This window comes from Hyperolius riggenbachi, chromosome 7 (assembly GCF_040937935.1).
Source record: "Hyperolius riggenbachi isolate aHypRig1 chromosome 7, aHypRig1.pri, whole genome shotgun sequence".
Taxonomy (NCBI): domain Eukaryota; kingdom Metazoa; phylum Chordata; class Amphibia; order Anura; family Hyperoliidae; genus Hyperolius; species Hyperolius riggenbachi.
This window is the reverse complement of record NC_090652.1, coordinates 306,934,658-307,078,836: the sequence shown is the minus strand read 5'-3', so window position 1 is coordinate 307,078,836 and position 144,179 is coordinate 306,934,658. Positions and strand designations below refer to the sequence as shown.

Sequence of the window (144,179 nt, the reverse complement as noted above, 5' to 3'; positions counted from 1 at the left end):
TATTGGAATGTATGTGTCTAATGTGTGTAAGTGTAATTTTACTATTTCACCACTAGATGACCCCCCCCCCCCACACACTGAATCTTCCTGCATGTACTGTAAGTACACTAACAGGAAGTAATGTGTGTATGTATTACTTTCTGTTTATCATTGACCTTGGCATCTCATTGATGCCGGTGTTCATTGATCACAGGCACTTAGATCGGTGAATGGTAACTGTATTCCCATTCACTGATCTGTCTACTAATGGGCGGCAAGATACATTTTTCCGATTGATTGTAACCATGGGCGCAGCAATAACCCTTGCAACCCCCGCCATCACAGGGGGGCCCAGTGGCTTTGGGCCCAGAGTAGCGAGTAGCTGTAATTTTTTCCTGCTTCCAGATGCTGCTTCAAAGCACAACACTCCCTGCTGTCATTCGCTGGCTCCCGATCACATGACCCTCATGGGGTTCGGGGACCAAGGGGGGCCCATGCTATCATTTTTGCAGGGAGGCCCTATCAAGTCTAATTACGGCCCTGGTTGTAACGTTTAAAAAACCTGACCAATGTATCGGACACGTGTGTTCAATTCTCCACGACTGCCTATAGACAAATAAAAACAAAACAACAAAACAAAAACAAAACAAGCAAAAGAAGCAGGAAATCAGATTTTCTCTGGTTGAATATATTCAGCTGTGGTGCATCATGGGAGACATCTCAAGCTCACTCCAACCTGAATTATCGTAAATTATTTCTGTTTTAAGAAAGCAAACTTTTGTTTTCCATAGGATTTTAGTAAGGGGGCTTTTAGGACCATTGTAGTCCCTTACACACTCCAATGAGTTCTGGGTCACCATGAACTTGCTGGTTAGTCTGTACCTCTCGGTGTTACAAGCCCTACTCCATAGAGCCAAATTAATCTATGCCATGCACTGATGAGGAGCAAACAATCCAAAACAGTCTGTATGCATGTTGGATTATTATGGCTCTGTACAAATTAACAAGCTGACACATCATTGCATTCCAGCGGTTCTGGAGGTGTGTTTAGCTTCTAAGGGTAACAATGGTTAATTTGCATATATTCAGCAGTGATGCACTGGGAGACATCTCGAGCTCACTCCAACCTGAATTATTGCAAATACTTTCTGTTTTAAGAATGCAAACTTTTGTTTTCCTCTGGTTGAAACAAATACATTCAGTCTTCATGTACAATTGATTGCGTTTATCACTTTGTGCACATAGTTGTTTTGTTTGTTGTTGATTTTTTTTAATAAACTCGGTGGGGAGTGGCAGAAATGTCTGTACAATTTTTTGAAGGTTAGTGATGTAGGATAGATTGTCAATTTCTTGCAATTTTTTTTAGAGTTTTCAATATTTTTTTTCTTGATTGGGGAAAATTGAACACAGGTGTGTGATACATTGGTCAGGTTTTTAAAAAGTTACAGTCAATTAGATTGATTCAAATTAATTGTACTTCTTGAATTGAAAATAAATATAAAATATTCATGTGATCATGTGTGGCCACCTTAAAGCACCACTCCAGCAAAAAAAACCAAAGCAGTTAAAATCTGACAGAACCGACAGGCTTTGGACTAGTCTATCTCCTTATGGGGGATTCTCAGGGTTTCCTTTGTTTTCAAATGCATTTTCTGAACAGCAATTTAACAGTCAAAATAGTAAGATACCAGCCAGTCTCCGCACTCACTTCACGCTATTTTGTCAGTTAGGGCCCATTTCCATTTGTGAATGGGAATCCGAAGGGATGCGATCTGGGTACGTATCACTTCCGTTCCCTTTCGCGTCACTTCTGCATCCCCCAATGTGGAAGTGAATGGAGGTGACTGGGGCGGATGCGGCCGTGCAAGAATCTGCAGCATGTTGCAGATTCTCTCATCGCTCCGCACCGCTCCGGATAACCAGCACGCAATGGAAACTGTTCCACTGACGTTCTTTGGTTTCAGTTCGGCCGCGGTGCAATGCGGCTATGTAGTCACGTTGCACTGCCTGTAGTGGAAACGGGCCCTTAGACTCAGAAACTGCCATTCAGGAAATGCTTTTGAAAACAAAGAAAACCTTGACAATACCCCATGGGGAGATGGACCAGTCTAAAACCTGGATTTTAACAGCTTACTTTTTTCGCCATAGCAGTCCTTTAAAGGGGAACTTCAGCCTAAACAAACATACTGTCATTAAGTTACATTAGTTATGTTAATTAGAATAGATAGGTAATATAATCTCTTACCCACTCTGTTTTAAAAGAACAGGCAAATGTTTGTGATTCATGGGGGCTGCAATCTTTGTCATGGGGGCAACCATCTTTTTGGTTGAAAGGAGGTGACAGGGAGCATGAGACACAGTTCCAACTGTCCTGTGTCCTGATCACCCTTCCCAGCTGCACACGCTAGGCTTCAAATGTCAAATTCAAAGTGTAAACAAACAAAAAATTGCACCAAAACAGCAGAACGAGAACAACAAAATCAGAAATCCCATCATGCTTTGCACAACATCAGGGGAAAACTGCCCGGGCAGTTTTCTTCTGTGCAGCTAAAAATGAGGCTTGTATAAGAGAAACAAAGTTCTGATGCTGTGAAACTGTTAAAGACACACCAGGCCTTTTCAGTGCTGCTGAGTTGATTTTTAGTCTGGAGGTTCACTTGAAGACTAATATTTCTGGGGTGTGGCCTACTAAGTTCAGAGGCGGGCTCTCGCAGGTAACAATGGTATTTTCTTAACCTGTCCTATACATTGTTACCTGCTGACAACTTTCTAAATTCCATCTAACATTTCCATTGATCCTTTGTGCACATAATACAGAATACTGACTCCGAGGGGTGGGTCTTTATCCTTTCTGCCTTCTTCAGGACATTCCTCAGTCTCATCCTTACTAGAAGTGGTGATTGAGATGCTGATGATTCCGATTTGCATGAACACAGAATGCTAATTGTATGCAGCCTGGAACGAAACCGATTCAATTGATAGTAATTATATCTGATGGGTCCATTGCAAAGCTATGTGCAATTTGCATTACGTATATATTTGCATGTAAGTCAGAATTATTGGCATCAGCTTTGACCACCTCTAGTGTACCGACTCCATCTTTAGTCATTTAGAGAGGTCAGTAGAGAAAAAAGCCTTAGCTTAACTAACAAATGCAGAGATAAAAGAATCACCCTAAAGAACATGCAGTCTTAGCATAGCTGTAGATAGGTACAGAAACCATGTCAGAAAGCTCTTGGCCAATAATGACCACCGCTGCCAATCTAGTGTGTGCACACAGTGCTGAATTTACCATAAGGCATTGTAGGCATGTGTCTACAGGTGCCTGATGATGGAAAGGCGGCTCAACCCCTACTTCCCTATGCAGAGTCATGATGAGAGCATAAATGAGAGGTTACTCAACCTGCTCTCGGCATTCCACTGACAAGGTCTCCCTTCAGTCAGGGGCACCTCTAGCTATATAATACTGAGGTTCCTTTAGTTTACCTAATACTTGGGGGCATCTCTAGCTACTTAATACTGAGGTTCCGCAAGCTTCCTAATACTTAGGGCACCTCTAGCTACTTAAAGGGAACGTTTCACACAGAATAAACATATCAGTCGATAGCTTGTAAAGAATAAATGCTCTACCTGATAATTTCGCCGCTCTGGTGTGCCTTTTTTAGTGTTTTTTATTCATTTTTGCTCCAGGAAAAATCAAATATGGCCGCCGGCTCATATCCCTTCTGCTTCCGGGTTATGAGTTGTTCTGGATGTGCTGTCTAGGCTATATGAGAGTAGGCTGCTGTCTAGGCTGTATGAGAAAGGCTGCTGCAGCCTTTCATCTGTGTGCTTTCATTTTGGTATGATGTGCAGCTGCCTGTAGGAAGTGTCTCTCATAGGAATGAAACTGCAGTCATCATCATTATCTATGCAGAGTGCACACAGAGCACACAGATCATATTGCCACATGTGTCTGTTTCAGAGCTTCTCTCTCAGCAGGAGCAGCCCCTCCCATGTCATCACAGCTCTCAGTATGCAAAGCAGCAAAGCTGAGCCAGGAGGGGGCAGGCTTGGGCTTGAAAAGACTCCACAGAAAAGTGACTCAGCTATAATGATTACCGGTCAAACCTAGACTGAGCCAGTCGGGTATTCTTATCACAGCTGATAATAGACTAATTAAGCAGATAAGAATGAAACTAAAAGCAGGGTAGGTGTTTACTGTCATGTTCACACTGATAAATGTAATAAAATACATGCGGATGCTTTGTCTCTGGTTCTCTTTAATACTGAGGTTCCTCAAGCTACCTAATACTGGGGGGCATCTCTAGCTACTTAATACTGAGGTTCCTCAAGCTACCTAATACTGGGGGGCATCTCTAGCTACTTAATACTGAGGTTCCTCAAGCTACCTAATACTTGGGTGCACCTCTAGCTACTTAATACTGAGGTTCCTCAAGCTACCTAATACTTAGGGGCACCTTTAGCTACTTAATAATGAGGTTCCTCAAGCTACCTAATACTTAGGTGCACCTCTAGCTACTTAATACTGAGGTTCCTCAAGCTACCTAATACTTAGGTGCACCTCTAGCTTCTTAATACTGAGGTTCCTCAAGCTACCTAATACTTAGGTGCACCTCTAGCTACTTAATACTGAGGTTCCTCAAGCTACCTAATACTGGGGGGCATCTCTAGCTACTTAATACTGAGGTTCCTCAAGCTACCTAATACTTAGGTGCACCTCTAGCTACTTAATACTGAGGTTCCTCAAGCTACCTAATACTTAGGTGCACCTCTAGCTACTTAATACTGAGGTTCCTCAAGCTACCTAATACTGGGGGGCATCTCTAGCTACTTAATACTGAGGTTCCTCTATCTACCTAATACTTGGGGGCACCTCTAGCTACTTAATACTGAGGTTCCTCTATCTACCTAATACTTGGGTGCACCTCTAGCTACTTAATACTGAGGTTCCTCAAGCTACCTAATACTGGGGGGCATCTCTAGCTACTTAATACTGAGGTTCCTCAAGCTACCTAATACTTGGGTGCACCTCTAGCTACTTAATACTGAGGTTTCCCTAGCTACCTAATACGTGGGTGCACCTCTAGCTACTTAATACTGAGGTTTCCCTAGCTACCTAATACTTGGGTGCACCTCTAGCTACTTAATACTGAGGTTTCCCTAGCTACCTAATACTTGGGGCACCTCTAGCTACTTAATACTGAGGTTCCTCAAGCTACCTAATACTTAGGGGCACCTTTAGCTACTTAATAATGAGGTTCCTCAAGCTACCTAATACTTGGGTGCACCTCTAGCTACTTAATACTGAGGTTTCCCTAGCTACCTAATACGTGGGTGCACCTCTAGCTACTTAATACTGAGGTTTCCCTAGCTACCTAATACTTGGGGCACCTCTAGCTACTTAATACTGAGGTTCCTCAAGCTACCTAATACTGGGGGGCATCTCTAGCTACTTAATACTGAGGTTTCCCTAGCTACCTAATACTTGGGGCACCTCTAGCTACTTAATACTGAGGTTCCTCAAGCTACCTAATACTTAGGGGCACCTTTAGCTACTTAATAATGAGGTTCCTCAAGCTACCTAATACTTAGGTCCACCTCTAGCTACTTAATACTGAGGTTCCTCAAGCTACCTAATAATTGGGGGCATCTGTAGCCACTTAATATTGAGGATACTTCCCTCTACTTTTAGGTATTTGTTTTTTGACCAAAGGTTTAATTCCGGTTCTCTTTAAAGGGACCTTAAGCAGACGACCAAAATGGAAATCTGCACTTACGTGGGGCTTCCTCCAGCCCCCTGCAGCCCACCAGGTCCTTCGGGTCCTCTGGATCCACTATGTGCTCCCGCTGTCGGCTCCAATGGCCTAAGTCGTGTGCGATTGCACATGCGCAGCTTGTTCAGGCAGACGGCTCGATCACATGCCTGTCGCCGTAAGCGTCCTGTGTATGCACAGTACAGTATTTTGAGAACTGCGCATGCACAGCAGCATGCTTATGATGATAGGCGCGTGATCGAGCCAGGCAGGCAGACAGGCCACGCAAGTGTAGGTGCAGGTGACTTTGGCCAAACTTGTGCAAGTAACAGAGCCACCAGTGGGACTACAGAGGGGACTAAGAGGACACCTATGGACCTCGCAGGCTACCCGTGATCAAGAGCTGTTTTTCCTGATCATGAGGTCAGATTCTGAATTCGTGATTGCCTCTAGATCACAGATTCGGTCTTGAAGTCACTCATGATCATGGTTCAAATCCAGGTCATGATCACGAATTTAGCCGTGATCACGGTCGTGATTATAACATGAAAACCCTCCGACTTTAGCGGTTAATAGCAAAGCCCCCTTACATGATATAAACACCAAAATTTGCCAGATGTATTAAGTAGAACAGTGGAAACAAGTGGAAATTTCTTTCAAAAAGACCTTATAGTTTTTGACAAAATTGATTTTTAAAGTTTCAAAGGAAAATAGTATACATTTAAATGCGGTAAATTTTCAGTTAATATATTTACTGCATTTACATGTATACTTTTTTCTTTGAAACTTTAAAATCGATGTTCTCAAAAACTATTGGGGCTTTTTGAACATTTTTTTAAGTTGTAGCCACTGATCACCTTTATAACCCATGCAATTTTGGTGATTGTAGCATGTATGGGGGCCTTGCTATTAACGTTAAAGTCAAATCCGTGATCACAACCATGATCACGGATTCTACATGTAATCACGGCTAAAATCAGAGTCGAATTCAGAGCTCTGATTCAAATTCGGATCACGATCACGGCGTATCGGGATTTCTATTCTGCCGTACCCGGATTTACTTGAATTCGTGATTGGGGGTATCCGAGCATCACTGCTTTTCAGGGACATTAACCTCCCTGGCGTTATGATTTATTGCGGCGCACGGCCGCGGGAGGTGTTTTTTTGCCTAATTTTTATTTTTTAACATGTAGCTAGCCTAGCGCTAACTACATGCTTCCCCCCTCCCTGCGGCACCCGCCTGTACGCTTCGATCGCCCCCAGTGCATAATTCCAACAGGAAATCCCATTCTGAACGGGATTTCCTGTATGGGCTTCCCCCGTCGCCATGGCACCGATCGCGATGACGTCATCGACGTCATTGACTTTGTGACGTCAGGGGGAGTCCCGATCCACCTCATAGCGCAGCCTGGCGGTGATGGGCCAGGCTGCGCAAGGGGTCTGCGGGGGGGGCCTTCTTTCGCATCGGGTAGTGGCGGATTGGCGGCGAGCGGTGGCGATCGCAACAAACACGCAGCTAGCAAAGTGCTAGCTGCGTGTTTGAAAAAAAAATTCTGTAAATCGCCCCAGCAGGGCCTGAGCAATCCTCCGCGGTGGCATAGCCCGAGCTCAGCTCGTGTTTACCGCCAAGGAGGTTAATTGCAGTTTTACACAGATTGTAGGCAAAGGTGAAAAAAAAGGATTTTAAAATCATTTTTAATAACTAATATAGCTTGGTGGGATTTTTTCTGTGAGTTTGCAGTGGTGAGGAGCTCAAAGATGTACATTGCGCTTTAGATGAGATATTTCTTTTTTTTCTTCTTTTTTTTTCTTAACTTCCTTCTGAATTTTCACAGCCGGTAATAAGCTCTGTTCACGCAGTTATGCCTCCATAAACCGCTAATGTCACCGCCAGTCTGCGTGAGGCAATTGGACGCAATCACTGCTTCGCAGCCCAAAATATGCTTCCAATTTCATGCGCAATAAACGCCTTCACATAACTAATTCCATGTAATCTTTTGTATTTTTAGCCTAAGAACGGTGAGCCGTTCCGATAGTCGTCCCGTCGCGGCATCACCCCCCACTCCGCTCTCTTCCGCGGACCGCGCTGCTCAGGAAATAACCGGAACATTTTATGACGTATTCCTTATTTACCGGTCTTGATTATGGCAAAGAGGTAACCAGGTGTGTCATTGGGTAATCACCTAATAGTGACTGGATGCTATGGCCAAGGTCAAATACAAGGGCGGCGGTATCAAAATCCTCTTTCATATGCACTAAATCTTAAATGACTAAATCTTAATTAACGATGGTGTAATCTACAGCGAAAGCCATCAGCGGGTTTATTTCCATTCTAATGTGTTATATGAATAGGAAATAAATACAGACAAATAGGGATTGCTCCAAAGCTATTTGGCATTTAAATTGGTGTATTAAAGCCATCAGGAGTGATCTAGTAGGATTCCAATATAAAGGTAACGTATAGATAAATTAAAGCAGAACTCTAGGATTTGGTAAGTAAGAATTAGGGCTGGTACGCACTAGGAATTGCTGCAGTGCTTTTAAATCACAGCGATTCCCAGGCCGATTGCGATTGTGCTTGCCTACGATTTACTCAATTGTGCTTGCCTACAAGTAAACTGTATAGCGCTTCTGATTAGCATTTATAATATATATATATATATATATATATATATATATATATATATATATTTTTTTTTTTTTTTTTTTTATTTATTTATTTATTTTTTTTATTACTTACCAGGTGTCCCAATTTCTGGCTTCCGTCCCTAGCCTCTTCCCCTAATGGAAGAGATCATAGGCGCTTCTCCAGGACCAATCACAATGAGTAGCCTTTTGTTTTGGGACTTAAAGAGACACTGAAGCGAAAAAAAATATATGATATAGTGAATTGGTTGTGTACTATAATTACTAGAAGATTAGCAGCAAAGAAAATATTCTCATATTTTTATTTTCAGGTATATAGTGTGTTTTCTAACATTGCATCATTCTATAATATGTGCAGATTACACAACACTCAGCATTCAAAATGAGTCTTTCAGAGCAGTCTGTGAAGTAATGACCTCTCCTCTGACAGAGGAAAAGTAAACAGTTCAATTACAGTTGAGATAATAAAAGTCAGATAACAGCCCTCTCCAGGACTAAGTTAGTCGCAGAGATTAATGGCTTGTTTGCATAGAGATAACAACTGGAGTTTCTCAACTTTTCCTGTACTGGAAACAATTAGACTGATGTATCTGATCTTAATGTTTTTTTTTTCTTAGCTGTACTACACATACAAATTATAATATCATCATTTTTTTTTCGCTTCAGTGTCTCTTTAAGGTTGCCACTAATGATCCAATCTTTTTCATCCAATTTTACCAAATCTATGTAGTATAAGGGTAAAATGAGTGAATATATTGAGTGGATAATTTGGGTAGTTCCCTTATATTACATAGAAATGGTGAGATTGGATGAAAAAGATTGGATCGTTAGTGGCCACCATTAGTGATATTGAAGAAGCCTGGAGTGACTATTGCTTCTGGTGAAATATCCCAGATAGGACTGAGACCGATCGTGTATGGTCAGGGGTGACCTGCTAATATCCCCACAATGTTGCCAGACCTTGAGGGTCTACCCATCTGGTGAGTGATGTCTTTTTAGGTGTGGTGGAGGTGTCACCTGTCTCTATACATCATCTGTGGAGTGGCTCCTAAAGTCAATGGGAATCGATTGAAAAAAAAAAAAGCCAGATATTTACCTAAGGAGAGGGAAGGCTCTGGGTCCTGTAGAGCCTTCATGTTCTCCTCCCGGTCCCCTCCATTAAGTGTAGGCTCCCGTCATTTGAATCCCCTGCTGCGGGGGACTTTAGGAGTCTTTGGGAAGTGAGTCCTCTTGAAGACAGGCGGCTCCATACTGCACATGAGAGAGTGCGGGATAGAGGGTGCTCTCGCGTGCGCAGTACAAAATCACCTGTCTTCTGGAGCACTCAGGTTCCCTAGGACTTCTGAAGACTCCTCAGCAGCAGAGAGAGAAGTCTTGGTTGAATACTGCTACAGGGCAGCCAGCGCTGGAACGGGGACCGAGAGTGGAGCAGGAAGGTGCTATAGGACCCAGAGCCTTCCCTCTCCTTAGGCAAGTAACTGACTATTTTTTAATGATTCCCATTGACTTTAACCATTTCTGCCGCCCGGACGTGATGCTCACATCCGGGCGGCTGTTCTGCTGCAGTGCCGTGCTTCGGCCTGCTCCCGTGCGGGATCGCGGGCGTGCCCCCGTGCTGTCCCCTGGTAGCCCTGGGATCAGTGAACCCAGCAGAAAAAACGAAGCGCTCTTACAAGAGGCTTCTGTCTTTCTGTACGTAAAATTTTCTGCGTCCTCCTTGTGCTTCCGGTTTGCGAGAAGCACAAGGAGAAAAAAAAAACTACATCTACATGTTTTTTACATTACAATTTACACATATAATAACAATAAAAATTAACTAACTGTTTATTTCTCACACCAAAATATTACCCAAATAAAATTTTTAATGGAAAAAAAAAATTACAATAAAAAAAACAAAAAACATAAATAGTTACCTAAGGGTCTGAACTTTTTAAATATGCATTTGAAGGGGATATACAACGATCATTTTTTAAATTATAAATTAAATTATATATCAACGTCATGACGTCATGTCCGATCGTCGCCATCGCGACAGTGAAGCTGGATCGTGAAGCTGCTGCTCTCGCGGGATCGTGGAGGGGTAAATATTACTGGCGGTGATCGGGGGGTTTAGTTGGTTGCCGGGGGGCTTGGGGAACATAATTAGCTAGCGAAGTGGTAGCTTATGGTGCCCATACATGATACAATAAAAACGTTCAATCTAAATGATCGAATCGAATCAAAATTGAAAATATTTTTTCTTTTTGATCAAGAAATTCGAAGGATTATCCCGTTTTTTCGAGAAAAATCTGATCGGACATGCTGGAAAAAAATCATTATATTCGATCTAACGGAATAATCGAAATAAATTATCTAATCGAAAAAAATGAAAAATTGTATCATGTATGGCCTCCTTAAGGCATATAGGGAAACTTTTGTTTAAAAAAAATCCTCCCACGGACACAGCCTCTAAAACTACGTACCGCCAGGGAGGTTAACTGACTGCCGCATGTTTGGCCCACGTTTGAGCTAAATTCAGTATTAGGCCACTCGGGGGTAACACACATTTCTAAAATTAGAGAAGTTAAGTGGGCTGAAATAATTATAGGAAGGTGACATATTTGACATCTCATTAATAATACTCTCTGTCTCGTGTGACCGAATGGCCAGCCAGGAGCGAGTGCGGAGTTCTGCCTGTAAATTCCCACGCGTCTCTCCCTCATACGGGAATACAGAGAGATTTGTGCCATTTGCGAGCTTCGAGACCGACAAAGCTCTCTAATCGTCCGCAGCGATTATTTTATTGCACTTGTTAAGTGGGTCATTGAGAAGCAGGTAAGGGCCATCGCCAGTAATGACCAAGCCTGCTTATAAAAACAATCCCTTTAATTGCTCACGAGAACCCGAAACATAAAAATGGCCGCTGACGCCTGGGAGGAAAGTCAGCGGAATGCGACGCAGAAGTGGTTCAACCTGTGACTCTAATGTGATTAGACCAATTAATTTCCTGCTGATTGGCAAGGAAATTAAGACAACGTTAATAATTGCCCTCTGCCAGAGGGAAAGGAAATGGGCAACACTGAGACCTTTGAAAAGTTGGTTTGAAAGGCTGTTTACGTCCTGACCTGGTGGGTGTTGCTTCTGTGTTGTGATTAAATAATAATAAAAAAAACACAAGTCCACAGGGCTGGATTTCTGGAAAGGCCACAAAGGCCCCAGCCTTCAGCGGCTGCATCCCAAAGGGGCACCAGGACATGAAAGTCCAAAAGAGCTGTACATGAAAGAGAGGAGCTGCAGTACTTGGATGATACAAATGGAAGAGGGGGATGCACATTTAATGAAAGGGGGCTGCTGTACATGGGTGATACCCGTGGAAGAGGGGGCTGCACATGGAATGGCAGGGGCTGCAGTACATGGATGTTACACATGGAAGAGGGGGCTGCACATGGAATGGGAGGGGCTGCTGTACATGAATGTTACACATGGAAGAGAGGGCTGCACATGGAATGGGAGGGGCTGCAGTACATGGATGTTACACATGGAAGAGGGGGCTGCACATGGAATGGGAGGGGCTGCTGTACATGAATGTTACACATGGAAGAGGGGGCTGCACATGGAATAGGAGGGACTGCTGTACATGGATGATACACATGGAAGAGGGGGCTACACATGGAATGGGAGGGGCTGCAGTACATGGATGTTACACATGGAAGAGGGGGCTGCACATGGAATGGGAGGGGGGCTGCTGTACATGGATGATACACATGGAAGAGGGAGCTGCACATGGAATGGGAGGGGGGCTGCTGTACATGGATGATACACATGGGAGAGGGGGCTACACATGGAATGGGAGGGGGGCTGCTGTACATGGATGATACACATGGAAGAGGGGGCTACACATGGAATGGGAGGGTCTGCTGTACATGGATGATACACATGGAAGAGGGGGCTGCACATGGAATGGGAGGGGGGCTGCTGTACATAGATGATACACATGGAAGAGGGGGCTGCACATGGAATGGGAGGGGAGCTGCTTTACATGGATGATACACATGGAAGAGGGGGCTGCACATGGAATGGGTGGGGCTGCTGTACATGGATGTTACACATGGAAGAGGAGGCTGCACATGGAATGGGAGGGGCTGCTGTACATGGATGATACACATGGAAGAGGGGGCTGCACATGGAATGGGAGGGACTACTGTACATGAATGTTACACATGGAAGAGGGGGCTGCACATGGAATGGATGTGGGGCTGCTGTACATGGATGTCACACATGGAAGAGGGGTTGCTGTACATGAATGTTACGCAGGGTACATATGGGGTGGTATGGGGGGTGGAAGGTTGGCCACACGCCCTAGTGGTCAGAGCAGTGCTTTTCAGCGCTGCTAGATTTGGGCGCAGCCGGCGCCGCCATAGACTATAAAGGGATTCAGTGTATAGCGGCGCTCAGTGAGTAACGTCGGAGCCGTCAGCAGACGGAGCCGAGGTTGCTTAAAAACATAATAATTCGGCCTCCAGCAATCGCTGGAAGCCGAATTATTTCATTCCCCCACTATCCATGGCGGCCTGGAGGGGGAATAGTAATTAAATCGGCCCGGACTTGTGCAGAAGCAGGATCAGCCATATAGCAGCTGTATCCTGCGCCCAAGTCTACCGGCGCCAAATTCAAATGTACTCTCTAGTGGTGCCCCTGGTATGAAGTGTGTGCTTCATTCTATGCGTCACATCTCATGCATGACACACAATGTGAGCCTTTCCTGTTCTGTTTCGCTGCCTTCCTGATTTTACAGGGAACGCAATGCCCCAGTGTCATCATAGCCAAACTCCAGATAGTCAGATAATCTACAGCAAAAAAACAAAAACAAAAAACAGAACAAAAAAACCCCAAAACACTTACAAATTAAGGAAATAATATTAATCATCTAATCATCTTGTTACAATGGCATAGGGGAAACAGGTGTTTTGCAAAATTAAAAAAAAACGAAAAAAATAAAAAGTTTCACAAAAGTCATAACATTTTTCAGATGAAGGAGTTCATAGCGGGCTCTGTTGGTGGCTCTTGTATTCCTGCTCTTTGTGTACATGATCAGGCTGCTCAGGTTGCAAGCAAGGGGAGCAAGGTGCACAGAACCATAGAAGATCACCTCCTGACGCTCTAGAAGCCTGCGCTGCAGGACATGGCTGTTGCAGAGGCTCCTGAGCAGTGATTTCACTTATTTTCTTTTTTTATAAATCAAATAGTCTGGCAGTCTTCTCTATCCCGTGCATGTAAAGGTGCGTACACACATGCGACTATAGTCGTTTGAAACGATCGTTCCCCCGATCGTTTCAAACGACGATCGTTTAAAAAAAAGCAGCCAACGACTATTAAGTCTAACGACGGACGAGCTAGATCGTTAAAAACGAACAATCTAGCTTGGCGGATTTTTCCCAACGACGATCGTTTGCAAAAGTAGTACATCGTTGGAAACGGTCGTTCGTACTAGGCTTGACATGCGCATTTCACTATTTCTCCATGGAACTTTTCATTTTTATGCGCAAGCGCAATAGTTGCTTTACGTGATGTAACGTTCGTTCTAACAACCTGATCGTTACACACCTTTTAAAACTAACTTTACTTAGGTCGTTCTTTCATCAATTAAAAGTTCGTTCGTCGTTGACAACGAACGATCGTTGTCGCATGTGTGTACGTAGCATAACACTCTAAACCATAGACCCTGAACAAGCATGCAGATCAGGTGCTCTGACTGAAGGCTGACTGGATTAGCTGCATGGATTAGCTGCAGGCGTGTGATTTAAACATTACTGATGCATGATAGGTCAGCAAGACTGCCAGGCAACTGGTATTGTGTAAAAGGAAATCAACATGGCAGCCTCTATACCACTCTTACCTCGGGTACCTTTAAAGTGGACCTGAGCTCTTGCACAGGACAGGTGGAAACCAGAGAGAAATGCACCCTTTATGCATATAGAGAGTTTAGCCTGTCTAATTCCCCCTCCCCTGTGACTAATCAATGGTGTAATTTGATCTCTCAGTTGTGTCAGCTGGCTGCCTCGGCAGAGCAGCTACTTTCTAAATACAGAGGGCTTGATTCACAAAGCAGTGCTAAGTGTTAGCACGCTTGTGAAAGGCCCTGCAGCGCGCCTACAGTGCCTTTGCGTGCGGCAAGATTTTTTGCGCGTGCTGTGCGTTTGCGGTGCGCCGAAAACGGCGGGCTGTGAGACGTTAACGTCGCACAGTTCACGCGCTAATTTGCCATTGCGTGAAACGTGGCACCCGGTGCCCTGTAAACGTCGAACCCCACATTCGGTTCGCCCTAAACGGAGCACCGATGCGACGCTTAGGGTGCACCCAATGTGCCGTTTTGGGCGCACGGGGTGTGATGTTTACAGGGCACCGGGTGCCGCGTTTCACGCGAAGGCGAATTAATGCGCAAACCGCTCAACATTTTTGGCGCACCGCACAGCACGCACTCTTTAGCACCCTAGTTAGCACGCCCAAACCCTTTAGGCATGCTAACAAGGTTAGCAGGGCGGGTTTTGGCAACAATGGGGCCCCAGGGCAAAATAAACCTAAGGGCCCCCCAACAGATACCCCGAAACAAAAATCGGCATTAAGGGACCTTTTTTGCAGCTGGTATAGTCAGGGTGTGAAGCCCCAATCAGTCGGAGCTCCCAATTCTGGCTATCCCAGCCTGCATGGGGGACAAGAAGTTAAAAAGTTTCAGGAGGGGGGACCCCACATAATTAAAAAAAAAAAAAATTCCCACACTCTAAACATTAAAAAATAAATAAATAAATAAATACAAATAAAAAAATTGGGAAAATAGGAAAAAAATGCCAGGGATCTTCATACACCCATATTGCGGCTGTATTGCGATCCCTGGTCAAAGCACTGCGGCTGTGGAGGGGTTTCCAGGAGGTCCATACGTACTGCGTATGGACCCCCTGGAAACCCCGTCAGGAAAGTATTGCTCTGTCGTTTGATGCATGTAACATTACACTACCGTTAGGTTTGCTACTAAAAGTGACATTTACCGCATTTAAAAGTATACTTTTTTCCTTTGAAACTTTAAAATCGATTTTCTCAAAAACTATAAGGTCTTTTTGAAAAATTGTTTTTTTCCTCTTATTCCCAATGATCTCCTTAACATATCCTGCAAATTTAGGGTTTCTACCATTTAAGGTGGATTTGCTATTAACCGCTAAAATCAGCGGGTTTTTAAATGTGTATTGTATCACCTGTAACAAAAAAAAGTTTTTTTCTTTAACCTTCCCAGCGTTCAATTTCCCCAGGATTTCTGTGCAAACAGTGATAAAATTTATTTTTAAAACTTTTTTTTCCCTGTAACTTGCCAAAATGTGTCAAGCAAGGGTCTAGTATACAGTGCAGGAGAGTATTGATGTGTATGCATGTTTATACTGTTCACAGCATGTTTTTTTGAACGGACATTTCTGTCCATACCGCTAGGGAGGTTAAAGGTTATTATGCTGTTGCTTATCTTTTAGAGCAGAGAGGAATTTCTGAGTTCAGGTCCGCTTTAGGCCTCTTTTCCACAACAGTTGATAGGCAGTGAAATGCCACTCAAACTCTAACGACTGCTTGCAGGGCCGGATTTTTACTTTCCAGCGCCCTAGGCCGGCTGTCACCAACCGCCCCCCACACCCCCATTCTGTCCAACTCTATTGATCACTGGGTTAAATGGGCTCCTGTCTGTTTTGCTGCTTTGCCCTCCCCCCCCCCCCTCCCTGTTCAACAAAAAAGCAGTGCATGCTCTGTCCACTCCATGTAATTTTGCACTCCAGCCTGGATGCACAGCAGGCGATAGTGCTCAGGGCTTGCATAATTCAGAAATGATGCTCATATATGAGCAGCACTTGTCAAGTACACATACCCATAACACTCCAAGCCTCGGCTGCTGTGCACATCAGTACAGGAGTGCGTAATAACAAGAAGCCCGAGAGGACAGAGTATGCGCTGCTTCTTTGTCCTTTGTGTGACTTGCTTCAGTCAGAGTCACAAACAGGTGATGGTGCAGCGCAAAGGAGAGAAACCCATCCAAAACAGAGAACAGGTAAGTAGAAGGATCCAACACTACACACGCTGGCATAGATGTAGTGTAATGCTAGGTACACACGATGCAATTCTGACAGATTTACTGTCAGATCGATTATTTCCAATGTCTGATCTGATTTCTGATCAATTTTTTAATCGATTTTCTGTTCATTTCTATGAAAAAAATGATTCAGAAAATCTATCGGATAGCAGATCGGACATGTTGGAAATAGTCGATCTGACAGTAAATCTGTCAGAAAATTGCATCATGTGTACCTAGCATAAGCTCAGGTGTACTTTACACCGTGACAATTTAGCACTTGGGGCAAGTTAAGACAGATCTTAATCAGTCAGCAGGAAGTTATTACGTTTTGTAACAGAATGATAATATTTATTGGCTAACCAAAAGAAAACCGTGAGCCTTTGGCTAATGAGTCATCTTCAGACTTTGTTCCTGTATACAAGATGTAAGATGTTGGGGAACCCAGATACATATATAAAGTCAGCAGGAGATGCATACATTGTTTTGTAAATATAAATAAATGTAATACAGTTGTCATTCTGTTTCAAAACATCCTGCTTTCACTGATGGCTAACACAGAACAATGCTTTGCTGCTTCTTAAACATGTCAGGAAAGAGTTAAACTGTAGCAAAGAGAGAATGTTGCTGTCATTCCTTAGGAAATAAAAACAAACCATAAATCTAACAGGTCTCAGGTCTTTAAAAGCTCTCACCAAGTAATAAACATCAGTCAGTAGGAGAGGAGAGCTGATAATTCCTGTCCATGAATGCGTGCATAAAGAAACTAATCTGAACTCAAAAGTTCTACTACTTGAGCCCATATATTTTTCTTCTCACAGCAGCTTGTATGTCCCCACTCATTATACTAAGGACAAGATCCTCAGATGACAACAGATGCTGTCATCACACACACTCTGCAGTGAGAGAGATGCAGGGATCGCTGGAATTCAGGCAGAATAGAGCAAAGCAGAAGTGATTTACTTTGACATGTGACCTCTTATCTCTCCAAGTCCTGCGCCCTGCTGAATTTTATCGCCCTAGGCCTTGACCTTTTGTGGCCTTCCCAGAAATCCGGCCCTGACTGCTTGCTGCTGCCTGGTAACTGCTTGCTGCTGCCTGGTAACTGCTCAATGCTGCCTGGTAACTGCTCACTGCTGCCTGGTAACTGCTTGCTGCTGCCTGGTAACTGCTCACTGCTGCCTGGTAACTGCTCACTGCTGCCTGGTAACTGCTCACTGCTGCCTGGTAACTGCTCGCTGCTGCCTGGTAACTGCTCACTACTGCCTGGTAACTGCTCACTGCTGCCTGGTAACTGCTCACTGCTGCCTGGTAACTGCTCGCTGCTGCCTGGTAACTGCTCACTGCTGCCTGGTAACTGCTCACTGCTGCCTGGTAACTGCTTGCTGCATCCTGGTAACTCACTGCTGCCTGGTAACTGCTCACTGCTGCCTGGTGGCTGCTCACTGCTGCCTGGTAACTGCTCACTGCTGCCTGGTAACTGCTCGCTGCTGCCTGGTAACTGCTCGCTGCTGCCTGGTAAAGAGGACCTGTCCTGTGAAATGATGGCTTTTGTCTGTGCATTTGCTTTCCTGCATGTTGTTCAGCTCCAGCCTTGCTGTGATATTTCTATGATCCGTACACAGGAGAGGAAGGCGCAGTGCGATGGGCGGTAATTGAATTTCAACCAACAATTATTACAGATTTAATGTGCAGCGTTTACATTACAAGCTGACGCCCTCTCCACCTCCGGCGCACTCTCGTTACCTGCGTGTTGCTCCGCTCTTATCAGCACACGTGTTGTGTGACTGTAAATGTGCTATGTTATTATCGCGTATGTTTTATTCATCGAGCCAGGCGGATCGCGGTTCACCGAGCTTCTTCGCTAAACGCAGCTCATTCAGACAACATCTGTAAGGCCAAGTTCACAGTGGTATGTGTGCTACACTGCAGGAATGCAACAGAACAGCGTCGTGTACAGTGAAGCATAGGAGGGTAGCAGGAAATAAGGCGGCCGGCTGAGAGTGGACGAAACGGGCGCCGCCATAGACTTGAATGTTAATACAGCTAAAAAAGCAGAAAAAAGGGCGCCGTGATAAATATCGTTAACAACATTAAAGCATTATAGTTTTTAAAGTATGTTATCGTTTTAGAAGCTTACAACGTTATAGTTTTTGTCATATTATTTTGTTTTATTTACACATTTTATGTTATCAAAGATATTATCGTTACTATGTGTAAAAGGTTGTTTCTGCAGAGGGAGTGGTTAGGGTGAGGCACCACCAGGGGGAGTGGTTAGGGTTAGGCACCACCAGGGGGAGTGGTTAGGGTTAGGCACCACCCGGACGGCAGTTACATTTAGGCAACACCAGGGGGATGGTTAGGGTTAGGCACCACCGGGGGGATAGGGTTAGGCACCGTGTGGGGGGGTGGTGGTTAGGGTTACCACTGTGGGGGGGGTGATTAGGGTTATCAACACCAGGGGGGAGATGGTGGTTAGGGTTATGCATGACCAGGAGGTGGTTAGGGTTAGGCGCCACCGGGGGGATAGGCTTAGGCACCGTGGGGGGGGGGGGGGGGGGGGTTAGGGTTACCACCGTGGGGGGGTGATTAGGGTTAGGCATCACCAGGGGGGAGGTGGTGGTTAGGGTTATGCATAACCAGGAGGTGGTTAGGGTTAGGCACCACCGGGGGAGGGTTCTGTGTGACAGTACGGTTGGGTTAAGCTGTATTGTTCAATTACATAACGATATTTAACGTTTATATCTTTTCGTTATTATTTCTCATCTGTTTTTACAACGGTAAGTTAACAAAGCTTGACAACGATGTTTATCGTTATCAGATTTCGTTAATAACCGACGCCATGTCGTGATCAACTCGGGCCCTTTTTTCACGACACCCTTTTCTCATGCACGCCATAGAAGCATACCTGTGAAACTCGAAAAATTATATATCGATATTATAATATCGTGCAAAAGTCCATTTATTTCAGTAATTCAACTTAAAAGGTGAAAATAATATAAGAAATAGACTCATTGGGGCTTGATTCACAAAGCAGTGCTAACCTACTTAGCACGTCTAAAGTCTTTAGACGTGCTAACCAGGGTGCTAAGTAGGTTAGCACTGGATTTCTCAATCAGATTGCGCACAAAGTTTTGTGCGCAAAGTATTTCGCGCGCAAACTGCTTTGCGCGCGCTAAGTCCCATAAGCTTTAATGGGCACTTCGCGCGGAGCGCCCTGCGCTCTGTGCAGTGGGCGCGTAAAGTTTTGCGCGCGAAAAGCTGGTTTAGATGTGCTAAGGGTGTTTTCACAGGCGTGCTAACAGTTAGCACCGCTTTGTGAATCAAGCCCATTACGTGCAAAGTGAGATATTTCAAGCCTTTATTTGTTAACAGGTTAATGATTATGGCTTAAAGCTTATGAAAACCTCTAAATCTCAGACCATTAGAATATTGTAAGGATACCATTCAATTATTTCCTCTGGGTCCCGTAGTCATCCAGCGAAATCACTGCTGCAACATTTTGGGATTGGGAAGGGATTTGAATGGTGACGTCCCAGAGAATGCAGAAACTTATCCCAGGGGCCCGGGCTGAAGACGAAAGCAGAGTCATGGTCACGTGATCACACAGTTCAGCATAGGAGAAAGATATTTAGAGATTTTCTTTTGTTTTAAAACAACTCTGCCTGGGATGTTTAGGATGGAGATTTCTACAGTGGAGCTTTAGGTCAGTTTTACACTAAATGTTGGTGTTACGATGTGATGCACCAGTCGCATCGCCAAAAATGACAAACATATGACCCAGCAGCAGAGTGCTCCGACAAGGTCATAGGCATAGGACCGTGCCCCCAACACCCCCCCCCCCCCACTCCCGCTCAGTGACATACTCCCTACTAGATAGGAAGTACGACACTGCAATTCAGGGCATTTTTGGGGGGCCGGAGGGGTCGCAACATGAGGGGAGAGCATTGGACATCGGCGGAGTTGGGGGCAGTCCCCACCCTCCCTCCCTTCAGGCTCTGTGCTCCCCTCCAGCATATATCACTGGCAGCAGGCAGCAGGCAGGAACACATACCTTCCTGTGTTCCACCGCCGGAGGTTTCTCTAAATGTCTGACCGCACTTCCTGTTTAAATAGGAAGTAGTAGGAAGCACTTAAAGATCGGAGACCTCGGCGGTGGACGGAGGTATGTGTCCTGCCTGCCGCCTGCTGCCAGTAATATATGCTGGAGGGGGAGCGCAGAGGGGAGAGCCCAAGGTGAGGGAGAGGGGAGTGGCCCCCCTGCCCGCCGATGTCCAATGCTTTCCCCTCATGCTGCGACCCCTCTTTCCCCCCAAAACGGCCCTGAGCGTGTGTGTGTGGGGGGGAGGGAGCGATCCAAATTTTTGCAGGGGGCCCGGTGATTTCTAGTTACACCCCTGCTCCTGTCGGCGAAATCTCTGTGTCGCCCGTTGACTCCAATGACTTCACCACCAGTGTCTCGTCGTATAAGTCATATACCGGAATTTTCACTTTTGTTGATTTTTTAGCTGTTTTCGGAATTATGATTGTGATCATAATAACCTTGTGGGTAATCTCTGCCCCTGCATACAAGGGTCATTGGCAGAAACATAACTGCCCCTTCCTAGCGAGTAGCGACGAGCGCAAATTTCACATAATTGTAATTTTGTGTTGCAATTCGCAATTATTATTACAAAATTGTAATTCATTTTGCATTTAAACGAATTCAGGAATTGTATTTTTTGCAATTTCACGTAATTTTCACGTAGTGTAGTGCAACATTTAGTGGTGAATAGCAAAGCCTTCATACATGCTATCATCACCACAATTAGAATGTTAAGGGGAATAGTGGTAAAAAAAGAATTTTTCAAAAAGACCTTGTAGTCTTTCAGAAAGTCGATTTTAAAAATGCAAAGGTAAATGGTTTTTCAACTTTTTTTCTGAGTTTAAAACACATTTTTTCCTTCGCATCTTTAAAATTAATTTTCTCAAAAACTACCTGATCTTTTTGTAATTTTTTTTTATGTATTCCTACTATTCTCATTACATTGCACCTGAACTCAGAACTCCTCTCTGCTCTAAAAAGATACACAACAGCATACATGTATTTGTTACAGCTGGTACAAATCCTAAAATTAATTTGCACAGTTACTACTTCCTGATTCATGGAAGCAGACATATTGTTTACAGCCTGTGCTTTCAAATGGGCTTATCTGCTTATCTGCCATAGGCAGTCATGTGGCACAGGGGGGAGATCAAATTACAACTAGTGATTAGACACAAATGAGGGGACGGGGACTAAACAGGCTAAATACATACAGGATTCATTTCTCTGTTTTCCTTTTGTTTTGAGCAATAGTTCAGACCCACTTTAACATAGGTAGCAATTGTGGTAATGATAGCATGTATGGAAGTTTTGCTTTTAGTAGCTAAAGTTGACACAAAATTACCTGCAAATTATGCAGAAAATCCAAATAGATTACACAAAATCAATTGAATGTTCAAATTGCTGTTACGTATGGCTGTGACTGCAAAAACGTATGTGAAATTAAGTGCAATCGTAATTTGCGGATTACCATCATCACTGGAGCCCCTCCCCATTCCTTCCTTCCATTCGTGTCTTCCAGTTGTCATGATAACTCATCATAAAGACACATTCCAGGCTGTGTTATATGAACACATAATGTTTGTTATATTCAGCTGAATCCATCTCATGCCCTCACGGATGCTCAGTTACTGTAATGACAGCTTCTATTCTACTCTCTTATATAAAGCGGCTGTTAGTCTACTCCCTCAGGCCTTCCGAGGAGAACCTCCGATACGTCTGATGCTTTCCGAGACACAAATAGAAAACAGATGCCATGTTTGTTTACAATAACGTTAAGGTTTTTAACGGCAGAGTTAACAAGTCAAATGTTTCCGCGGTCCGGCGCTGTTATTATTGAAACGGTGGGCTGGTCGGGTCTCTGGCCTTATCGGTGTTCTATGCCGTGGCAGTTAATGGATCCATAAACCACAAATAAAAAAGCAGGTCGCTCGTCGGGGGAACCGGAGGGCAGAACAGGAAGATTGCTCAGCCGGAACATTTCTTTCTCACGAGGTGAGACAATCCTCCTGAACGCCAAAGAGTAGGATGTGTCGGCCTTTACGGGTGCACGGGATTTAGAGAATAACCGTTTACAGAAGCACGCAATGCCGGGTGACCTACAGAACAAGGACAGTTCTTAACTCAAGATGAGTAAAATGATGTTTTCATGTTGGAAATTGTTTCAGTTTTGTCTTTTTCAGAGTTCAGTAAACAGGTCAGATTCCGATTTCACATGGCAACTGTTTTGTACTGAGTTTCACTCTAAATACAACAACAGCAGCCTCCACCTGCCAGTCAAGATGTGTTTAGCTCATAGTAATGCAACAGCCCGGCTAGGCGCGGGCGAGGTGGGTGTCCACCCAGGGTGCAGTGATGGAGGGGGGAACAGCGTAAAACTAGGAAACAGCAACGGGGGGGGGGGGGGGGGGGGTGGCGACTCCTCCCTCTCCTCGCCCCTCCCATGGTCCACCCTCCATTACAGAGTTATAGTGCAGCAGGAAGCCTGGTAGAAAAAACTCACCACCTTCCATGCTCCAAGTGAGGTTCACGTGCCGCCATGCTCCTATGTCACCAGCGCCGCTCAGTACTGCGGCTAATTAGGAAGTAGTGAGCAGCGCTGGAGACAGAGCACTGGAGAACTTCAATCAGAATCAGGAATGAGTGGTTTTTTCCACCAGGTTTCCCGCTGCCCTATAACTTTGCAATGGAGGGAGGAGCATGATGGTGAGGAGAGGGAGGAGCCAGGCCCCCTACCCACGGCTTAGTCCCAGTGTGCCCGCTGCTCCCCCTCCATCACTGTATACCCCCACCTGCAAAGCTCTGTGGGGATTGGGGGAGAGAAGGGCACCTATACCTGGCTAACCTATAAAGGGGCACCTATAGCTGGATAATCTATACACCTATACCAGGCTAACCCATACTGGGGGCACCTATACCTGGCTACCTATACTGGGGGACCTATACCAGGCTATCTGTACTGGGGAAACCTTAACTTGGCTACCTATACTGGGGGCACCTATACCTGGCTACCTATACTCAGGGCACCTAAACCAGGCTACCTATACTGGGACACCTAGACCTGGCTACCTATACTGGGGGCACCTATACCTGGCTACCTATACTGGGGGCACCTATACCTGGCTACCTATACTGGGACACCTATACCTGGCTACCTATATTGGGGGCACCTATACCTGGCTACCTATACTGGGACACCTATACCTGGCTACCTATACTGGGGGCACCTATACCTGGCTACCTATACTGGTGGCACTTATTCCTGGCTACCTATACTGGGACACCTATACCTGGCTACGTATACTGGGGGCACCTATACCTGGCTACCTATACTGGGGGCACCTATACCTGGCTACCTATACTGGGGGCACCTATACCAGGCTACCGATACTGTGGGCACCTATACCTGGCTACGTATACTGGGGGCACCTATACCTGGCTACCTATACTGGGGGCACCTATACCTGGCTACCTATACTGGGGGCACCTATACCAGGCTACCTATACTGGGGGCACCTGTACCAGGCTATCTATACTGGGGACACCTATACCTGGCTACCTATACTGGGGGCAAAGGAAGTAGACGCACTGGAGGTGCACTACAGATTATTTTGCTATTGCTTATCTTTTGGAGCAGAAAGGAACTTCTAAGTTCAGGTCCGCTTTAAGAAAGTTTGTGTTCCTGCAGCAATAAGTTTATTAATATGCACGCTCTGATAAGTCTCCGGGACCAGAAGGCTGGGCGGCGGCCAAACACAATGACCAAAATCCTATTTGGCTTTAATTATCTGCGACTCTCCAGTCCATCATCTGCTGCCCCCGGTGGCCCCGGCTGTTTGTTTGGAGCTGCGTTCCGTCCGTTTCTTCTCTGTTAGCTGTTCTCTGCCTCCGTTCCCTGGATGATAAATTAAATGAACCGTTTAATTAACAAGTCAACACGCTTGATGAGTTTGAGAAAACTTTCTTTTATTAGTGCACAGAGTACAATTAGGGACATGTTGCACCAGCTAACGATTTTAATGCAAATAAATTGCACGTGATTAATGGGGACTCTGCTTTTAGATGCACTTGAGGTTTGGCACACATGAATGACCCCCACGGAACCTCCGGCAACCTCCACTACAGAAATAAATGTCCCCCGGGAGACTGACGGCTTAATTAGCGCTTGATGGTGTTTGCGAAGCCGTAACCCGTTACTTGTGTTATGAATTACTCCTTTAACCATTTCAGCCCGCGGGTATTTTTCATCTTATGGACGAGAGGAATTTTTCCCTTTCAGCGCTCCTCCCTTTCATTCCCCAATAACTTTACACTACTTATCACAAATAAATGATCTATACCTTGTTTTTTCCGCCACCAATTAGGCTTTCTTTGGGTGGTACATTATGTTAAAAATTATTTTATTCTAAATGCATTTTGACAGGAATAATACAAAAAAAGAAAAAAAAAATATTTCTCCGTTTTTGGCCATTATAGTTTAAAAATAATACATGCTACCGTAATTAAAATCCACACATTTTATTTGCCCATTTGTCCTGGTTATTGCAACGTTAAAATTATATCCCTAGTATAATGTATGGTGACAATATTTTATTTAGAAATAAAGGTGCAATTTTTCAGTTTTACATCCATCACTAATTTTGAGCCCATTATTTAATAATAAGATGCCCTCTTGACATAGTCAGTAGGTGTATTTTACTATTTGGCCACAAGATGTCCCCGCTGAGCAAAATTCTATGTATCGTACAATTACGCTACATAGGATACAATGTATTGTTACATTGTAACAAGTGGAAGTGACGTAGGCTTCCATCGGAAGCCTCCGATCACAGCGGCGGCGGGGAGATTATGAATAGAAACATTGTTTCCATTCATACATTTAACGATCGGGCGGCGGAAACCGGTGGAAATGACGGCGGGAGATTTACAGAATAAACACTGTTTTTGAACAAAAACAGTGTTTATTCTCAGCGGACATGCTCGAATTGGCATAGGGACTTTTGTCCCCTGCAGCCAATCCCCCTGCTAGCAGCAGCAGTGCGATCGTGGGCATCTGCCGGCAGGATTGCTTGCAGATCCCCAAACTGCAGGGATGTGACTACCACATGTATTCTTTTCACTCCTTTTTTTTTTCTTAGGCCTTTTTCACAGTGGGACGTTAAAGTCGCACGTTATAAAAAATTATAACGCAGAGTAACGCACAGCAATACAAAGTCTGTGCGACATTCACAGTGCACACGTTGCATTGTGTGTAACGTGTAGCATTATTAGAAAGTGCTGCATGCTGTGCGTTTAGCAATACATTTGCTGTGTTATGTGTGTTGCACATGCTCAGTAATGTATTTTTTTTTTTTTTTATGTAACGCATGCGCCGTTTTTGTTCCATCAGTATGCAACGAAAACGGCGCACCAAGAGACACATAACGCAGTGCAAAATAACGTCCAATTTCATAACCCACATGTGCTGTGTTAGGGGCACGTTGTGCGACTTTAACGTCACATCAAATGCAACATACTCCTGTTAAAGAGACACTTAAGCCAGAAAAAAAAAATAGTTTTACTCACCTGGGGCTTCTACCAGCCCCCTGCAGCAGTCCTGTGCCCTCGCAGCCACTCACTTATCCTCTGCTCCCCCGCTGCCAGCTAGTTCTGCTTCTACCAGCCCCCTGCAGCAGTCCTGTGCCCTCGCAGCCACTCACTAATCCTCTGGTCCCCCGCTGCCAGCTAGTTCTGCTTCTACCAGCCCCCTGCAGCAGTCCTGTGCCCTTGCAGCCACTCACTAATCCTCTGGTCCCCCGCTGCCAGCTAGTTTCGTTTTTGCCGACAGGCCCGTCAGGACTGGCCACGCGTAGCTTTTTCCGCATTCCCCACTGTATTTAGCGCTATTGCGGGCCGCAACGCATATAAAAATATGCGTTGCCACATTACGAACGCATAGATATGCGACAACGCGTATTTTTGTACGAGTTGCGGCCCTCAATATTGCTAATTACAGTCGGGAATGCGGAAAAAAGCTAGGCGTGGCCAGTCCTGAAGGGCCTGTCGGCAAAAACGAAACTAGCTGGCAGCGGGGGACCAGAGGATTAGTGAGGGGCTGCGAGGGCACAGGACTGCTGCAGGGGGCTGGTAGAAGCCCCAGGTGAGTAAATGTCATTTTTTTTTTCCTGGCTTAAGGTTCACTTTAAAGAGGCCTTAGTTTAATTTTTTATGTTCCTGTTTTATCATTATGTTATGTACTACCAATACTTTAGCTAATTTAGCTTTTTTTTTAAAAAAATTTCAATTTATTGTAAGCTATTGCAATTTAGCCCCCTGCGTGGGGGGATACATTTTATGCTTTTTCTACTCATGATCAATGATCATTAATAAAAACCTTTGAAACAAAATTCGAAATTGCTGACACCAGTGGTTTCCGATTTTTTTGCACGATATTTTTTTGCGCCTCCCGCCGCTTACCTGTGTGCTGCGATTTTCATAAAGCGCTTTTCTAAGTGCTTTTGCTGAGCGATTCTGTTTTTTTTTTCCCTTCCTGACGTCAGTCAGGAAGTGAGGTCTCTCAGACGGAAATAAATAAATACAATGTATTTATTTATGAACTTGTTGGGAAAACCGCTATACAAAGCGATTTTTCAAGCGCTCCGCGATTTACCTATACCTTCCATTGAGGCAAATCGCCCCAAAAAATGGCACAGGACGTGCTTTGGTTAGCAGATCAGAATCGAACCGCTCGGATGTGAATACTCTCATAAGGAATCATAGGACAAGCGCTTTTAGGGCGAGTTTGAAAATCGCTGGCGAAAATGCCCATAGTAAAAACAAGCCCTAAGGGTGTTAGGAAGTCTTGGCCCAAAGCTCTTTGGCAACCCTTTTAGTAAACGGTGTCCTAGGAAACTGCCTAGTTTGCTATTGTTGCTCCAATGTCAAACAGCAATACATAGAGGCTGTGAAAAAACACTTCTGTTTAGAATGTTCTTCACTCCTGCAATGTGCAGACCCCAGCAGCAGTCAGTAATGGGTTATGTGTAGCAGCGAGCTGAACAGATAAATCCTTTAAGGCCACGGAAAATCCAGTACAGCGAGTTCTAGCTGTGTTTTATTAGCAAGATAACAGCTATAGAACTCTGACACCAACCCTGGGATGTGTACAGATCAATACGGGGGGAGCAGAAAGCTTACCTGAGAACACAGACTTACTACAATTACGCTCAGCAGTAGTCCGGCCGCTGCATCTACCCTGCTAGATGCTGAACGTTATATACCATTAGACCTGCAACTATTACTATTCGTTTTCAAATCTTTTTATTACCAGTAAGTAGTATAAATAGATTGCATGTAGATGGCAGAGGCATAGCAAGGGTTTTCAGCACCTTGGGACAAAGAGCGATTTAGCACCCCCTTGCCCGTGCTTGTAATGCCCTCCTTTGACCATCTGTGCCCTCCATTCCTCCATGTTTACCGATTTATTTGCCGTCATACATTCCATTATCAGGTCTTGACTAGTACACTAGTCAAGACCTTTGACCCGGAACTAATGGCTGCCGAATGCGCACAGTAGCTTTCTTTTATACAAGTAGACAGCGCTGTCCACACTTCCAGTGGCTCTCCCTGCCAGTAGAGATGGCCCGAACCTCCGATTTTCGGTTTGCGTACTTCCGCGAAAGGTTCAGTTCGCGCGAACTTTCGCGAACTGCAATAGACTTCAATGGGGAGGCGAACTTTGAAAACTAGAAACATTTATGTTGGCCAGAAAAGTGATGGAAAAGATGTTTAATAGGTAGATGTTTTATAGGTAGATAGGCATAGGTAGGTGTCCCAGGAGTTAGCTAGGCATAGGTAAGAGTCCCAGTAGTTAGCTAGGCATAGGTAGGAGTCCCAGTATAGGTAGGTAGGCATAAGTGGGTGTCCCAGTCTAGGCATAGGTAGGTGCCCCAGTAGTTAGATAGGCATAGGTAGGTGTCCCAGTATAGGTAGGTAGGCATAGGTAGGTGTCCCAGTATAGGTAGATAGGAATAGGTAGGAGACCCAGTATAGGTAAGTAAGCATAGGTAGGTGCCCTAGTATAGGTAGGTAGGTAGGCATAGGTAGGTGTCCCCGTATAGGTAAGTAGGTGCCCCAGTACTTAGCTAGGCATAGGTAGGTGTCCCAGTATAGGTAGGTAGGCATAGGTAGGTGTCCCAGTATAGGTAGATAGGCATAGGTTGGAGACCCAGTATAGGTAGGTAGGCATCGGTAGGTGTCCCCGTATAGATAGTTAGGCAGGGACTGGCTGGCACAGTAATAGCAATCACCAAGGTCCAGCTGTAACAGATAGGGCTGTATAATGCAGTGTCAGTGGGCAACACACACAAAAAAAAACACATCAGGAGAACATTAGCTCTCAAAAGAGCTGTTGAGGGGTGCTATTTTAGCAATAACAATCAGCCAGGAGCAAGCTAACAAGCCTACAAGAGCCTATCTAATCTCTCCCTATGAGAGTCTGTCAGCAGCTGTCCCTTCACTAATTATTGCAGGCACACGAGTGAGTGTAATAGCCAGCTCTGCCTGCCTTCTATAAGGAGGGGGGGGGGGTGGCTCCAGGAGAGACTGTAGCCTAATTGGCTACAATGTGCCTGCTGACTGTGATGTAGAGGGTCAAAGTTGACCCTAATGGTGCACTATGGGGGAGTTAGGAACTTCCGGAAAAGTCTGCTTTACATGGCGAACGCGAACCACCAGAAGTTCGCCTGGAACAGTTCGGCGGCGAATCATTCGGGCCATCTCTACCTGCCAGCCACATATTCTCCTCACCTCAATTTCTCCAGTGGGGGCGGGCTTCTTACTTGGAGGGAGCAGGGCTTCTCCCAGCCAAGCACGCTCTCCCCCACCACTGTATCTAGTTTCTCTGGTGAGGCGGATTGGAAGACACCGAAGGATAACTGTAGGTTCTGTGCATCATGCTAGATATGACGCCAATGACCGCAGTCAGCAGGCAGCCGTTGAGCGCCCCTAAATCACTGCACACAGGGACACATGTCCCCTCTTGCCTCCCTTCAGCTACGCCTCTGGTAGATGGTGGAAATAATACAAATATGTATAAAGTGCTGCTCAGGGCAAATTTATGTCAAATGTGTTTCTTGCAAAGGACAGACTCCCTAAGCACACATAAAACATGACTTTTATCCATTAAAAATAAAAAGCAGTAACACATATCAATCTATCAATTGGCCCAATACAGACAAAGAACTGTGTCATAAGATTGGGGTAATTTGGGTACCTGCTGGAGAGGAATGGCTACTGTTGGCAGAAGGGTTAAAGGGATACTGTAGGGGGGTCAGGGGAAAATGAGTTAAACGTACCCGGGGCTTCTAAAGGTCCCCCGCAGACGTCCTGTGCCCGCGCAGCCACTCACCGATGCTCCGGCCCCGCCTCCGGTTCACTTCTGGAATTTCAGACTTTAAAGCCTGAAAACCACTGCGCCTGCGTTGCTGTGTCCTCGCTCCCGCTGATGTCATCAAGAGCGCACAGCGCAGGCCCAGTATGGTCTGTGTCTGCGCAGTACACTCCTGGTGACATCAGCGGGAGCGAAGACACGGGCGTGCAGGCGCAGTGGTTTTCTGACTTTAAAGTCTGAAATTCCAGAAGTGAACTGGAGGCGGGGCCGGAGCATCGGTAAGTGGCTGCACGGGCACAGGATGCCTGCGGGGGACCATTAGAAGCCCCGGGTAAGTTCAACTCATTTTCCCCCGACTCCCCCTACAGTATCCCTTTAAGGTTAGGTGTGTATGTGCGGGGGAGGAGGTTGGGCATTAGGTAGGTAGTGTGTTTGGGGGGGGAGGGGGGGCATCAGGTAGGAAGATTGTATGTGTGTGTGTGTGGAGGGGGGGGGGGAGGGGGACATCACAGCTCCCTGCATGCCCCCATAAATGCATCACAGCACATAGCATGGCAACACAGCACCCAGTATGTATTGCACACATAGAGGCACCATAGCACCCAGCCTACCCCCATTGCTGTGCTCTGTGGTGCAATGATGGGTGCTAGGTGAGAATAGCAGCATCTATTACTAATATTAGAATGTACAGTTTGATTTCTGTGCTTCATTGTACTATAGAGTTTTTGTGAAGTACAACCGTAGTATCAGGTGCTGAAGTTTTTTATTATTTTTTATTCTTATTATTTGTAATTTGTGAATATCTCAGGTTGTTAATTGCACAGATGTGAAGCCAGAGACAGGCCTGCCGGCTGTCCACCCTTTTCCCACTAAACCAATCAATAGACTTGGCACGGAGTATTTCCCATTTATTATCGTCTGTTCTGGGCCGCTCGGGTTTACGGCGTTGTTTTGGCCGGGATGAACTCATTAATCTCTTTGGTTGATTGACGAGGGTTGAATACTAAATGCATGGCGTAGCAGAGGCAAGGCTTATCATGGAGTGATAGACACCTATCAGACAGAAAGTTTGTAGGAGGGCCTGCCTCCTTACTAGCTTGGCATTATATATGTGTTGGAGGTAGGGGGGGACGGACAGATTTGTGAGGAAGACAGGAATAGTTATGGTTACGTAAATGTTGATTTCAAATTCTGTAGAAATTCCAATTTCCGCCGATTACCAATTCTGCGGATTTCCGTTTTCCGATTTCTGAGGAATGTTTTTCTGGTCATTTTTTGCATTCTCTGTTTGGCTAAATACTTCTGAGTTGACTCCTCCTTCTCTGATTGGTCCAGTGCTTCTCAATTCTTTAATTGGGCTAAAATGACTGAGTTGCAGTAATGTGGTGTTTCCGCAGACATCCGAATGAGTTCCAATTGTTGGAAATTTCCTTTCCACTGAATGTAATGAGCATCCCTAACCAGGGAATGGTATTATTAATTTATTATATTGATATAACCCCAACATATGACATAACCCAGTGTTTAAAGTGAATCTAAAAAAAAGTTAAAGTTAGCAATACTCACCTATGAAGAGGGAAGGCCAACCTTAGTTGATGCCTTTATCACATCCCCACTGGACTATTGTAATGCTCTCTACACTGGCCTTCTAAAAAAAATGACTTGTATGGCTTACAGCTGATACAGAATACTGCTGCCAGACTGCTAACCAACCAACCCCGTCACTGCCACATAACGCCAGTCCTGCACTCCCTTCACTTGCTACCTATAGAATGGAGGGTCCTATTCAAGATCAGCCTACTGACATTTAAAATCACTAAATAATCTGGGCCCTGGATACATGAAAGATATGTTACAGCTGCATAGCAATCCCTGTAACCTCAGATTCACAGGTTCATACCCAGAGTCCACCTGGAAACTTTTGCTCACAGAGCCTCCTGTTATGCTGCTCTTACATTATGGAACTCCTTACCTCAGCAGATCAGGATAGCTCCATCCCTAGACGTGTTTAGATCCGGACTGAAAACCCACCTGTTCAGTTTGGCATTTGCAGAAATATAACTTTTGCTGTGTGAATACTTCATCCTACTACCAACTACTGAATCTGAGAGAGCCTAAGCACTTTGAGTCCTACGGGAGAAATGCGCTATAGAAATGTTATTGTTATGACATAGAGCCAGGGCCGGGCCAAGGCAGAGGCAAGAGAGGCGCCAGCCTCAGGGCGCAGTGTAGGAGGGGGCGCTATCATTCCCCTATTGTGTTTGAAGCAAAGAGAAATAAGAAAAGGGGATACATGGCAGTGACTGCAAACCAGATAACTAGAGATTAAGGTGTTGGGGGCCCTGCAGTACCTCTCAGTCTAATAACAATCAGTGTGTGACAGCTGGGGTGGGAGGGATGGAGGGGCGTACTTTGGTGTCTCAGCCTTGGGTGCTGGAGGACCTTGTCCCGGCTCTGCATAGAGCCTTCCCAGACCTCTTTCTGTGTCCTCATTCCAGCCCCAGGCTACAGTGAAGTTCTTCAACCTTCTTGGTTGGATACGTCCTTGGCCCTCCTCGGGTAGCCCTTGGAAGTACTCGTGTCTTCAATTAGTTCCAGAGATGCGTGGATCCGTACTGCGCTTGCATTAGTTCAGGCTCATGCATGTACAGTATGAAGCCATCCGTCTTTGGAAGTACTCGGGAAGGCAAGTACTTCTGAAGACTGCTAAGGAGCCCCAAAGATCAAGAACTTCTACGGGGACAGCGGTGGAATGAGGACATGGAGAGAGGCCAGGGAAGCTTCTACAGGATCCAGAGCCTTCCATCCACATAAGGGAGTTTTTTGGGTTGTGCTACTTTAGGTTTATTTTAAAACCAACTAAGGCTTCTATTAATAATAATCTGAACATTTGTATAGCACTTTTCTTCTGTTCCGAGTCAAAGCGCTCAAGAGCTGCAGCCACTAAGAATACGCTCAAGAGGCCACCCTGCAGTGTTAGGAAGTCTTGCCTTGAACTCCTTATTGAATAGATACTGACCCTAACCAGGATTCGAATGGTCGCCCATGCCCAAGGTGGTGCCCTTAGCCAGTATTATATCCCGCCACTTACACTTGGTCTATCCCGTTGCGGTGTGATTTGTAATTTGCGAATGTTCTGATAGGTCACACCACACGTTACCGCTGCGGTGCAACCATACTGTGAGGCATATTTTCCAATTAAAGTATTCTGTATAGCTCTAACCCTGGTCATCATCATTACTATTATATTACTTAAATGATAATCCAAATTAGGAAATGAGGAAGGAGGCCCCTCCATTCGGCCATAATTCCAGCGTTGCTTCTGGCTTATCCCATTTTGAACAGGTAATTGCTCATCATTTCACCGCCTCGGTAATTAATTACACAAATCCAATCTGCCACAACAAAGTGGCTTGTAATTAAACTCCGAATCCTTTAAATACAAGTCAAATAATGTGACAATAAAGAGGCGGTAATTGTCTTCGGCTCGCCCTGGTTTGCGCGGCTCTCACATCCCCGGCTGCGGCGTGAGGAAGGTTTCCGTAGCAGACTTCAGGGGCACCGCGCGGTAATTGAATATTGATGTCTGCGTCCTCTTTATATACACGCAGGTTTTGAAATGTCGTGGTGCCTTATATGAGGACTAAGTAATGAAGTTTAGAAACCCAGACCTCGGCGTCTGGTGGCTGCTCACCAGACCGCGCCACCAGTTTCTCACATTCTGCGGGGGGAACGCTCTCACCGGATGTTAGCCTTTGTGGCTAGTATACTGAAATCTAAAGATAGGAATATCTGCAACGCATATATTTTCTGTCTGTCTGTCTGTCTGTCTATCTATATATCTATCTCTGCAAGCCATGCAACCCTGAGGAGGCTCGAGGCCCCTCCCGGGGTCCGCCCAGTGCCGTTTTAGGGGGCAGGAAGGATTGTAGCATGAGGGGAGAGCATTGGCACACTACATCAGTGGGGAGGGGGCCACTCCTTCAGCGCTCCCCCGCCAGCATCAATCGTTGGCAGCAGCGGGAGCCAGGAACACAGGCATACCTTCATGTGTTCCACCGCGGAGGTCCGATCTCTAAGTGACTCATGCTACTTCCTGATAAACAGGAAGTAGTGTCAGACTCTTAGGGCCTGATTCACAAAGTGGTGCTAACCCAGTTAGCACGCCTAAAGACTCAGGCATGTTAAGTTAAAGTTCTGCGTGCAAAACTATGCGACGTTAAGGTCGCGTCCAATGCAACATTACAGGGGCATCGGGTGCGCTGTTTGGTGCAACGTTTCGCGCTCACTGGCCTTTGCACGCGCAAAGTTTTGTACGTGATCTGATTTTCAAAATGGTGCTAATCTAGTTAGCACCCTACTTAACATGCCCAAAGTCTTTAGGTGTGCTAACTGGGTTAGCACCACTTTGTGAATCAGGCCCTAAGTGTCTGACACTACTTCCTGTTTATCAGGAAGTAGCATGAGGCACTTAGAGATTGGACCTCTGCGGTGGAACACATGAAGGTATGCCTGTGTTCCTGCCTCCCGCTGCTGCCAACGATTGATGCTGGCGGGGGAGCGCTGAAGGGAGAGCTTGAGGTGAGGGAGGGGGAGAGTGGCCCCCCCATCCCCACTGATGTAGGGGGGTCAATGCTCTCCCCTCATGCTGCGATCCCTCTTGTCCCCCAAAATGGCCCTTAACGCGGGCCCCGGGGGGGGGGGCATCAGAATTTCCACAGGGGGGCCCAGTGATTTATAGTTACACCCCTGCAATTGCATCAAGAATCGTACAACAATTGTGGATACCAGCATGGTTATGTAAATCTTGGTTTGCTACTAAGGATGGTCGAAAATGCCCATTTCCGATTTCGCGGAAATTCCGATTTTCGCCAATGCTAATTTCTGATTTTCCGATTACCGCTTTCCAATTTCCTGATTTCCAAAGAGAATGCAAAAAAATCCCCCCCCCCCCCCCCCCCCAGAACATTGGAATTGTAAAAACAAGAAAATCACTCTTGTGAACGACCTAAAATGACTGCATTCTCTGATTGGCCAAATACTTCTGAGTTGACTCTGCATTCTCTGATTGGTCCAATGCTTCCGAGTTCTGTGACTGGGACAAAATTCTGAGTTGCGGTAAATCAGATTTCCGCAGAATTACGATTTCCATTTTCCAAGTTCCGTTCAGAAATGCGAAAATTTAAATTCCGTGGAATGCGAATGAGTATCCAGTGCAGTCAGAGTAGGAGGAGAAGCCAGAGAAGAGTGAGGTGGAGAGGTCATCATTGGGGAAAAGCAGCTTGTTGTGCTGTGTGAGGAGTCTGACAGTGAGTGAGGAGGAGGGAGGCAGGAGAGCATCATTGGGGGAAAGCAGCTTGTTGTGCTGTGTGAGGAGTCTGACAGTGAGTGAGGAGGAGGGAGGCAGGAGAGCATCATTGGGGAAAAGCAACTTGTGCTGTGTGAGGAGTCTGACAGTGAGTGAGGAGGGGGGGGGGGGGAGGCAGGAGAGCATCATTGGGGAAAAGCAGCTTGTTGTGCTGTGTGAGGAGTCTGACAGTGAGTGAGGAGGGAGGAGGCAGGACCGCAGCAGTGTTTCATTTGACTTGCACAGCAGAAGGGAGGAGGTGGCACTGCTGTCCTGGCAGCCAGCCAGCCAGCCAATGTGTTGTTGTGTTGAGCTGCAGCATGTCATGTCTCAAGTTGTTGAATATGCTCCCTTGCTGACTGAGGAAATTAAATGAAGCAGAGTAAATTGTCAAGTGCGCAATCATTCCAAACCGGGGGGGGGGGGGGGGGTATAGTCGCATCCTCATAAGTTTGCCTCCGGCAGCAAAAAGTCTAGGGCGTATATGCTCAGAAAAAGGATCAACACAAGGGGAAGGGGGGGGGGGGGGTCTGGCATCAGTAGAGGGGGCAGAGCCAACACCAGCTCGTTGCTGCTGCAGAGGACCAACATGTCGGACTTTGATATTTGATCCACATAGGGGGAGCTGTGCTGGGCCACAATCCTTGAAAATGCAGCGGCTGTGGATGGGGCCAGGGAGTCGGACATAGTCAAACAAAAGTATAGGGCATCCGTGATGGATTTTGTCTGAAATTGGTGCTTTAGGGGAAAAGGACAAAGTAGTCTGACATAGATAGGATGTTGTTAATGTGAATTTGGTAAAATGTGTTCACAATAAGTTACAATGTTGCTTTGAATTTTTGCACAGAATTTTTACATAGAATCGTCTCCCTCATGTGACATTGCTCAGCTGACGTTTTTCAGTATTTGTGCGCAAAAAAGAACAAACGTTCACGCATTTCACAAATGTAATTTTGCGTAATATTTTTACTTTATAGGGTGGAATTCCATCAATTCTGAGTTTCAACTGGAAGTTGTAGAAGCAGTGAAATTACTTTGCGAAAGTAGGAAATCAGAATGCCAGAGAATCCATGTGCATGGCCCGGATTTGAGGCAAGGCCTCAAAGGCCATGGCCTAGGGCCCCAGGAAGCAAGGGGCGGGCGCACTCATGCAGACAAACTACCAGATGTGTAAACCACAGTGGTCACAGACCGGTCCATGGACGCCCTGTTTCCACAAGGCAGAGCAGTCGAGCGCAACACAGGATGGGGAAGCACAGGACAGGGGAGCACAGGATGGGGTGCTCAAGACAAGACACTGTGGGTGAGGTAGGGTTGACAGTGGACCTTCGGCGGTAAAATGTACAAATCCAGCCCTGTCCATGCGCTCATCCCTATGAGCCAGGCAAGGCTTCCGGCTAGTTTGGTTGAAGTGAAAGTGAACCCGATGTGAAAATAAACTGATGAGACAAACAATTGTATTTATCCTCCTACTCCTGAAAAAACTTTTTTTTTTATAAAGTAACCCAGGGTTTCCTTTTATTTTTAAACAATTACAAAGTAGGTTGAATGTTTTACTATCTCTAATCAATGGCAGCCTTTCAAGTGTCCCAGAGTTAGAAGAAAGGTCAATAGTTCATGTATTTTTATCTTTCCTCTGCCCTCAGAAGTTGTATTCTGCCAGGAAAACTTTTATGGCTGTAATTAGCATATCAGTGATGATTACTATAGTCCTGACAAAACAGAAGCTGTCACTTCCAAGCCTAGAAATTAACTCTTTCAGGCAACAAGTAAAGCAGCCTGGTCATTCTAATGTTTGGCACTGTATATACACATGTTTACCTCATCATCATGTCACACGTCTCGTGTACACTTGAAGCTCCCCTCTCGTCCTCAGTCTCTCCTCGCTGCAGTCAGCAGAACCTCGATGTTACAAGCCATTTGTACAGCAGAACAATCTATTTTTCAGGTGATTTCTCCTCCTTCTTCACCCGCATTGGCTGCAGCGTTCGCTCGCTTTCTGTGCACAGCTCTGGCTCAGGGCTGATTGACTTTAGATGTTTTTCATCTAACTTTCATTACATGGAATCAGACAACTCAACCTGAACTAAAAGTAATTAAACTGGAGGGACGAAGAGAGGAGGGGTATAAAAAGTGGCATTTACTGGTCTAATGTGGAAAAGAGAAAACAACATGATGAAAATACTGAGCAAATCCACCCATTAAGGGGGTTTCGGGACCAGAATACAGAATGTGATCGTGTGATGTTACGTCGATGAGTGTTGTTGACAGAACGTCAATCGTAGAACCTGGTGGCAGAGCTGGAATGGGGCTGGGGAGCAGGATAGGGGAAGCGTCATTAGTATCTAGAGACTTCCCCTTCCCAAGGTAGGTACCCCCCAGGGGAACTGTTTCACTACAGGTACTCTTTAAGAGTACATATGTACTCACCGCCCAGTCAGTTGGCGCAGAGTGAGCTAAAGGACTGATCACCCTGCTGCCACTGGAATTTCAGGCAGCGTTAAATACTATCCCCCCCTCATTAAGTCTATGGCGGTGCCCGGGTCAGGCGCAGCACGGCAGTGAGCACGCACCCAAATGACCTGCTTTGTTAGATTCATGTTTAACCCTCTATTTCCCCCTACCGCTACCGGTGCCTGGATTGCATCATCCCCACTGTTCAGACTGTGAGGAGGAGCAGTAAAGCACAGACAGTCATTGGCACAGGTAATCAGTCTGTGAGTATCAGATAAATTAGGTGCCGGTTAAGCTGGCTGCCAGCTAAGCCATGTAGATAAGACTCAAAGAAGTGCAGCAGTGCTGGTCACCAAGTGACTCTCAGAAGCACAGGGAGAATGTGGGTGGGGTCAGCTCTGTTAGAATACTGAGAGACAGTCTGCTGCTTTCTCCCAGCTCCTCCCTCATGACTTCATGTAAGGAGTAGTTTGGACAACTGTTGACCCAGTAAGATCTCACATGGAGATGGGACGACAGGACCCAGCCAGCCTGGTATTGCAGATATCTTTTAGCAAAAAGTATGGCTGCACAATGCACAGAAGTCTGTGATTTGTAAATGAATCCAACCATACTATGATAAGAATTAAAAATGGGTTGAAGAACTAGGGTGTTAAAGATGACGGTGCTTTTTCTGAACAGGTGTATTTTATTATTTCTGCAATTCTAAAAGATCTGAGAATAGAGAGCCAGTTGACATTTCACACCTTCTACGAGTGTTCGGTATGCCAGGATGTATTTATGCGTTCTTTCAGAAATCCTGTACCCTTGACGCATTGTTTTATATACATTTTCCTTGTAAAGACTACAAACGAGTGAGCTGGCAGGAAAATACGCTTTAGAAGCAGGCGATGTTCACCGTAAGTGCTTGCGAAGAGGGTTTTCTTTCTTTCTTTGTAGGAACCTGTTTCTTGGATCTGATACAGGAGGTCCTTTAGTCTGTGTTTCTAGGCAGGATTCCCCGGGTCCATAGTGTCAGCCTGGTGTAACAATAGCACAAAGTCTCCAGCAGCTGCCACCACTCTCTTCAAATGGTTTGATTGATTGGCATCATGGGCTAGTACTGTCAAACTCAAATATAAAGTGGGCCAAAATTAAACACTGGGATCAAGTCACAGGCCAACCATGATGTCTGGAGGCCACCTCCCTCCCTTATCAAGTTCCCTGGTGTAATGCCCCCCCCCCCCCCCCTCATACAGTTTCCAAGTGGCTAGTGCCTTTACCCTCTTCTATACAGTTCCCTGGTGTCTGATGACCCCCCTCACTCCCCTATACAGTTCCCTGGTGTCTAGTGCCCCCCCTCGCTCCTCTATACAGCTCCCTGGTGTCTAGTGCCCCCCTCCCTTCCCTATACAGCTCCCTGGTGTCTAGTGCCCCCCTACCTTCCCCATACAGCTCCCTGGTGTCTAGTGCCCCCCTCCCTTCCCTATACAGTTCCCTGGTGTCTAGTGGTCATCCCTCTTTCCCTTGTTATGTTCCCTGGTGTCTAGTGGTCCTCCCTCTCTCCTCTATACAGTTCCCTGGTTTCTAATGACCCCCCTCGCTCCCCTCTACAGCTCCCTGGTGTCTAGTGCCCCCCCCTCGCTCCCCTCTACAGCTCCCTGGTGTCTAGTGCCCCCCCCTCGCTCCCCTATACAGCTCCCTGGTGTCTAGTGCCCCCCTCCCTTCCCTATACAGCTCCCTGGTGTCTAGTGCCCCCCTCCCTTCCCCATACAGCTCCCTGGTGTCTAGTGCCCCCCTCCCTTCCCTATACAGTTCCCTGGTGTCTAGTGGTCATCCCTCTTTCCCTTGTTATGTTCCCTGGTGTCTAGTGGTCCTCCCTCCCCTATACAGTTCCCTGGTGTCCTGTGGCCCCTCTCACTTCACCATGTGATTTTATAGTTTCAGCCATGTAGGCTGCAAGCATTCAGGTGGTCACAGGCCAAATATAATTCAAAATGGTGAAACCTCGCGCAAGCCAAATTTGATAGCGCTGCAGGCTTTAAATGCAAAACTTTACTCAAGATTGTGTGTGATTGGAATTAGTAGATTATCATCATCACTATTGGCTGGACTTCGCTTGTACACTGAAGAGGTGTAAAGAGGACCTGTCCAGCTGCCAGACAGTGGTAAGGTATGATGCTCCACTGCTGCTCTGCATTACATACAGGAGCGGGCCCTCATAGCCCCAGGGCCCCAGAATGGGATCATCCAACAGGCAACATAGGCAGGTGCTTGAGGCTTAGTGGGTGTCAAGGGGCCAACCTGCCACTTTCTCTGACCTCTCTTCACTTCACTTTACCAAAAGGAGGGGGCCACAAATCTGCTACCCTGCCTAGGGCCCCCAATAAGGTATTGCTCGGCCTATTGTTCATTGCATATGTTTCTTGCACATAGTTCAGGGTGTTCAGGAGGCACGTGGTGCAACGTGGTTGTTTTTGTGTGTGTGCTATTGAAAATGGGTTCACGTGAGCAAGCAGCCTTCAAGTTCCCCTGGGGGGCGCTCACCTCGGGAGGGGGAAGCCTCTGGATCCTAATGAGGCTTCCCCCTGCACTCCTCCGACCCACGGTGGTCTCGCTCTGGCCCTCCAAATGCACAGCTAACAATTTGTCAGGCTGTGCAATATTTACCTTTTCTGGCTCCCGTGGTGGAGCTGTTGCGGTTCTCAGCTCGGAAATAGGCGGAAATAGCCGATCTCCTGCAAACTGCTGCCCCAGGACTTTACGCCGATCGGCGTTAGGCGGTCCTGGGGCTGCCGCCGTGGCCACGCCCATCAGCATGATGCGGTTGGCAAGCAGTTAAAATAATTATGTATAAATGATTTAGTCAGTGTTTGCCCATTGTAAAATCTTTCCTGTCCCTGATTTACATTCTGACATTTATCACATGGTGACATTTTTACTGCTGGCAGGTGATGCCTATGGAAGGTGATGCCGCTTGCTTTTTTGGCAGTTGGAAACAACTGTAATTTCCCACAATGCAACAAGCCTCCCACAGTGTGATGTCAGCACCACGGTCCTGACATCACACGGTGGGAGGGGTTTCACCACAATATCAGCCATACAGAGCCCCCTGTTGATCCGTTTGAGGATAGAAAAAGATTTCTCATGGGAAAGGGGGTATCAGCTACTGATTGGGATGAAGTTCAATCCTTGGTTACGGTTTCTCTTTAATCGACATTGTTCCTTTAAGAAGTCCGAGTTGTCTGTGTTGTTTCTAACACAGGCTTTATGAGTTAATCCAGCCCATCCATTCGCCCCGTCGTATTACGTCTTCCTTCCTGCAGATCTGCTGTTTTTCCAGAAGCAACTCGAGTCTACAGGTTTAATTATAACACACAAAAAATAATACCAGTGAGCTCTAACCTCCCTCGTAATCCTCTGAAGAAGAAAATACACATCCGAAGGCCTGTTGACATTTGCGAGCCGCATGTAATAGACTTTGATTCAGTGGCAAAAGAAAACATCGAAGCTGCGTAGAGTAAAGCCAAGGCAAGGGGATGAGCACCTTTCACTCCTTTCCCGCTGCAACAATTTTATCGGGGCTGGCAGAAGCGCGCACGAGAGAGGCAATACAATAAAATAAAACGGCTGTGCCTGGCAGAATTAGACGAGGCAGGCAGTAGAGCGGAGTACCGCCTGAATAATAACACAAAAGAGAAGGCTGAACTGCGGACGCTGCAGCAAGGCCGGAGCTCTTGATAACAATGACACGCATCAATTTCCACAGAAAAGGCAGAGCGTGGAATTGAATATACTAGACAACCATTCTCAGCCTAAACATTTTCCCCCTGCGTCTCTCTCCATGCGATTCTGCCGCTGTGATTGCTTCCACCCAGCTCACTAACCCCAGGTGACACCGGGAAGGAGAGAAAGGGCCATGGGCTGGGGGTGATCTTCTGTTTCTTTGTGTCGTATGACTCGGTTGCCTTTTGGGCGTGCGTTGGCACGACACGCACCCATCTGGTAGCAACACAGTCATGCTGCGCTATGCAGAGTATGATCGACCCATACAAGCTGTTAGCATTGCAGCTGGATCCAGGGTGTAGGAAAAAGACACAAGAATATTATGGAAAGAAACGGGGGACACTCATAGGGGGGAGAAGTAGCGATGATCGTTATCTGCTAATCACGATTATGCTACAGTTCACATAAAATTTTGCAATCACGACCACAGGAGAATAAGGATTTGGAAATGTAATAGGTAATCCATTTGTAATTTCCTGTAATTAGGCATAATGTTGGGATCCATCTGAAAATGGCGCCTGCAAATAATGGCGCACGGTGTTGCCGCTAATCTGTTTGTCGCTTATCGCTATTTAACGTTAAAGCCTTATCGTTATTTAGCATCAAAGCCTTATCGTTATTTAGCGTTAACACACAGAACCCTCTCTGTACCTATCCTTAACCCCTAAACCCCCCCTGGTGGTGCCTAACCCTAACCACCCCCCTGGTGGTGCCTAACCCTAACCACCCCCCTGGTGGTGCCTAACCCTAAGACCCCCCTGGTTGTGCCTAACCCTAACCACCCCCCTGGTGGTACCTAACCCTAACCACCCCCTGGTGGTGCCTAACCCTAACCACCCCCCTGGTGGTGCCTAACCATAAGACCCCCCTGGTTGTGCCTAACCCTAACCACCCCCCTGGTGGTGCCTAACCCTAACCACCCCCCTGGTGGTGCCTAACCCTAACACCCCCCTAGTGGTGCCTAACCCTAACCACACACCTGGTGGTGCCTAACTCTAACCACCCCCCTGGTGGTGCCTAACCCTAACCACCCCCCTGGTGGTGCCTAACCCTAACCACCCCCCTGCTGGTGCCTAACCCTAAGACCCCCCTGGTGGTGCCTAATCCTAACCCCCCCCCCCCCCCCGGTGGTGCCTAACCCTAACCTTGACAGTGTTACATTAAATCCATTCACCGTTTTGCAGTTAAATAACGTCTAGAGTTTGGCTTATGTAGGGCGCTACTGATAAATAACGTTACTGTGCCCAATAACGTCTGCTGTTTGACATATGAACGGTGCTATTGATAAATAACGCTAGTGTGTGCCATTTTTCTTCTTTTTTCCCAGTGCGCCATTATTATGCAGTACTAACGATAAATAGCGATAAGCGTATCTTTTTAATGCGGCGCCATTTGTATGCATAGGCTCTGTGTGCCATTATTCACTGATCCGTAATGTTGTGCCGACTTTAGCTGTTAATAGCGAAACCCCACTACAGTGTACATTAGAAAACTCCACATGAAACCCCCCAAAAATTGGTTAAGGGTGCAGAAAATAGCGGTAGTAGAATATCAGTAAATGTATTTATACTCTTAACTGATATAGTGAAATATTGGTAAATCGGTAATCGGTGGCGATATTTCAATATGGCCTTATCGCTCTCTACTCTTACATTGAACCCTCCCCTGGTGGGCAAATAATACCCCCCCCTCCCCCAGCATCAACTAACAGGGGCGTAGCAATAGGGGGTACATAGGTAGCGACCGCATCGGGGCCCTTGGGTCAGAGGGGCACCGAAGGGCCCTCCCTCAACTACAGTATTAGCTCTCTGTTGGTCCTCTGCTGGTAATAATCACTCCTATAGATGCTTTGTATAGTATTAATCATTAACAAACTGTTCCCCATCCCCTTCTTGCACCCACAACACTGTAGTTGTTCTTGGCAGGTTTTGGTGCACTGTATCAATTGTTATGTATAGAGTGCTTGGGGGGCCCCTTGCAAAACTTGCATTGGGGCCCGCAGCTTCTTAGCTACGCCACTGGCAACTTATAACACCCTGGCAACTAATAACTCCCTCCTGGTGGTGCCTAAACCCCCCAGTGGGCAAATCATCTTATCCCTCTAAATTTTCCCACCTTCAGATGCCCAACCTCCCCCACCACCACTACACGCTAAACCCTTGCGAGAAAAATGGGCGCCCTTTAAATATCGGGCGCCAAGGCTGCCTGCTTTGCAAACGTTGGCTACTACTAATAGTGGACTAGATTAGGTGTAAAGAAGGATTGAGGTGGCCTTTCTCCTTGTTTATTAACCAGCCAACGTAAGACAGCATTTGAAGAATTGCTACAAAATACAGAATTAGTCATTACAGTGACAAAATTAAAATGAATTAAAGGTGTAGCAAATTCCAAGACACAAAAGGGTGAGAGAGTCCTGCCCTTGCAAGCTTACAATCTAAAGGAAGAGGGGGGGGGGGGGGCAAGAGGTGGAGTAGTATACAATGTTCATACCTAAAGTCAGTGTGTTTCAGGTTATCTGGTAAGGACTCGTAGTACAACTTGGCCAGGGGTCAAAAGGGCAATGGCCTAAGGTAGAGCGAGAGGCCTACGGTAGAGGAAAAAGTGAGGGCACGTTTAAAGATATCAAAGGGTGGAAAGTGACAAATGTTTTGTGGCAGGGAATTTCAGAGGGGTGAAGCACGTGAGGAATCTTGTATACGTGAATGCGAGGAGGTGATTCTAGAGGACAAAAGAAGGTCATGTGCAGATCGGAGATTACGATTGGGTTGGTATCGGGAAATTAGGGAGGAGATATAGACAGGAGAGAGAATTTGGCTCTATTGCCACCATGAAGGACAAGAGGACCCTTCCAAAGTTCTGCTGTGAGGCCCTAGGTTTATTAATCATGCCCCTGGAAAAATAAGGGTTAAAGAGGAACTGCAGTGAAAATAACGTCATGGAAAAAAGGGCTTAATTTTTTTACAATAATTATGTATAAATGATTAAGTCAGTGTTTGCCCATTGTAAAATCTTTCCTCTCCCTTATTTGCATTCTGAAATGTATCACATGGTGACATCTTTACTGCTGTCAGGTGATGTCACTGAAAGGAGATGCTGCTTTTTTGGCAGATGGAAACAGCTGTAAACACCTATATTGGTAGGTGAACAGAGGCGCCAGAAGGATAAAAGTACATAAAATTTTTAAAAAAATTGCTGGGAGGAAGTGGTGGACTCGCCTCCGTTAAAGCAGACACCAAGGACTGTAAATATATAGATATACACATTTATTGAAAATACCCCAAAGATGCAACGCGTTTCGCGGGCACAGCCCACTTCTTCAGGCAATAAGCAGGGGATAAACAACAGCAATTCAGTTATAGCAAGCAGAGCACCTCTGTGCCTGAAGAAGTGGGCTGTGCCCGCGAAACGCGTTGCATCTTTAGGGTATTTTCAATAAATGTGTATATCTATATATTTACAGTCCTTGGTGTCTGCTTTAACAGAGGCGAGTCCACCACTTCCTCCCAGCAATTTTTTAAAAAAATGTATGTACTTTTATCCTTCTGGCGCCTCTGTTCACATACCAATATATTTGAGTCCACCCCAGGGGGAGGGGTGATCTACCCCCTTTCTTCCTATCTACAGAGAGCGACTTCTTAATCCTGAGTGAGGACAGGTCTAATCTCCTCACCTGCCTAATGAGTGGTTACCTAGGTGGTAACCCGTGTTTGTGAGTATTACCATCTCACTGTTTCATTTATCCAATCAATTTTGACATACTACACCATAGTGGGCTCTCGATTTCTCTTTAACTTTAGCTGTAAACACCTGTTATTTCCCACAATGCAACGAGGTTCACGGACAGGAAACTGTCAGGACCATGGTCCTGACATCACACTGTGGGAGGGGTTTCACCACAATATCAGCCATACAGCGCCCCCTGATGATCCATTTGCGAAAAGGTAAAGATTTCTCCTGGGAAAGGGGGTATCAGCTACTGACTGGGATGAAGTTCAATCCTTGGTTACAGTTCCTCTTTAAAGTTCAGATTTGTTCAGCTGCTAAACCCCCAAAGGAGCGGCTTCAATCTTTTCTGAGATATAAACATGACACTTCATGTCAAATAACCCCGAGCGTCTCGGTGGCAAATATCAAAGAAACAACAAAAGCAATCAGGTTCTGTTCTTATATATCCAATAAGCCACAGATATTAATGTTTGCAGCTGAAATACAATCTTTTCTGCTAGCGAGAGGCTACACAATCTGTGAAAATGAATCCATCAATATGTAAGAGCTTCCTTTATGTCCCAATTCCTTCCTGCTGCAAAATTACGGACGCCTACGAATATTACCGCGCCTCCGGCGAGGGGGAGGCTGCGACGCTCTCGTCACAATATCCCAATTTTGCCCGAAGACAAAAATATTGGATTCTGTAATCACATTAAAAAGTTGCTTCGTATCACAGGAAAGGTAACGTGATTTTTTTCTCTTTAGTGTTGGGCTTTTGGACTGGTAGAAGGGAATAGTGTTGCAAGGTGTGCATGAAAAAAGGGCGCCGTGAAAAAAGGGCCCGCGTTGATAACGAAATGGCGCCGGTTATAAACGAAATCTGATAACGATAAACATTGTTGTCAAGCTTTCTTAGCGATAAATACCATTGTAAAAACAGACGAGATCCAAACTTTTTTCATCTATCCGATTCGGATTCCGGATTTTTTTCCCAATCTGGATAGCTATCTGCGGATATTTGGTATCATACGGCGGATATCCGGATCCGAATACTGTAATTAAGGAGATGACATAATTGAGCAAATCAGAGGGCTCCCAGCAGAAGCCCTAGCAACCAATCACAGAAAGGAACACTGGCCAGCCCCCCTGTATAATAAGGAGCGCTGCCATGATGAGACATATCGTCCCTTGCTTGTGAATGCTCATTGAGAGACATGCTCCAGTGCTGCTGGTCTAGCAAGTGTTTACACAGTGATAAACCTAAGCTGTTCAGTGATTAACCCTCTCACTATCACTACACTATTGTTGTATTGTTAATTAGCTTGATTTCATTGTGTGACAGTCAGAGTGTGTGCTCAGGGCTTCTGCAGCTGCTATATGTGTGCTGTGCACAGACCAGGCCAGCTGCTGCCTGCTGGCCAGCTATTAGCATTAGCTAGCTACAGTTTAGGTTAGGTTCAAGGATGCTCATTCGGATCTCGGGTACCCGAATTAATCCGGATAGCCGACCTTTTTCTATTATCCGGGTTCCGGATAGTTCTACAGATCTCTCTCACTCTCTCCCTCTCCCTCTTCCCCCCTCGGACTCAGTATGTATCAGGTATCTGTCTTACCCACTAGACTATCAGCCACACTACATGCTAAAGCTGGCCTAGCATCATTGTACCATACTACCATTATGATCAATTCAATAGAAAAAGTAGCATGATTAAAGATTTGTACTTTTTGAAAAGCCAGCTCACATACCATAGCTGGGATTAGAACCCAGGACTCAGTGTGTAGTAGGTATCTGTCTTACCCACTAGACCATCAGCCACACTACATGCTAAAGCTGGCCTAGCATCATTGTACCATTGTACCATACTACTACTACTACAGTACTGTATTAGAATCTTTTTATTGAAGTTTTTATTGCAAATACATTTAGGAAATACATAGATGTGACCTCTCTCCTACCATCTGATAAATTCTAGGCCAGCTCTAACATGTAGTGTGGCTGATGGTCTAGTGGGTAAGACAGTTACCTACTACATACTGAGTCCTGGGTTCTAATCCCAGCTATGGTATGTAAGCTGATTTGAAAAACTGCAATTCCCTACAGGATGATATAAGTGGATGGATGGAAGGATGGAGAGAGAGAATGAGAATATATTTTAGATTTTCAGTTCGGGTATCCGAATGCAGCCGGATAGTATAGATAATAGAGTCGGGTATCCGAATTCTGTTCGGGTAGAAAAAAATGTCAAATTCGGATATCCGAATCGGATCCGGATAACTGGGTACCCGGATCCGGATTCGGGCGGGTAGTAAAAAGTACTACCCGAGCATCCCTGGTTAGGTTAGGGATTAGGGAATAGGAGGATTACTGTGTTATTGTGTAGTTAGTACTGTAGTACTGCAGTCAGTGCTAGTAGTTGTTAGAGTAGTAGTACAACTGTGTTAGCTTTCTACAGAACTGCTGTGCTGCTGAGCAGTGCCAGTGTGACAGTTATTGTGCACTAGTGTCTTCTCCTCTGCTGTCTGACTGTCACTCGGCACTTGGCATGTGTCACGTGGCTCTTGGCACTTGGCACGTGGCACTTGGCAAGTGGCATGTGTCAAGTGCCACATGAAACGTGCCAAGTGACATGTGCCAAGTGCCACGTGTCACGTGACAAGTGCCACGTCCGGCTTGCTCCTGGCACACGTTACACCTGCTGCTGCTGCATTGCCCTGCTCCTGCTGCCTTTGCTGCTCCCACCGTCAGGGTGCCACAGGCCACTGCTGCTGTGCTGATACCACCTATATTTTATGCAAAACACAATTGCTGCCTAATTTTTTGGAGGTGTCTGGGCTGAAAACTGTCATGTCACAGTTGTGCGGTTGGACTTTGGACACAATGGGCCTGATTCACAAAGCGATGCAAACTATTTCGCGGACTTTTGCGCGCGCAAAGTGCCGCGATTCGCGCGATCGCGGACTTTTGCACGCGCAATTTGCCGCGATCGCGCGAATCGCGGCACTTTGCGCGCGCAAAAGTCCGCGAAAAAGTTTGCACCGCATTGTGAATCACGCCCAATGTGGGCTGCACGACCACTGTCTGGAACCTAGGCCTAATGTTAATTGACAGCCATTTTTTTTTTTTTGGGGGGGGGGGGGGAATTTTAAATCCCCATATCATCAATTAGTGTTTCCCATTAAAAAATAATAATGATACATGCTTCATTTACCCTAAAAACCCTTTTTCAAGCAATTTAAAGCCCACTTCCGTTTTTCTATTCGGATATCCGAATCCACCCGGATACCCCGGATAATACATTCAGATATCCACATGAACGCGGATATCTGAAAGTTCGGATTCGGATATCCGATCCGGATCCGGATATCTGGGTATCCGGATCCGGATCAATTCGGATTTTGAAAAGGGGTATCAGAGAGCACCCCTGATGTTAAATATTGTTAAGTAATTCAACAGTACAGCTTAACCCAACCCTACTCTCACACAGAACCCTCCCCTGGTGGTGCCTAAAACGAACCACTTCCCTGGTAGCACCTAATCCTAACCACCTCCCGGTAGTGCCTAACCCTAACCACCCTCTCCGGTGGTGCCTAGCCCTAACCACCCCCTGGTTGTGGCTAACCCTAACCACTCCCCTTGGTGTTGCCTAACCCTAACCACTCCCTCTGCAGAAACACCCTTTCACATATAGTAACAATAATATCTTTGATAACGTAAAATCTGTAAATATAAACAAAATAATATGACAAAAACTATAACATTGCAAGCTTCTAAAACGATAACTACTTCAAAAACTATAATGTTCTAATGTTGTTAACGATATTCATCACGGCGCCCTTTTTTCTGCTTTTTTCGCCATATTAAAGATAATGGCATTAAAGTCTATGGCTTTTCTATCCTTTTTCGTCCACCCTCAGCTGGCGCCCTTTTTTCCTGCTACCGTTGCAAGAGTTTCAAGGTAAAGAGTCCCCTGAGACGAAATAAAAAATAAAGTTTTACCTGGAGCTTCCTCCAGCCCCCTTCAGGCTGATTGGTCCCTTGTCTTCCTCTTCCACCACCTGGATGCCCCGTTTGGTGTCCCGGTAAGTTCCCACATTGGGGCGTACTGCAATACAATGCATCGAAAAGTGACAAGTTAAAAAATACATGGTACAGTAGCTCAAGAAATTATTGATATTCGCTGTGTAATTTGTTCATGTTGTTTGACCTACTGTGAGCCTGCAGGTCATCCTCTTTACTGCTGGCAGACATGAGAAGAGGGGAAGCATCAAGTGCCATTATATATAAACACACTCACTGACAAGTTGATAGGCTAAAAGGTAATGGGTGACAGCAAGTCAGTAAAAGTCAGTCTGTATTTTGGTGCAGGACAAGTTCCGACTAGGTTTCAGCAGTTTGCTTTGAACTTCTGGTGAATTAGTAATCTGTTTGTTAAATAGGAACTTCAGCCTAAACAAACATACTGGCATCAAGTTACACTAGTTATGTTAATTAAAATAGATAGGTAATATAATCTCTTACCCACCCTGTTTTAAAAGAACAGGCAAATGTTTGATTTCATGATGGCAGCCATCTTTATGGTTGAAAGGAGGTGACAGGGAGCATGAGACACAGCTCCAACTGTCCTGTGTGCTGAGCACCTCTCCCAGTTGCTAGGCAACGTGAATAACAACATAGGAAATCCCATCATGCTCTGCACAGCATCAGGGGGAAAAAGCCCTGGCTTTTTTTTTCTTTGATGGGTGGAGCTTAGCTAAAAATGCAGCTAAAAATGATGCTTTGGTAAGAAAAACAAAGTTCTGATGCTGTGAAACTGTTAAAGAAACACCAAGCCTTTTCAGTTCTGCTGAGTAGATTTTTAGTCCGGAGGTTCACTTTAACCACATAACAAGCCCAGCTGAAACTGATCTGCCGAGTGCCCAATGCCGAATATCAAGTCATGTACGGACACCCTAGCCCTTTCTGCATCCCGCATCCTTGTATTCTGAACATGATGATGCTGAGCCAAATCAGTAGCAGCCTTATTTCCAGAGCCTGCTTTAAGAATTTCAGCTAGGCTGAGAAACTGATATAACGTCACGTCTTCAGCCAAAAAATTTTTAAAGAAAGAAATAAATAAAAATCTGAGACTTCCCAGGCGAACGAGTTGTAAAGGACCGCAGAGAATCATTAATGGCTCTCCAAGTGTGACGCAGGCAGGCAACAAAAACCCAGTATTAGAGCCATGATAGCAAGGCAGACATGAAGTGACAGGGTTGTGGAGCGCCAGGCGAGATCAGAAGCAGTTACAAGTGGTTTCAGCTTCTGAGAGCAACATAACAAATCAGAAGAGGCAGCCGCTCTGGCAGACGGGCCCGCTCACAGCGGTGGGTGCAAAGTCTTCAGTCATCTTCATTTGCTGTGAGCCTCGCTGCAGGGTGTCTGCCTACGATAAGAGGGGAGAGCGCGCGTAATTGTCACCGATTCTATGGAGGAATGTTCTCCTCGTTTAATTCCTCAATTTGTTACAATCGAGAGAGAGGCCGGCCGTCAATTGCAGCGCTCAATTATCCAACCTCTGATAGATGCGTGTTGTGTTTGTGTGTTCAAAGCGGGACCAGGCCTGGCGAATTATACAGATACTTTAAAGAGGCCCTGTAGCGACACACAGTAGAATGCAGTAAACAACAGGGGCATAACTACAATTCATCAGGCCCCCCAGAAAAACGTTGATGGCGCCTGCCCATTGTTCACACCCTTTCCCTTCCCTCGCCTCCCCTTGGTTCCCTTCACAGCCTTGAGGCTCCCATTGACAAGGGTCATAAAACAGGTGTGGCCATCCTGATCTTCACACCCATAACAATTGTAGCCACACAAACACCTGATCTGAAGTATAGACCCCTGTATCGGGGGAAGGGAAGGTTAGTAGTTGGGGCCCCCCACAGCTCTGGGCCCCCCTGCAATCACAAGGGCTGCTCCCCTCTAGTTATGTTCCTGGCAGTAGTGATTAGCACGGATTTCGCATAGATGTAATGTTCCACTAACCTTAACCAGTACACTATCCAGCCACTGGGGGGCACACTGGAAATTTCCAAGCTGCATATATTTACCATAACATTTGCATCAACTTAGAAATATTAGCATCACACTTATCACTCTTAGTTACCGCTACTACAAAGTCCCCATTATCGGAACTCGGGCAACCAGAAGCCTCAACTAATTGGCATGCCTGAGGGATAATGAGGACTTTATTTTGCGAAGGTTTTGAGGCTTTCAAAATACTTACCGAGCCTCCAGCAATTAGCAGCCTTCCTGAAGCATCTAGCTGACTCCTAGAGGCTTCCGGCATCCGTGCACGGCTCCTGGCTTGTCATGTGACCCGGTGAGGGTCAGGTGACACTCCGGCTTCTGTGCACAAAGCAAGCCGGAAAGCCATTAGGAGTCGGCTAGATGCTGTAAGAAGGCTGCTAGACATTGCTGGAGGCTCAGTAATATTTAGGGGGAGGCTTGTGCTTTATCGGCCGGTTGCTCAAGCACATGTATCTAGCATGAAGCAATCCCTGCTAGTGCTAGATACTTGGGACTCTGCATGGCCCAAGAGTTTCTGACCAGTGTCCACTCCACCACCATTGAATCGATCCTCTGCTCATCCATCCTGGTCTGGTACGCCGGCACTAGTGTTGGGCGAACAGTGTTCGCCACTGTTCGGGTTCTGCAGAACATCACCCTGTTTGGGTGATGTTCGAATTCGGCTGAACACCTGGTGGTGTTCGGCCAAACTGTTCGGGTTCGCCCGTACGGCTCAATGCCTGGCCGAACAGGGCCCCTGTTCGGCCGAACAGGGCCCTGTTCAGCCGAATACGGCCCCCCTATGGGGTCGCAGGCATAAGGGGGGAGCATGCCCCGATCGCGGGGGGGGGGTCGGAAATTCCCCCCACCCCCTCCGCTAGCGCTCCCCCCTCTGCTCGCTTCCCCATACAAAAGTTTAAGGAAAGTAAAATAGTACCGGTGGTAGTGGCTGGCAGTGGCACTGTGAAGTGAGTGAGGAGGAGGAGTCCGGAGAGTGACGCGTTGAGGGAGGCCAGGCAGCGGGCGGTTCAGCGGTAGTACCCTTGTGGTACTTCCGCCCTTTCTCTGACCTCACGTCCTCTGCGTGATGACGCATACGAGGGTACGCGTGACGCGTACCCTCGTATGCAGAGGACGTGAGGTCAGAGAAAGGGCGGAAGTACCACAAGGGTACTACCGCTGAACCGCCCGCTGCCCGGCCTCCCTCAACGCGTCACTCTCTGGACTCCTCCTCCTCACTCACTTCACAGTGCCACTGCCAGCCACTACCACCGGTACTATTTTACTTTCCTTAAACTTTTGTATGGGGAAGCGGGCAGAGGGGGGAGCGCTAGCGGAGGGGGTGGGGGGAATTTCCGAACCCCCCCCCCCCCCGCGATCGGGGCATGCTCCCCCCTTATGCCTGCAACCCCATAGGGCCCCCAAAAGCGGGATGTTCGGGGAGTTCGGGGTTCGGCCCGAACATGCCGAACATCGCGGCCATGTTCGGCGAACGTTCCCGAACCCGAACATCCAGGTGTTCGCCCAACACTAGCCGGCACGACTGACAGGCTCACACTTCAGAGGGTCATCAGGTCAGTGGAGAGGATCATTGGGAGACCTCTCACCTCACTTGACCTCCTACACAACAAAAGACTGAGTTCTAGAGCACTGAGGAGCGCCAACGATCTTTCTCACTCGGGCCACCGTTACTTCAGTCAGCTTCCACTGGGATGGAGGCTTCTGGCCGTCTCCACGAGGACTGCTAGACACAGTAACTATTTCTTTCCCCTGGCCGTAAGCCTTCTAAATTCCCTCCACAAACTCCCATCAGCGCACGAAGTCTAACTGATTGGCAATTCTTAGGACTTTTGGAACTGTTATGTACAATGTAAACTGCTGCTCCAGTATGTATAACATAATTGTTAATTGTAATGTATAATGTAAACTGCTGCTCCTGTCCTGTATAAAGTAAGCTTCTGCTCCTGCTGTTCTATGCTATGTATCGGTGTCTTCTTCTTCTTAAGCTACAGTATATGCATACCTCCCAACATTTCAATGTCCCAAAACGGGACAATTAGGCCACACCCCTGGCCACACCCCCAACCCCCTAGTCACGCCCACCCCAATTGGAGGCGCTGGGGGGGGGGTGCCGGTGGGTGGGGAGGAGGAGGGTGAGGGTGGCCGTGGGTGGGCAGGCAGAGAGAGGGGGAAAAAAGCCGATCGAGGCACCAGCCCGCCCGGTATGCGGCATGGATGGCCGCCGCCGCCATTATCCTTCTCCCTCCTCATATGCCCCCCAGTGTCCCCTTCCCCCCGTACAGTAAAATGGGCAGCGGAGCAGCCTGTAACTTTTACCACTGCCGCACCGGGATCCCATCTGGTCTTCTCGCTTCCTGTGACGTCACAGGAAGCAGGAAGCGAGAAGACCAGATGGGATCCCGGTACGGCAGTGGTAACAGTTACAGGCCGCTCCGCTGCCCATTTTACTGTGTGGGGGGAAGGGGACACTGGGGGGCATATTAGGAGGGAGAAGGTTAATGGCGGCGGCGGCCATCCATGCCGCATACCGGGCGGGCTGGTGCCTCGATCGGCTTTTTTCCCCCTCACTCCCCAGCGGCCGGGACCAGGGGGGGGGGCAGCGCGGGACAGCGGGACGGCCCCCCAAAATCGGGACCGTCCCGCCGAAAACGGGATGGTTGGGGGCCCTGGATATGTACTGTGCCAAACTCAATTCCGGGCATGAACTAGTCATCCTTGGCGAAATAAATGTTTCCTGATTCCTGATAGTACTATTTCTACTACTACCATTTCTAAATCATCATCACCATCATCTTCATCATATATATTTAAAACGGTAAGGTGCCCTAGATTCAGGAATTAGGAGGCCATGGTAAATGCAAGCCATCTTTTTTAGTTTCCCATTTTACCCGCAACAATTAGAAGACAAAACATACTAAAAATAAAATAATTAAAAAAAACTTTAGACTTTTGCAATTAAATCCTCCATTTCTGTTCACTTTAATGTTGTCATTCTGTAAAATTGAGCAAAGTGAAGCTGGAGCCTAATACATCCCGGGATCAGAGGAAGATTATTTTCAGCGCACGCAGATAAAAGCCTCAGCGGACGGTGAGCATTTTTTGGAAGATGGTCCATCTCTGGGTGCACAAGGGGGGCTCCCGACTTCAAAGTTCATAAAACAAAGAGAGCAATAAAAGGATGTTTCTTCGCCAGATCCTAAATATATCCTCTGCTCTGCAGGCATCAAAGTGCCCCAAAGTATAAAAGGAAGGATGCGAAGGGGACAAAGCCGCAAATTATTCCATGCCGTGTCGGGGCCATTTTTGGCTTTCTGAACATCTTTGAAGAACAGAGTTGGTGTTTTGCTTGCAGAAGGTTGATATAGGCTAAAGTGTAGCCTTCAGATTGAGATCCCTCCAATACTCAGGAGGATTCCAGATCACAGTCAAAACTCTGAGAACTAGGATAGACGGGGTTTATATAGAGTATCCCTAGTTGTGTTGGCGGAAAAAAATAATCTACGGATTATCGAAATAAAATTAACCCATTAAGAAAGGGTTGTCTTTCATGCTAAAAGACAAAGGCCACAATTCACTAAGCTCATCTCCTGTCTTTAATAAGGATTCTGTGCTGTTTTTACCATTATCAACATAGTAATAAAGCATTAGTATTCACTAAGCAATTTGCCTCAGGCAAACCTTAAAATAAGGATTCTGTCCTTAAGTTAAGGAGTGATTTCTAAAGTTAAGGTTTAAAACCTTAAATAACTACAGAATTGTAACGTTAAAGAAATGGGCCCATATGCAATGATTTTGTTTTCTGCATTTTCTTCTAGAAAATAAATTTCATGTTCATTTTAAAGTTACTTTTCAACATTTACAACTGAAAAAGTACCCAAATGGTGGTGAAAAAGTACTATCAAAATTATTTTGAGTATTTTCTTGCTAGCTGTTGGTTTGAAATGCATTTTATTCCAACGGTGTGAAAATATCACCTAGGAGAAAACTTGGCCTATATGCAATTAAAGTGAACCTCCGGACTAAAACTCCGCAGAACTGAAAAGGCTTGGTGTTTCTTTAACAGTTTCACAGCATCAGAACATTGTTTTTCTTACCAAAGCATCATTTTTAGCTGCATTTTTAGCTAAACTCCATCCATCAATGAAAACTGCCCGGGCTTTTTTTCCCTGATGCTGTGCAGAGCATGATGGGATTTCCTATGTTGTTATTCACATTGTCTAGCAACTGGTAGGGGTGATCAGCACACAGGACAGTTGGAACTGTGTCTCATGCTCCCTGTCACCTCCTTTCAACCAAAAAGATGGCTGCCCTCATGAAATCAAACATTTGCCTGTTCTTTTAAAACAGGGTGGGTAAGAGATTATACTACCTATCTATTGTAATTAACATAACTAATGTAACTTAATGACAGTATGTTTGTTTAGGCTGGAGTTCCTATTTAACTTTTTCTTCTGAGTTTTTTCCTAGGTGATATTTTCAAACTTTGTCAACATAAAAATAACCACCAGCAAGTAAGAAAAGTCTCAAAATAAATTTGATAGTATTGTATTACCTACTTTTTGATACTTTTTCAATTGCAAAGTGCTGAAAAGTTATTTTAAAGACAAGGTGAAAATGTACCTCCTAGGAGAAAACTCAGGAGAAAAAGTTAAATGCATACAGGCCATCCTCTTGAAAGAGCACCTCAGCGGACCCTGGCCCATATGCAGTTCACTTTTTCTCCTGAGTTTTTCCTAGAAGATAATTTATCATCTTCTAGTTAGAGTAACTTTTCTGCACTTTGCAACTGAAAAGTACCAAACAGGTGGAAAACTTTTATCAAATCTATTTTAAGTATTTCCGTGCTTGCTACTAGTTTAAAAGGCATTTTATTAACAAATTTGAAAATATCAAACTCAGGAGAGAAACTGAATTGCATATGGGCTAAGATGTTAATTCACAGAAAGGAATTCAAGTGATAACACATGTAAAGCGTGTGAGGAGTTATCACCTGGCCTGAGCTGTCGTTAAGCGGAGTTTTACTACAGACTGCAATGTAAAGTGAAGCATTTCAAGCTGTCTGCTTTAATTTTTACTAATTTATTCAGAAGGGGACTCTAGCCACAATCGGTGTTCACCCAAGCCTACGCCTCTGGATCACAGACTTTCTCACCAACAGCATCTCATGGTGCACCAACATGTCAGTACTCATCAGGAAGTGCACCCCTGACCTCGAACTCATACTCATCAACTGCAGGCCGTCATACTCGCCACGTGAGTTTGCCTCCTATGTTCTTGTCGGTGTGTACATTTCTCCGGACGCTGACGTCAAGGGTGCCTTATTGGACCCCAGCGAGACCAGCTCACAGTGGGAGACGTCCCTCCCGGACTCACTATTCATTGTTATGGGCGATTTCAACAAGGCCAATCTTCGCCAGGAGATGCCACGTTACCACCAGCACGTGGAGTGCCCCACCAGGGGCGGGAACACGCTCGACCATTGCTACACAGCACTGAAGGATGCTTACAAGGCAGTCCCAGAGGCAGCTCTTGGCTCCTCTGACCACTGTGTTATACACCTGATCCCCACCTACAAGAGACGCCTTGAATCTGCTAAACCGACTCTTAAATCTACCAAAGTATGGTCGGACGAGGCCAAGCTCCAACTCCAAGCCTGTTTTGACTGCACCGACTGGAAGTCCCTGGACACACCAAACATAGACCAGTGGGCAGACAATGTTGCGTCGTTCATCAGCTTCTGTGAAGACTCTTGCGTACCAACCAAATTCTTCAAGGTCTACCCGAACAACAAGCCGTGGTTCACTAACAAGCTATGGCAGCTGCAAAGGCGAAAGGAAACTGCACACAAGACCGGCAACCAGGAGGACTACAGGAAGGCGAGGAACGACCTTAATCGAGAACTGAGGGCTGCCAAAAGGGACTATGCTGAGAGGATGGAACAAAACCTGCGCTCAAATGACACTCGAGCTGTGTGGAAGGGGCTCAGGGCTGCCACCAACTACAAGCCCCCCCCCCCAACATACTCCTCCCAGTCCGCGGCTAGCCGAAGAACTCAGCAGGTTCTACTGCAGGTTTGAGAGGCAGGAAGAACCAAGCACACATTTGGAACTGCCCAATCCCCCCCCCCCCCTCGCCTCGAGGTGAACATCATGAGCCAAGCTCCTTCTCTAGAGGTGAGCGTAGCTGACGTACTGCTACTCCTGTCAAGGTTAAACACCAGGAAAGCCCCTGGACCAAACGGCGTGTCTCCAGCCTGCCTGAAAAGCCTGCCTGCCTGAAAACCTGCTGTCTCCAGCCTGCCTGAAAACCTGCTCCAGGCACCTCGCTCCCATCCTCTCCGCCATCTTCGCCAAATCACTAAGTGAAGGAATAGTCCCCAGTTGCTTCAAGAGGTCAACCATCATACCTGTCCCTAAGAAACAGGGAGTCTCTCACCTGAACAACTACAGGCAGGTAGCCATTACGTCCATCATAATGAAAACTCTAGAGCGAGTGGTCCTAGCCAACCTCAAGATCTCCACCTTGCCCCTTCTAGACCCCCATCAGTTCGCGTATAGGGCAAACAGGTCCACCGATGACGCTATAAACATCTGCCTGGAGTCCATTTATGACCACCTTGACAGACCAGACACGTATGCCAGAATACTACTCCTGGACTTTCGCTCAGCATTTAACACTATCTGTCCACGCATCCTACAAGAAGAACTAGCCACACTCGGTGTTCACCCAAGCCTACGCCTCTGGATTACAGACTTTCTCACCAACAGGACCCAAACTGTTAGGCTGGGTGATATCCACTCACAAACCACGACCACAAACACAGGTGCCCCTCAAGGCTGCGTCTTGTCTCCTCTGCTGTTCTCCCTCTATACAAACAGTTGCAGATCCAAGGCAGACTCAGTCAAGGTCATCAAGTTCGCCGACGACACCACCATCGTCGGTCTCGTCACCAAGGACAAAATCCAGGAGTACTGTCAGCAGGTGGAAAGAATCACCCAATGGTGCAAGAAGAACAAGCTAGTGCTCAACACCACAAAAACTGTAGAGCTAATCATCGACTTCAGGAAATCCATTCCCACCCCACCACCAATTCACAGAAGTGGCTAGAGTGTCTTGTGCCCATCTCCTGGGCACTACCATCTCCAGTGACCTTAGCTGGAGACCTAACATCACTGCCATCCAAAGGAAAGCCCAGCAAAGAGTCTACTTCCTTCGTCAGCTAAGGAAGTTCGGCATGGCCCCAGAGATTCTGATCAGCTTCTACTCCGCCACCATTCAATTGGTCGTCTGCTTTTCCATCCTGGTCTGGTACACTGGCGCCAGCGACAGGCTCACACTTCAGAGGGTCATCAGGGCAGCGGAAAGGGTTATTGGAAGACCTCTCCCCTCACTCGACCTCTTACACAGGAGAAGGCTGAGATCGAGGGCGCTGAGGATCGCTAACGATCCTGCTCACCTGGGCCATCGCTACTTCTGCCAGCTCCCACTAGGACGGAGACTACGGGCCATCTCCACAAGGACTGCCAGACACAGCAACTCTTTCTTTCCCTCGGCCGTCAGCCTCCTTAATTCTCTCCACATACTCCAATCAGCACACAAATCAAACTGACACAAAAAACGAATTGATGATAGGCCATTCTAGGACTTTTTCAGTACTGCTAATATAATGTAACGCAAATGCTAAGTGCGATATAATGTAAATGTAATTGCTTGCTCTGTATTTAGGTGTAATGTTAACTCTGTTCTGCTACCTATCGTTGTCTCTTCCTGAGCTATATGTACTGTGCCAAAACCAATTCCGGGCATGACCCAGTCATGCTTGGCGAAATAAAGAATTCCTAATTCCTGATATATGGAGAAATATACAAAGCAGGTACACAGAGAGGGAGGGAGAGAGAGACACCAAGAATATATATCCGCGCGTGCACACACACACACACACACATACACACACATACACACACACACACACACACACACACACACACACACACACACACACACACACACACACACACACACACACACACACACACACACACACACACTCACACACTCACACACACACACACACACACACACACACACACACACACACACACACACACACACACACACACACACAGAGACACAGATTACACACAGCCACAGCCTCTCTCTCTCATTCCCTGGCTGTCCTACATAAATTAACTGTAATGGTCAGGCAGCAGGAGGGGTGGAGCTACATCCTGCCTGCGTGTGTTGCTCCCTCCCTCCCTATCTACTGCATGTGAGAATAACTACAGAGGACTGGAATGATAAGACAACACTCTCACTGTGAAAGCTTATCGCTACATGTTAATAAGGCAAGCTTCTTTAGTGTTGATACGTTTTCACTTCACCAGCATGTTCTTAGTGAATTGTGGCCATAGATCAATATTTAAATTCTAAAGAGTAATCCAAAAACATTTCTATGTATGTCCCTCGAAAGTTGTCCCTACTCAAATAATATAGATCACCTTAAAAAAATAAAGACAATTTATTCAATAAGGTGCAAAGAAGGTCAGTAAAGGAATGCCGCATTTAATCCAAGCAACTAGTCACATGCATCTTGTTGAATGTTTCTACCCATAAATGCCTGTTTCCTCCAAGTTGTTTGTTTCCTTCCAAAAATACATTTGAGTGGATTAACTGGCATTGGATGAAATTCGCAATAACGTCTGCGCGAGGTAAAGGGGCGTTAGGCAGTAATCACTTTTGTAGACAGGAACAAATGCAAATGAAATGAGTAAATGTACTCTAGGTAGCTTTAGGTAATATGATGTAGCTTTCCAAATCTGGTTAGTCAGTAAGAGCCTGGAATAACACAGAGGTCACCCGAAGGAGGGGTAGGATGGTGAACAAGCAAGACCTTACATTGCAAAGATCCTCAAAATTACTTCTGAGAATTTTTCAAAAATTCCTACAACTTGTTTTTCCTGTCATGGTGCTTTATGTTTCAGGGCAATCGCCTTGTTTGGTAAAAAGAAATGAAAGAATAAATATTTCAGAATGGTTTATCTGAGGTTTCTCTGCCTCCTATTATTGCTGTCTTCTATGCATTTGAGGTCTCTGAGAAATAAGTATTTATAAAAACAACTAATGAACAAAGAGAAGAGTTTCGAAGTACGCCAAACTCCTCATAGGTACCACGGGGAGAATGCTGTATAACAAAGAGCTGAATGCCAGCCAAGTGAAAGCCAGGGAATCTGTACTGACTCACAAGGAAGGCATCCACGTACCACGACTCCTGAAGGACACCACCATTGTTCTGTGGCCCAAAACTACACTTTGTTAGCTCTGAAGCACAGAATAATAATAAAGAACAGACAAACTGTAACAATGGTGGATAAAACAGCTCCGGACCTGCACAGAATTTACTGTGAGAAAACTTGTATGAACTTCTGAAATCTTGCGTGCCAGCGGAGAAAACTCTGTGTGCGGTAAATATAAAAGGAACAGTGATCCTGAAGGAACAGAAAAGGAAAAGTAATCCTGAAGGAACAAGGTATTAAAAAAAAATAAAGAAGACGCTCTGATGATGACTTAGAAAATGTATGGTGCCATATTCGTGAGAAGGTGGGATGTAAAGGAAACCTGACCTAAGGTAAAGCTACTTAAAGGGAACCAGAGATGAACGTTTCACACAAAGTAAACATATCAGTCGATAGCTTGTAAAGAATAAATGCTCTACCTGATAATTTTGCCGCTCTGGTGTGCCTTTTTTAGTGTTTTTTATCCAATATTGCTCCAGGAAAAATCAAATATGGCCGCCGGCTCATATCCCTTCTGCTTCCAGGTTATGAGTTGTTCTGGATGTGCTGTCTAGGCTATATGAGACTAGGCTGCTATCTAGGTTATATGAGAAAGGCTGCTGCAGTCTTTCCTCTGTGTGCTTTCATTTTGGTATGATGTGCAGCTGCCTGTAGGAAGTGTCTCTCATAGGAATGAAACTGCAGTCATCATCATTATCTATGCTGAGAGCACACAGAGCACACAGATCATATTGCAGGCTTGCAGTCACACTTGTCTGTTTCAGAGATTCTCTCTCAGCAGCAGCAGCCCCTCCCATGTAATCACAGCTCTCAGTATGCAAAGGAGGAAATCTGAGCCAGGAGGTGGCAGGCTTGGGCTTGAAAAGACTCCACAGAAGAGTGACTCAGCTATAATGATTCCAGGTCAAACCCAGACTGAGGCAGTTGGGGATTCTTATCACAGCTGCTAATAGACTAATTAAGCAGATAAGATTGAAACTAAAAGCAGGGTAGGTGTTTACTGTCATGTTCTCACTGATAAATGTAATAAAATACATGAGGATGCTTCGTCTCTGGTTCTCTTTAAGGTAGGAAAGGAAGGTAAGGAAAATCTCACTTTTGTTATATTTTCAGAAAGGAGGAGGCTGGCTTACAGCGATTTTCCCTCCTATCATCAACCCCCATTTCCTTCTCTTAGCCTCCCTGGTGGTAATCCCAAGTGTAGCTCGGGCTAGCCAACAGGAGCTCAATGCAGAGTATAGCGCACAGCGGGTGTTTTTACTCAGCTCCCGGGGAATCCAGATGTTGGTAGCCATTCTCCTTCCTGTCCTCCGAGGCTCTAAATCATTCTGTTGAGATCGGCGCCAGTGATCTCTGTGACGGATTGCGGATAAACCGCCACGCCGTCTGACAGTGAGGCGTCCGCGCACAGAGCAGCGGTTTCCCCGCAGCAACATGCGTCTGGTTTGGCTGGACCCAGTAGTGCACACAGATGGAGAGCTACGCGCTCGTGCCGCAAGACAGGCTCTTTATACCAATAGGAGAAGGGTCAGCTGATCGAGGCGGTCAGCTGATCCCAGCTCAGTTGTTGATTGGTTGATGGGAGCTTTCAGTGTGGTGGAACCAGGAGGACCTGGGAATCCACACTTAGCCAGTTTACTGTGTATTATCTGTGTTATTCATTATACCAGTTCCAGGGTGTAGAGACCACGGACCTCAGACCCCAGACTAGGAATACTGTGTATCATCTGTGTTATTCATTAGACCAGTTCCAGGGTGTAGAGACCAAGGACCTCACACCCCAGACTAGGAATACTGTGTATCATCTGTGTTATTCATTAGTCCAGTTCCAGGGTGTAGAGACCACGGACCTCACACCCAGACTAGGGAACTTGTTTTATCATTCTGTTATACATCAGGCTAATTCCAGGGTGTAGAGACCACGGACCTCACACCCAGACTAGGGAACTTGTGTTATCATTCTGTTATACATCAGACTAGTTCCAGGGTGTAGAGACCACGGACCTCACACCCAGACTAGGCATTGTTTGATATCTGTTATGACGTACTGCTTTCCTGACCACTCCTCTGATCTCTGATTCGGTACCTTGCAATTCTGATATTCCGTTGCCAAACCCTGCTTGCCTTGGATACCGAATCAGCTTACTGTTTTTGTACTTTATCTGTCAGTGTGTTGCTGACCCGGCCTGCCCGACCTTTCTGGCTGTCACCCACCCCTTGGGTGCTCAGTCTCCCTGCAGGGGCCCTCTGCTTCTCAGAGGGGGCACTGCTGCTAAACCAGTCAAGGTCTCCTTCTCCTGGAGTCCTTGACTGCAGTAGAGTCTGTCTCTACTTATTGGACCACCTGCTACCCCGGTGGTCCAATTTCTACTGTTGCACCAAACACTCACATGCTTCAGGTGTCCAGAGGTTAGCAATATATCTGTAATATCGGTGATTTTGCAGATCATCAATAATCAGGTATATATCTGTATTCTTGGTGATACTGCAGATCACCAATAATCAGATTCTCTCTGCGTGCTGACACCAATCGTTACAATCTCCCCACAGAGTTACAACGCCACTTGGAGGATGGAGGGAAAGTTGCAGTGCTGGAGCCCAGGAAGGTGAGTGAGAGCAGGGGATGCGCAGAGACTCTGGTGGCCTGATTTTAGGGTCTAAAACGTTTTAAAAAGACCCTAAAAACCGGAAATAATCATACTGCCAGGGAAGTTAAAGGCCAGGTCAGCCACCGCTGCGGATGGGACTCCGGGAGACTGGCGCAGAGCGGAGCTGCAGCGAGGGACACATAGCTTTCTAGGGGCTGGAGGGGAGGAAACCCCAGATAAGTAAGTAAATCAGATATTTTTATAATTTGGCTTCCATTTGAATTCTGATGTCCCCCATCGCTGAGTTCAGCCTCCCCCCGGAAGATTAGTGACAAGGCATTGTTGCTAATCATTTAGAGCACAGCTCTTATTCCTGCAGCGCGGCCACGCAGTAGCCGTGTGAGCGTACCCACTCGTGCACAGTAAGCCGAAGCGGCTTGTGTACCAGCAGCTCTGTGCTACTGCGCATGTACAGGTTGACTCACGTGGCTACTGCGCAACCACGCACGTAACAGAGTAGGAGCATGGCCTCGATCTGGAGAGGGAGCCATGCTCAGTGACGGGGGACATCCGAGTAACAAGGGAAGCCTCAATAAGATCCTGAGGCTTCCCTTTCTTAAGGTAAGTATCTAATTCTGAAGCTCGGGATCACTGTCAGTGGGCTGGATGGGGCGGGAAAAAATAAAGTAGGAGTGCAATAGGAGGAAACATCCCAGCAAGTCTGCCTCTTCTTGTCCAAAAATTAAATTTTGTGTGATCGAGGAACGAGGAAAGGAATTGACAATGCTTAGTCGAGATGATCTGAAATCCCGATTTCCAATTCCGTCAGATTTCCACTTTATGATGTATTGGAATTTTTGATTACTGCAGAGAATTATTATTATTTTTTTTTTTGGGGGGGGGGGGGTCAATTAAGTTAAGTGGAATCCACCATTTTTTGTGGATGTATGTTATTATGTGGAACCCTAAGATAGTCCATTTTTTTATATACTCATGATTGTACCTAAATGTTATTGTTTATATTTTATCTCAAAGATAAATAATAATACAAAATATTTTTCTTTTTAAAATGTAATTTTTACATTATGATGTTTTTGAGGAGCTGTAACATCATGTGTTCATTATTGATCCTTTTTTAATTTATCCCCCAATTAAACCCTGTTAAACCCCATTCATGGGGTTCTATTAGCCCATTATACTAAAAAGGAAAGTCAAAGATTTTCAGCACAACGTTAGACTTTTAGTAAAGCTTTAGATGATGCCATTTCTTCGTAACACATCGAGTGAAGAAACATAGAAGCCTGGCATGTACTATCGAGGTGGGACGAGTCCAACCCAAGACAATTTTATTGTTACTTACCAGGGAGCCCCTCTCCAATTATTGTTTTGGTGGAAATACCAACCTGCCCAGAATTTCCAAGACCTCTTCTCTTCAGCCATTTTCTGATGTGATGTTTATTGGTTCCTATTTCATCCGGTGACGTTTTTATTGCCATACCTAAAGTTTTTATGACTGCCTTCAAAAACTATTTATGGCAGCAAAGGATCCCTGCTCATTGCTGGAGAGATGATGGACAAGACAGCAGGAAGTACTGGCTCATCTCTTATGCTGGGAATACACGGGTGGATTCTGGCGCTTAATTCTGCACCCGATCGTTTTGCCTGCTCGATTCTCTTATCTTCTGCTCGTTTTTCTTATCTTTTTTCAATTAACTTCAATGGTGAATCGAGTGGCAAAATGATTGAACGGTGACCGGACATGTCGAAGTTCGGAAATTAACTATCGAGCCATCTTAATGGATCAGAATCAAGCCGTGTATTCCCAGCATTAAAATAGAGACATAAATGTCATAGATGGGAAATGGCAGTTCTGAATGAGGATAGCAAGTGGACTTGTGGCTCAGCAAAGTAGGATAACACTTAGATGGAGATTGAATATTGTGTATGGTTGGGATGTCACAATGTTACTTTTACAGAAAAGGTGTGGGGGGGGGGGGGGGGGAATTAACCGAGAGGCCAGTCTGGAGTAGTATGCAAAAGTATGTTGTGAAAAACAAAGATATACAGCTGAAATAATACTCAAAAGTGGGGGTAACCACTAAGACAACCACTCTAAATGCAGGTGGGGAGATTAGACCCGACTCCACTCGGGTTAAGAATTCACTCTCTGTAGTAGCAAGAAAGGGTGGAAACCCCTCCACCAAGCATAGACAATGACTAAACTGATTTGAGGTAAACATAAATGCACGAAAGAAGAATAAAATACATTAAAAACAGTATAAAAATGGGAGACAGTGGGGGACTTACTTCCGAAGAGATAGCAAAGGTTTCTATTTCAGTATTTTATTGCAATATTCTCCATTTTGTTGCAAACCCTAAGATCCCATGGTGGTGCCTAACCCTAAGACCCCCTGGTGGTGCCTAACCCTAAGATACCCTGTTGGTGCCTAACCCTAAGACCCCCCCTGGTGATGCCTAACCCTAAGTCCCCCCCACGGTGGTGCCTAACCCTAAGACCCCCCCCTGGTGGTGCCTAACTCTAAGACCCCCCGGTGGTGCCTAACCCTAAGCACCCCCTGGTGTTGCCTCACCCTAAGACCCCCCCTGGTGGTGCTTAACCCTAAGTCCCCCCCCCCGGTGGTGCCTAACCCTAAGACCCCCCCTGGTGGTGCCTAACTCTAAGACCCCCCCTGGTGGTGCCTAACTCTAAGACCCCCCTCCCCGATGGTGCCTAATCCTAAGCCCCCCCTGGTGGTTCCTCACCCTAAAACCCTCCTTCCTAATGCCTAACCCTTTCTCCACTGCAAATAACGTTAACAAAACAGTGATGCATTTCTAAGAAAATACATTCAAAATGATAATTTACGTAATTATAATTCTCAAAACAATGTTCAAAATGATAAAAAAGAAAAGTTAAAACGATAATTTACACAATGATAATTGTCAAGATAAATTTCAAAATGATATTTTTCTAAACACTAATTCTCAAAATGAAAAATTTCAGTTGGATGGGCCCGGCGCCCTCAATGTAACGAGCGCCCAAATCTCTCCTTTGGCACCTAATAGCTGCTATTTTGCATTAGCATGGAAAACAAGAAAAACAAAATCGAGAGTCCCCAATAGTGTATTATTGATGATGGTGGATAAATTGTAGCAGCAAATTAAAATATATTCACACAAGTGTTGGTTGCCAAAGTTCAGGCAACCACTATGTGCACATGAGGGGATACTAGACCTGTCCCCACTCAGGTTAAGAAGTCACTCTCCAAAGAAGGAAACAAGGGTGTGCACACCCATCCACCAGGAGGATCACAATAGCGTACAGAAGTAACAGAGGCGCCAACTGGATAAAATATCATAAATATAAAACAAAATAAGATGGGGGGTAAGGGTGGACTTACCTCTCCAGGACAAACACAACGATTCTATATGATCAAAGGCAGAGGTGCTGTGCTTTATACACACACTTCTAAGTTACTCCTGTTGTATTTTTGCCTGAGGAAGTGGGCTTGAGACCCGTGAAATGCGTTGCATATTTTTGGAGTAAGAATTAAAACTTTTGATCATATAGAATCGTTGTGTTGGTCCTGGGGAGGTAAGTCCACCCTTACCCCCCATCTTATTTTGTTTTAAATCTATGATATTTATCCTGTTGGTGCCTTTGTTACTTCTGTACGCTATTTTGCATTAGCGCCAATGGAGCCGTTTTCCCAATTTCCGTTTTTTTTTAATAGTCCATTAACCCCTGAGTCTGGGGGTCTGGTGGATGCTAGCCTCCACCAAATCTTAATAAAAATGCCAGGTGACCATGAACAATGGGCAAAAAGTGATGTCTTGCCTAGGGCCCCATTTCATCTTAAAGAGAATGTAATGAGAAAAAGGGCCACTGGGGGGTACTTACCTTGGGACTGGGAAGCCTCTGGATCTGATTGGGGCTTCCCCGTCCTCCTCTGCCCCCCGGTGGTCTCTCTAGGCCACTCTGTACTGCGGCCATGTAAATATTTACCTTACCTTGCTCCAGCACAGACACAGTAGCAGCATTCAGCTCGGATAAGGCGGAACTAGCTGATGCCGACGCTCTACTGCGCAGGTGCAAGTCGTCTGCACAGTAGAACGGACCCGACTAGGATCAGCTATTTCTGCCTGATCCAAGATGAGAGCTGCTACTGCGCCTGTGTTGGAGCCGGGCGGGGTAGGTAAATATTGCAGGCGCTACTGCACAGCGAGACCACCGTGGAACAGAGGAGGACTGGAGAAGCCTCAATCGGATCCAGAGGCTTCCCCCTCCCGAGGTAAGTACCCCCCGCGGGGCCAATTTTTTTTTCAGTACAGTTTCTCTTTAATCCTTTTCTGTTCTCTAGTATTCATTGCCTATTCAAGGTGTGAAAATTGATGAGTGTCATTGTTATCGAAGCTGTCAGACCCGGCAGTGCGTTGAAAGTTCAGCGCGGCTCGCTCCCGCCTTTCCCTCTTCCTGCGCTGAGCTGTCACCTTCCTCCACCTGTTTTCCTTTCCTAGTTTTTGATTTTATTATTTTTACAGCGGAGAGTCGTGTTACTCGTATCCCTTTCCCCGCCTGTCTTCTGGCAATCCAGATAGAATTGCTGCAGAGGGAGCGGCAGTGCAGGTGCCATTCTTCTCGCTTGACTCAAGTTTTACTCCTTGGGCTACTTGTATTTTCATCGTTTTGTTAAGCGACAAAATAAAAGCCTATTAAACGCGGCGTGCAAATGTCAACATGCCGCCGGATGTGCGTTTTATTATTCCGAAGAGGGCTGAGGCTTTTGTGTGCGCCCGTATTATTTTTTATATCGGATAATTAAAGCCGCAGACTGAGTTGCAGTAATAATAGTTAAAAAATGATATAAGGGTTACAAGAGGCAAAAGAAATGCAGCAAAAAACGGGATTTATTTAGGGATGTTCATTTGGATTCAGCGAAACTGAAATTTCCGCATTTTCGATTGGAAAACAGAAATCGCCAATCCGATTTACCGCAACCCGGTCATTTTAGCCCAACCATGGAATTTGGAAGCATTGGAACAATCAGAAAATGCTGATTTATTCTGCAAAAATTGGATTACCACGGTAACTTTAGACAAATCACAAGATTGATTTTCCACTTTACCAATTTCCATTTCTATTTTGGCATTTTTTGCATTTTCAGATACAAAAAAATGACTAATAAAATACTCCTCGAAAATTGGAAATCGGACATTAGAACAACAGAAATTGGCATTAGTGAAAATCGGAATCTCCGCAGAATCGGAAATGACCACTTCCGACCATCCCTAGATTTATTCAGAGAGGCCTCTTTACTTTGATAGGTTTGTAGGAAGGAAAGGGGAGAGTGGGGAATGAACCTTTCTGAGACAGAAGGCTTGATTTAGGACTACTTCAGAGAAAAGGTTGGCAGAAATTGACCCAAATTTTTAACTAACTAAAGGCCGCGTCACGCCAATGGGTGTGACCGCGGCGGCAGCCCCAGGACCGCCCAACGCCAGTTGGCGTCAAGTCCTGGGGCCGGCTACTGCAGGTGATCGCGAGCAGGCTGCACGCGCATCTCCTGCTTGGAGGGCGGAGCTCCGCCCCGCCTTCAGTCTCCGAACAGCGAACGCCGCTCGGGAGACTGTTAGACGGCGACACCGCCATCTTTTGACTAAGTACAGCGCTGCGATCTGCAGCAGCGCTGTACCGGGGACAGTCGTGTGACACGGCTGTCCCCCTGGAGCACAAAAGAGCAATTGGCAGTGATAGGCTGAAGCCTATCACAGCCGCGATCGCTGTGATAGGCTAGCCAGGGGAGAGTGGAGAAAAAAAAAAGCAAAAACGTTTATTTATCTTAAAAAAAAAGACTATAAATATGTGTAAAAAAAATAAATAAACAACTGGGGGGTGCGATTAGACCCCACCAACTGAAAGCTCTGTTTGTGGGGAGAAAAGGGGGGGGGGATCACTTGTGCAGTGTGTTGCGCGGCCCTGCAGCTTGGCCTTAAAGCTGCAGTTGCCCATTTTACTAATGGTCTTTAGGGGGGATTTAGCACTGTGGGCCTCAAAAGGTTAAGCATGGTACACACATCCAATTTTTGTTGGCCAATGACTGACCAATTTGACCACCTCCATGTAGTATAAGCGGCAACAGATTATGTATACTATGAACAAATTGTGTAGGTAAACTCTCCAACTGCATATAAGTGATACAATTAGCCAATCAAAATTGTATGTGTTACCCCCTTCTAGAGTTGGGCGAACACCTGGATGTTCGGGTTCGGGCCGAACAGGCCGAACATGGGCCAGATGTTCGGCATGCTCGGCCCGAACGCCGAACTCAATGGAAGTCAATGGGACCCCCGAACATGGGGGCCCTATGGGGTCGCAGGCATAAGGGGGGAGCATGCCCCGGTCGCGGGGGGGGTCAGAAATTCCCCCCACCCCCTCCGCTAGCGCTCCCCCCTCTGCCCGCTTCCCCATAAAAAAAGTTATAGTACCTGGTGCCTGGTGGCTGGCAGTGGAGTGAGGAGGAGGAGGAGGAGTCCGAGTAGCAGAGTGGCGTTGAGGCCGGGCAGCGGGCGGTTCAGCGCTAGTACCCTTGTGGTACTTCCGCCCTTTCTCTGACCTCACGTCCTCTGCATACGAGGGTACGCATCACGCGTACCCTCGTATGCGTCATCACGCAGAGGACGTGAGGTCAGAGAAAGGGCGGAAGTACCACAAGGTACTAGCGCTGAACCGCCCGAACCGCCCGCTGCCCGGCCTCAACGCCACTCTGCTACTCGGACTCCTCCTCCTCCTCCTCACTCCACTGCCAGCCACCAGGCACCAGGTACTATAACTTTTTTTATGGGGAAGCGGGCAGAGGGGGGAGCGCTAGCGGAGGGGGTGGGGGGAATTTCCGACCCCCCCCGCGACCGGGGCATGCTCCCCCCTTATGCCTGCGACCCCATAGGGGGGCAGTATTCGGCCGAACAGGGCCCTCTTCGGCCGAACAGGGGCCCTGTTCGGCCATGTTCGGCCATGCATTCAACAGTTCGGGCGAACCCCGAACAGTTTGGCCGAACACCACCAGGTGTTCGGCCGAACTCGAACATCACCCGAACAGGGTGATGTTCTGCAGAACCCGAACAGTGGCGAACACTGTTCGCCCAACACTACCCCCTTCCTCCCTCTGATACAGGGCCAGGGTGCACACTACAGAGGTGGTATTGTTGAAGTCACAGTTGTTGTAGATCATACATGTCAAACTCCGAACCGTGGGCCAATTCTGGCCCTTGGAGTGCCCAGATTTAGCTCTCAGGTGATTTTCCCACTTTGCATTATGTTTGGCCCACTCTAGACTACCAGAGAAGCTATATTGGAGGGTAAGCCATAGATCACAAGGGACGTCATATGGGGAGGGGGGGGGGAAGCACTAGTCACCAGGGAACTGTTTTCCACTAGACACCAGGGAACTGTATAGAAAAAGGAGGCGGCCACTAGACACTAGGAAACTGTATAGTGGAGGGAGAGAGGACAACTACAAATCAGGGAATTGTATAGAAGAGGGAGGGAAAACCATTAAACACCAGGGAGGGAACTGTATAGGGGAGGACCCCATGGTTGGAACCATATAGGGAAGGAGGGGGCTACTAGACATCTGGGAACTTTATAAGGGAGAGAGGTGGCCTGCAACTTGGTCCCAGAGCTCAATTTTGGCCCACTTTGTGTTTGAGTTTGACACCCGTTTTATAGATGAAGGCACTTTTATAGGGGGACATGCTGGCAATATTCGTTTTATGGCTCCTGGCAATTGGGCCCCCTCGACTAAAGGCCGGTACACAGACTGGATTAACCACTTGAGGACCAGAGGTTTATACCCCCCTAGTGACCAAGCAATTTTTTACAAAGCGGCACTTCACATCGTTATTACTCGGTCATACAACTTAGCATCCAAATTAATTTTATCTCCTTTTCTTTTTACAAATTTAGCTTTCTTTGGGTGCTTTCTGATTGCTGCTGCTCTTTTTAGTTTTTTTTAAATTAATAAACCTCCTTGGTGGGTATCACGAGTAAGGCTCAGGGTGGAAACAACAAGCCAGGAGCAGTAACCCCGAGCGTGACTCGTGGTAGCCGCTGGCAACACTGTGCAGAGCAGAGTGCGCAGCGGGCGTTTTTACTCACCTCCCGGGGGATCCAGACATTGGCAGCCATTCTCCATCCTGTCCTCCAAGTCTCTGCATCCCTCGGGTGACATCACTGTTTATCGTCATTACGACAGACGGCGATCTCCGCACAGGGTTACAACGCCATCCTGGAGGACGAAAGGGGAACTGCAGCGCTGGATCCCAGGGAGGTGAGTAAGTGCTGGGGCTGCTGCAGATCTCTTTGCGGTGTGAAGGGGCAACCACTATTATACTGCCGTGTACAAGTTATAGTAAGGTCACAGATGTTTTTGTTTTGTTTTTTCCCTTTACCACCACTACGTATCACTCTGTATTCTACAGGAATGGAGAGGGGTGGATGCGCCCAAAATTATGATTGTCAGATTTAATGTAAATAATAGAAGATAATAAAGACCGTAAAAATGAGGTATCCTACATCTCCAGATGATGCAACCCAGACAAACAGTGTTTTAGATCAGGTCAGATTTATTCAACCACGTTTAAAACAGACAACGCGTTTCACGGGTCTCTGCCCGCTTCCTCAGGTCAATATGAGTGCCTTCAGAAGTTCAGTTTTAGATCAGGGCGCCATCCTCTGGAGGTAGTCTTCCCACTGGTGTGGTGCTACCCACAGCCAGTAAGGACCCTAGGAGAGTGACTATGCAGTTCCGGCAGCCATGGATTCCCCGCAGTGACCGCTCCTATCTCTATGTATCCTAAATGGGTTCTACTAAAAACCCATACTTTGATAGTTAAGTTGTCCTATAGGGCTAGGGCATTTTGCGTTTTGTTTTTTTTTAGCGCCGGCGATTTGAAAAAACACCCTAAAAGCGCTTGTGCAATTAATCCTTATGGGACAGTTCATATCAGTGCGTTTCGTTTGCTTTCTGCTCAGCAAAGCGCTGCCTGTACCATTTTTAGGGCGATTTTGCTACAATGGAAAGTATAGGAAGAGCGCAAACCACTCACAAAATCGCTTTGTGCGTCGATTGCATTCACGATTTTAAAAGAAATACATTGCATTTATTCTTTTCCGAGACACCAGTCAGGAAGTGAAAAAAGAAATCACTCAGCAAAAGCGCTGCACACAAAATCATAGCTCGCAGGTAAGCACCGGGAGGGGAAAAATGCGGCCGTCTGCGATTTCAATTTTAGATGTGATCATAACCTTAAAGGACCATTATTGCGAAAAAAAGTATGCAGTTAAAATCTGACAGGACCGACAGGTTTTGGGCCAGTCCATCTCCTCATGGGGGATTCTCAGGGTTTTCTTTGTTTTCAACAGCATTAGCTGAACAGCAGTTGCAAAGTCTAACTGACAAAATAGTGTGTGAGTGAGTAGGGAGGCTGGCTGGTATCTTACTCTGTTTTGACAGTTAAACCTGTCGGTTCTGTCAGATTGTAACTGCCTACTTTTTTCGCAATAGTGGTCCTTTAAAGCATACATGGAGTGACCCGTGACATGATGAGAGAAACATAATTATTTGAAGTTCTTTTCTGTTTTTCAGTACAGCAAGAGTTAAAAAAAAACTTCAGTTGTTGTCTACAGCACTACAGTATATAAATAAAAAATAATAATAATACTATGCAGAAGTGATTGTGGAACAGCTTATCAAATTCAGTGCGAGTTGCACGGTCAGAGGCATACTCCAAACATTTTGAGAGATAACATCACGCCCCTTCTGCACCTCTAAGCCACGCCCCAAATACACCCCTAGTCAGGCATACTATAAAGGATTCATAAGCAAAAAATGTAATTTTATAATTCAAACCATCCTGGTCAATGAGTAGTCAATGAAATACATTTTTCAGTAGAAATATATAAATTGTTACATAATTCCTGAAAGAGGGACAAATGAGCAATTATGAGTTAAAATGCCAATACTCTTTTTGCATTCATTTTCGTAAAAATAATGTTAAATTCGACTTTCCAACTAAAATGCCATAGAAAATCATTTTGTAATAACTTTTGGATTTTGTACGCATTTTTGCAAATTTTCATGCTAAAAATAAATGATTTACATGCTTTTCACAGATTTTCTTGGAAAAAAAATAACGATTTTTAATGTTTGAAATTTGCACATTGGAAAAAAAAATAGTTTTCTTTGACCATATTTTGAAAATACAATGTATTTTTTGCGAATATTTTGGATATAGCATTTAGCAATTAGGATGTGAAAATGACTTTCGATAGTGAAAATGTGCAAGAAACACTGCACATGAGAAAGAAAGAGGGACTCTGTATCAAAAGAGGGACAGTTGGGAGCTCTGAAGGGACCACTGCTACCCACGCACCCTCCTGAATGTTCTGGCAACACTTGGGGACCACCCCACCCTAAGCCTATGGATCGCGGACTTTCTCTCTAACAGATCCCAAGTTGTCAGGCTGGGCGACATCTACTCGCGAGAAATGATAACCAACACAGGGACACCCCAGGGCTGCGTCCTGTCCCCGCTGCTGTTCTCCCTCTACACAAATAATTGTAGATCCACGGTTGACTCTGTCAAAGTCATAAAATTTGCCAATGACACCACCATCGTTGGCCTCGTCACCAAGGACAACATCCAGGATTACCAGCAGCAGGTGGAAAGATTATGCCACTGGTGCAAGGAGAACAGTCTGGTGCTCAACACGGCCAAAACCGTCAAGCTAATAATGGACTTTAGGAAGTCTGCTCCCACCCCACCTCCTATCTACATCGATGGCACCGAGGTGGCCAGAGTGCCATGTGCTCGCCTTCTGGGCACTACCATCTCCAGCGATCTTAGTTGGAGGGCCAACATTACATCAACCCAGCGGAAAGCCCAGCAGAGACTCTTCTTCCTCCGCCAACTGCGGAAGTTTGGCATGGCGCAGGAGATCCTAACTTGTTTCTACTCTGCCACCATTGAATCAATCATCTGTTCCGCCATCTTGGTCTGGTATGCGGGAGCCACTGCCAGCGGCACAAACTACAGAGGACCATCAGGTCGGCAGAGAGAATCATTGGGAGACCTCTGCCTCCACTTGACCTTCTCTACAATACAAGACTGCGTGCCAGGGCACTGAGGATCGCAAGTGACCCCTCACACCCGGGCTACTGCTTTTTCACCCCACTTCCTTTGGGCCGGAGACTCCGGGCTATCCTCATCAAGACCACCAGACACAAGAACTCTTTCTTCCCTATGGCCGTTAGCCTCCTAAACTCCCTTAATATTCTCCTACCCTCCATCAGTGCCCTACCACCTGCATAGCAACGAACTGGAAAATATCCGGCAACTTTGGTAGACTTCAGCAGCGTTTCCTTGAAAGGCGCATACCGATGTGAATGCATATTTGATTTGATGTTGATTGTTTATCTGTGTATGTAAATATTGTCTTGCTTATTCTGACGCTTTGTCCTGCCTTTCTGTCTATGTACCGCTCAGTATTGTGCCAAACCCAGTTCCGGGCATGACCCAGTCATGCTTGGCGAAATAAAACGATTCTGATTCTGATTCTGAAATCTACATTCGTCACGTCAGAAACTAACGACCACATACACGAAGTAGATTTGCAATAGTGTGGTCCTGAAGTGGTTAAATAAACCATGTTTAAAAATAATCTTTAAAGCTATCTAATTTTTGCCTGGAGACGTAAAGTTCTACTTTAATTTGTACTCTACCAAAAGCAATCGGAGCCCTTTTCACAATGTCAAGCGATCAGTATTTTTTTTTTGTGTGTGTCAGAACAAAACACGTTACTTGTAACACATTTTTTCTTGTTGTTTTTCCGAAGGGCCTCTCCTGTCTCTCCTCCCACATTGGCTGGAGTACCGGCTCTGTCTTCATGACTCCGGCTGATTGACTTTAGATGTTTCCATCTAACTTTCATTACATGGAATAAGACAACAACTCAGCCTGAACTAAAAGTAATTAAAGTAAAGAAACAGAGAGAGGAGGAGAAAAATAGCCGTATTTACTGGTCAAATGTGGGAAAGATAAAACAAACTGCTAAACTGCCAAAAAGTCTTTTAGTGACTCCAGCAATTAAAAATACCTCCAGCCATTACCTTATTACTGTATTTTACCTGCTACTGAACCTTATACTAGCGGCAGGAGTTAATATAATATACAAGAGACTGGTAAAAATTGTTTTGTTTACCTATTTTCTGCTCAGTTGGACATAGCTACATTGCATGATGTTCAATCAGGGGCGGGACAAGATTCTGCAGCACTAGAGGCTGAGATTCCAAAATGCGCCCCCCCCCCCCCTTCCTCCATACCTCACAACTTTTGGAACCAGGAAAAAGGGACACTATGACCCGCCCTGGCCACACTCCAATTTTACATATACCACACTCCTAAAGTTCCCTGGTGTCTGGTGGTCCTCCCTCCCTTCCTCATCTAGCTTCCCTGGTGTCTAGTGGCTCCCTCATATAGCCTCTCTGGTGTCTGATTTTTCCCTGTCCTGTGCTCTGTTTGCCTCAGTATTTGCAGCAGAGTATGGGCGCAGCAGTAGCCGTGCTTATCTCACCTCCTCCAGGAGCTCAAACAATGTCCATCCATCTACTACAAATCACTGATCGCTACGCCGGAAAATCAGGCACTGGAGTGAGCGGAGAGCTGTAGAGGAAGGACGGACATTACTGGAGCCCGGAGGAAGTGAGATAAGCATGGCTATCGCTGTGCCCATACTCTGCGGCAAATACTGTGGCCATCAGCAGCATAGGGTGGGGGGTGCAATCCCCGCAATCAGGGAGTTATGCAAGATGCATTGATGGGGAACTGGTCCCCAGGCCATATTGAGCATGGTCAGTATTGCCAACCTTAGAGAAGTTGTAATCAATAATGCTGAAGTATATAGCAGGAGTAGAGCAAGCATCCTGTGTCCAGGGGAGTATGCCAGTCTGTAGGGATGCTGGGGTTACCTCAAATACACTGCACAGCTCTCTCACTGGATCCATCTGAAAATAGTGCCTGCGAATAATGCACAGTGTTGCCGCTAATCCGTTTGGCGCTTATCGCTATTTAACTTTAAAGCCTTATCGTTATTTAGCGTTAACACACAGAACCTATCCCTGGCATATGAACAGCGCTATTGATAAATAACGTTACTGTGTGCTGTTTTTCTTCTTTTTTCCCTGTGCGCCATTATTATGCAGTACTAACGATAAATAGCGATAAGCGTATCTTTTTAATGCAGTGCCATTTTTATGCATAGGCGCTGTGCGCCATTATTCACTGATCCGTCTGATTACTGTGGACATTTTAAGCCAATCAGGAAACCTGTAAGCATTGGACTAATTAGAAAATGCAGTAGTTTAACCACTTCAGGATCACAGGTTTTTTTCCCTTAAAAACCAAAACAATTTCAGTGCTCCTCCCTTCATTCAGTGATAACTTTATTGTTACTTATCACACTGAAATGATCAATATATTGTTTTTTTCGCCACAAATTAGGCTTTCTTTGGGTGGTAGTTTTTGCTATGAATTATTTTATTTTATATGCATTGTAAAGGGGGAAAAAAAGGAAAAAAAGAAAAAAAAAAGATTTCTCTGTTTTCAGCCATTATAGTTTTAAAATAAAATGTGCTTCGAAACATAAAACCCACACATTTTATTTGCCCATTTGTCCCGGTTATTACAACTTTTAAATTGTGTCCCCTAGTACAATGTATGGTAAAAATATTTTATCTGGAAGTAAAGGAGCATTTTTCCGTTTACGGATTTTTAAAACTATTTCACTTATTACAAGACTTTTTTTTTTTGCAAAATTAACAGTAGTATACTCTCATGACATCCATATTAGAAAAGTCCCTAAGGTAACTATTTATGTAAAAAAAAAAAAAAAAAATGATGTCATTTTTTTCATTTTTTTTTAAACAAGTGTTTTATTTCTGTAACTGTGGGGCAGGGTTGGAAGGGGTTTAATGTAATAAAATAATAATAATAAACTTTCTATGTAAAACAGTATTCTGGCATAATTAGGTGTATTTTTACTTTTTGACCACAAGATGGTGCTACTGAGACCGTGTTTCTATTAATAGAACACAAAACAACTAGGAAGTGTTGGGTCTGAGAGCTTGTGTGACTTAAAGTGGACCAAAATTAAAAATACAAGATTTCAGAAATAAAATCTATTTTCTAAATTATAATAATAAATAGCAGCCTTTTTTCAGCTGCATGATGACAAATATAAAATATTTTACATTTATTGGAGGAACCCCTCCCTTCCTTTCAAATTGCCGGGGTTTTTCCGGCAAACTGGTGGAGTAGATGGTGTCCGGCAATGGAGGAATTGCTAATGGCTGCTCCCAGTATAACCCTAGCTATGAAAAGAGAAGGGTGAAAAGCATGCACTGAAATGATCATAGGTTTGAAGGAGTGTTTATTTATATTTGTATGTGTCAGAGTGGTGCAACTAAATATTTTTAATTAAAAAAATGTTTGGTTTGGGTCCGCTTTAATCAAGCTTTCGGAAGACACAGGAACAGTGATCGGGATTGAGAATAAAAGATTCTCACATCCTGATCACAGATGGAGGGGGCTGCGACAGTGGATCAACCGAAAATGGCGCGGGGATTGTAAACGCGACGGTAAGGCAGCAGTACGCATATCTACCCCCCTGATCTGCACGTGAAGTTTAAAGGGGCATAGATATGCGTACCAAGGATTCTAAAGTGCTGATCGGAAATGCAATTTCTGCATTATAGAGTACATTCGCAAAAAAATGTGGCTTCTGCAAAAAATATATATATTTACAATTAGCTAACTTTATTAACAAAAAAATAGCATTCCTCGGACTTTGGAAGGTGGTAATCTGTCGGAATTTGATATCAACATTTTTGACTATCCTTACTCCCTAGCTGTGTCTATAATGAGAGCGGCCACCTCACCCTCTCTATCCTTCATACAGTTCCAGATTCAATTACATGGCACCATTTTACCCCCTCCCCCCAGCGAGTGCACCCATAAAAAACAACTACCCTATATACTCAGGTATAAGTCTAGAAATTTAGGTCTGACCCACTAAATAAAAGTATAGGGGTCGACTTACTGCATACACAAGTCATGGGCAACACTGAGCACACTGAGTAATTTGTGTACTATTAGTGACATTCCCATTTGCAGCAATGTACCCAGTGGTAAGTGACACTTCTTGATAAAGGAAATGCCAAGAAAACACAGGTGTGAAAGTCGTGGCAACAACAATTAACAAAGAATTGGCCTGGGGGAAATACTATTCTGCCAGAAGGAGAGTGAATAATTGCTGCACTTGGGGGCCTGGAGAAGTTATTGGTTGCACTTTAGGGACAGGAGGGGTTAATGGCTGCAATACTGAATGCAGAGCAGTCATTAACCTGGACCCCAAGTGCAGCTGTTAATTATTTCTGGTCCCCAAGAGCAGCCATTAACTTTGCTGGGTAGACTTATACTTGAGTCAATAAAAAATCCAGCTTAAAGGGACTCCGAGCAGTGAATAAAATCAAAATCTGAACTTACCTGGGGGTTTCTCCAGCCCACCATAGGTCAGGAGGTTCCTCGGCATCCTTCTGGCTCTTCTCCCAGGACCTGCTCTAAAATGGCTCCCAGCGACACCAGGACCAAGTGTCGGGCTCCTTTTTCCGCAAAGATGACATCAGCTGTCACCACGCTGGCCGCTTCGCGTCATCACGGCGGCCGGCGTGACAGTACTGCACATGCACGGTTTAATCGTGCATGCACAGTACTGTCACGCCGGCCGCTGTGATGACGTGAGGTGGCCGGCGTGGTGATGACTGACGTCATTTCTTTCCGGAAGAGGGAGCCTGACACTCAGTCCCGGTGTCGCCGGGAGCCATTTCAGAGCAGGGATCGGGAGAGGAGCCAGAAGGACGCAGACGGACCTCCCGATGTACGGTGGGCTGGAGAAAGCACCAGGTAAGTTCAGATTTTTATTTTATTTACTGGTCAGAGTCCCTTTAAGAGGATCGAATATTGGATTCGACTTATACATGAGGTCAACTTGTATTCGAGTATATATGGTACTTTCCCCCCTAACAAGAGCAGTCACCAGTTTTTCCACCCTTTCCCATTTGACAAGAGCCATTACCATTTCCTCTCCATAACAAGTGTGACCCCCATTCCCTCACTTGCCCATAACAGTTGTAATTGTCTTTTTTTCCTAGTCAGGACTCAGGAGCTCCTCTCACAGATCACTGTCATGTTTGTCAATATGCAACAATCTGAAAACTCTGCCCTATTCCCAGCCTGTAGCAGATGCAGTGGGTTCCTGTTGGCTGCTCACTCAGTGTTTCCCCCTAGATTTCAGGAAACAGTTGTCATGTGGCCAGATCGTTAATCAGTATTACTAGTTCCCTCATTTTAATAATTCATGCATAGCTGTTTTTCTTGACTCTTTGCCAAGTATCATGCTCTTCCCTATGGTGGGGTCAGGAGAAGATGCCCCACTGGGAGCTTCTGCATTGAAGCACAAGAGTGTTTAGTCAAGAGTTTTGCAACTTGGAAGACTGCTGAAGGGGAATTTTGTTGACTTCAGTGGCTAACTGAACAGCGTGTAGGTGGTCACCTGAATGGGTCTCAAATTCTTGTTTTGGATGACAAAATACTATTGTGTAGATGTAGCTTCAGCTTCAAGGTCCATATTATATTGCCTTCTGGTGTGATGTTTTATCGACCATGAGAAAAGTAGGCAGCCCCATCTGGCATAATTCCACCAGAAGCCGAGGTCTAAGCTCAAAAACGTAATTATTTCATTTTCCAATTCAGGATCAGGAAATTACAGACCCACATGTAGACAATGAGGAACGAACATCAATATTCAATTACCGCACAGTGCCCCCAAAGTCTGTTAAGAAAACCTTCCTCTTGCCGCAGCCGGGGATGTGAGAGCCGCGTGAACCAGGGCGAGCCGGAGACAATTATCGCCTCTTTATTGTCACATTATCCAACATCCCTTTAAAGGGCTCAAAGCTTAATTACAAGACGCTTTGTTTCTGCACGTCAGATCAGATGTGTGGTGTTTACCAACACAGCAAAATGAGGAGCGAGGTGAGAAAAATGTGCTTGAAAACAGCGATGTCTGGTCTACGCAGGTTCCTGAGATTACACATTTACAAAACGTTGTTGTACGGTAATATAATAATATCTATCATGGAAAAAATAGTGAATTCTGATAAGCAGGCTTCCTCACAATTATTTCTCTTGTGAGAACATATTCTGCAGAGTTGCAATTGCAGGATGAAGGCATGCACCATTTCCGAGCGGACGGCCACTTTGAACGGTAAATGAGATTTCTAGGATCTGCATGGGTGGTCCTTAAAGAGAACCTGAAGCGAGTAAAATTATTTAAAATAAAAACATGACATAGCTGCAAATGAATATTACATACTAACCTCACCGTCAGATCCTCTCAGAAGCTCACCATTTTCTTCTTACAGTGATCCCTTCCAGTTCTGACAATATTTGGTCAGAACTGAAATATAACAGTTGCTGTCAGTTATACATCAGCAGCTGTCAGTTACATCTGAATGTGCAAGGTAATGTCCAAGTTTCCCTATGGTACTGGGGGTGGAGGCGCCCAAAAATAGGTAATGTAATGAAACAAAAATATGGTGGGGTGTCTTTACCACTCAAGATGGAAGAACCCAAACCACAGGGTTAATGTAAAAAGATTAAATAATTGAGACGGGTCTCAGCCCGCTTCTTCAGGTCAATACAAGTGCCTTTAAAATATGGTCACAAGCATGGACGCCAGATTCTCTGGCGTCCATGCTTGTGACCATATTTTAAAGGCACTTGTATTGACCTGAAGAAGTGGGCTGAGACCCGTGAAACGCGTTGTCCTTTTAATCATGCTAAATAAATGATTTAATATTTTTACATTAACCCTGTGGTTTGGGTTCTTACATCTTGAGTGGTAAAGACACCCTCCCTCCACCATATTTTTGTTTCATTACCTTACCTATTTTTGAGCGCCTCCATCCCCAGTACTATACATTACATCTCCTTTGGAGGTGTTCACCTTCCGGGTGTGGTGTTTTCTACAACCAAGAAGGACCAACCAGGAGTGCGACCATCCAGTGCCAGCAGGACCTGGAATACCGAGCGAGGAAGGTTATTTCCACGTTGGCGATATACGCTGGTTGCAGGGACTGCAACTCCCCTTTGTGAGTATAAATCCTTTTATACTACAACCTAACATCTAATGCCCCACAATACTGCACCATGTGGCTCCTGGTCTCTCCTTGTTATACAGGTGACCGTGGTATCCCCACAGTGACCATCTTTTCAACTATGTTTCCCTATGGCTCAAGTGGGTGATATTACAGTTTAACAGTGTGCTGACCAGGAAGCTGTTTTGGGGGTAATGGCCATTTTCAAAATGGAGGACAGAGAATTCCATTGATCACAGTGGACAAATTGGACGCAGGAGAGGAGAAAGAGATTGAGAAGTAGACTACATAGGAGGTAAGTATGACCTGTGTATTGTTATTTTGACTTTTTATTTTCAGTTCAGGTTCTCTTTAACCTCTTGAGGAATACAAGCTTACACCCCCTAGTGACCCCAGGGGCAAATCCAGTATTTTCAAGGGGGGGGGGATTCCTGAAAGGCCTCCCTCAGCCATGCACAATACAGTATAATAATATGGTAGGACATCATGCTGGGTACACATAATGCAATTTCCCGTTCCTACAGACAGGATCTGACAATTATTTCCTAAATGTCTGATCTGCTTCCGATCGACAACGGGATCGATCAGGAGTAGTTTTGATACAGATAATAATGAGGACAGCCGACGTTGCTAATGAAGGGGAAAGTGAATAATTCGCACAGCAGGGCACAAGGCTGTGCTCATACCTGACCCTGTTAAGTTCCCCAGAGCTGCTCCATGCTCTGTACACATGCTGCTGCTCCATGCTCTGTACACACACTGCTGCTCCATGCTCTGTACATACACTGCTGCTCCATCCAACGTCACCTGTAGCAGGGAAAGAAGAAAGAAAGGGAGCAGTGCTGTGAGCTGCAGGATGCCTGCAGATATTCTGGTGTCTCAACTTGTGCCTGGCCCCACACAGTGGACTGGCCCTGGGCTGAGGGGGGATTCTGGGCAGCTGTAATTCCCCCCTGCGTTTGCCTATAGACCCAACCTTTTTTTTACAATTCAGCACTCTGCAGATTTAACAGTTCGCTGCTCAACCATACAACTTAGCACACAAATTAATCTTGCCTCTTTTTCTTGCCACCAACAGAGCATTCTGTTGGTGGCATCTGATTGCTGCTTTGATTTGTTTTTTTGTTTTTTTTTATTAATTTTATTTTTTTATTAAAAAAATGTTTTTTTTTCCTCCCACTTCCCACCCTCCCCCAGAGAGCCAATCAGTATGATTGCCTCTCGTAGGTATCAGCCTATGAGCGGGACCTATTTTCGTGCCACTCCAGGGGACAGCCAAGTGAGTACAGTGCTGTGCTAGACTACAGCACCGCACAAAGTAAATATCAACTTTTTTTTCTTAACAGCCTGCCAACCATGATTGCGGGCTGGCAGGCTGATCACAAAGCTCCGCGTCTCAGCAGGGAACGATAGCGCATGCTCGTTCCCAGCTAATCTCGGCCCCCAGGACTTAATGCCAATCAGTGTTAGGTGGTCCTGGGGGAGCCACCCTGTGGCCGTCAATTGGTGTGAGGCGGTCGCAGAGCGGCTGTTTATGATGAAAAAGGTGGAGGCGCTCAAAAGGTATAAAACCAATTAAAACAATATAAAAAGTATGGCAAGCTTACCTATTGTGTGGCGAAGCAGTACATGTAGCCAGTGGCGTAGCTAAGGAGTTGTGGGCCCTGATGCAAGTTTTACAATGAGGCCCCCAAGCACTCTATACATAGCAATTGATATGGTGCACCAATCCCGCCAATGGCAATTACAGTGTCAGAGGTGCAAGAAGGGGATGGGGAGCTGTTTGTTAATAATTGCCACTATTCAATGTACCTATACAGTAGAAGGGATTATTATGAGCACAGGACCAATAGAGAGCTAATACTGTAGTTGAGGGAGGGTCCTTCTGGGCCCCTCTGGCCCAAGGGCCCCGATGCGGTGGCTACCTCTGCAACCCCTATCGCTATGTCCCTGCATGTAGCAATCAAAAACTTGAGATTTTCGAGAGTTTACTGAATAAAGGGGACCCCACTGAGCAGTAGTGACACTTGGGAGATGTAAGGGGGCGTGGCACCTTGACTTTGCTCAAACACACTTGAATTGCAAGCTAGCCATAAATGTGTTGATATTACCATTTAGTTCCCAGCTGATTTGGTCACTCTGATAGCATCTGCCAGAAATCTAGTGCCCCAACATGTCCAATCTATCTAAAGGTGGCCATACACTTATAGATTTGCAGCAGATTCGACCATCAGATAGATTTCTGGCAGATGCCTGTCAGGTTGAATCTGACAGGAATCTATCTGATGTGCGCCACACACTAGGAACAGATTTCCAATAGATTTCAGAATTAAATCTATTGGAAATGTATCTAAATGCATTATTAGACCATTAGATCCAATGCAACTCTATGGGCCATGGATCTGCTGGTGGCAGCAGATCGACCTAGATCTTCCATCCTGTCAGATAGATCAAATCCATCAAAATCTATCGAAATTGGCCACAAATTTATTGCTAGATTTGAAAGAATTGATTTTTGATTGATCGATGGCTGAAATCAACCAGTGTATGCACCCTCTAAAGGTGACCATTAATGATGCAATTGTTTGGATGATCAATTGATCAGATGTTGTCATTCGGGCCCACTTACGGAATTCTAGATCCTATCCAAATCGATTTATAAGCTATAGGCTCACTATACACCAGCGGTTCTGGATGTGAACCTGGATTCCTGGGGCAAGAGAGAATTTGCATATTCAGGAGTGTTGCATCATGGGAAACTACAGTTGCGCACTTAAAGAGACAGTGAAGCAAAAAAAAATATGATATAATAAATCAGTTGTGTAGTACGGATATTTACTAGAACATTAGTAGCAAAAAAAAACATTCTCATATTTTTATTTTTAGTTATATAGTGTTTTTTATAACATTGCATCATTCTCTAATATTTGCAGTTTACACACTACTCAGCATTCTAAGTTATTTTACAGAGCAGCCCAGTGAACTATTGACCTGTCCTCTGTAAAAACAATACAGTAACTGCCAGTTAAGATAACAAGCTTCAGAAGACAGAGCTCTCTGTGACTTTAAAAGTTGTGGCGCTCAATGCACCTGCGTAGATAACAACTGGAGTTTCTTAACTCTTTCTGTACTGGGAACAATATTAGACTTATTTCTCTGCTCCTAATGTTTTATTTCTTAGCTGTACTATACATACAAATCATTATATCATATTTTGTTTCGCTACAGTGTCTCTTTAAAACTGAATTATCCCAAATACCTTCTTTTTTAAGAAGGAAAAATAACATTTGATATTTGGTAATTTTGTCAAATGTTTTGGAAAGCCTCTCACAAGTTTTTGCAATAAGTTGCTGAAACTTTGCTCTATATCTCCATCTACAAGTGGTGCACCTGGGACAGGCTTGTAGGCCTCCTTGCTTGCACACTTTTTCAGCTCTGCCCAAAAATGTTCAATCAGATTGATGTTGGGGCTTTTGTGATGACCACTCTGTTGCTTGACCTTGCTGTCCTTAACGTGGACCCAAATTAAAAATACAAGATTTCAGAAATAAAATCTATTTTCTAACTTATAATAATAAATAGCAGCGTTTTTTCATCTGCATATTGACAAATATAAAATATTTTACATTTATTGGAGGAACCCCTCCCTTCCTTATTGCTGGGACAGAATCCGGCAGACAGGTGGAGGAGATAAAAAACAAAAACAAAACACAGGCTGCTACTGATGATGTCACAGGGGAGGTGATCTCAGCTTGTGAGAGATTTCACATAGACGACACCCCTGTGAGGGAGGGTAGCTGATGACAAACACACCCATAATCTAAAACCTCCTACTACTGTAACTGTGGGGCAGGGTTGGAAGAGGTTTAATGTAATAAAATAATAATAATAATAATAAAAAACTTTCTATGTAAAAGAGTATTCTGGGCTGGCATAATTAGGTGTATTTTTACTTTTTGACCACAAGATGGTGCTACTGAGACCGTGTTTCTATTAATTGAACACAAAAGAACTAGGAAGTGTTGGGTCTGAGAGCTTGTGTGACTTAAAGTGGACCCAAATTAAAAATACAAGATTTCAGAAATAAAATCTATTTTCTAAATTATAATAATAAATACCAGCCTGTTTTCAGCTGCATGATGACAACTATAAAATATTTCACATTTATTGGAGGAACCCCTCCCTTCCTTTCAAATTGCCGGCATTTTTCCGGCAAACTGGTGGAGTAGATGGTGTCCGGCAATGGAGGAATTGCTAATGGCTGCTCCCAGTATAACCCTAGCTATAAAAAGAGAAGGGTGAAAAGCATGCACTGAAATGCTCATAGGCTTGAAGGAGTGTTTATTTATCTTTGTATGTGTCAGAGTGGTGCAACTAAATATTTTGAATTAAAAAAATGTTTGGTTTGGGTCCGCTTTAAGCCATTTAGCCACAATTTTGGTTGTATGTTTGTTTTCATTGTCCGTTCAGAAGACTGTGACTAAGCTTTAATATCCTTGCTTAGCACTGAGATGTTACTGTACTTCAAGTAATTTTAACTGCATTTCACTTCCTTTGATATTCACCATACAGACTAAATCCTGCCAACTTGCTGGTAGTCATTACACTTGGCTCGTTCTCCAGAAACAATGCTTGGTCACGGATGAGCTGGACCACAAAGTGTCTGAACGGCGTCCACCAGTCCGCTGAAGATCTCATTGTGCTTCGTTGGGTGTTCAGGAGAACTTGCTGATCAATTGGAAAGATTGATGAGTCCCTCGAGGCGCCGCTGTCACCGTCCGTCTGACCTGCTTCTCACAATTCATAATACACACGGGATCTTGTTCCATGTCAATGTTTAGTGTTTGAAGACGCCAGACGTCGAGGTTCCTGGCTGAACACTGCTGGGAGCAACACTTTCACAACCCGAGATCAGGGAGCTTTGAGCCAATAATGTTATATTTGCCTGAATGACAGTTAAAAAAAAAAATAATTCCTTTGCATTTTCAAAATCAAGTTTCTGAAAAATGACAATTTTGCTGACGATAGCATGTTCGGGGCTTTGCTATTAACTTCTAAAACTGGCACAAAAGGACACAAAATTTCCTGATTACGTTTACAGACAAACTTAATTAAGTTTTCCCCGAAATTTCTACTTACAATTTTGTATTGTTATTGCTGTGAAATTACAATGATGCGAAATTGGTACTCATCATTACGAATTAGCCGCATTTATAAAATACCTAAGAATCTCCTTAATTCGTTAGAACTGTAGAAGCCACCAGAGGTGTAACTAGAACTTACTGGGCCCACCTGCGAAATTTTGGATGGGGCCCCCTCTCACCTAGCTTTCTGCACAGGTAAACTGAAAACCAACATTATTCAATTGGCTAGTGCACACTTGAATGTGTTTTTCCCATGCAGATAGAATTGGCGCCCAGACTTGAACTGTCCCAGCACACTAATTTGACCTGAGGAAGCGGTTTGCACCGCGAAACGTGTTGTCGGAAGTGCTTATGTCAATAAAACTACTTTATTCACCTCATTAAGTGAAGTCTCCTGATTCAAGGTAGGCATACTTTCCTGCATATACACAAAGAGCGAATATAGAATATACTTTAAGGACGCCTCCTACCTTTTTCGATACCCCATATACTACCCTACTTTGTGGGGTCTTCACGACAGATTAGGAGTGAAGTTTTTCTAAAGGAGTAGCGACCACCTGTTAAAAAGACAGAGTGTAGACGGGTTTTCTCCACACGCCTAATCAAGTGGTTGCCTCTAGAGCAACCCACACTTGTGAGAATTATTACTCTATTATATTACGCCGATAGGCGTCGGCGGGTCGTTAGTGGTATAGCATGGAAACGGCCGCTCGATCGAGCGGCCTTTCCATGCCAGTTCACGGAGACTGTCTCCGTGAACAGTGTGCGAGCCGCCGATCGCGGCTCGCATGCATAATGTAAACATCCGGGGAAGAAATCCCCGCTGTTTACATCACACGGCGCTGCTGCGCAGCAGCGCCGTGTTGTAGATCGGCGATCCCCGGCCTCGGATTGGCCGGGGATCGCCAGCATCTGATAGGCAGAAGCCTATCCTATCAGGCGCAGGACGGAACTCCGTCCTGCGCCACTCACAGGGTAAGGGAGAGGGAGGGAAAGCCGGGGAGGGCGGAAAGCGCTCCGGAGGGGGGCTTTCAAGAGCCCCCCCCCGGAAAGTGCGGGTAGCCGGCGGCGATCAGACCCCCCCAGCAGGACATCCCCCTAGTGGGGAAAAAAGGGGGGAAGTCTGATCGCCCTGGCTATTTCCTGATCGGTGCTGCGGGCTGGAGAGTCCACGCAGCACCAATCAGAAGAAAATACCCCGGTCCTTAAGTGGTTAAGCTGTTTATCTGAAGATAATACACCATAAGGACTCCCGGTGTCCCTGCGTTTTCTTTTTTCTCCTGTACCTGCTACAGCCTCCAGACAGAAGTAAAGCACACATTTTCTCTATCAATTTCATTAGCTCCAGTGATAAAAGGTGGATGTTTTCGCACATACAGACACAAATGGTCTGCAGAAAATGCATACAGAACGTGTATATGTGCTCCCAGCCTCAGCTTATTACACTTACTCTATCCATCTCTGGTGGAGCAGCACTAGCTCTGCAGACTCCTCCAGCATCACTACAGTGCAGAGCACATAAAGTTGAGTCCGGCACCATCCACTTAAATTCTCTTTCACTTTATTTAAAAGATAACTGACATATCTCGACGTTTCGGAGGACAAACCTCCTTTCTTTCGTTAAAGGGACACTTAAGTCAAACAAAAAAATGAGTTTTACTCACCTGGGGCTTCCAATAGCCCCCTGCAGCTGTCCGGTGCCCTCGCTGTCTCCCTCCGATCCTCCTGGCCCCGCCGGCAGCCACTTCCTGTTTCGGTGACAGGAGCTGACAGGCTGGAGACGCGAGTGATTCTTCGCGTTCCTGGCCACAATAGCGCTATCTATGCTGCTATAGCATATATCATATACCATATAGCAGCATAGAGGGTGCTAATGTGTCTTGGAACGCAAAGAATCACTCGCGTCCCCAGCCTGTCAGCTCCTGTCACCGAAACAGGAAGTGGCTGCCGGCGGGGCCAGGAGGATCGGAGGGAGACGGCGAGGGGACCGGACAGCTGCAGGGGGCTATTGGAAGCCCTAGGTGAGTACTAATTTTTTTTGTTTGACTTAAGTGTCCCTTTAAGGGATAGGTTGGTACGGGCCGACATGGGCACCCAAAAATCAAGAGTGGCACAGTCGACCCGTCCCAATGGTACCTATCTATGCCTTAATTGTGTCCATTGCCATAGTGTGATTAGGGGTAATTATATCTGCCATCCACATCTAGGGACAAGATTTTATATTAAGGGCCAATTTGATTGTAATTCTCGCTTTATTATATATGCTCTTAAATGCCCTTGTGGTTTACTATATATAGGGCAAACCACACAACCTATGAAAGTGAGACTGTCAGCGCATAAAAGTACTATTAGAAATGATGCAAAAGAATTATCAGTGCCCAATCATTTTTTAGCAGCTAATCATACAGTAAGCCAATTGAGATTTCAAATTTTAGAGCAGGTTCCCCCTTTAAGACGTGGAGGAGACAGATTAAAGAGACTACTTTATAGAGAGGCAGTGTGGATACGCAGATTGGACACTTTAGAACCGAGAGGCATGAACAGAGATTATGACATGCTTCCATTTATATAACTGTTAATTCAGTATATTTTCATTTTTTTTCTTTTTAGATAGCCTGTCGCTGCGTATGATGTCTTAAGGAGTCCCTAAGGACATGCTGTCTTTCCAGTGGTGACTATGCTAGTTAATATCTATTATATAGTTCTCTTATTGCTTCTGGGTTTGTTTAGAGCGTGGCGTGCTGGGTCGAGGCGTCCGCAGTGTCGCCTGGCAATGGGGGGGGGGCGGGCAGATGGTCATACATCTGCTCTGCTTCCCCGTGGTGTGGCGCTGTCGGAAGGCGGAGTGAGCTCCGCCTTCGGGGATGCAGTCTCCCTTCAGGTCCGCTCGCACAGTGGGCGAGGCCTGACTCTACGTCATCTGGAGGCTGCTTCCCAATAGGTCGGCGCTATGGAAGGCGGCATTGCGGGAGTGCGTTCTTTCCATGCACGCTAGCCACTCCCACAGTCTCTACGATTGGAGACACAGCAGGTATGCATATTTATGAGAAGTTCCCCATCAGGTCCGCGCGGCGGACGTAAGGGGATTGGTCGCCATAGTGCAACAGCTAATGCTGATTGGTCAATTTTTGAAATGATGTAGTATATAAAGTGTGATGTATGTGTTATATGGTAGATGCTGACACTACTTGAGAAAGGAGGTTTGTCCTCCGAAACGTCGTGATATGTCAGTTATCTTTCAAATAAAGTGAAAGAGCATTCAAGTGGATGGTGCCGGACTCAACTTAATGTACTTAAGAGTGGAATTGGTAGCTGTCGAATCCATTTCCTGGCACATCCCACAACTATAGAGACTGGTTGTGCGGATTACTTCCATTACTGCTACAGTGCAGAGCACTTCGGGACGGTGTGAAGAGGCTGGAGGCATGGTGCTGTACACATGAATAGGGACTGTCCCCAAATCTTTGTCTGCAAAACTTTGTATGATTCCTTATCAGTGGCTGAGCAGTCATTAGAACAATTGTGCAGGGAACAGAAAGTTTTTTTTTCTCTCCGTGCTCTAATGCTAAGTACTCAGGATATAATTTTCTGACAGATTTACTGTCAGATCGACTATTTCTAACAGGTCCGATCTGATGTCCAATCGATCTTCCACAGAAGTGAATGGAAAATCGATTGGAAAATTAATCTGACCTTTTGGAAACAGTTGATTTGACAGTGAATCTGTCAGAAAATTGTATCGTGTGTACCTAGCATTAGTTGTCAGTCTCTCAAGACAGGGAAAATAAACTTTTTCCCCTAAGGGGCCCCCTGCAGCTTCTGGGGTCCCCTGCAACTGCATCCCTTGCAGGGTCTATAGTTACGCCTCTGGAAGCCACTATTTAGAAGTGATTGAATGTCCTCTACAGCAGTAAAGGGCATCCAGTTGTAGCTGCTGTGGTAAACTCTTGGCAATGCCGTTCAGTTTGGTTATTCCTTTATCCGTGTCAGTCGCCTGTTATCTCCAGGAAGATCTGCTGTCTGGCTTTAATCCATCTCTGCAGAGAGCTGAGAAATCCCTCTTGTCTCTCTTATGAAAATGTGCTCACTTTATGGATACTTTGTAGCAGAACAAAGGCTCCGCTCCGAGGATTGTCACATATCTCACAGATTTTTAGCCACTTTGCAGTTCCGAATGAGATGTCAGGAGTGGTTAATCAGCTAGAACCTCACATCTTCTGCTTCCGTCTAGAGACACAGTGGAGGCTCAACATAAAGGGAAGCTGTAGTGAGAGACACAAAAGACCTGCCTTCCCTGTTACTAATACTACATGTCTGACACTTCTGCAAATTCTTTACCTCGATTGCTATCTAGCTTACTGACTCAGAACCAGTGTTCAGATCAGATGTTCCCACTGCCCCAGAACCAGTATGCAGATCATATGTTCTGACTGACCTAGACCCAGTATGCAACACAGGTGTTCTCACTGACTCTGATCCAGCATTGAGATCAGGTGTTCCCACTGACCCAGAACCAGTATGCAGATTCAAATTTGCATGCAAAAAATGGATGCATACACATGTGATTAAGTTCCCCAGAAACGTGTATGTCCATGTACAAGTGTGCGCAGGCGCGGGCACAAGAGCTAACATCTGCCCACTAATGCTCGACCCGGCTGGAAGAGGCTGCCAGGGCCAGGGGTATTTATGTAGGAAAGGAGGGGGACAAAGAAGAACGGGGGAGTGGTGGGCACTAGGACAGCTTCATTCTAGTACATCAGTACTCCCACCGCCTGCCATCAGGTCGCCGCTACAGATCCATACCAACCAAAATCTGCAGACATCTGAACACTTTCTTTCCCCAATGTCCACCTGCTGAGGTTGAGCGATCGCCCTCACAAAACCCCATAGTCTGCGCTGCTGCCCAAATCATGCTGTAATCTCTTTAGTTATGCTCGTTATGATGTAACCTTACCGCTGTTAAGTTATGTAACTCTTGTTTCTTTCCTCCACTCAGGGCTGGATTACCGACCAGGCAACAAAAGCAGTCGCTTGGGGCCCCATTCAGAGTCAAAGGGGCCCCATCAGCACATAAACCAGCCCTCGCCATCCTGTCAGCGGTGGCTGGATGGTATAATGGTTAAAGGGACTCTGACCAGTGCAGTAACTATGGAAAGATGCATATCATTTTAAAGCTCTCTTTCTCCTCTTTCCAATGATATATAAACCGCCGCCCTATGCCTTTTAGTTTTCACTATTTTCGCAATCGAAATCGCGGCCATGGCAATTTCGATCGTGAAAATAGCGAAAACTAAAAGACGTAGGGTGGCGGTTTATCCATCATTGGAAAGAGGAGAAAGAGAGCTTCAAAATGATATGCATCTTTCCATAGTTACATTGTATTACACAGGACAACTTTTCTCCAAAGTCGGCAGCTCGATTCAGCACAATGCAATGAAATATAAGGAACCCAGGGGGATATAATTACAAACATCATGCTGGTAGGTGTGAGGATATAATTAATTAGTTGTGGGTATGCTTAAAGGCATACCCACAGACACTGCTCGGAGTCCCTTTAAGGGCTCTGCCTCTGACACAGGAGACCAGGGTTCGAATCTCGGCTCTGCCTGTTCAGTAAGCCAGCACCTATTCAGTAGGAGACCTTAGGCAAGTCTCTCTAACACTGCTACTGCCTATAGGGTGTGTCCTAGTGGCTGCAGCTCTGGCGCTTTGAGTCCGCCAGGAGAAAAGCGCAATATGTTGTTTGTCTTGTCTTGTCAAATGGTGCCGTGCGCTGCTGATTGTCTTCAGAGCCGGGCTCTCCTCCAAGGTCCCCCTCCTGCTACTGTGCGCTCTGCCACTGCCCACTCCTCCCTCCCCTACCACAGAGAACCACAGCTGCAGCAAGAATGATAGCAGCAGATGGCAAACGCTCACTCACCTATCCATGATCCAAGCGATAGAGATCCCGTCATCTGAAACCCATCTGTCTCTTCTACAGTGCAGCCGCTCGCTTGAACTTCCTGATTCTCAGATCAGACAGGAAGTAGGAAGTAGTAATAGTAGTAGTAGTAAGAGAGTGGCAGCACTCTAGAGGAGACAGATGGGCTCCGGATGACGGGACCTCTATTGCTTGGATCGCAATAGGTGAATGTGAGTCATCTGGTGCTGTCATTCTCCCCCGCTGCGGCTGCCTTCTCTGCTGGACTATCGTATTCACTGGGATGGAGGCTGCATGGTGGCTGTCTAGTTTGGGAGGAAATTGGTTGTTCAGTGGTGGGGGTGGTTATGTAATTCTGTCTGGGGAACGGCTTCCGGTTTGGCGGTGTCCAGAGATTTCTGCTATTGCCAGGCTGGAGATGCAGGGGGAAAGTGCTGCTGCTGTGATATCTGGCACCCTCTTCACAGGGGTGCCCCAGCCCTTGAGTGAAAATGTCCCAGCCATTCATCTCTCCCTCTGCATTTTGCGGCTGCTATTCCCTGCATTGTGCACCCACAGAGGAAAGCGAGCTGTTGCCCATAGCAACCAGTAGCTCGGCTGCCCCGGTGTGTGCGGCATGTTGCTGTGCAGCTGCATCTTCTGATTCTATTACGACATGATGGGGGGGCTCAAATCAGTTACTTTGCTTAGGGCCCCATTTAGCCTTAATCCAGCTCTGCCTCTACTCTATACCCGGAACTGCGTCTAAATGCCTTTTATCTGTATAACAGCTTTCCATGGCGTGTGTGTACCACAAAAAATTCCGTGTTCGATGTCTGTCGTACTCGGCAAATAAACTGATTCTGATTCTGAAAATAGTATTCAGATTTGCATGCTTGTAGTGGAAGCTTAAAGACTGGGTTCCATGACACCTCCAAGGTTAATATAATTCCATTTACTGTGTTTTACCATATAAAGCAGACCATGGTAAGTATGTAGAGTGGGGTATAGTTCTGTATTAGATAGGCCTATTTTTAACATTGAGTCTCAAGCAACCAGAAAACACACTTATCTGGCATCAGCCAATCCCCGGCAGTGCCGGATAACCAAGACTCTTCTGTAATGATCATTAGTCTTCAAAACAGAATTCATCTCTAATGGTTTGTTTGACATAACTGAAGTACAGCCCATCTATCTCCAGAAGCATTGTTTACATTCCCAAATCCGTCTCTCCCTCGACGCCCATCACCGCGAGAAGGTTTATTCCGGGAACCTCGGGGACAATTCGCCATTTCTCTGTCAACTCTAGCCACCTGCTTAAACATCTCAATTTAATTTGCTATATTGTTCCCTAATTTCCATATTTTCTGCTGCGGCAGATATTACTTTATCATCCCTCAGAGGGTTGTTGAATTGTATCAGGAGCTCAAATTTTCCTCCTGCGACCACTCGTGGTAAATAACAGCCCAAATAATAGTCGTTCCCCAGCCTGCTATGTAGATGATGTTTTGCTTAGACGCAAGGATTCAGGCGCTAGCTGGTGGCGCGTGACTTCTTAATCGCTGCTTTGTCGGTGAAGCTAGCGGCACCATCGCCAGGTCGAAACTTACAGAGTTACCGGTGGCTGCTGGGCATTCTGGGAAGCTAACGACTTCAACAACGCACTGCAGGTCCCGGACACTTAAGGAACTTTATCACGCTCAATTTGTTTACATTACAGCCATTAGTTGGTGCAACGTGTCCTTAATTGCACTCCTACCACAAATAAAAGAAAGTTTTCTCAAACTCATCAAGCGTGCTGACTTGTTAATTAAATGGTTCATTTATGTCGTCGTCAGGGGAACGGAGGCAGAGAATGGCGAACATAGCTGGAACGGGATGAACGCAGCTCCAAACAAAGACCCTGGTCCCCAAAAGGACCACATAGGTTGGGGCTGGAGAATCTCAGATAATTACAACCAAATAGGATTTTGGTCATTGACTTCTCCCCAGGCTGCTCCAGATAAATACGTGGTGAGGCTGACAGAATATGTAGAAAGCAGATTATTCCTTTCGTCTGCAAACATGCCTGAGGGAGGCCGAAAGCCAAACATAGGCAACTAACTAAGCTTAATGCATGTCTGTACTTTCCTTAAAGTGTACCTTCAACTTTTTAAAAGCAAGAAAAAAATAGATATCTTAGAGGGAAGCCTCTGGGTAATCTGAAGACTTCCCGTGTACCCTTTGAGCTCACCATTCCAGTGCTGGGACCCTCTGACCTTATTCGGAAAAGGGCTTGTATGTCCATGTACAAGTGTGGCCACACTGCGCAGGCGCAAGAGCCACTTGTGCATGTTTATTTCCTCCAACGGTCAGAGCGCCTGAGCAGTGTGGCCTTCACAAACAGGAGCTTGGCCTTGAGGATGAAGAAGGTCCTGGCCAGCCATGGAGGGGCTGTGGACGATCAGAGAACCATCTGGAGACCCTGATAAGTATCTAACTTTTTTGTCCATTAAAGGATACCAGAGCTGAACTAAGTAGGTAAAAAGGGGGAGCAGGCATGTACTGGAAGCTGTCCTGATCCCGTTCTCCTCTGTCCCCCTCCGTTCCTACCTTTTCGGAGTTGGGCATTGGTGCACAGTCGCCGTGCACTCCTGCCCACGCGTGCGCAATGTAGGACATGCGCAGCTGGGCTAGCATCTGCCCACTAATGCTCGACCTGACCAGAAGAGGCTGCCAGGGGTATTTATGTAGGAAAGGAGGGGGACAGAGGAGAACGGGGGGAGTGGTGGGCAACAGGACAGCTTCCTTCCAGTATATCCATGCTCCTATCGTTTTTCCTACTTAGTTCAGCTCTGGTATCCTGTCACAGTTTTGCTTAAAGCAATCATGAAGCGAGAGAAAAAAAAAAAAAAGATGGGTATATTCACCTATGTAACTCCAAAGAACCTTCCCAATCAGGGTCGTAACTAGAAATTACTGGGCCCCCCTGCGAAACTTTGGATGGGGACCTCTCCCACCAGATTAGGGTCTGGGCGCTGTACAGAAGAGCCTGCTGCCCACTGAATAGGGACTGTCTACAAACTTTTGTCTGCAAAACGTTGTATGATTCCTTATCAGTGGTTGAACAGATGCAGTAATTAGAACAATGGTGCAGAGAGCAGAAAGTTTTTTTTCTCTGTGCCCTTAGTTGTCTGTCCCTCAGGACGGGGATGCCTGTGGCTTCTGGGCCTCCCCGCGGCTGCATCCCTTGCAGGGTCTATTGTTATGCCCCTGTTCCCGATCTTCTCTCTGTGTCCTCGTTCCAGAGCGGTCCCCAGACGGAAATATTTGACCTGCAGGCCGAATACATATTTGGCCCTCCTTGTGCAGCCTTATGAAGTACTCATGTCCTTGAGTAGCTCTGAAAATGAGTGGATCCATCCTGCACATGTACGGATGTGCCCATCTTTGGAAGCACTCAGGGACGTTGGCCTAGGAGGAGGCCCAATTTAGCCTAAATTTAACTAGAACTGTCCCTGAAAGTTGATCTCATCTCCAGACTCTGTCAGACATCACTCTTCAAGCGCAGGGTTGTAACAGCTTCTTTCCATCAGCAGGAGAATCATTCTAGCTGAGTGGTCTTCCTGTTCCGGCCTCTGGTGACCTACATCTCCATCCACGCTTTACAGATCCATTAAGTATCACGTCATAAGAAGCCGATGAAATCTGAGACCTGATCTGCCCTCCATTCCAATAATAACAGCACAGAAATGGCGAAACATTTGACTTGTTAAGTCTGCCGGAAAAAAGCCTCGCATTGCGGTAAACAAACAAAGCTTCATCTGAAGCTTCTGTTTCTGAAGCCAGCAGATATGACACCAATTTTCCTTGGTGGGATTCAGTGGCATAACCATACTTCTTGGGGCCCCCAATAAAACTTTGATAGGCTCTCCCGAAAGTGCCCTTCATGGCCTCGGGGCCCATCTCCCAAGGGTCATAAAACAAGTGTGGCCATCATGATCTTCACACCCATAACAAGTATAGTCACAAAGCACCTGATCTGAAGTATACTCCCCTGTATCGGAGGAAGGGAAGGTTAATAGTTAGAGCCCCCAACTGTTCTGGGCCCCCCGTGATTGCGGGGACTGCTCCCCTCTATTTACACCACTGGTAAGAGGAGAGGAAGAATTACTGCTATAGATGCAGGGGTGTAACTATGATGTACCAAGCCCCCCAGCAAAGATCTCCCGGACGAGCCCCCCACCCAAGTCACAGTGTATAGATCCCCTCCAGTCCCCTACTATCCCTTGACCCCCTATTTGGCAGAGTGGCACAGCTTATGTCTGCCCCTGTGAACAAATGCAGCAATAATCAGTGGTGGGCAGAAATTATGCCTCTGCATAATTACGCGTTGTAATTTGCAATTATGTATCGTAGTCGCAATGCAAAATTTGCAGATTACACATACAAATTTTTGCATCCAAACATGATCACTAACCGTAATTACGCATGTAGTTTAATATACGCATACTTTTAGCCATGACAGCTTTTTTTGCATAAGAACGCATTTTTCGCATTGAATATATAATTAATAGCCACGCATGCACAGTACACAATATTTGTATGCATTAAACGTGAATTAGTTGTATTGTACAGGCGTTATTACGATTCACAAACGTAGTATGCCGTACATAACGTAATCACAAGTACGCAATGGGCTTGATTCACAAAGGGGTGCTAACTGTTAGCATGCCTGTGAAAACCCCCGTAGCATCTCTAAACGAGCTTTTCGCTCGCAAAACTTTATGCGCGCAAAACTTTATGCAAACTTTACGTGCGCACTGCACAGAGCGCAGGGCGCTCTGCGCGAAGTGACCATTAAAGCCTATGGGACTTAGCGCGCGCATAGGACTTTGCACGCACATTTTTGCACGCGATCTGATTGAGAAATCCGGTGCTAACCTACAGCACCCTGGTTAGCACGTTGAAAGACTTTAGACGTGCTAAGTAGGTTAGCACCGCTTTGTGAATCAAGCCCAATGTGTCATTGCAAAACATTATGTGAAATTTTGCATAATCGTAATTGACCTGTCACAAGCACCTCTAGTGTTAATTGCAGAGTGGGGGCAGCGGAGCCCCAAACATTACCCGGTCCCTGCAGCAGGACTAGCCCTCTTCATTTCTCTTCAGTGTGGCCGCATGCTTGGCAACCAATCACCATGTGGCTCACGGTTCCTGTCACATGATAGGCAGAGACAAGAGCCGCATAGCCAGAGGCGTAACTAAAAATCACTGGCCCCCCCTGCAAAACTTTGGATGGGGCCCCTCCCCCTCGCTTTCTGCACAGGTAAACTGAGAAGCAATATTATTCAGCTGGCTAATGAACACGTGAATGAGTTTTTCCCATGCAGATAAAAACAGACAGCAGTGAATCACCGCAGGCATTTTCTCTTTTAATTACATTGGCTTCTGTGATAAAACGTGCATGTTTTCATACATACAGACACACATGGTGTGCAGAAAACACATACAGAAAACCAACATACGAGTGTGCTCCCAGCCTCAGCTTATTACACTCACTCTGTCCATCTCTTATGGAGCAGAACTGGCTCTGCAATCTTCTCCAGCATCACTACAGTACAGAGGGGAGGGGTAGAGAGTGGTGGAGAGGTTGGGGGCAGCACGCTGTACACAAGAACCTGCTGCACACTGAATAGAGACTGTCTACAAAACTTTGTATGACTCCTTATCAGTTGCTGAGCAGATGCAGTCAATTGAACAATTGTGCAGAGAGCAGAACGTTTTTTCTCTCCTTGCCCTTTGTTGTCAGTCTCTCAGGATGAGGCCCCCTGTGGCTTATGGGCCCCCTTGCAGCTGCATCCCTTGCAGGGTCTATTGTTACGCCTCTGCGCATAGCTATTGAGTGCATGGTGCAGCAAACATCCCTGGATATGGTACATACGGTATGGATAATGTAACTGGGAATACTTTCTTTACCTTTGCTGTTAGTGCAGGCTCCTAAAATTCATTTCCTTTTTTTCCCTGAGTTGCCAGAGTTGAATCTGCAACATTCGCTGCGTTGAACAGAAGAAAACTTGTCTCTGACCCGACCTTGATAGATCAATAAAACGACTAAAGATTCTCGCTGTAAAACTCAGCCTCGTGTCACTCCCATATATTCAGGAGCCAAATACTTAAACACCTCAATACTTCCAGAGCACATAAAAGACAGAGCCGGCTGCGGGAATCACCTTCTACTATCGGCTACAGTCAGACGGGAGAAATGTCAACGCTTTTCATAAGGGGAAAGAAAAGCAAGAAGGGGCAAAAAGACTGTAAAGCAGCAGGGACAGCCATACTATCCCAGGAAAAAAATCCCACATATATAAGTAGATAACTACTTTTTCTACTTACATAACACATGTATTGTACTGTCCATGTTGTGATTTTAGTGAATTTTATATAGTAAATAAATAGAAAGCTGTTTCAGGCATTTTCCATCTTTACTGCCTCTGACTGAAGCTAATTCTGATGTAATTTCCTCCCTTACTCTTTTTTCCCCCTCCTGTCTGAAATGGTGTATGCATTGCCAGCCCTCCTCCCCACTGAGCTGTGTACTAGAAACTGCACTGTTATATCTAGCATGCTTTGTAAACACATGTGAGCACAGCATAGATTGTATTTCTGCAGCTTCTGCTGAGGGGTGAGGTGTATTTTCCTTCTCAGCATCCTGTCACACTGAACTGGCCTCAGCCAATCAGTGAGGAGCAGAAATGTGGGAGGGAAGATAACAAGCTTCCCTCTCCTCGGCAATGTACCAGAATAGAGCCAGGCTGACTGAGATAAGATTAATTACAGCAGAAACAGTTATGATTCAGAGATGGTCTGAAACCTACGGCCTGTAGGGAGCTGACTAAAATAAGAAATGTAGAACGTGAACGAGGCGCCAAAAGGATAAAATATGCTAAAATTGTTAAAATTGTTAAGGAGGGAGTGGTGGCCCCCCAAAGTGCAGGAAGGTCCACATGTGCTGGCTGCAGGCCTGTGGCTCACTAACCAGCACACTGCATTCCAGCACTGAGAGAAGAGTGACATCAGTGCTGGAACGTGGGGAGCAGATGAGTGAGCCTGCTACAGCAGACTTTCTATACTGGGGCACCACCTATATCTGGCTACAGGTTACCTATACTGGGCCACCAGCTATACCTGGCTACCTATACTGGGCCACCACCTATACCTGGCTACCTATACTGGGCCACCAGCTATACCTGGCTACCTGTACTGGGGCTGGAACCACCTATACCTAGCTGCCTATACTGGGGCACCACCTATACCTGGCTACCTATACTGGAGCTGTAACCACCTATACCTAGCTACCTATACTGGGGCACCACCTATACCTGGCTGCTACCTATACTGGAGGTACCTATACCTGGCTACCTATACTGGGGGCACCTATACTTGGCTAGGGCAGGGGGACGAGCCGAGACAGAAGGGGACAAGAGGTAACACAGGGGGATAAAAGAGGCACAGGGGGAACAGAGGAGGACAAAAGAGGCACAGGGAGAAAAGAGATGAGACAGGAACATGAGGTCACACAGAGGGACACAAAAGAGGCACAAACTGAGGTGAGACAGAGGGGGACAAAAGAGGCACAGGAAGAAAGGAGGGGGACAAAAGAGAACGGATAAAGGATAAGAACCGACTTACAAGCCCCAATGCAGGGTCAGGTTGTAGACTGCATAATAAACACAGAGCAGTGGGTAAATGAAATCTTATTGTATGGGTTACAATCCCGCTTTAAAAAAATATCAATGCAAGAGGGGTGTAGGAAGATTGGGAAAGCCTCTGAACCAGCCAGAGGCTACCCGGTCCCCTGCAGCAGCTAAGTTTCTTCTTCCCCCGACTGGCCAGTCGATGGCCACTGCGCCTGTGCTGCCTTGGGCGCAGTGGCAGTCGACTGACCAGTCGGGAGAAAAGAAACCTAGCGCCTGCAGGGGATCGGAGGATCTTAGAGTACCGGAGCAAGCACAGGGTGGCAGCAGGGGGCTAGTAGAAACCCCAGGTAAGTGAAACTCTTTTTTGTTTACTTTGGTTTAGGTTGCCAATTGGCATCAAGTCCTGGGGCGGGGTTTTGCAGGGGATCGTGCGCGCCACCGCTCCGCCATCAGTCTACCAGCGGCGATCGCCGTCTATTTACATTGTACAGCGCTGTGATCTACAGCAGCGATGTACTGGGGACAGCCGTGTCACTCGGCTGTCCCCTTGGGAGGCACAAGAGCGATCGGCTCGCATAGGCTGATGACTATAAGAGCTAATCGCTAGGATTGGCTGGGGAAAGGGGGACAAATAAAAAAATAAAAAAATTATGAAAATTGTATAAAAAAATAAAAAAACAACAAAGGAATCAATAAAAAAAACACTGCCTGCAGCAGTGATCAGAACCCACCAACAGAAAGCTCTGTTGGTGGGCAGAAAAGCAGCAAACATTCATTTGTGTGCTCAGTAGTATGGCTCTGCAGCAAGCCCCTAAAGCTGCAGAACACCAATTTGTAAAAAATAGCCTGGTCACTAGGGGGGTGTAAGCCTACGGTCCTCAAGTGGTTAACCTCCTCATGAGCACCTCCAGGGCTTAGTCTGCAGGCACAGATGCACAGCTGCAGAAGACACATCCACACAAATCATTTACAGTAATCACCACGATCGCTTTCAGAATCTGACTTGTTCAGTTTAGGGCTTAATTAGGCATTAAGTGTGAGTACACTGACAGGGTAACCCATGTGTCAGTGTAAACAGTGCATCCCCTCCCCTCCCTCCTTGCATTATGGGGTCTGTAGGTTGCGCATGCTGTCGCACTGCGATCTCTCCCCCGTCCTTATCATTATCGGGTCAGGGATGTATGCAGAAGCTTACCAGGGTTGAAACTCAGCAAAGTTATGAATAAAACATATGTGATAATGGCACGGCAAATTTACACGACAGTTTGCCTGATAACAGCCGTGTTAGGTGCGTGTTTTACGCCGCGGCGAGCAGCTCAGAGACAGATGTTGTGCTGCGCTCTGTTATCACATATCGTTTATTCGCAGAGTCGTTGTGTCTTTGTTCAGCTGACCGGAACACAGGCAAGAGACTTAGGTTTCAAGTACATAGTCACATAGTTATTTGGGTTGAAAAAAGACATGCGTCCATCTAGTTCAACCAGAAAACAAGTACAACACCAGCCTGCTGCTTCACATATCCCTGTTGATCCAGAGGAAGGTGAAAAACCCTTACAAGGCATGGTCCAATTATGCCCTAAAGGGAACAAAATCCTTCCCGACTCCAGATGGCAATCAGATAAAATCCCTGGATCAACACCACTGGGCATTCCCTAGTAATTGTAGCCATGGATGTCTTTCAACGCAAGGAAAGCATCTGAGCCCCCTTTAAATGCAGGTATAGAATTTGCCATAACTACTTCCTGTGGCAATGCATTCCACATCTTAATCACTCTTACTGTAAAGAACCCTTTCCTAAATAAATGGCTAGAACGTTTTTCCTCCATGCGCAGATCATGTCCTCTAGTACTTTGTGAAAGCCTAGGGACAAAAAGCTCATCCGCCAAGCTTTTATATTGCCCTCTGATGAAATTAATTAAGATGTTAACAATATTTTAACTGCCAGTAATATCTCACACCTAACGTCACTTCCGGCAATAATAAACATACCCCTCAGCGATTCCTGGGGCTTCCTCAGTCCCCCGATGGCCATTTGGAAGGATTTTATGATTCCTCTGATTGACATTTGAATCTTTTATTCTGAAAGAACCCATGGCCACAAATAGATTTCCACAGTGCAAGTTCACTCTTTCACATCTTCTTTCCGGCGTCCACACGTGGCTCGGTTTGCTGGGCACGGGTGGACCACGCAATCATGAAGCCTTCCTATCTAGCAATCACACCTAAAGTTAAAATAAACTTCTGAGATAATAAATTGTATGTGTAGTACAGCTAAAAAATAGAACATAAGTAGATAAGTAGCAAAGAGAAGAGTCCCATATTGTTTTCCAGTACAGGAGGAGTTAAAGAGACACTGAAGCGAAAAAAAAATGATGATATTATGATTTGTATGTGTAGTACAGAAGTATGACGCGAACGAGGGTACGCGTCATCTACATAATGACACGTACCCTCGTACGCATCATCGCGGTACTTCTGCGCACTCTTGACGCGACTTAAAATGTAAACAGGAAGTGCGTCAAGAGAGGGCGGAAGTACCAGATGGTACTAGCGCCTAGCATCTCCGGCTGCCCGCTTCCTGCCCTCCTCCTCAGGTACTTTTGGGGGGCTTAAATTTAACGTTATAGGGTACCGGCAAAAGGGAGAGCTTAGCGGGGAGGGGTGGGGGGCATTTCCGACCCCCCCCCCCCCCCGTGCTCGGGGCATGCTCTCCCTTTATCCCTTTATGCTGGTACCCTATAGGGGGCTGTGTTCAGCCGAACAAAGAAGGCACGTTCGGGTTCGGGCAGCGTGGCCGAGCACCCTCCCGAACACCATGAGGTGTTCGGGGGGTGCCGAACCGAACCCGAACAGGCCAAAATCCGGGCGAACCCGAACAGTGGCGAACACTGTTCGCCCATCACTAGTCATTACTTCACAGACTGCTCTGAAAGACTCATTTTGAATGCTGAGTGTTGTGTAATCTGCACATATTATAGAATGATGCAATGTTAGAAAAAACACTATATACCTGAAAATAAAAGTATGAGAATATTTTCTTTGCTGCTAATCTTCTAGTAATTATTCATAGTACACAACCAATTCACTATATCATATTTTTTTTCGCTTCAGTGTCTCTTTAAAAAAAAAACAACAACAAAAAAACTTCAGTTGTTATCTATGCAAAAGAGCTTCTCTGAGCTATTTGACCGACTACAGTCCTGTTTTCTGAAGTACTTAAACATTAAAGAAATAGTTAGAGACAGCTTGAGACAGAAGTTCAAAGGATCATTATTTCTGCTGTATTTTTATAGCTTAAAAGACAGAGTGTGGTTCCTAAACTGCAAATATGACAGAATGATGCAATGTTATAAAAAAAAAGCCTTATAACTGAAAATAAAAATATAAGGCTCTTTTCTTTGATACAAATGTTCTATTCATTATCCGTACTACACACATATATCTCATAAGTTTTTTGGCTATTTTTTTTTACTTCAGCTTTGCTTGAAGGGATAAGAGCTACCAATTACTTCCAAAAAAAAGCTAATTATTTAATTAAATAAAAACAGTTCTGTTCATTGTTTGCTTTGAAGATATTATTGAATAAAGCTTTTCCGCACTTTACAGTTCCTCTCTTTAATTCTCTCCTAACGAAGGAACACACATATTGTACAAACGACAAAAAAAAAAAAATCTCAACATAATGGAATCATTTGTGTTGATTCAATTTTCATTCCAGCCGCTGGAAAAAATAATTGGTTTAATCACATTACATTAGGGTTAAATTGGGTCCGCGTTGCGTGCCGCTGACTTTCCTTCCAGGCGTTCCTCCGTCTCGTGGCGGCGGACTTTCGTATTATCGTGGTTCTTCTGTGTGTGTGTAATTAAAGGGATTTTTTACGAGCGCACTCTATCATTATCGGCGATGGCCCTTTCCTGCTTTTCAATGACCCACTTAACAAGCGCGATAAAATCATCGCTGCGGACAATTATGGCACAATGTGAGGCCCAACGCAGCTCGTCGCGCTGCAAATCTCTTCACATTCCCGTAGGACAATGTATAGGGAACTTTATAGGACGAGACGCAAACGCAGCTGGCCGCTCCGTCCGACGAAAAGGTTATTATTAATGAGATGTCAAATAATTCGCCATCCCGTAATTTGTATTATTCCAGTTCAATCAAATGTTCTATTTTTAGAATGGAGAAACGATACATGGTCTGAAACAATGACAAAACAGGAGGGAGAATTAGAGGCATATTTAAAGAAAGTGACCATTTTATTAAGTTAAAGGACTGGATTTATTAAAGCAGGATTGTCAGCCACAAAATCAATTTCCATTTACCCACTGCTTAATGTTTATTATGTAGTCTACATGCAGTCTGTATTGCAAGCATTCCAATATATTCAGGAAGGTTTCTGTTGTAATTAATATTATCTCAGCCAGCCCGGCTCTATTCTGGCACATTGCTGAGGAGAGGGAAGCGTGTCATCTCTCCTCCCACATTCCTGCTCCTCACTGATTAGCTGAGGGCAGTTCAGTGTGAAAAGAGGCGGAGAAGGGAAATATATTCCACCCCTCTGCAGAAGCTGCTGAAAGACGATCTATGCTGTGCCCACCAGAAAAAAAAAAAGTGTAAAGTAGAAAATGACATCAGGATTGGCTTTAGTCAGAGGCTGTAAAGTTGGAAACCTACCCATGTTCCCCCTCCCCATCTTATAGTGGTCCCTTGGGTAGTTGAGTAGTTGCAGCAGAGTTATCTCACGTTTTCAGCTGACGTGCTCTTTCCTGTGTCCTTCCATCTCCATTCCCGTACCTCAGCGCACTTTATCTGTCACCCGGCAGCAGAGCCAGGACAAGGTCTTCCAGTACCCAAGGCTGAGACACCAAAGTGCGCCCCTCCATCCCTCCCACTCCAGCCGTCACACACTGATTGCTATTAAATTAAAGCTACGTATACACATAGGACAACGATCGTTCGTTGTGAACGACGAACAATCTTTTAATTGGCGAAAGAACGACCTAAGTAAAGTTAGCTTTTAAAGGTGTGTAACGACCTGATCGTTTGTTTACGAATGACCATACTGGTCCTGGAAGTGACATCATAGCAAGTTCCGCCCGCACGTAACGAACAGTTCAAAACGTGCGTTACACTGTAAAACTAGCGTTACGTATATTACATTACAGTACAAGATTTCATACTGTAGGTGTGTAGGTAGAGCATTTACATAATATAGCGTTGGCAAAACATACAAAAATACACTCTGTCCTGTTAAAATGACAATTATGGGATAATCATGTAGCAATTAACGTGTCACAGGACACATTCATAGAACGAACGTTACATCATGAAAAGCAACTGTTGCGCTTGCGCATTAAAATGAAAGGTTCTATGGAGATATAACGAAATCCGCATGTCAAGCCTAGTACGAACAACCGTTTTCTAACGATGTACTACTTTTGCAAACGATCATCTTTTAAAAAAATCCGCCAAGGCAGATCTTTCGTTTTTAACGATCTAGCTCGTCCATCGTTTGACTTAATGATCGTTGTATTTTTTTTTTTAAACGATCGTCATTTGAAATGATCGGGGAACGATTGCTTCAAACGACTATAGTCGCATGTGTGTACGCACCTTAAAGGGAACCAGAGAGGAATGGGTTGTTAAAATGGGAAAACGCTTTTATACATACCTGGGGCTTCTTCCAGCCCCATAAGCCTGGATCGCTCCCACGCCGCCATCCTCCGCTTCCTGGAACCGCCGCTACCGGGCCCGTCCACTTCCGGAGGACGCGGCCAATTGTCCGCATCACAGGGGCTCCCTCCATGCCCGTATGCATGCGGCTGCGCAGTAGGCAGCCTCATGTGTACTTGTATAGAGGGAGCGCCGTGTGATGCGGAGAATCGGCCGCGTCCGCTGGCCGACTGGCCGACTCGCGCCAATGATGGGACCCGGTACCGGCGGATCCAGGCAGCAGAGGACGGCGCCGTGGGAGCGATCCATGCGTATGGGGTTGGAGGAAGCCCCAGGTATGTATAAAACCTTTTCTTGATCCTCTCTGGTTCCCTTTAAGAGGCGCCTGTAGTGACAAATGCTAGAATGTAGTAAATTATTCAGAATACCAACTTTTACAATAAATTATTCTGGTTTCAGCATCAGAAAAACTTCCTATAGGTATGTATATTGCTATTTATAGGTATGTAACTCCGCGTACGTTAAAAAGGGGCGCTGGGAAAAAAAGGGCGCGGGGTTTTAAACGATAAGCATGGATAACGTTTAAAAATGTATTGTACTGTATTTCGTTTAAAATTAATGTTTTATAAAGTTATAAATCATTAAATAATGTGCATTAAATCGGCAATTGTAAAAACGTTAATCTTTCGTTTAAATAGTGAAACGTATAATAACGTTTAAAAAAAATTACTAAGTAACCCTCCCTGTACCTACCCCTAACCCCTAGACCCCCCTGTTGATGCCTAAACCTAAGACCCCCCCTGTTGGTGCCTAAGTAACCCTCCCTGTACCTACCCCTAACCCCTAGACCCCCCTGTTAGTGCCTAAACCTAAGACCCCCCTGTTGGTGCCTAAACCTAAGACCCCCCTGTTGGTGCCTAAACCTAAGACCCCCTGTTGGTGCCTAAACCTAAGACCCCCCTGTTGGTGCCTAAACCTAAGACCCCCTGTTGGTGCCTAAACCTAAGACCCCCCTGGTGGTGCCTAAACCTAAGACCCCCCTGTTGGTGCCTAAACCTAAGACCCCCCTGTTGGTGCCTAAACCTAAGACCCCCCTGTTGGTGCCTAAACCTAAGACCCCCCTGTTGGTGCCTAAACCTAAGACCCCCCTGTGATAAGCATTAATAACGTTTCAAAAACATATTGTGCGGTTTTTTCGTTTAAAAATAATGTAAAAAAAATTTGTACTGTTTTTCGTTTAAAAATAATGTTTGAAAAAAATATTGTACTGTTTTTCGTTTAAAAATAATATTACAAAATGTATAAATCATTAAATAATGTTTAATCATGAGAAGCAGTAATAAAACATTAAGTCTCCGGGCGCCGCTTTTAAAACGTTATTTTTCTCCGGCGCCCTTTTTTCCTATCGGGCGCCCATTAAACGATATTTATTATGGGAGTGAATGGCGGCGCCCGATTTGTCCACTAGCCTCCTGCGCTCTTTTTTACTGTTACCTGTAACTCCACCTTCTCCCTGATATCTAGCCTGGGGTGTTTAGATATGTCAAACCCCCCTACCCCGGAGCATTCTGGGAGACCAGATATTATTTGCACAAACATTCCACCACGATGTACTTGACAGGACTGTCTGTCGACACCATCTGTGATAAATTTTAAAATGTAAATCGGGCTGTGGGAATATTTTACAAGGGGCAAACACTGACTAAATCATTTTTAAAATAATGTTAAAAAATAAGCAATTGTATTCCTTCTGTTATTTTTACTATAGTTCCTCTTTAAAGTGGACCTGAACTCTGGCAAGGAAAACACAGAAAAAAATCACCCTGTATGCAGGGATGGTCGTAGCCAGCCAACTTCGCTATGCTGGAACTACGCGTAGTTTTACGCAATTACGCTTCGCCAAACTATGGCTTCGAAATCAAATATTCGTTTTGTATGCATTTCGTAGACTACGCGTTAAAATACGCAATTACGCGTAGTGCGAAGCGCAGTGTATGCGGATGCTTATGTCCATATGCAGAAAATGTTATGCATTAATTCCTCTTTGAAATGCTTATATCGGGACCTCTTCTATGTGTACATTCCCCTTTCCAATGCGTAAATTTATAAGCATACAAACGTACGCAGAAAATTAGACGCGAGTAACGCATTCGTAGTGCACTACGCAATACACATGTGAACTGTGCATAGTGGGCGTAAGCTACGCATAGCGGTACTTTGCTATGCGTAAATTCGTAAGCGTAGTTTTGAAACTTCTACGAACTACAATGCGTAGATGCAAACTACGATGCATAAATTCGCACTGGCGTGGTTTCTGCTCATCCCTTCCTGTATGTATTTAGAGAGTTTAGCCTGTCTAATTCCCCCTCATCTGCGACTAATCACAACTGTAATTTGATCTCAGCTGCATAAGCTCAGGATTATCCTCCGCCAGGGTAGTGCAGCTGATTGGTAAACACAGGTGTTAACCCTATGTTTGCACCCATGAAAGCAAGAACTAGAAACACTGCAGATTTATTGCAGGATTTGTATCAGCTGTCACAAAAGTGTTTTTATTTAAAGGTGATTATGCTGTTGCTTATCTTTTAGAGTAGAGAGGAAGTTCTGAGTTCAGGTCCGCTTTAAAGGGGCACTATGGCGAAAAATTGTAAAATGTAAAATGTGTGCAAACATATACAAATAAGAAGTACATTTTTTTCCAGAGTAAAATGAGCCATAAATTACTTTTCTCCTATGTTGCTGTCACTTACAGTAAGTAGTAGAAATCTGACAGAAGTGACAGGTTTTGGACTAGTCCACCTCTTCATGGGGAATTCTCAGCAAGGCTTTTATTCTTTGTCCCTTCTGTCAGATTTCTAGTACGTACTGTAAGTGACAGCAACATAGGAGAAAAGTCATTTATGGCTCATTTTACTCTGGAAAAAAATGTACTTCTTATTTGTTTATGTTTGAACATATTTTACATTTTACAATTTTTCACCATAGTGCCGCTTTAACTAACAATGATTATAAAATGGTCCTTTGATACAGCTGCCCCTGGCTCATCCTTGCCAATAGTGTCCTATCCCTGGTCGGTCGTCACCGGCTGCCGCCTGCCGCACCTGCTTGTATTGGTAAATACGAGCAGTTGTCATTCTCTCTGCGCCGCAGCGCGGAGAAGTATTCAGACTTACATGAAATGTGACAGCCAGGCAGCGGGAGAAGCTGCAGGACAATGCACCACTGTGAGGTTAAAAATACAAAGGATAACGTTGAATTAGTTATGTGAAAGCGTTTATTGCGCATGAAATTGGAAGCATATTTTGGCTGCGAACCAGTGATTGCGTCCAATTGCCTCACGCCGACTGGCGGTGACATTAGCGGTTTATGGAGGCATAAATGTGAATGGAGCTTATTGCCGGCTGCAAAAATCTGGGGTAAATGTTAAAAAAAAATATCAACTAAGCCGAGTTTACAATAACTCTGACTCTCCGAGTACTGCGCTGTTGCAGGCCTTATTTTACTTCCGTCAGCCATAGAGGCAGTGACTGCGAATTGACTTAAAGAGACACTGAAGTGAAAAAAAAATATATGATATAATGAATTGGTTGTGTACTATGAATAATTACTAGAAGATTAGCAGCAAAGAAAATATTCTCATACTTTTATTTTCAGGTATATAGTGTTTTTTCTAACATTGCATTATTCTATAATATGTGCAGATTACACAACACTCAGCATTCAAAATGAGTCTTTCAGAGCAGTCTGTGAAGTAATGACCTCTCCTCTAGCAGAGAAAAAGTAAATAGTCCAGGAACAGTTGAGATAATAAAAGTCAGATAACAGCCCTCTCCACGACTAACTTAGTCGGAGAGCTTAATGGCTTGTTTGCATAGAGATAACAACTGGAGTTTTTCAACTCTTCCTGTACTGGAAACAATTAGACTGATGTATCTGATCTTAATGTTTTATTTCTTAGCTGTGCTACACATACAAATCATAATATCATCATTTTTTTTTCGCTTCAGTGTCTCTTTAATGCTGGAAACACTGCAGCCAATATTCTGTGCAATAAGGTTTAGTGGTATCTTCCAAAACCCTTCAAATTCACAAAGTTAGTTACACGTGAACATTAGCCTAATGTTGAAAAAATTTGCGTAAAGAGACACTGAAGTGAAAAAAAAAATCATGATATAATGATTTGTATGTGTAGTACAGCTAAGAAATAAACCATTAGGAGCAGAGACATAAGTCTTATATTGTTTCCAGTACAGGAAGAGTTAAGAAACTCCAGTTGTTATTTATGCAAAAGAGCCATTGAGCTCCAAGACTTTCAAAGTGGCAGAGAGCTCTGTCTGCTGAAGCTTATTATCTCAAGTGTCTGGCAGTGGCACTGTATTGTTTTTTCTTTCTGCAGAAAGTTCACTAGCCTGCTGTTAAATCATTTAGAATGGTGAGTAGTGTGTAAATTGCAAATATTAGAGAATGATGCAATGTCATAGAAAAAAACTATATAGATGAAAATAAAAACATGAGAATATTTTCTTTGCTACTAATGTTCTAGTAACTATCCGTACTACACAACCAATTCATTATATTATATATTTTTTTCCGGTTCAGTGTCTCTTTAAAAAGAAAATTTAAAGGGAACCTGACATAAGAGGTATATTAACCACTTCACCACTGAGGGGTTTTACCCCCTGAACACAAGAGCAATTTTCACCTTTCAGCGCTCCTTCCATTCATTCGTCTATAACTTTATCATTACTTATCACAATTAAACGAACTATATCTTGTTTTTTCCACCACCAATTAGGCTTTCTTTAGGTGGGACATTATGCCAATAATTATTTTATTCTAAATGTGTTTTAATGGGAAAATAGGAAAAATGTGGGAAAAATTCATTATTTTTCAGTTTTCGGCCATCATAATTTTTAAATAATGCATGCTACTGTAATTAAAACCCATGAAATGTATTTGCCCTTTTGTCCTGGTTATAAAACCGTTTAAATTATGTCCCTATCACAATGTTTGGCGCCGATATTTTATTTGGAAATAAAGGTGCATTTTTTTTTCAGTTTTGCGTCCATCCCTAATTACAAGCCCATAGTTTATAAAGTAACAGTGTTGTACCCTCCTGACAAATATGTAAAAAGTTCAGTCCCTAAGGTAACTATTTATGTATTTTTTTTTATTGTACATTTTTTAATTTTTTTTTCATTACAAAAAAAAAAAATTGGGAGTGTGGGAGGTAATGAGTTAATTTTTTGTGTAAAAGTAATTTATTTGTATGTGAAAAATGTTTAGGGTGTAGTTTTACTATTTGGCCACAAGATGGCCACAGTAACTTTTTGTTTAATGCGACCTCCAAGCGTCCTTCCGGACTCTTGGAGGAAGTACTAGGAGGCTGGGTAAGTGTTTTTTTTTTTTTTTTACAATGATCGCGCTGCTCATCGGAGAGCAGCGGATCATTGCGGGGCTTAGATCAACGAACGGGAATGGATTTTCCCATTCATTGATCTCCGGGCGAGTGGCGGGCGGCGTGATTACGAGCGGCGGCGGCGTATTTACGAGCGGGAGCGCGGACAGCGGCAGGAGCGCGGAAAGTACGGATTTCTCCGTCCCTGGGGGTTAAAGGATGGAAAAAGGGACGGAGAAATTAGTACGGGCGGGGGTAAAGTGGTTAAGGTTGCCAAATGTATTTCCTTGTAAACAATATTAGTTGCATGGCAGCCCTGTTGATCTTCTGGCATAAGTAGTGTCTAAGTTCAAACCCTCGAACAGGTATATGTCTAATACAGTAAAACCTGAGTCAGCAGAGTCAGAGTACCTGAACTGCTGCATGCTACAGACAGAAAGACTAGATGCAGAGGATTATCATGACTGCCAGGCAATTTGTATTGTTTAAAAGTAAATAAATATGGCAGCCTTCATATCCCTCTTACCTTGGGTTCCCTTTAAGGTGATTCAGTAGCTAAAAAAAAAAAATAACAAAAAAATAAAAATAAACAAAAAAAACCCTAGTAACCCACTTATCCACATAGAGGGAGGCCTTTGGAAGGTCTAATGCAGGGGTCTCAAACTCAATTTACCTGGGGGGCCGCAGGAGGCAAAGTCAGGATGAGGCTGGGCCGCATAAGGAATTTCACAATCGCGGCGCATCGCCGCCTCTGCCCGCCCCTCTCACTCTTCCTTCACAGAGAGGGGCGGGGAGAGGCAGCGATCCGTGCTGAAAGCTCTGCCTCTTCCAGGAAATGCCGGCAGATTGCCCACCGGGGCGATTTGGGGGCTGTGGCGGATTACCTGGGAGCACTGAAGCGAACTATAAGGAAGCTTTTGCCGGCGGGGGCCACAAAATATTGTATCGAGGGCCGCAAATGGCCCGCGGGCCGCGAGTTTGAGACCCCTGGTCTAATGGCTTTCAATGTCCTCCTCAACGCCACCACCACTGTCCATAATGATCCTAATTTGCTAATTACGATTACTAAACATTACATATAACTTCACATAAATTTGTGCTGACTTAAAGAGACACTGAAGTCTCGTTTTTTACCTTATTTTCTTATTCATCCTTCTTCAGCATTAAATTCGAAGCTAAATCGCTGCATCCCCGCGTTAGAATGAGTTATTTATAGCCATGAAATTGACCTGCAGAGCTCCACGACTTTGCAGGTCATAGATTGTGCTGCCTGGTAGAGGCAGAGCTTTGCGCAGTAGCTCTGCCTCTTATCCAGTCAATCTCCATCTCTCCCTGCCCCTCTCAGTGAAAGAAGACTAAGAGGGGCGGGAAGAGGTGGAGATCAGCGGAGATTGACCGGAGTGGAGGCAGAGCTACTGCACACAGCTCTGCCTCTACCAGGAAGCAGAATGATGCAAGCCCTGGAAGTTTGCAGGGCAATTTCAGGGCAATAAATAACTTGTTCTGCCGCGATGATGCGTCGATTCAGCTTAAAATTTAATGCTGAAGAAGGACAAATAAGAAAATAAGGTAAAAAAAATTAGACTTCAGTGTCTAGCAAAGCCCCCATACATGAATGTAGAAAAATGTCACTGTAACCAAGTTTAAAAAACATTTTTACTTTGTAGTTTTTGAGTAAATCGATTAAAAAAATTCAAAGCCTTTTTGGAAAAAAAAAGAAGCAATTTTGGTGATGATCACATGTATGGGGGCTTTGCTATTACCAGTAACTGCTAAAGTTGGCGCGAAATTATGCAAAATTACACACAGTCACGTTACAGTTCCTAATTACGTTACAAATTAAATTAGTTATAATTTTTTCCAGAATTTTGCATTATCGTAATTGGATCGTAATTTGTGCAATACGATGCAAAACTACGATTAAGCAAAATGAATGCTCATCATTAGGGCTGGTCCATCTTCTAGCTCATGGCCACGCCCCCCTGCATGTACGAGCGTGGCTGTACTCATGCATGATCAGAGGAAAGGGGTCCTGGGCGGCAGTTGCGGGCTCAAGGAGAATCTGGGAAAGCTCTGGAGTTTTCAGAGAAGTATCTAACTACATGAGCTTTTTCTTTTCAGGTTGTTCATAAATTGGCCCAATAGTAACTGTGAACAGGAAGTTTAGTTTGCCAGATAGCTTCCTGCTGTTCATAAAGTGGCTGTGAACAGGAAGCCACGTTGGCCAGATAGCTTCCTGCTGTTCATAAAGTGGCTGTGAACAGGAAGCCACGTTGGCCAGATAGCTTCCTGCTGTTCATAAAGTGTCTGTGAACAGGAAGTCACATTGGCCAGATAGCTTCCTGCTGCTCATAAAGTGGCTGTGAACAGGAAGCTACGTCGACCAGATAGCTTCTTACTGTTCATAAAGTGGCTGTCTACAGGAAGCCACGCTGGCCAGATAGCTTCCTGCTGTTTATAAAGTGGCTGTGAACAGGAAGCCACGTTGGCCAGAAAGCTTCCTGCCACACTTTAGCCTGATGACAGCTTTGTCTGTTGTGTGAACTTTTCCCATGGTGCATGATTCAGAAGTGATTAATTCCATTGATTCCTCTTTAACCCTGGAGTTGCAGAGAAGATTAATGAGGGAGATATTAAACGCCTTGTCCTGAGCTCATTACTCATGTGAGGAGGCTGACGGGGCCACCTTGGGATGCCAAACCATATATATTTATACCTGACGCCGGTGTCTGACTCAAGCATCTGAAACGTCTCCGATGAGTGATCGTCTGAAGCCCACAAATTCAGCCTTCAGCTTTATTAATCCAAACTATGCAAACACCAGTAATGATAAGCAATGCAGATGCTTGTTCAGGGGCTGGGAGTCACGTACAAAAACTAGCAGTAGCTATCTGAATTCGGGAAAGCAAGTTTGATATCTAAAGTACAGTTTACTTCAAGGGTCCTCTCGAAGGCAACACCATTTTCATTTAATTAATTCAGGAAACATTTAATTTTATTTAGACACACTGGGGGTCATTTATTAAGAGTGTCTGAGACAAAATATTGGTAGTTTATTAGAAATCCATGCAGATCTGTCCCAGACATCTTAACTACTTAAGGACCGTCGTATTAAATCTATGCCCTGTTTTGATGGCTATCTGGCTGCCAGGGCATAGAGTTCAACTCACTGCGGCTGTGCGTGTCCGTCGTTTTTGTCGCTTCCGCCAATCTCACTGCTTTCTCCCATCGTAGCTCACTTGCTCTGCCTGTCTCCAGGGCCGGCCCTAGACTTTTTGCCGCCTGAGGCAAAATTAGAAAAAAAATCGCTCCCCCCCCCCCCCCGTGGGTGGGGGGGGGGGGGTGGTGCCGCCGAGCTGGAGGGGTAGCTAGCAGAAAGGGGGTATTGGGCCTAGCGGCGGGGAGGGGGGTCGGACCCCCCCCTCCCTCGCCTGGGTCCCCCGATCTGCGCTCCTTCTCCAGCGTAAAGTACCAGCCAACCTGTCCTGCATATGAGAAGAGGCAACGGGCGGGGGAATCACTCACCTTCCGCGTTCCATCGTGCGCTCCACCGACGTCACTTCCTGCAAGGCCGTCCACTTACAATACAGTGGGCGGCGTTGCCGGAAGTGACGTCAGTGGAGCACGCGATGGAGCGCGGAAGGTGAGTGATTCCCCCGCCCGTTGCCTCTTCTCATATGCACGCTGGCTGGTACTTTACGCTGGAGGAGGAGCGCAGATCGGGGGACCCAGGCGAGGGAGGGGGGGGTCCGACCCCCCTCCCCGCCGCTAGGCCCAATACCCCCTTTCTGCCCGCTACCCCTCCAGCTCGGCGGGCGGCCCCAGCGTCCATGGACGGGCGGGTGCCGCCCCCCCAGATCTGCCGCCTGAGGCAAATGTTTCACCCCGCCTCATGAGCGGGCCGGCCCTGCCTGTCTCTATGATGGCAGAGCCCTGTGAGCGGGTCAGGAGCCAATTTTATTGGCTCCTGGCCCTGTCTTTCAATGTAAGCAACTCCCCTAGGCTTACAATGAAAGCGGCTCCAGACAGGCTCACAGGAATTCTGCAGAGTGGGTGGCCCAGGTTCCCAATGTGCGGCGGTGATGGCGGTGACGGCGATTGCCTGGGCGATTTGTTGGGATTCGGGCCGTTTCTGTGCCAGCGGTCTCTGGTCCTTAAGGGGGCAGAGACCGCTGGTACTTAAGTGGTTAAGAGATAACCAAATAGTGCAGTTTTCTTCTTAAACTGTTAGGAATAGGGGGAGTTAGGAAGGTCTCTCAGACAGTGCAGTGTGTGGGGGAAATTTCTGTTGCTGAGGTCACCAATACATCTGTGGTATTCCATCAATGCCCAGCACTGAAAGGGTTAAGCACAGAACAGGATCCAGCAGGTGGGAGGAGCACTTCACAATTCATGCCTAGCCTGCAATTCACAATGTGTAGAAGTGCACTTACAGTGTAACGCTGCACGTTCGATGAAAGTGCAGCATGCTGCGCGTTATACGCGGTTTTAGCCGCGTTTGACTTTTTGCACATGCTCAGTAATTTTGTGTTTTGAGTGCAGGAGAGTAGGAGGGGAGAGTCTGCTATTGTGCATAGCCACATGGCTAATTACTATTCACTGCACTGCAGTGTTTACTTCCTGGAGCGGCCACTTATTGGCTGGCGGGACCATGTGATGCGGAGTGTTCCGATCCCGTGGTCTCCATAGCCTTTTGACTCATGCACCGTTTTCATTCTATCACTATCGAACGAAAACGGCGCACCAAGAGCCGCATAACGCGGCGCTATGTAGCATCCACCTTTAGCACCACCATGTGTTTCGTTAGGGGAACGTTATGTGACCTTAACATCCCCTGCAATGCAACGTCCAAGTGTGAAAGAGCCCTAAAAGGAAATAAATATGGCAGCCTCCATACTACTCTCACTTCAGGTTCCCTTTAAGCCACCAAAAGAAAAAAAAATAAGATATTCAAACTAAGATGTGTATGATTTAACTACTTTTTGCTGCATTTGAATTACAAACATGCTGAAAAGTTAATATGTAGAAAACATGGAAAATCTCTTAAAGAGAATCTGTATTGTTAAAATCACACAAAAGTAAACATACCAGTGCGTTAGGGGACATCTCCTATTACCCTCTGTCACAATTTCGCCGCTCCCCGCCGCATTAAAAGTGGTTAAAAACAGTTTTAAAAAGTTTGTTTATAAACAAACAAAATGGCCACCAAAACAGGAAGTAGGTTGATGTACAGTATGTCCACACATAGAAAATACATCCATACACAAGCAGGCTGTATACAGCCTTTACTTTTGAATCTCAAGAGATCATTTGTGTGTTTCTTTCCCCCTGCATCTCTCATGCACTGAAGTTTCAGGCTGCTCTTTTCTTCCTGCAAACAGCTTTGCCCTTGTCTGTAATTCCTCACTATGTGAAAGCCCAGCCAGCTCAGAGGACGATTTATCCAGCTTGGAAAAAAAAGGGAGAGAAGAGAGAAGCTGCTCTAATCTAAATAACACACAGGCAGTGTGCATAGAGGGGCCTGGAAGGGGGAGTTCATAGCAGAACCACAACACTGAAGAACTTGGCAGCCTTCCAGACACAGGCCTGACAAGTCTGACAAGAGAGAGATAAGTTGATTTATTACAAAGACTGTGATAGTACAAAGTGCTGCAGTAAGCCAGAACACATTAGAATAGCTTTTGGAACTTGTAGGATGATAAAAAACAGGATGCAATTTTTGTTACGGAGTCTCTTTAAGAGAAAAGTTAATTGTAATATAATTCACGATATAAGACAAGCAAGGAAAGATATTTAATGAGAGAAAACAAATAAGGTGAGATAAATAGTTAGGACAAATCAGGAATTGCTTCATAAAACTTTTTTTTTTTTTTAGACATTATCTTTCCTTATCTGTCTTATATCTGGAATTATCTCCGTGTGTCTTAAGCTGGCCATGCACATATAGCTTTCCACCCAATGTTCCAACCAGGGGCGTAACTAGAAATCACTGGGCCCCCCTGCAAAACTTTGTATGGGGCCTCCTCCCACTGCACACTGAATATGGACAGTCTACAAATCTTTGTCTACAAAACTTTGTATGATTTGTTATCAGTGGCTGAGCAGACGCAGTCCTTATTATTATTATTTCGTATTTATGTAGTGCCGACATCTTCCGCAGCGCTGTACAGAGTATATAGTCTTGTCACTAAACTGTCCCTCAGAGGAGCTCACAATCTATTTCCTACTAGAGTCCTATGTCTATATATGTATTGTGTAGTGTATGTGTTGCAGTGTAGGGCCAATTTTAGGGGGTAACCAAATAACCTATCCGGATGTTTTTGGGATGTGGGAGGAAACCAGAGTGCCCAGAGGAAACCAACGCAGACACGGGGAGAACATACAAACTCCTTGCAGATGTTGACCTGGCTTGTTCATTAGAACAATTGTGCAGAGAGCAGAACATTTTTTTCTCTACTTGCCCTTAGTTGTCAGTCTCTCAAGACAGGGACCCATGTGGCTTCTGGCCCCCCCTGCAGCTGCATACCTTGCAGGGTCTATTGTTATGCCCCTGGTTCCAACACACACATCCCAGCAATGTACACAACTATCTTCTAAACTAGGTCTGCTGGAAGATAGTTGGGCATGAGTAATGCTGGCAAACCACCAGATGACCAAATGATAAAAAAATTGTTTGCCAGATCCATCTGGTGGATCAACCTGCCCAACTATCATGCAGGTTGAAATGTGTGTACAAGTCTTTTGAACAATTTTGTTAGTTTTAAATGCAGACATGTTGTGCAGTTTGTCATTAAGCTTGCATAGTATTTAAGTGAGTTGGTTGTTTAGTTGGTTGGCGTGTGTGTACGTACTTGTCATGTAAACAACTTGTTGTGGGTTGGTCATGTTGTGTGGTTGGTTGTGCATTAAGTTGGACATGTGTATGAGCCTTTACATAGTTTGGTTGGTAAAAAGATATCCGTCCATCCAGTTTAAGCATAAAATATGGTAAATCAGTGTCCTGCACCCTCATATATCCTAGTTGATCCAGAGGAAGTCAAAAAACCCTTCCAAGGCATGGTCCAATTAGCCATAAAGGGGTCAAAATTCTTCCCAACTCCAAATGGTTATCAGATAATATCCCTGGATCAACAACGGCAGGGATTACCTAGTTATTATAGCCATATATGACCTTCAATGTAAGAAATGCATCTAAGCCACCTTTAAATGTAAATATAGCATTTGCCAAAAACTACCTCTGTTAAGATATTCCACATTTTATTAAGCACTCTTATTGTAAAGAACTCCCATCTAAATAGATGGCAAAAACTTTCTTCCTCCTTACGCAGATCATGTCCTCTTGTCCTTTGCACAATCCTCAAGACAAAAATCTCATCCGCCAGGCTTTTATATTGCCCTCTGATATATTTATACATTTTAAAGAGAAACTCAGACCAAAAATTTAACTTTATCCCAATCAGTCGCTGATACCCCCTTTTACATGAGAAATCTATTCCTTTTCACAAACAGACCATCAGGGGGCGCTGTATGACTGATATTGTGGTGAAACCCCTCCCACAAGTAACCTCTCCCACAAGAAAAGTTCAAACATTTGGCAGTTTCCTGTCTGGAACTCCAGTGAACATTTTACTGTAGGCAGGTGATGTAGCTGCTGCATGGTTTTTGGCAGTTGGAAACAGCTGTAAACAGCTATTTCCCACAGTGCAACAAGGTTCTTGTTGCACTGTGGGAAATAGCTGTTTACAGCTGTTTCCAACTGCCAAAAACCATGCAGCAGCTACATCACCTGCCTACAGTAAAATGTTCACTGGAGTTCCTCTTTAATTAGATCATCTCTAAGGCATCTTTTTTTCTAGACTCCAGCAAGGAATCTATTGAAAAGTTTTGTGACACAAAGCTATAGGCTGTCGATGTATCGGCTCTCTTTCTTTAGCCTTTTTTTTTTTTTGTCATGTCTGATCAATACTTTTATATGAACCGAGAAAAAGAAAGCCCATATAGACAGCACCACTCAAAAGTATAACAACATTTATTGATACATAATTTATATTATATTGTATATAAGACATTTAATGAATATTCAACTAAGTTTAAAATCACTTAAAACAGACCACATAATCCTATAAGCTTCAGCTGCAATAAATCCTGCCAAATGAATAAAGTCTATACAATCAAGTACAACATTTCATCACATTTATATATAGGTCAGATCTAAACACATTGATTATGAAAAATTGATCACCTTGGTGGGCATCTATAAGAGCCCATCAACGGTTGAACCCGGGTTCAGTAAAGTGCAATAGTGTGTATAGGGTTGAGCCGAAATTTTCGAAATTTCACGTTACTATAATTACGCATGCGAAATTTGCTATTACGATGCAAAATTATGGTAGCGTAATTGCCATTAAAATCGTAATTAAAAATACCGTAAGCGTAATTTTCAACGGGTTATTTTCGTGTTTCGTTCATAACGTAATTTCGCGTTAAACCATAACGTAATTTCGCGTTAAACCATCCCGTAATTTCGCATTTCTTCGTAATTTCGCGAATTTCGTAATTACTTGTTAGCTATAAAAAATTACTTGTTCACATTAGCCAATCAGAAGCGATTCAGCGGTAGTCAGATGAACGCTAACAAATTTTCGCATATAAACGCTTTTTCGCATTAAATAATGTAAAAACTAAGCATGCGCAGTTCAAGGGTGTAAACTACGCTTACAAACGTTTGCATGCAAGGCAAACGTAATTTCGCGATACCCACCGTAACGCGAAAACGACGTGAAAATTAACACTTACAGTAATATGAACTATCGCGAAATTACGTTATGTAACTACGCTTACAAACGGTTGCATGCAAGGCAAACGTAATTTCGCGATACCCACTGTAATGCGAAAATTACGCGAAAATTACGCTTACACGGAATTTCACGAAATCCTTCTTCATTACGATTATGTACTTACGGCCATAATCGTTATTACACTAATTACGTGAAATTTTGCGAAATTGTAATTAAGTCATTACGCTCATCTCTAAGGGCTCGTTTCCACTAGGGCGAATCCGCATGCGGGCACTGCATGCGGATTCGCATAGCTAATGTTAGTGGATGGGGCTGTTTCCACCTGTGCGGCGTGCGGGAGCGATTTGGCAGCGGGCCAAATCTGCACGGCGGGACCCACAGTTTTCGTCTGCGTCGGGAATCCGTGCGAATCGCCGCTAATGTATTTAATAGTAAAAACGCATGCGTTTGGTACATGCGTTTTTACCCGAGATTTCGCGTGCGATTTCGCACCCTTCCCAATGTTATTTGGTCCTGGCAGTGTCATGGTTAATTTCGCATGGCACCCTGCCATGCGAAATCGCACGCGAAATCGCGGGTAAAACGCATGCGGAAACGCACCCGCATGCGTTTTTACAAGCGTCGGAATGCCGGCGAAATCGCGTCGCACTAGTGGAAACGGGCCCTGAGTGTGTAAACATATTATACATTCCTAACATTTATCTCAAAGTGTAGTACAAAAACAAGTGGATAATACAAACTGAATGAGAAGACTGCTAAGCAATAACCACACAGGAGCAGCCTATATCTGAAGTGCATAAGAGGTGTCCTCTCCTCCTTTTAAAGCGGGGTGACGCCCGCGGAGCTGCTGGGAACGTCTTGAGGGGACCCTCGTCCTATCTTCAGCCGCGCTGCCTGGTCTCTTTTCACCACTCCCTGGGCTAAGTATCTTTCTTTGCACACCTTTTTCCTCTCATGCACTTCAGATATAGGCTGCTCCTGTGTGGTTATTGCTTAGCAGTCTTCTTATTTAGTTTGTATTATCCACTTGTTTTTGTACTACACTTTGAGATATATGTTAGGAATGTAATATATGTTTACACACTATTGCACTTTACTGAACCCGGGTTCAACCGTTGATGGGCTCTTATAGATGCCCACCAAGGTGATCAATTTTTCATAATCAATGTGTTTAGATCTGACCTATATATAAAATGTGATGAAAGGTTGTACTTGATTGTATAGACTTTATTCATTTGGCAGGATTTATTGCAGCTGAAGCTTATAGGATTATGTGGTCTGTTTTAAGTGATTTTAAACTTAACCACTTGCCGACCGCCCACAGCCCATGGGCGGCGGCAAAGTGGACGCCTAAAGGACCGCAATACGCCTTCAGGCGGCGCGTCCTTTAGGCATGCCGGGGGAGCGATCGCGTCATTGATGACGCGCGCTTCCCCCGGCAACTGGCTCTGCCCACCCGCCGTAACATCCCGCCGGCCATACGGAAGCGCCGGCGGGATGTTAACCCCGCGATCGCCGCTACAAAGTGTATAATACACTTTGTAATGTATACAAAGTGTATTATACAGGCTGCCTCCTGCCCTGGTGATCCCAGTGTCCGAGGGACCACCAGGGCAGGCTGCAGCCACCCTAGTCTGCACCCAAACACACTGATCTGCCCCCCCCCCGCCCACTGATCGCCCACAGCACCCCTCAGACCCCCCCCTGCCCACCCCCCAGACCCCTGTTTGCACCCAATCACCCCCCTAATAACCCATCAATCACTCCCTGTCACTATCTGTCAACGCTATTTTTTTTTTATCCCCCCCCTGCCCCCTGCCCCCTCCTGATCACCCCCCCACCCCTCAGATTCTCCCCAGACCCCCCCCCCCCCCCAGACCCCCCCCCCCTGTGTACTGTATGCATCTATCTTCCCTGATAACCTGTCAATCACCCGTCAATCACCCGTCAATCACCCATCAATCACCCATCAATCACCCCCTGTCACTGCCACCCAACAATCAGCCCCTAACCTGCCCCTTGCGGGCAATCTGATCACCCACCCACACCATTAGATCGCCCGCAGATCCGACATCAGATCACCTCCCAAATCCATTGTTTACATCTATTCTCTCCTCTAAACACCCACTAATTACCCATCAATCACCCATCAATCACCCCCTATCACCACCTGTCACTTTTACCTATCAGATCAGACCCTAATCTGCCCCTTGCGGGCACCCAATCACCCGCCAACACGCTCAGATTGCCCTCTGACCCCCCCTTATCAATTCGCCAGTGCATTAATTACATCTGTTCTTCCCTGTAATAACCCACTGATCACCTGTCAATCACCTGCCAATCACCTATCACCCATCAATCACCCCCTGTCACCCCCTGTCACTGCCACCCATCAATCAGCCCCTAACCTGCCCCTTGCGGGCAATCTGATCACCCACCCACACCATTAGATCGCCCGCAAACCCGCCGTCAGATTACCTCCCAAATGTATTGTTTACATCTGTTATCTTCTCTAAACACCCACTAATTACCCATCAATCACCCATCAATCACCCCCTATCACCACCTGTCACTGTTACCTATCAGATCAGACCCTAATCTGCCCCTTGCGGGCACCCAATCACCCGCCAACACGCTCAGATTGCCCTCTGACCCCCCCTTATCAATTCGCCAGTGCATTAATTACATCTGTTCTTCCCTGTAATAACCCACTGATCACCTGTCAATCACCTGCCAATCACCTATCACCCATCAATCACCCCCTGTCACCCCCTGTCACTGCCACCCATCAATCAGCCCCTAACCTGCCCCTTGCGGGCAATCTGATCACCCACCCACACCATTAGATCGCCCGCAAACCCGCCGTCAGATTACCTCCCAAATGTATTGTTTACATCTGTTATCTTCTCTAAACACCCACTAATTACCCATCAATCACCCATCAATCACCCCCTATCACCACCTGTCACTGTTACCTATCAGATCAGACCCTAAGCTGCCCCTTGCGGGCACCCAATCACCCGCCCACACGCTCAGATTGCCCTCAGACCCCCCCCCCACCTTATCAATTCACCAGTGCATTAATTACATCTGTCCTTCCCTGTAATAACCCACTGATCACCTGTCAATCACCTGCCAATCACCTATCACCCATCAATCACCCCCTGTCACTACCACCCAACAATCAGCTCCTAACCCGCCCTTGCAGGCAAACTGATCACCCACCCACACCAATAGATCGCCCGCAGATCCGACATCAGATCACCACCCAAGCGCAGTGTTTCCATCTATTCTCTCCTCTAAACACCCACTAATTACCCATCAATCACCCCCTATCACCACCTGTCACTGTTACCCATCAGATCAGACCCTAATCTGCCCCTTGTGGGCACCCAATCACCCGCCTACACGCTCAGATTGCCCTCAGACCCCCCCTTATCAATTCGCCAGGGCATTATTTACATCTGTCCTTCCCTGTAATAACCCACTGATCACCTGTCAATCACCTGTCAATCACCCCCTGTCACTGCCACCCATCAATCACCCCTGTCACTGCCACCCATCAATCAGCCCCTAACCTGCCCCTTGCGGGCAAACTGATCACCCACCCACACCAATAGATCGCCCGCAGATCCGACATCAGATCACCACCCAAGCGCAGTGTTTCCATCTATTCTCTCCTCTAAACACCCACTAATTACCCATCAATCACCCCCTATCACCACCTGTCACTGTTACCCATCAGATCAGACCCTAATCTGCCCCTTGCGGGCACCCAATCACCCGCCTACACGCTCAGATTGCCCTCAGACCCCCCCTTATCAATTCGCCAGGGCATTATTTACATCTGTCCTTCCCTGTAATAACCCACTGATCACCTGTCAATCACCTGTCAATCACCCATCAATCACCCCCTGTCACTGCCACCCATCAATCACCCGCTGTCACTGCCACCCATCAATCAGCCCCTAACCTGCCCCTTGCGGGCAATCTGATCACCCACCCACACCAATAGATCGCCCGCAGATCCGACGTCCGATCACCTCCCAAGTGCAGTGTTCACATCTGTTCTCTACCCTAAACACCCACTAATTACCCATCAATCACCCCCTGTCACTGCTACCTATCAGATTAGACCCCTATCTGCCCCTAGGGCACTCAATCACCCGCCCACACCCTCAGAATGCCCTCAGACCCCAGCCCTGATCACCTCGCCAGTGCATTGCTTGCATCTATTCCCCCCTCTAATCACACCTTGAGACACCCATCAATCACCTCCTGTCACCCCCTAGCACACCTACCCATCAGATCAGGCCCTAATTTGCCCCGTGTGGGCTCCTGATCACTCGGCCAAACCCTCAGATCCCCCTCAGACCCCCTTCCGATCACCTCCCCAGTGCATTGATTGCATCTATTTTCCCCTCTAACCACCCCCTGAGACACCCATCAATCACCTCCTGTCACCCCCCTAGCACTCCTATCCATCAGATCAGGCCCAATACAACCTGTCATCTAAAAGGCCACCCTGCTTATGACCGGTTCCACAAAATTCGCCCCCTCATAGACCACCTGTCATCAAAATTTGCAGATGCTTATACCCCTGAACAGTCATTTTGAGACATTTGGTTTCCAGACTACTCACGGTTTTGGGCCCGTAAAATGCCAGGGCGGTATAGGAACCCCACAAGTGACACCATTTTAGAAAAAAAGACACCCCAAGGTATTCTGTTAGGTGTATGACGAGTTCATAGAAGATTTTATTTTTTGTCAAAAGTTAGCGGAAATTGATTTTTATTGGGTTTTTTTCACAAAGTGTCATTTTTCACTAACTTGTGACAAAAAATAAAATCTTCTATGAACTCGCCATACACCTAACGGAATACCTTGGGGTGTCTTCTTTCTAAAATGGGGTCACTTGTGGGGTTCCTATACTGCCCTGGCATTTTAGGGGCCCTAAACCGCGAGGAGTAGTCTAGAAAACAAATGCCGCAAAATGACCCGTGAATAGGACGTTGGGCCCCTTAGCGCACCTAGGCTGCAAAAAAGTGTCACACATGTGGTACCGCCGTACTCAGGAAAAGTAGTATAATGTGTTTTGGGGTGTATTTTTACACATACCCATGCTGGGTGGGAGAAATTTCTATGTAAATGGTCAATTGTGTGTAAAACAAATCAAACAATTGTCATTTACAGAGATATTTCTCCCACTTAGCATGGGTATGTGTAAAAATACACCCCAAAACACATTATACTACTTCTCCTGAGTACGGCGGTACCACATGTGTGGCACTTTTTTACACCCTAAGTACGCTAAGGGGCCCAAAGTCCAATGAGTACCTTTAGGATTTCACAGGTCATTTTGCGACATTTGGTTTCAAGACTACTCCTCACGGTTTAGGGCCCCTAAAATGCCAGGGCAGTATAGTAACCCCACAAATGACCCCATTCTAGAAAGAAGACACCCAAAGGTATTCCGTTAGGAGTATGGTGAGTTCATAGAAGATTTTATTTTTTGTCAAAAGTTAGCGGAAAATTGATTTTTATAGTTTTTTTTCACAAAGTGTCATTTTCCACTAACTTTTGACAAAAAATAAAATCTTCTATGAACTCACCATACTCCTAACGGAATACCTTGGGGTGTCTTCTTTCTAAAATGGGGTCATTTGTGGGGTTCCTATACTGAACTGGCATTTTAGGGGCCCTAAACCGTGAGGAGTAGTCTGGAAATCAAATTCCGCAAAATGACCTGTGAAATCCTAAAGGTACTCATTGGACTTTGGGCCCTTTAGCGCAGTTAGGGTGCAAAAAAGTGCCACACATGTGGTATTGCCATACTCGGGAGAAGTAGTACAATGTGTTTTGGGGTGTATTTTTACACATACCCATGCTGGGTGGGAGAAATACCTCTGTAAATGACAATCTTTTGATTTTTTTACACACAATTGTCCATTTACAGAGTTATTTCTCCCACCCAGCATGGGTATGTGTAAAAATACACCCCAAAACACATTGTACTACTTCTCCCGAGTACGGCGATACCACATGTGTGGCACTTTTTTGCACCCTAACTGCGCTAAAGGGCCCAAAGTCCAATGAGTACCTTTAGGATTTCACAGGTCATTTTGCGGAATTTGATTTCCAGACTACTCCTCACGGTTTAGGGCCCCTAAAATGCCAGGGCAGTATAGGAACCCCACAAATGACCCCATTTTAGAAAGAAGACACCCCAAGGTATTCCATTAGTAGTATGGTGAGTTTATAGAAGATTTTATTTTTTGTCACAAGTTAGTGGAAAATGACACTTTGTGAAAAAAACAATAAAAATCAATTTTCCGCTAACTTTTGACAAAAAATAAAATCTTCTATGAACTCACCATACTCCTAACGGAATACCTTGGGGTGTCTTCTTTCTAAAATGGGGTCATTTGTGGGGTTCCTATACTGCCCTGGCATTTTAGGGGCCCTAAACCGTGAGGAGTAGTCTGGAAATCAAATTCCGCAAAATGACTTGTGAAATCCTAAAGGTACTCATTGGACTTTGGGCCCTTTAGCGTAGTTAGGGTGCAAAAAAGTGCCACACATGTGGTATCGCCGTACTCGGGAGAAGTAGTACAATGTGTTTTGGGGTGTATTTTTACACATACCCATGCTGGGTGGGAGAAATAACTCTGTAAATGGACAATTGTGTGTAAAACAAATGAAAAAATTGTCATTTACAGAGATATTTCTCCCACCCAGCATGGGTATGTGTAAAAATACACCCCAAAACACATTCTACTACTTCTCTTGAGTACGTCAATACCACATGTGTGGCACTTTTTTGCAGCCTAACTGCGCTAAGGGGCCCAAAGTCCAATGAGCACCTTTAGGCTTTACAGGGGTGCTTACAAATTAGCACCCCCCAAAATGCGAGGACAGTAAACACACCCCACAAATGACCCCATTTTGGAAAGTAGACACTTCAAGGTATTCAGAGAGGGGCATGGTGAGTCCGTGGCAGATTTCATTTTTTTTTGTCGCAAGTTAGAAGAAATGGATTCTTTTTTTTTTTCTTTTTTTTTGTCACAAAGTGTCATTTTCCGCTTACTTGTGACAAAAAATAATATCTTCTATGAACTCACTATGCCTCTCAGTGAATACTTTGGGATGTCTTCTTTCCAAAATGGGGTCATTTGGGGGGTATTTATACTATCCTGGAATTCTAGCCCCTCATGAAACATGACAGGGGGTCAGAAAAGTCATAGATGCTTGAAAATGGCAAAATTCACTTTTTGCACCATAGTTTGTAAACGCTATAACTTTTACCCAAACCAATAAATATACACTGAATGTTTTTTTTTTAATCAAAAACATGTTTGTCCACATTTTTCGCGCTGCATGTATACAGAAATTTTACTTTATTTGAAAATTGTCAGCACAGAAAGTTAAAAAAATCATTTTTTTTGCCAAAATTCATGTCTTTTTTGATGAATATAATAAAAAGTAAAAATCGCAGGAGCAATCAAATAGCACCAAAAGAAAGCTTTATTAGTGACAAGAAAAGGAGCCAAAATTCATTTAGGTGGTAGGTTGTATGAGCGAGCAATAAACCGTGAAAGCTGCAGTGGTCTGAATGGAAAAAAAGTGGCCGGTCCTTAAGGGGTAGAAAGACTGTGGTCCTCAAGTGGTTAATTGAATATTCATTAAATGTCTTATATACAATATAATATAAATTATGTATCAATAAATGTTGTTATACTTTTGAGTGGTGCTGTCTATATGGGCTTTCTTTTTCTCGGTTCAAATATTTACTTTTTGGGCCCTTGCACGCTCAATCAATTATATTGCTAAGTGCTGCGGACATTATACTTCTTTGCTGATCAATACTTTTGCCAAATTTTTGGTCAAAAAATGATGAAAATTAAATGCATCGGACATCTTAAGGGAGTTAATTCACAACATAATTGATCAACATGATCAGGGGATCAAAGGGGAAAATCAATATGTAGATTGGTACCCTAAGTGCACAGCTCAGGTGGAAAAAAATAAATAAAGTAAGACATGGGTCCTTATGCAATCTTCTTAAAATAGCCTTTCAGCAATTTGCAATAGAAAAAGTACCAAAACCTAGATGAAAAAGTACTATCAAAAGGATTTTGAGTATTGGCTTGCTTGTTTCTGTTTTAAAAAGCTTGTATTTACAAGGTGTGAAAATATCACCTAGGGAAAAAAGTGAATTGCATATGGGCTACAGTATGTTTTGTGAGTTAATCTCAAGAAGGTAAGACAAGGAAAATAATCACTCTGGTGCTTGTGATACAATTATTAAAGCGGAATATAACCCTGCATTTCAACTTTGCTCTAAAACATTATTTACAGCATATTATATGCAAAAAGCATTTTTTTTTTACTAGACCAGCATTGGAAGGGTTTAACACAGAGGTTTAAAGTTCCGTAGAGAGACATGCAGAAGTTCAGATTGTTACATTCTATTTAGTTAAATGTATCTATTGAGAAATGTTACACACTCTTTGGCTGTCCTCCAGCTCCTTCTCAGCCAGAGAGATGAGTCACATTCAACACTTAGATACATTTATGTAAACAAAATGTTTCTATTTCAGCTTCCGATGTGTCTGCAGAAATCTTCAGGAACTTTAAAGCCCTGTGTAACCCTTCCAATGCTGGTCTAGTTAAAAAAAATGCTGGTTGCATATAATATACTGTAAATAATGTTTTAGAGCAAAGTTGAAATGCAGGGTTATATTCCGCTTTAAATACTATTTTTTTTTTGTACATATAATTTTACCCAGGTTAATTTTGATATTTTATGTGGAATGTCTTAGATATTTTTGTTGTTTTGTTTCTTTGCTTTTTGTATTCTTCCAAAACATGACAAAACCAAAACATTTGTAACTTGATTTTCTTTCTTTCTTTTTTTTTGTTTTGTTCGGGGGGGGGGGGGGGGGGTTATTTCTAACATACATGTGAGTGAGTGTGCCAATAATTTTGACCATGACTCCATTTGATTGTTGCAAAAGATGCAAAAAAAACCCCATTGTATTTCTAAAAAAGGAAAAAAAAAATCTAGTTTGCTGCACACTGAAATAACATGTTTTAATAGCATTAAGTTACAAAATGGTGGTTGCAGGTATACATTTTTTAACATTATTTTTTAAAAAACAATAGATTTCCTGAGAGTTTATGTAAACTTTGTAAGTTACGTAATTATGTAAGTTTATGAGTATATTAGGAAAAGTCAACACACCTTATTAAAGTAGCAGGACTATTATCTGAATGTTTTTCCTGGATATCTAATAGATCCAATTCATTTTTTTTCTCCAAGTGTTTCTAAAAGATATTGGCCAATATGCAATTAACTTTTTCTACTGAGTTTTGTCCTTGGTGCCATGTTCACACCTTATCAATAAAATGCTTTTTAAATCACTGGCAAGCAAGAAAATACTCCAAATAATGTTGAGAGTACTTTGTTGCCTACTTTTTAGTACCTTTTCAATTGCAGAGTGCTAAAAAGTGATTTTAAAAATAAGATGAAAAATTATCTCCTAGGAGATAACTAGGATAAAGAGTGAATTACATATGGATCTTTATATATCTGTTTAAAATAACTTTTGCACTCTGCTATTGAAAAAGTACCAAAAAGTAGGTAAAAAAAATACTGTCAAAATGATTTTCTTGCTTGCTGGTGGCTTAAAAAACATTTATTTGATAAGATGTGAAAACAGGAGAAAACTTGGAGAAAAAGTGAATTTGATCAGGCCTATTTCTTCTTACAGAGGAATTCCATAAAGTGTTTTGTGTCTGAGATATTGCTCTAGACACTGAATGGCAATGTTGTCCACAGTTGAGTCAAACTTGTTGGCGAACAGATGTTGTTGCTTTAGCATCCATGGCAAATCTCCAGTTCCATAAGTACAGATCCCACGTACATAAGCACCATGGCAATGTTCATACGGAGCACCCTCTTTAAGATCCCCGGCATGGTTACCCCATTTTACCAGTCTGGCAATAGCTTGTAGATCAGATGTGTCATATTTGCTGTGAGTTGGAGTCGAACCAGGAACCTCCACCATTCGATGCAGGGTTGCCCAAAGGTGTTCGTCTGGACTATAAGTATCTTTTTCCCATTCTATTAGCCGTTGCACCTTGGGGTCATGAAAGAGCGCTTTTACAAAGCCTCTGGTGATGACCACATAAGCATTCCCACTGAACATCTGAATGCCATCTGGTGGTGGTTCCTTCATTTCCCCAGTTTCCTCTACCTCTATATCCTCCGTGATGTGATATTGGTATAACCAACGAACCTTTTTGTGTTCTGGTGTTGGTTCACTCTCCATACTATTTTTTCCATTTAGAAGTGTAAGAATTTTCACCATTTCGACATTGGTCTTTATGGGAAAGTCAGTGCCACAGGTATTGAGAAGGTATTTCCATTGGACATGGCTCTTCAGCAGGTCTTCCATGCAGTTGAGATCAGCTTGAACCCTAAGCCAAGAAGCGTAGACTACTCTTTCCAGTTTGGATGCCACAAAGACATTGTCAAAACAGGCAGTTATGCCTCTTACCGCTTCCTTGAATTTCCCGGGAGACTTTTCATCAACATGAACACAGTAAATGTTGTGGGGCCTGTAAATGGCTCTCAAAAGCCTCTCAAACATTTCAATCTTTTCATGGATCACCATGGAAAAAGCAATAGGGAACTCTTCCTCTTCTTTACTCTCTGAAACTGTGATAAATTTACGAATATTCTTATACCTCTTGCAGTTCTTGGTTAAGTTCAGATACTCATCTTCTGTTGGTGGGAAATGCCTTTTGTCAACTTGTAAATGATAGAGCGCTTCTTCTATGGCCTCTGTATCCCCTCTTATGATTCTGGAGCAGTTGACATCACTCGAAGGGGGTAGTTCAAGATATTGTTTGCAGCCTAAGTCCATCAAAGAAACACTGGAGAAGCCATCTAAGTTACAATCCAGTTGCCGGTATTGTTTAACCCAAACTAGTATCCATACAAATATGGCAGAGATTGACATATGTTTCCAGATCTTTTTCTGCATAGTAAAGGCTTCTGAATCTTCTAGTTTATATACGTTTTCGTTATCAGGTTTCGATCTTAGAAGAAGTAGCTCACTGTGAACCAGAAGTCTTAGAGGGCGAGCAGGGTAATGTGCAATTGCCATTATTCTTCTTTTGCCCATTGTTCTTGCTTCATGAGATTTAGGAGAAAAATGTTGAACTTGGCACTTCTGAAGTGGATTGACACAAACAACCTCAGAATAGTTGATTCAGTGCTAAATACGAGGCTCTTAGTTTAATTTCATTGTTTCCGGGATTTCAAAAGTCAGACCAACAAAAAAAAAGTAAAGACATTTCATCTTTTCTGCAGGTGTCCTCCTCAATATCTAGGAAAAACTTATTTTTGATACTGCTGAAAAAAACATTCAGAATTCATTTAGTAGTTGTATTGCCCTCTGTTCCCAAAGAGGTTTTACTTTACTTTCTGTCTCAACAGGAAATGGATCAATCTCTCCAACCAACAGAACCACAGTTAACAGGAATAAAAACATTTTTTTTTACCACAAGGTGAAGATGTAAACCCCCCAATAGCTTGAAATGGTGCTCAATCTAGCTGCCTCCCCTCTGATCCTCTCCATGCTCAATGCACACTGAAAGTACACACACATATTAAGAAGACGATATACAGAGAGATCATCCTCCACAGTGAATGACGCATGTTGGATAATTTCAGATTGAATGCATGATTGAATTGGCAAGCTACCATCCCAGTTTATTTCCACTCCTCTCCACCCCCTCCCAAAACAATTGGACTAACTATTCCACTCTAAATTTCTCTACTCTGAGATGCATGGTAGATTTGTAGATTTTATTACTGGTATTACAAAGTGCTAACATATCACCCAGCACTGCACATCAGATAGGGAGACAAGCAATGTTAGACGGACATTTTAGCATTTAATGCTACAATCTAAAGGAATGAAAAGTTGGAGGGGGGGGGGTGGCAAATGGTGGGGGTAGTATACAAAGTTCATACCTAGAGGCCGTGTGTTTTAGGTTATCTAGTAGAAGTGCTAAAAAGATCACCATGTTTCAGTTGCCCTTAATTTATTTCAAGCATTGTGCATATCCCCACATTTATTAATAGGTAAACAGACCTGTTTGCCCCAAAAAAGTTTTTGTTTAATATACTTTTTTTTGCCATTTTGATAGTGGTGAACAGCATAGTAAAGAGTGCAGAATGGGGGGAATAATTCTCAAACAATGATTGGAGGCACCAAAAGAAGGATAAAATTAATTGAAGCAATAAAGCAGTGAGTAGAAAACATGTTCCTTCTAAGATAAAACAATTATATCAAGAACATTTGTTTATGTAGCATGAAACAGGTCATTGTGAGGAGAAGACTGCTGACTTCTGGTCCATTAAATATGAATTTACTAGACTTTGGACTGTTTACTGTTCCTGGTCACATGCAAATTTTCACACGTAAACCGGGAATAGTGGAAACAGCCTAATGGTGCCCCTAGATGCTACAACTTTGTAATTTTTTGTTGATCAGAGAAATTCGAGAGATTATTCCGTTTGATCGTATACTGTAGTTTTTAAAATTATTTTTGAGGTACCATACCCGAAAGTTCGATTTTTCAGGAAATCTGAGAAAAACTATAGCATGTGAAGAAAATGTTGGTTGGGAAAAATTATCTAAAGAGTAACTGTCAGGCTGCAAAAGCTAATTTAAACATCTATTCTCCTGTGTTAAACAGTTTAGAAGCAAGCCAAAAAGGCAATACTGAAGTTAAAAATCTCTCTTACTTTTGATGTGTGCTGACAGCAAGGCTCTGTATTCCCAAGCTCTTAAAAGGACGAGAGGCCGCATAACATACAGCAAAGCATTCTGGGGCCCTCCCCTCGGCTGCTAGTGAGAAGTTACAGGGTCAAGTTACAACAGCATGTAACTCAGTCTAGCGCACAGCACTGATAAATCTCCGGGCAGAGTACACTGCAGGAGTCCGCTATTGTTCCTAGCCACATGGCTAATTAATATTCACTGCACAGTAGTGTTATTCATTACGAGCTTTTCTGTGAGTGGAATCATCAGGAAGCAGGGAGGATATGACATCACATTTGGCTTCATAGGAGACAGACAAACATGGAACCTGCCCTGAGCTGTCAGGAGGAGCATCATTCTCTGCAAATACTATATAAAAAATCTGTGAAGTACAAACGTGGACAGTGAAATGCATATGTAATGTAAGTACAGCCAGTATTTAGCTACTGATATATGTGTTTATTTTCTCTGAGACCTTATACCTAACAGCTCCTCTTAAAGGAAAAAAAGACATTTGATCCAATTTTTTGTATTTGATCGGAAATGACATGTTTGCATAATTTCCTGCACTTTTTCTTCAGACGGAACAGGAAGAAGAAATGGCTGTAATACGAAGGAAGCTTGCATAGTTTTTGCACTTTACTGGTGGACCCTCCTGGACAAGAAGAAACTGAAACTGAAAAGACTGTGGGCAAATAACTGGTTGCAGAATAAAGACAAGCATTCTCATGTGAGGATTCTATTTATTTATTTCTATAGCGCTGACATCTTATGCAGCACTATACAGAGTATATTGACTTACTGTCCCTCAGAGGAGCTCACAATCTAATCCCTACCATAGAGGTACAGTGGTGTGAAAAACTATTTGCCCCCTTCCTGATTTCTTATTCTTTTGCATGTTTGTCACACTTAAATGTTTCTGCTCATCAAAAACTGTTAACTATTAGTCAAAGATAACATAATTGAACACAAAATGCAGTTTTAAATGATGGTTTTTATTATTTAGTTAGAAAAAAAACTCCCAAATCTACATGGCCCTGTGTGAAAAAGTAATTGCCCCCCTTGTTAAAAAATAACTTAACTGTGGTTTATCACACCTGAGTTCAATTTCTGTAGTCACCCACAGGCCTGATTACTGCCACACCTGTTTCAATCAAGAAATCACTTAAATAGGAGCTATCTGACACAGAGAAGTAGACCAAAAGCACCTCAAAAGCTAGACATCGTGCCAAGATCCAAAGAAATTCAGGAGCAAATGAGAACAAAAGTACTGTAATTGAGATCTATCAGTCTGGTAAAGGTTATAAAGCCATTTCTAAAGCTTTGGGACTCCAGCGAATCACAGTGAGAGCCATTATCCACAAATGGCAAAAACATGGAACAGTGATGAACCTTCCCAGGAGTGGCCGGCCGACCAAAATTACCCCAAGAGCGCAGAGAAAACTCATCGGAGAGGCCACAAAAGACCCCAGGACAGCATCTAAAGAACTGCAGGCCTCACTTGCCTCAATTAAGGTCAGTGTTCACAACTCCACCATAAGAAAGAGACTGGGCAAAAACAGCCTGCATGGAAGATATCCAAGGCGCAAACCACTTTTAAGCAAAAAGAACATTAAGGCACGTCTCAATTTTGCTAAAAAACATCTCAATGATTGTCAAGACTTTTGGGAAAATACCGTGTGGACCGATGAGACAAAAGTTGAACTTTTTGGAAGGTGCGTGTCCCGTTACATCTGGCGTAGAAGTAACACAGCATTTTAGCGAAAGAACATCATACCAACAGTAAAATATGGTGGTGGTAGTGTGATGGTCTGGGGTTGTTTTGCTGCTTCAGGACCTGGAAGGCTTGCTGTGATAGATGGAACCATGAATTCTACTGTCTACCAAAAAATCCTGAAGGAGAATGTCCGGCCTTCTGTTCGTCAACTCAAGCTGAAGTGATCTTGGGTGCTGCAGCAGGACAATGACCCAAAACACACCAGCAAATCCACCTCTGAATGGCTGAAGAAATACAAAAAGAAGACTTTGGAGTGGCCTAGTCAAAGTCCTGACCTGAATCCTATTGAGATGTTGTGGCATGACCTTAAAAAGGCATTTCATGCTAGAAAACCCTCAAATAAAGCTGTATTACAACAATTCTGCAAAGATGAGTGGGCCAAAATTCCTCCAGAGCGCTGTAAAAGACTTGTTGCAAGTTATCGCAAACGCTTGATTGCAGTTATTGCTGCTAAGGGTGGCCCAACCAGTTATTAGGTTCAGGGGGCAATTTCTTTTTCACACAGGGCCATGTAGGTTTTGAGTTTTTTTTCTCACTTAATAATAAAATCCATCATTTAACACTGCATTTTGTGTTCAATTATGTTATCTTTGACTGATAGTCAACGGTTTTTGATGAGCAGAAACATTTAAGTGTGACAAACATGCAAAAGAATAAGAAATCAGGAAGGGGGCAAATAGTTTTTCACACCACTGTATGTTTCGTGTAGTGTCTGTATCTTAGTCTAGGGTCAATTTTGTGGGGAAGCCAATTAACTTATCTGTATGTTTTTGGGGTATGGGAGGAAACCGGAGTGCCAGGAGGAAACCCACACAGACACGGGGAGAACATACTCCTTGCAGATGTTGACCTGCCTGGGAATCTGCGATTTGAACCAGCGCTGCAAGGCGAGAGCGCTAACCTCTACGCCACCGTGCTGATCTAAAGGGGGGAGGGGGGGGGGATTCAATAAAATGTTTGTATTCAATCGGAAATTATGTGTTTGCGTCATTTTCCAAACGTTTTCTTCACATGGAAAAGGAAGAAGAAAAGGCTGTAATAAGAGGAAAGCTTGCGGAGTTTTTGCTAAGGGAAAGCAGCCAAGAACTTTTCACAACTACTTGAAGATAAATGATGATGATTTTAGGCTGCTGTCTGAAAAAAAAATTAGACCTTTGGTGGAAAAACAAGATACAAATATGCAAACATGAATTATAAGCTCAATTACACCATACTCACCTACCTCCACTACCACTATATCTTGATGAATTAAGCACCTTATGACTGCCTAACACCGATCGGCAGCCACAAGGTGGCTCCCCCAAGACCGTGTAACGCCAATTGGCATCAAGTCCTGGGGGCGAAGATTGCAGGGGATCGCGCACGCCGATGCACGCGCATCCCCACGTTAGTTACGGAACTCCGCTCCATAAACAGCCTGCTAGCCCGCGATTGTGGCTAGCAGGCTGTCGAAAAAAAAACCCAGCTGTTTTATGTAAACAGCACTGCGATCACTGTGCAGCACTGTAAGGGGAAAGCTGTCCCCTCGAGTGGTCCACAAACAATGTGATTCCTTCTCATAGGCGGATGCCTATGAGAGGTGATCATTGATTGGATTGTGGTAGGAGGGAGGGGGGGAGCATTTAAATAATAAAACAATACATACATTTAATTTAAAAAAATATTTATAAATTAATAAAAAATAAATAAAATAAAAATAAACCTGGCAGCAGCGATCAAATGCCACAACAGAAAGCTCTGTTGGTGGGAAGAAAAAGAAGGGGGGAATTAATTTGTGCGCTCAGTTGCTTGGCTTTGCAGGGAGCTTTTTAAGCTGCAGTGGCCTGAATTGTGCAAACATAGCCTGGTCACTGGGGGGGGGGGGGAGAGAGGGGGTAATCCTATGGTCCTTAAGTGGTTAAAATACAAATCCTTTCTAAGATATCACTTAACTTTACTCTTGTAGAGAACCCCTATTTTTATGAAGAATCAAAAATAATTTCAGGGCTCCAAATAATAAAAAATAAATAATAATAATAATAATAAAAATAAAAATAGCTACTATAATGACTAAAAAAATGACTACTCTCTATTCCTTTCATTTTTTGTGATAATTCAAGATACATATAAAGTTTCCCTTCTTTGAAACATTTCTTTAAATTTTTATCTAATATAATTGTTTTAATTCAACCTACCATACACTTAGAGATGGCCCGAACTATTCGCCCGGAGCATAGTTCATGGCGAACAACGCGTGTTCGCGTCTGTTCCCGAACATGTGAAGTGTTCAATTTGCCTCTATACATTATAATGGAGCCAAAAATGGACCCCTCACCCCAGAGTCAGCAGACACATGGCTGCCAATCAGCTATCCCTCCCACCAGGACCCCCCCACCACTTAACAGAAAGCCAACACAGCAGCCATTTTACACTGTGGCTGCTGTGAAGGAGACTAGGGACAGAGCATTTCTGTAGATAGGGAAAGTGTTAGTTAGGCCTGTGTTCTGTGTCCCCCAGTGGAGTTTCTTGCTGCTACAGTACCAATTCATTATCTACATAACCCCCAGAGCTCTTCTGAAGGCTGTGTTTTGATCTTCTGATATTGCTGTTCAGTGTGTCCACATAGTGCACTTTAGCTGTTGCAGACAGGTGCAGTCAGTGCTTAGCGCTACAGTAGTTCACCCTTCTAAGGGCTGTTTTTATTTTTCTTGCTATTGTTATATTGCAATTCTGTGTGTCCAGTGCACATGTTAGCTGTTGGAGACAGGTATACTGTTCCTAGCAGTGCACCGACCATAACCCAATAATCCTTCACCACCACTACTGGCATCTAGAATCCACTATTGCTCCCTGTATAAGGCCTTAGTGCAGAATGAGTGTTTTTTTTTTGGTCACTTAACTGTCATTGAACTATTTCAGCCTGAACATAGGGCCTGGAAAACCACAATCTCTTGCACTCCTGCAAATGTGCGCACAAGCATGGCAGCCACTACACCACTACACAAAGACTGCCACTGAGAGGACTAACATTTATGTCCTGGAGGTGTCAACTAGCAAAAGCAATGATTTGCTTACCTGATGCTATCACTAAAGCTCTTTGCAATTATTTGTGGTGCATTAAACGTGGCATTTCAGCTGTCAGTGTGAACCGGGCCTAACATTTACACTACCTTATCGCCGTGTTTGCATGCTGGAGATTTTGAAGCACTTAGTTCCACAAATGTAGGAATGTAATGTGATGTCTGCCCTTTAGAGATGAAAACATGAGTAAACTACATCATTTTTGGTGGGGTTTTTGCCATGAATCCTCCTCCGCCATGCCACAGTCCAGTGGTTAGGCCCCTTGAAACAACTTTTCCATCACTTTTGTAGCCAGAAACAGTCCCTATAGGTATTTCAAATCCGCCTGCCCATTGAAGTCTATGGCTGTTCACCACATTTGCCTGTTTGCAAACTTTTGCAGACATTCGCATTCGTGAACTGAAAATCTGATGTTTGCTACAACTTACATATACTATTCAATTTCACAGTCACCCAGATTTTTCCAACACGTTCGATCAGATTATAATTAAAAAAATGGATTAATGGTTAGTTTTTTTCTCAATTGCAAAAAAAGATTATTCGATCGTTTTGGTTGGCCCATAAGAGAAAAATAGCCAGATTACTATGCCAGAAATAAATAAAAGCCCTTTACTGAATACATACATAGGGACAACCGAAGTTACTATTCTAAAATGAAAGAAGGGGGCAAGGGCAATGGGGCTGTCAGAAACATCAAGCAGGCTCACTACAAAAAGGTCTGTGTATATAAAGGGTAATCCAGCTATCATAATGTGCATACTAATCTACTGTCACTGATGAATAGAGATGGTCCAAAGCTTCGCCAAAGAGCACTATTCTGCGAAGATCAAGTATTCCTGCGTCGAGCACATGACGCTATTCAACCCGCCCCATACATCGTCATTGGGCTAAACCTTGACCCCTCACATCACAGTCAGCAGGCACATGGCAGCCAATCAGCCTGCACTCCATCACAGACCCACTTGCCCCCTATAAAAATGCAGCAGCGCCCGCCATGTTCCAGTCTGTCTTCGGCAGTGATGATAGTAATCAGCACAATTACGATTTCACAAAATTTCACGTACATTTTTGCAATCATGCAATTATGCCTATACGTAATTATGATTTACAAACTAAATTGATTTCGTAGTCATTCATAATTTCACATAAAAATTAGTGTAATTTCGTGAAATTTCACGTAATTTTGTGCCAACTTCTGCTGGCAGACTCTCATAGGGAAAGATTAGTTAGGCTCTTGCAAGCTTCTTAGCTTGCTCCTGGCTGATTCTTATTCCTAAAATAGCACCCCACAACAGCTCTTTTGAGACCTAATCTAGTTCTTGTGCTTTTTTTTTCCCTGCACCCTCCTCCTCCTCTTGCCAGCCTAGCATGTACCATTGTGATATACCCAAGAGAAAAATGAGCTTGCTTAGGGATTTGTAGGATGTCAAAAGCAACCTCACATACATTAGCCAGGAATCAAACCCAGGTCAACTGCTTTGAAGGCAGCTATGCTCACCACTATACCACCAACACTACATGCTGAAGCCAGCGTAGCATGTACCATTCTGATATACCGAAGAGAAAAATTAGCTTGCTTAGGGATTTGTAGGATGTCAAAAGCAACCTAACATACATTGGCCAGGAATCAAACCCAGGTCAACTGCTTTGAAGGCAGCTATGCTCACCACTATACCACCAACACTACATGCTGAAGCCAGCCTAGCATGTACCATTGTGATATACCCAAGAGAAAAATGAGCTTGCTTAGGGATTTGTAGGCTGTCAAAAGCAACCTCACATACATTGGCCAGGAGTCGTACCCAGGTCAACTGCTTTGAAGGCAGCTATGCTCACCACTATACCACCAACACTACATGCTGAAACTTCTTGGAGCAGACTTACTTCCTCCCTCCAAAAGACACACATACATCCCCATAAAATAATTCAACAGCAACTGCATGCACAGTCTCTGTGGCACAATCGGTTAGCGCATTCAGCTGTTAACCGAAAAGTTGGTGATTCAAGCCCACCCAGGGACAGCCTTGCCTTTTGCATTCAACAGTTGTCCAAAGAGAACCCCAGATAGCCATGTAGAATGATCTCTTTCTCTCTCTGGGCTAGAACCACCAACCTTTCGGTTAGCAGCTGAACACGCTAACTGATTGCACCACAGAGACTGTGCACACAGTTGTTGCTAAATGATTTTATGTGTCTTGTGGAGGGAGGAAAAAAGTCTGCTCCAAGAAGTTTAACGCCACTTTAAACAAAACTTGTATATATCAAATTTCTACATATATTTCTATGATCCTTTCATGATGACAAAGGCCAGAAAGAAGTAGGCAAAGGAGTGCCCATTTTTCCGTGCGGCTAAGCGGTCTCACTAACTTTTTCCTACAACGAAGCATCTACTGTACAGCAGCAGAGTGGCGCAGTGGAAGCGTGCTGAGCCCATAACCCAGAGGTCGATGGATCTAAATCATCCTCTGCTAGGTGTACTTTGGTTTTTACACCTTGCTTTACCACATGGGCCGATCGGTGGCCATAGCCCAGTAAGAGAAAGTGTCATTAGGGCCTTGCTGTAACATAGATTGTAGTGTAACTATTTCAACTAAATGTACCCTTCTTAAACTTGAAGGTTATATACAAACGTAAGCAGAGTGGAGCAGCGGAAGCGTGCTGGGTGCATAACCCAGAAGTTGATGGATCGAAACCATCCTCTGCTAGGCATGATTTCAATTTTGCACCTTACTTTATCGCATGGGCAAAATGGTTTTCATGGCCCTGTAAGAAAAAGTGTAATAAGGGCCTTGCCGTAACATAGATATTACGGCAGTTAAGACTACTCCTGGGCCTTTCTTGTAGTTGAAGAGATGAGTGAACTGTGACACCACAGCAAACAGCAAACAGAGAAGCTTCCCCATATTGGAGCATTGGATTTGGTAAAGTCTTAAGCCAATGTGTTGTAAGACACAAGTAAGCTTTAGGTTAGTAGGAATGGTTGCATGGCCACCTAGCTTTTCATCCTTCCTACCCTTGCCCTGGAATCTTCCAGACTTCAAATTGCTGTCCTTTGCTGTGTGTGTTACACCAGCATCATCCAGGGGCGCACATGATCTTTCTGAAGTCTTGAATTGAAGTCTGTAAGCAGTATCACCATGTGTCCCACTGCTTTCATCTAGCAAATTAGGCAAATAAGCAAGCTCATTTTTATCTTGGGCATATCACAATGGTACATGCTAGGCTGGCTTCAGCATGTAGCGTTGGTGGTACAGTGGTGAGCATAGCTGCCTTCAAAGCAGTTGACCTGGGTTCGATTCCTGGCCAATGGATGTGAGGTTGCTTTTGACATCCTACAAATCCCTAAGCAAGCTCATTTTTCTCTTGGGTATATCAGAATGGTACATGCTAGGTTGGCTTCAGCATGTAGTGTTGGTGGTATAGTGGTGAGCATAGCTGCCTTCAAAGCAGTGGACCTGGGTTTGATTCCTGGCCAATGTATGTGAGCTTGCTTTTGACATCCTACAAATCCCTAAGCAAGCTAATTTTTCTCTTGGGTATATCACAATGGTACATGCTAGGCTGGCTTCAGCATGTAGTGTTGGTGGTATAGTGGTGAGCATAGCTGCCTTCAAAGCAGTTGACCTGGGTTTAATTCTTGGCCAATTTATGTGAGGTTGCTTTTGACATCCTACAAATCCCTAAGCAAGCTAATTTTTCTCTTGGGTATATCAGAATGGTACATGCTAGGCTGGCGTCAGCATGTAGTGTTGGTGGTATAGTGGTGAGCATAGCTGCCTTCAAAGCAGTTGATCTGGGTTTGATTCCCGGCCAATGTATGTAAGCTGGCTTTTGACATCCTACAAATCCCAGGAAGACAAGACGGAGGAGGAGGAGGAGGGGATTATACTCCCTGATTGATGTATACACATGCAAGCTGTTTGAAAGCACTTTAGGCCTGCAATTTAGCATTCAATGTGGTTTCTGCCCTTAAAACGCTGCTTTCCAGTGGTTCAGATCATTTCTGACTGACAGAACACAGAGAGTATCCCAAGGACCTATAATGTCCAAACCTGCACCTCTACAATTCGGAGTGCCACAGGGATCAATCCTATCCCCTCTGCTGTTTGCAATCTACATGTTGCCACTCGGTACACTTATCCAACGACATGGCCTGACGTACCACTGCTACACCGATGACACACAGCTATACCTGTCCTTCAAACCTGGTGGAACAGACCCTACTCCAAAAATAAACTCTTGCTTAGCTGAGCTACAGGCATGGATGAATGATAACTGGTTGAAACTGAATGCTGACAAAACTGAGGTCCTTTTTGTCTAAAGCCAGCGCTCGCCATCAAAACAGCTCTATCCTAAAGCAACACCAATCAGGATTGGGAATTCAGACATAAACAGCTCCAACCTTGTGCGCAGCCTTGGCGTACTAATCGATAGGGAATTGAGTTTCAGAAACCAAATTTCATCTGTAGTTAAATCTTCCTACTTTCATCTGAAGAACATTGCAAAGATGAAACATCTGATTCCCCCAGAGGATCTCCCAACCCTAGTTCACGCCTTCATCACATCATGGCTGGACTACTGCAATGCCCTTTATGCTGGCCTCCCCAAAAAGGACCTGCGTCGCCTGCAATTACTGCAGAATGCTGCTGCCAGATTGCTAACAAACCAGCCTCGCCACTGTCACATTACACTGATCCTTCGCTCACTGCACTGGCTACCAGTAGAATGGAGAATATTCTTCAAGATTGGACTGCTGACATTCAAATCCCTGCACAATCTGGGCCCTGGATACATGAAGGACTTGCTGAAGCTGCACCACACCTCTTACAACCTCAGATCAGCAAGTTCTATAAACCTGGTCACTCCCAGAGTGCACCTCAAAAAAATCTGGAGATAGAGCCTTCTGTCATGCTGCCCCTACTCTTTGGAACTCCCTGCCACACCAAGTAAAGATAGCACCATCCCTGGAGCTAATCAAATCCAGACTGAAAAGCCACCTGTTTAGCCTGGCATTTCCGGACTTATAAAATTCTTCCTTTGTACCACGATGGTCTGAGCCATGCTTATGCACTTTGAGTCCTGCGGAAGAAAAGTGCTTTACAAATGTTATTTGTTGTTGTTGTTGATTTTTCCCCAGGACTTTTGGCATCTATTCCACTCCGCCATGTCCCCTCCAGGTGTTAGACTCCTTGAAACATCTTTTCCATCACTTTTGTGGCCAGCATAATTTTTTCTAGTTTTCTAAGTTCGCATCCCCATTAAAGTCTATTGCGGTTTGCGAAAGTTCGCGCAAACCAAACGTTTTACGGAAGTTCACGAACCCCGTTCGCGAACCTAAAATCGGAGGTTCAGGACATCTCTAGTCCACGACATTTCCGACCATCCCTAGTGGCGGTTAAGGATAACATAGTTTGTGATCTGTAAGAAGTCTATTCAGTTATTTGTTTGTGCCTTGTTTGGCTTCTCATTAGCTTTTTTGTACCATTTTCAAGAATAGGATTAATACACTTATGAATTGGAGCGGGGGCACAGAACACAGGCCTAAGTAACAATTTCCATATCTGCAGCACACATTCCCTGATCTGCCTAGCACAGAAGCCAAACAAAGACTGTAAAATGGATTCTGTGCTGGCTTTCTGATAGGTGGTGGTGGTGGTGGGGGGGCTGTCCAGGTGGGAGGGATAGCTGATTGGCTGTCATGTGTTTGCTGACTCTGGGGTGAGGTGTCAAAGTTTGGCTCCATTATAATGTATAAGGGGCGGGTCAAACACGTCATGTGTTCACCTGAGCGGGCGAACAATAGCACTCGTTATTCGCTTCTAACCATTCTCCAAAAGAACAGTTTGTGCCAACTCTAGTCATCGGCAAAGGCAATCAATGCTGGCTGAAGCTCTCTCTGCCTGTGTCTTCACTCTGCCCCACTCTCTCTGCTCACGTGATTTGCGGCCCTTTACATGATTCTCTTCTTACTAAATGTCCCAACCAGCTAAAAACTGGTGAACTAAAAGTTTGATTTTTTTTTTTTGGTGTGCGTTATTGTTTGATGAAGAATATTTCTACTTATTTTTCTGTTTCTGGCTTCCATCTCTGGAACACCATAGGACACCTCCGTTTCTTTTTGGCTTAGCAGTAGGCCTGAACGATTTTAGTAAAATATTGAATTGCACGCTTTTGTGATTTCGATTCGATTTACGATTTTTGATACACAACAATGTATCAGCACTCCGATGGTGAGTATGAGTTCCCCAGCATAGGTTAGCCAGCTATAGGTGCCCCAGTTCAGGTTAGCCAGCTATATGATCGTAATCAGCAAAATTACGATTTCGCAAAATTTCACCTAACTATTTGCAATTACGCCTATGTGTTATTATGATTTGTAAACTAAACTGATTTCGTAATTTCATTCGTAATTTTCACGAAATTTCGCAGCAAAGCTCCCATACACGCTATTGACACCAAAATTGCTACCTTTGTTAAAGGGAATAGTGGGTACAAGGGAAAA

The 144,179-nt window shown here is 44.9% G+C and overlaps 1 protein-coding gene across 1 annotated transcript; it reads right to left on the bottom strand.

Moving 5' to 3' along the window:
• Positions 1-129,768: 129,768 nt before the first annotated feature.
• Positions 129,769-130,695, bottom strand: LOC137525904 (beta-1,3-galactosyl-O-glycosyl-glycoprotein beta-1,6-N-acetylglucosaminyltransferase 3-like). The gene has a single exon (XM_068247122.1). The coding sequence runs from the start codon at positions 130,678-130,680 to the stop codon at positions 129,769-129,771; it is 912 nt and encodes a 303-aa protein (XP_068103223.1). The 5' UTR covers positions 130,681-130,695.
• Between the last annotated feature and the right edge of the window lie 13,484 nt (positions 130,696-144,179).

Coding starts and splice junctions, on each gene's coding strand:
- LOC137525904 (XM_068247122.1), bottom strand. CDS start 130,680: ATGGTGATCCATGAAAAGATTGAAATGTTTGAGAGGCTTTTGAGAGCC.